The following is a 144,179-nucleotide window of genomic DNA, read 5'->3' as shown; positions in this document are numbered from 1 at the left end:
AGTTTAAGTACTTAATAGACTTCTTAATGGATAGGGATTAAATGAAGGGCACATTGGGTCTACCAGTCTGTCATAGCGAGAGGACAATCGAGTTAGCATGCAAAGTTTTCAATTCACAGTTGAACTGAAAACCTGACCAACACTTTCTAAACTGACATGGAGCCTTTGTTTGCCTAAATGAATGACAAATCCTATCAAGTCAAACATATTAAACAAAACTTTTTTAAGCTTTTAAACTGTATGTCTTGGATCAAACATTATAGATATATTTCCTCGAGCTCTTCCCAGGAGTTTGCTGAAATTTTGACCCATTCTTTCTGAAATAACTGGTGTAACTGAGTCATAGATCACTAGCATTCTCTTGTTTTCCTCTAAATACAACTATGGTCATGAGCTTTAATTTTAGTTTCATTAGACCAAAGAAATCAGGATGTTTTCCCTTGGTTTATTTGCACACCCTAATTTTAGATTTTTATGTTGAAATTATTGGTGTTGTCTTTGTTTTGCTCAATTCTTCTTAACTTCTGTGAAGAACTGCCATGAATACAATGAATTTTATTATTCAATGTGTGTTTTTTTTTAACTTACACGGTTATATACACACATACTGTATTTGCAAGCACAAATAAGTTCAAAGTTTGGGATAGAGGTTTTCAGATAGTATGAGACCAAAATCAAACAAGCTTTTCCCCTATTTGTGCCAGAAGACTCAAATGAAGAACTAAAAAGTAAAAACTACAATTTATTTGTTTGGTAAAAATCTAAATACTACAGTGACAGGATACAAACAACTGCATGAAACATTAAAAATAAGCTTGGAAATCTCACGGTGCAAGAGATGAGGGGAAGCATGACAAAACAATAGTCTGGCACTAAACAAAGAAACTGAGCTAAATATTTACAGAGGGAGCAATCAATTAGATACAAAGCAGGTGTGATGATTTTCAAACCATGAGCTGGTGTGTGAGGGAAGCAGAGAGAAAGAAAAGCAGAAATAAAACAGCAACATGTACACACATCAGATTTATTTCAACCAACAGAACTGAAAATCATTTCGAACAGAAAATGTAAAGACCAGATACATGACGATAGTGAGAGACAGATTATCATGTTAATATTAACCCATTCCTGCATTTCTACTTGCAACGCATTTTAATATTTGTAAAGTTATCCTCCACTTCCCCTAATATACAATATGGAACTCAAGATACCAAGCAAGGAAAGGTTTCGGGTGCTGAATTTTTAAAATTGTACCTTGGAAAAATAACTTGCGATATTTTTTGTGTGAAAAATAGGTTACTTTGTGCTCCTAATTTAATTTAGACTTGTTTTGGTGCATGACTTTATACCGACATTAATGAAACTGAACTATTACAATTTGACAAAGGAAACAACAGTACTTCCAATATCTGACACAATGTAAAGGTCAAAAACTTTTGCTCTGAACTGAGTTTGTAAACATGTACCGGCATAAAAGCAGTGAAACTTTTCCTGCTTTATGTTCGTTTTCTTTCAGGTCATCTATACGGCTAACTCATTCCCATGCCCTTGAATAAATGCAAAGGACAACCCCTGTACAATTTTGCAGACATATTTCAGACAACAACATGCACACGCTTTGTGTCAGTGAAAGTATCAACATACATCGCATGCACACATGCATTTTTAGCTCCAGTTGTTCCCCTCTCAGCTCGCCCATCCATTTGAAAGAAAAATAAATCCAGTGTAATGTGATAGTAGGAGGCAGGGGGTGATAAGGTGGTGGGAGACTGTAAGGGGGGCCTGGGCAGCTCAATCATTCACTGAACAAAAATTGCCATGTATCATTCACCTGATTTGAATTGTGGCTCCCCCTTCTTTTGAACCTCTGCCAATTCATTTTGTACATTAAAAATTGGTCAGGGTTGATAAGATTCCATTTTCACGGTTGGCAATGCAGAACTGGCGAAAGAATACAATTACAGACCCCAGAGTAAACTCTCCGAATGTCAACTTGATGTAAATGATCAGGAGGTAGGGTGCCACAAAAGAAAAAGCTTCAACTTCACCAGCCCCCACCTTCACACACACCCATCTCCCACCTCTGCATCTTTGTGTATGTCAGTCCAACACTTCTTCTCAGAAGTTCACCTTTTCATCAGACAGACTTGATGTAGGACTTGAAGATGTGACATTGTGGATTAACAATGTCACAGAGTTGCAGTATGGACAGCCTCACAGAAATAGTTTAAAGAACTTATACAGCTTTCTGTTGCTTTGCCCTCTGTATGTTGGAAATTAGTCAGAGTGACCATGGTGAAGTTTTGTTGAGAATGAAAGTCTCAGCACTCAAAGTATTTAGCCTCTCTCTAACCTCTTCACCTGGAATAAAAAGTCAGAAACACGATGAATCTCTTGGATTTACCACCTGTACAGGACATGAATGAGTCAAGCACTTGCTATTGGTCTATTTAAGGAGGTTTTCAGTGGGTTTTGAAAATGCCAAAGAATTGTTCTAGCTGTATTTCAGAACGTTCCTGATCTAATATGATACATTACCAGAAACAAACTGTCAAAGGTTGAACACTACACAGCAACCTGCTGCATTTCTGAGGTAGAAGCATTCTTCCGATTGATCTTAAATCTATTCACTAAAAAGAGAAAAAAAAAACAGATTAGCACCCTGACTCATTGGTCTAATTTAAATCAAATTTACTCCATCGGTGGAGGTAGGTGTAATTTCATTTACCAAAGAGCAAAAGGGCCAACTGATGGCACAAGTTCTAGCATCAGACAGTAACCCTGGAGCATCTGACAATCAGTCAGAAGAAAGAGTGGAGGTCAGTGGACATAATAGATGCCTTGTAGACCCAACAGACAGCATTACCAGCTCTTGTTGGGGGTCATTTTATGGGTTTGGCTGAGGCAGGGTGCTTGTATTGTTGAATATCTTGGTATGCAGGGACATCATATTTTACTGCAGTTTGAATCTGTTGGCACTTTGCTTGAGGATTGTCATATTGTGTGGTGGTGCAGAGGAACAAAGACAAAGGTATAAAGGTATATTTTTTATCCCATGCTGTAATGAAACCCAGGTTCACTGTCCCATTCTATGTCACTGCATTCAAGAAGCCAGGACTGATAATAACGGGTGTTTCATTATATTCAGCAATAAATCTCCAAACTGCATCATCACAGAACTATATGACTGTGTGGTGGTGCAGAGGAAAAAGGAAGAATCCAGTCAGTATTGTGTGGAGACACAGCACCATTTCTCCTGGCATCATGTTGTGGGGACAACATGGACAAACTTCCAAGGACAATAAGGGCAATAAGGACAAACTTCAAGGACTCTATCCTGTCTTACCCTTTCTAAGTCAGCACTTTGATACAATATGATTTCCCCATCAGCTACTTTGCTGGTTGCAAAACTTTTTTAATTAGTGAGTTTATAATATAAGTTTGGGCATATTATTTATTTTACCAGAGGCAGAGGTATACTAAGATCTTTTGATCCTCCTTTTTTATGAATCTGAGCAATGTTCACTTTCAGTAGCTGTTTCTGCATGTGCATCTAACACATGGCCAAAATGTGGATGTGAATCTAAAAAAGAAGATAAAAAACAATAATTGAAAGCTGCTTGTCTAATTTCAGCAGATGTTTGAGAGTGATTTATAGAAAAACTCTTGTTTGTTTGCTTCAGGCGCCAGCTCCCCCTGATGAGGTGTCATCTGCTTTGACCTCAGCCCCCTCTTCCACGCCCCAGCAGTGTCACCCGGCTCTCTAGCCAGCCCTGTGCAATGGCAGCAGGGCTCTTTTGCACCTTGCAATTACAAGGGTCGTGTCCCCGCCATCCAATCACACATTACGAGTCGCCAACATGCCCCATGACTCCCCGTCACTTTCCCTTCCATTTCCTAAACCATTCTTTCTCACCGTCTCTGTCCCCATGATTATTCAGAGGTTTGCACATTAGTCACACTGGCTGTGATGGACAGCAGCATGCATAAATTGTTTGCAGAAGCTGAACTTTGACTCTCTGTAAATAGATGAAGGACATGCAGAAGCCATGACTCTAATCCACAAACAGAGCTTGTGTGCACACAGGTCAGGGGTCTGTATCAGTCCCTGTTTGGCTAATCGAGATGACTCTGTGTCTGCAAGTACACAGAAAGGCAGCAGTTCAACTCCAGTGCATCCGATCTGACAATATGCTGTAGTTTAAGTAGTGACATTTACATGAGCTTTGAGACCACTGAGCATATTGGCACCAGCAGAGCAGAAGAGCAACCGTCTGTGCTCAGAACAGGAACTTTTCTCACCAAGAACAAGCTCAGTCTCTGTAGCTGTAATGATGGCAGAAGAAACAAAAGTTTTGATGTTCATATCAAAAGTAAAAAGAATGAAAGCCTGTATCCCTAAAAAGTTAATTGTTTTGTCAATGTGAAATTAAGGGGTGTTTTTGGACACAATTTAATATTTACATTCTATGACATTTTTACAGACTTCTTCGAGACTGTTGGATTTTGCTTAATTGGGTGAAAGTGATGTTAGTAGAATTTCATCCTGTACCAATGGGTTTCCAAGTCCTCACCTCAGCTGTCTCAGTTATCCTTAGGTAGGACAGTTCACCCGTCTTGTCTCCTGGTGGTAGTAAGAAACTGTCAAACTGCCCCAGGACAGCTGTGGCTACAATGTAGTAGCTTCCCACCATTAGTGTATAAAAGCATAACATAAGCATTTTTTTGGACACGTAATTTTTCATAATTTTTGCAACTACATTTTTTGTGTTTTTAATAGTCTTGACTTCATGAGGTTGTCTTGTCATCTACTGAGAGAAAGGTTTACTCCACTTAGTAACTTCAGGTTCTGTCCAGTTGTCACTTCCCAAGATATTTCAGTAGATATCAATAAGACAAGTTAATTTATTTTAGTATTTACGTCAAATTAGCTTAAATGTTATATTCTATACTTTAAAAGTGTGAGATTGTGTCTGTTTTAGCATTTCTCACCTTGTGAAATAAATTTTTCAAACAAATACTACACTGTGAGGACCCACCGCTCTTTATGGGGCCCAAAGCCCAATCCCCAGAATAGGTGCTGCTTTTTGATTTAGGGATTAGGTTTATGACTAAGGAGTGAATTGAGTTCAAGTTTACAGAGAGGTATGTTCTGGTCATGGTTAGGTGAAGGGTAAGGGTAAAGGTCAGAGTTAGGGTATAGAAATGAATGAAAAATGAATGGAAGTTAATGCAAAGTCTTTGTGAAGATTGCAAGACAAAATATGTGTATGTGTGCGTGGGAGGGGCGGGTTGCAGGGCTGACTTTTAAACACGTCACCCAGCATGCAGCAGGGGACCTAAGATCATCAATATTCATTTCTTTATGACAGCAACAGTCAGCGTTGTGTAACGCCTGGTACTTAACGAACGCTGAACTCCTACCACTTAAGCATATGTCACCTCACCTCAGAGATGGTTTCATCAAGAAAAACCAGGAACATGGCAGTCTGTAGCTTGTGATGAGAAAGGCCATCTGGACATCATGAGCAAGACGTCCAAAGGTTATGTGGGGATAAGATGGACAAAAAAGGAAGAGATGCACGAAAAAGAGAGAACATGGGAGGATTGAGGCAACACTAGCCTCAGAGTGTCATCAAGGGCTTTGACAAGATGCCATGTTGGCCGATGGTGGCTGATCTCCTCTCCTCACCCAGCAGACAGCCTTTGACACCAATGAAACGTGGCTTCTCTGCCCCTAATGACCACATGGCTGAAGGTGATGAAGCAGGAGGGGGAGAAAGAGAAAGGGAAGGGCTGTCTTCATTTTCCATCAAGTTAGAAATATTCCTCATTTATCATCACGCCCCTGCCCAAAATGCCACCCAGCTGAGCCTATATCCCTGCGAAAAACATCACGCCGAGTGAGGGGAGGAAAAAGAAAAAAGAAAAAGAAAACTGTCAGAGCCCCTGCAGCAGCCGATGGGCAAAATTAATATGCAAATGTATGCAAGAAATTAAAAAGCAGAATTACACAGGCAAATGAGGTAGCTACACTTGAATTGTTAGGATTATGAATAATTACTGCGAATTTCCTGCTCCTAATATAACTTGTTTTTTGATAAACAAAGACTTAATTATCGAGATGCGCTGGAGAATTTCCGCGGCACTCATTAATCTTGCAGAAAAAACAAGTCCCCGGTGGCCGGCGGTAATGAAGAGAGCGTGCCCTGAATCGGCACGAGGAGCAGAGCCATGGGGCGCCGGGCGAGCCGCCCTGCCACTGTCCCTCACCATACCCAGGAGGGTCATAACTTCTTCCGCTAACCATCAAAGGGACTTATTTATGCTGGCAACACAGCCATAAGTCCAATTTTATGAGGCCTGGAGCTGAAGGGGAGGAGGGAAGATGCACTGAGGGAGGGGTGGTCTGGAAATGCCACTTCTGTAACTGCAGTTTCTCTCCTCCGTCCGTGTTTCTCCTACTGTTTTCTTTCTATTGGTATAGATATGCAGCCTGAGGTGTTTCTGCAAAATGCTGCCCTCTGCAGGGGGCCAAAGGGCCACACAGGACTGGTCCTGTCCTCTGTGTGTGTCCTTCAAACCTGCGAAATGCAGTTTAAGCCTAACACCTCTGAGGTAAGAGAAGATTGGCTGGTGCTCACCTCTTTGTGGGGGCCAGGCCCCAGGGTTTGGTTTAAACAGCAGGACAGGAAGGACTCAGCTGTGTGAAAATTACAGAAACTGTTTGGAGATGAAACTTCTGTGTTCGAATGTAGGTGTTTAACCTGTGTGTCTCCATCTTCATTTAGCCATCATGTGGAAAGCTTGATCACAAGAAAGTCCCAAAAGTGTCAGCTATTGGGAACAGATCAACTGATAATCAATTCTGAAGAAAAGGCCTGACACATCAACTCTGAAGCAGAGCCTAATTCTAATGAGAGCAGTTAGTCAAGTAAATACTTACAGGGAAGCCTGTTAATAGGTTTCTTTACATTTTTGTTCACTATGGAGTGTGGTGGTCCGTTGAAGGCATGATGATGTTTGAGTGAAATTGATGGTTGCTCCACTGCATTTCTGAAGAGATCACTGAATGTAACTTTAGCCAGTCAATAATACGTCTTCAGTGCACGGACTGATGTCAAACAATCTGCCTCTAAGTTTACAGAATTTCAACAGTACAGATTCGTTAAGATGATGGAAAGCTGTACTGCATGCCTGTGTGAAGACCGAGCGACTGACACGACGACACAAACGAGCTCTTCGCAGCCTAACGGGGGAATGACAGATATCACAGAGCCTGCTTCGGGGCTGGTTAAAGAGTAGATTTCTGCAGCACTACAGGGTCAACTACAACATATCATTATCCCCGTTAAAGATGAGGATATGAAGAACAGAGAGCCTGACAACCTTCATATTAAAACGTGATGGTAGTGACATTCAGCGATGAGTGACGCTATTTTTTTTTTTTGGGTCAGTCATTAATTAGACAACGTGCTGCCATCGGCTCAAGATGCCTGTTTGAAAAACAAAAGAAAGGAAGGAAGACGATGTGTCTCCTGATGAAGGCCGTACCTACGAGCTGACAGGCTGCTTTGATGCCACCATACCCCCCTCTTGCTGCCACGCTCCACTTTTACTCACACGTGTGGAAAAAGAGAGAGGAAGGCCTTTGTCAACATGAAACAAAGACGTTAAGTGAGCAGAGTCATCCCACATATTGTGACTGAAGAACGATCCTCTCTCACATGTGACAAAGAAGAGTTTTAGTATTCAGAGGTGAAGAAAATTGCCTTATTTATCTGGAATTTATTAGATTTAGCTTGTTTTTTTTAAATAGCTGAATTAGTTTGACTTTACCCTAAACTAAAAATAATTTTAAAAATCTAAACACTTTTTATGGGTTAAACATGGTATAGCTAGAACATGTCTACATGGCTTAAAATCTAGGTCATCAATACTTTTATAATTAAATGTGGAATTGCTTTTTAGCACAAATACCAAATCAATCAATCCACATGTTAACTTGGTGCAAATCAATCATTAAAATTGATAAAGTGGGGAATGTCAAAAAAATGAGCTTGTCTTTTGAACCATCTCATGACAGAACTCTTCCACAAGATGTGCCCCCCTTCAAATGAACATATCTTTTTTTAAAATGTATTTCATTATCCAATTTCCTTTATTCCAGCTTTCCCAGTTTCTACCTGTCAAGGGAACAAACAATGAAAACTAGCCTTGAACCAAATGTAAATGAACACTGGCCCTGCAGCTGCCTCGTTTACATTTGTGTTTTGACGTGGACTCTGGTAGTTGTAAGTTTTCTGCATTAAGGAACCCCCAAAACTCCAAAACATGACACTTGGGTGTAAAATGTAATGAAATAAAAGTTGTTTTAACGTTTAACTTTTGAAATTTTTCTAAGTAGCAAAGATACATTTTTGCTCTAAAACTCACTCTATCTGTTTAAGTTTATATATTTATGACCATCTAAAGTAACCTTAATGTCTGTATTCCTCAAGATAGGTAAAACAAAATTTATTTAATATTAATACAATACAGACTCAGAAACCATTAATGCACAGACAAGAGTAATGTTACACTCAGCCAGGTTTAAATGTACTGATTGAAACAGAAAGTGACCTATCACAACTAAAGCACTGATAACTGAATGCTGAGCTCAAAAAATCTCTTCAAAAAGATTTTGCCATTTTTTCTACCACTACCATTATCTAAAGGTCTTTGTGTTCAGGGAGTGTCATGAGATAAAAGTTCTAGGTTTTATAAACAGAACTTATAATTTTATTTTGCATATTTTCATTGTTCCCAAGCTTTGTAGCTGAGCAAAAATTATATATTTCAGCAAACCATCTGGTTTTGTTGTTTACAGTTACATCTTTGGTGTATAGCAGGACTCTAATTGATCAAACACTTATAGGTATTATCTGAATGAACTTAATTTTGTTTTTCTGTAGGATTCCAAAGTTAAAAGCACTTTTGCATTTCTAGGTAATTTTTGTTTTCTAAGACAAAGACAACAACATAGCTTCAAACAGCAAACATGGAACTAGAGGTCAGTCAATTATCTTAATTAGTGCTTTAATTTCCTCAGTTTCTACTTTATGTTGTTGATTTGAGTTGAAGTTGCTCCTAACTTTACAGGGGAAGACTTTTGTTTTCATATGCAGTGGATAAGTCAGCATTTCCCCTGAGATCCCACGTGTTTCTTTTGATGAGGAGCTGGTTGCCATGTTAACTAATGACCTCCTCTTAGTGGACCTGTTGTGGTGGCCACTGCACACTGATCTCAGTGCAGCCTGACCACCACCTTGTCAGTTTAGTAATTGTAAAGTGGCCACAGGAGGTGACGGGGCTCAGCCAGTGCCACGGCAGCCAGCAGAAATAACCGACCACTAAGAGCCAATTAAAAGGTTTACTGTGACCTGAGGGGCCTGGACAGCGGTGTCCTGGCACAGCCACATTTCCCCCTCCTCTCTGGGGCCTTCATTAAAGACAAGACGCAGTCAATTGATCTCAGAAGACATGCTGGACTCACAAACGAGCAGCACATCAAAATGAACAATGGTTGTAAAGTAGGACTTCGCCTGTGATTCCATTAATAGCTCAGATGTACACAGTGCCCTGCATACGGACATAAGCAGGATGTAATTAAGCAGAGTGGGAATAACAGCAGCATGTTAGGTGGCCAACATGATTGCATCAGCAAGAAAGGTGCCGGAAGGAAAACGCAGAGTTGCATCATAACAGCAGCGATGATGAGGGCTGAGTGAGAGTGTTTAGGGATGGAGGGGAGTTACCTGCAAGCATCAACATGAATATGCACAGTAAGCATACATGAATGTGATGCAACAACATCCAATCAGCTGAAAAACTGAGCATTGGTGCTTATGGGAAGGTTTCATGGCAGAAACCTCTCCATTATTAGTCCATTATTGTTCCCCAGAACACCAAAGTTGATCACAGTTTTAACTGCATCTTCTGGAAGTTCAAGAACTAAATAATTAAATCAACGATAGAAGCACCTTGGAAAATGTTGATACCTCTTAATTTTTCACATTGAGTCAGGTTACAAGCACAAACCCAGTCAAACTGGTCCAAAAATATGAAGAAGAGAAAAAAAAATTATGCATGGTTTTTAATACATTTTACAAAATTTTACTGTTGATTACTGATGTATTCAACTGCCTTTATTCATCTTTTACATTTTTCCAGACACAATTTGGGTTTTGAAAATTAAACAAACTTTATTTTGCCCTCTTCATGCTCTGGGTAAAACTGATGACATTTAACCATTTTTTTCAATTTATTTTCACCAAATTCCTTTCACCACAATGTCTTTGTAATGATAAACTTTGACAACATTGATTGAGTTAAAGTAGGTTCAGTTTCTCCAGGTAATGGTCGTTTCACTTCGCGACAAATTCTGTTGATTGGTTTGTTGCTGACAAATCCATCGGATTTATTGACATGTTAATTTCCTTCAGTAATCACCTAAATGGTAGAGTCCACCAGTCTGAGTTTAATCCCAGTATAACTTTGGGAAATGGGAGTAAGGATTTGGGTAGGGTTCCGAAAATTTTAGAAATATTCAAAGTAAATATTCGAAGTTGGAATCTTCCCATGGTAATCATGAGAACTAATGGGATTTTTTGTGTGATATTATTAACTATGTTAGGGTGGTGATCAGTTGGAATGTATGTGTGATTGAATTGAAATGACTTGTTTGTAAAGTATCTCAAAACATTTGTTGATTGACACTATATAAATGAATTTAATTGAATTTTGAATTGTAACCAGGCTTTGATAAACATTTGCTGAAAACCTGGTACCTTATAAATGAACTAAATTGAACTGAACTGAAATGCATCGAATTGAATATTTTCCAATATGTTGTTATATTTTTTCTTTGGGTTTTTTAAATATATTTATTTTTTGTTACACATTGTCCCCTGATGTATCTCCACTCATACTGATAGAATCATATTGACAATGACAGTATTGACTCTTAACATGCTTTGTGCCCCCCTGGCAAACATGGCTCTAGAAAGAGAAACCTGCAGGCATGCCTGAAGGAAGCAGAGGCACTGAAGCACTCTGACTGTCTGACCAGGTCCCAAGGACCTGGACCATAATGTGCCTTTAATTGGAAGCTGGGAAACATGATGGGAGGCCAGGTTTCATGTTCTGGGGTTACTTCGTAATGTGTAATAAATGGGATTTATGGCCCCTTGCTCAGACATGTTGGGTTGCTGGTTCCAGAGTGAGTGATGTAGGGCAACACCCAAATGGTTGGATGTTGAAAGAAAGAATCACAGAATATTAAATGCCATTTGTTGTATCTTTCGTCCATAGCACTGTATTGATTGAACAATAAGGTTTCTTTGACAAAATCCAAACTAGACATTGTTGACCACTTTTTATCCAAGTTAAAGAACTCATGCTTCTTTACCACAAAAGCCTTAAAAACATCTGCTAACAGTTTACCCATAAATAGGTGTGGAGTTTATAGATATGGCACTTCACAAAATTGTCAATTCTAATGATGCAAAGACATTAAGAGCACTAACACTGTGTTTGTTTATAACTCTGCATTAAAAATTAATGTTCAGACAAATAGTCTCATTCATGAAACATGAAACAAGTATGACCAGATGACAAAAACCACAGCGTTTCTCTGTGTGCAGCTGAAGAGTCAGCAGTGTCCCTAAGGATCATCCCTCAGACACTCCAGGAAACACTCGACCTTTTTAAATATTAACACTTCGTCTTCTTCATTACATTCACTGGGCTCTCGTCATATGGTGACAAATAAATAAATAAGAACAAGTGAGGTGCTAACAGGCGCTCACATGTCTGCAGTACTCTCAAGCTGCAGCGGGCACAAACAAGAACCTTTGAGGGAATTGTCATTACATCCTCACTGGTTACCTGTTTAAAGTGGCAATGTGTTTCAGATTGTGTAAATCAGGTTTATCTGAACATAACATTTTGCCCTAAATGTAGTTTTATTTTCATCTGTCAACAAAAGTAACCATCTGGTTGCTGCTAGTACCATAATTGGCAGAGCAAGACTTCTTGTGCAGAGTCAAGTTGTAAATTTTGTAGAGCCACATTTAGACAGTTTCTCTGAACAATAGAAACCAGGCTTTGTCTTATTACCACTATTACTACCACCTTCCATGAACTTACATGTTGTTAACAGTAGTACTGGACTTTCTACTAAGTTTGCTTCACTTTTAAATCACTAAAATGTATCACCTTCATTTATCTGTTAGAACTGTGCTGCTTTATTTTACATGTTGCTTCAGTCACTCGGCTCATTAAAACCAACTAAATTGTGACTATTAAAAAAAGAAAAAGAAAACAGAGACTACGTTCTTATTACTGTACAATTATCTTAATGCTTATCTTTAGCAATGGGAAGTCTCATATCCTCAGGAAGAATCCTTGATCTGAACATCAGTGTTTTGCTAAGAACTGATGCTTGTTAACATACGTAAGTTCTGGGAACTAATAATGAATCATCAGTGGGAACATTACACAACACGGAAGGACAGCAGAAGAAAAGCTTAGGAGCAAGATGGTGCATCTCAATGCCCTGTGCACATTATATATTTTATTGGCGTATTCATTTGATAGTATCTGTACATCATGGCGCCATGATGTATAGTTCCCTGTACATCATGGCCCCACCACAACAACGCCCTCAACAAGGAGAAGATTTTTTTCAACACAGTATCCACAAATGCAGAAATATCAAACTTTCCCCTTTTAACCCAGACTCGCATTGTATCTGTGATGTAAGTTTAGGAGTGGATGAGCAGGAGTTATGTATGTTTATGTGCTATTAAAGCTACAGATGCATATGTGTGTGCAGCTTGTATGCAAGTCCTTTCTCCCACCGGAGTCCCTTCACTTTGCTCTTAATGAAGTCCCATGGAAAGCTTGGTGTAGGAGTACGTATGTGAGTTTGAAGATGTGTGTGTTTTGCCCTTGTTTTTCTCCCCAGTCTCCTTTTGAGCCGTGGCCTTAATTGGGGGCCCGAGTGTCCAATTAACGGCGAGCCAGTGCGACCGTTTGGTATGGAGAACATGCGGAGGCCACATATTATGATTTCATCCCAACCTGTCCCGCCACTCCATCCTCCCACAAACCTTCCCCCTGTCCACCCAAGGGAGCTCCTCTAAGGTTGTGAGACTGGAGGGGTTAACACGTTTGTGCTGGGCGCATCGTCCACTTCACACCTCCCTCCTGGAGAGAGGTGAGTTTTCCCTCCAACCTGTGTCCTTTGTCAGCCATCATGCATGTAGGTCACAAATGAGGAAAAGGCAGTGGGTGGAGGAAGAGGACAGGCAGGGGAGAGGGAAGCAAATGTTGGGGAGTCCCTCGATCCCTACTTCATTAAAACCAAATAAAAACAGGGGGTCATTTATCTCTTTCCCTGCAAAGCCATAAACACAAATAGGTTGTGTTGTCCCACCCCCCTTCCTCCAGCCTGTGGGTATATATCACAGCAGATAAAGCTGCTCTGTGATGATAGCTTGTATTCAATTGGAATGTAAGTGAAATTTCAGATTGCTGATATGACTGGAGGGGTGTGGAGCTTGATTTTGTTTCCTGTTTAATGTGTATATTTGAGGCAACATTGAATCACTGTTTTTGGTCGAAATACTTAATTCTACTGCCGTTCAATCTGCATTCTGGTGTGCTGGGATGATCTGATGTGTAAACTGTTCATGGTGGTAATGGCTTGGAAGTAAGTGGAAGTGCACTGTAATCCATTTTGTTCAGGTAAATAATAATAATGTTCTCCTATCTAGTGACGGTTTTGGTGACAGGAACTCCTGTTTGAACTCCTGAGGAGTTCCTCAAGGATCCTTTCTAGCACCACCTTTGACAGCTTAATCTATTTACAGTCTGGATTAAATTAGCTTTCATAAGCTTTAACATTATAAGTATAATTACCTTTTATACTTATAATGTTGTGTTATTAATTTTCTACAAAAAAATGGTTAAATAAATAAAAATTATACATTACATTAATCATTGATAACCCACCGCTCACAGTTATTCCAGGCAACTAACTCTTATGGACTTTTACAGGAAGTAGCCATCATAACATTGGTGAACTGTAGACATAAAGGGATGGTTTAGCAACAATTGTAAAGCAGGCTGTGGTGTTTAAAGAATGTTAAACTGGTACCAAGGGGTCCATAGTGTGAAAATATACCAAACACCATTCTACTATCACCAACAGCATCTTTGCACTCAGTGTGGTTTTCTGAGGCTGTGGCCTATGCTTCAAGGTTGTATGTTTTATAATGAGATGGTACTTTTCATACATTGGTTGTAACAAGTGCTTATTTAGGTTGCTAGTGCTTCTGTGTACACAAAAGCTACACTGCCAATTCTCTCACCTCCTGCACTAACAGCTGTACATTGTAATATTTTCTCATTTTTATACCAGCTTCTATAAACTACATGTGTTTGATCCAAAAAAATCAAAATTTCTGAAATAATCAGATGAGTCATCTTATACCAATAACCGTTCCATGTTCACAGTCTCTTAAATCCACCTTCATCCTCAGCTTCACCACATCTTTGATGTCCAATTGTATCAAATGCCTGCTATGACTGGTTGATTTGCTATTTGTGATAACAACCCATTTAACAGGTGCATTTAATAAACAGATTGGTGAATATTATGAATATATTCTGCCATTTCTAGCACTGTAAAGGAAGACCAAAGTGAAGATGAGGAAAAAACAAAAGTTATTTAGTACATTTGTCCAACTATGATCCCCAAACTCCATTTCAGTCAGCCACTGTGGAATACTGTTGTTGATTTCCTGGAAAATCCTTCTACTGTGGCGCTCCATCAGCAAAGTGTTGGCATTGGGTCCAGTAGACAGATCCAAAGGCAAAAAAAATCTCTGAAATGTAACTCTGTCATTGTTGCATCTTTCAGATCAGAAACAGATCCCTGTTTAGCTATCAGGCGTTAGATACTTTCTGCCATCTGTACACATACAGAGAAGTGATGCTAATGCAACTGACAGGTAGTCCAGACTTTCTGCTTCACAAAAAAACAAACATCTGTTTACTCAAAGTTCTCAAAAGTTTCTTTTTATTGCATTAAAAAACACACACACCGTTTTAACATTGAGCTGGTTCAACGATGTCACCCACACAAAAACAGCTCTTCCTACAGCTTTTCGCACTGAAAGCCCACCAGGTCACTCTACAAGAACTCATTATTTTTGGCTTGTTTAGCGCAGTAAGTGAACTGCATGAAGCTGAAACCTCTCCACTGTGGGTTTATCTTCTGATGGCACACCAGGAGATAAAAAGGGAAATTTCCTATGGGAACAGGTCAAAGAGTCTTAAATAGTTCCAGTTAACACCTATATTTCTAACAGTGTACCATTTCCAAAACTAAATTTGGACAAACCGTTTGAGTCTAATTAGTGAGGATGGCGTGCTCTCTTCCGCTGTGGGCTCACGCTGTGATTTTGGCTGATGAGGCGGCTGGATTTTTTATGGGAGCTATTATTCCAATCCATCTTCCTCCTTATCTGCTGTCTGGAGCAGCAGAGGAGCACGGGTTAGCTGGAGAGGGGCCCGCTGCTTCCCGTCCTCGTAGAACCCGTGGTCGAACTCCAACACTTATTAAATGGACTATTGAGTGACAGAGCAGCGCTCTTAACTCAGTTTTAGGGAAGCCTTTCCCACAACTCAAGCAGAAACGGTTTAGAAAAGCAGCATAGAGAAATGTAAATCAGGGTTTAATTTACTAGATGATCCTATTCTTAACAGACCTCCACTTATAAAATGTTATCTAAGTCAACAATAATTTAGAATTAGGAGAGACCATGAATACAGTCATAATACCACCTTAATCTCCAGTTCTTTTCCAGATGTCTTAATTTTAAGAATTAAGGTATTGGTCCTAACTTTGACTATGAAATATCACCATCCTACTTCCAAATATCTTCAATTAATGACACAGACATGTATTTTGTGTAGTCTGAAGGGACATTATCTTGCATACAGCTATTTAAATGAAAACTGAAATGTTTATAAGGAGACTAAAAAAATAATTTACATGAAATTTGAAAAAATGGTCAAGTAAAAATTTGGGATAGATTTTTGTAGTTGATGTTCTTAATGAGGGTGAATTACAGCAGCCATACTCTGAATGGGTTACAGTTTTGATGATGCTGGTTTGAGGGACAACTTGCTTGGTCCACCAGTGGAAGGCTGGAAAGAAGGCTTGTCCTTTTCAAGATTAAGAGGAATTATGCCTTTTGGCTTATCATACATGATGAGTTGGCCTGTTTTAGCAAAGCTTCAATTTGTTCACCTGGTCAACAGTCTAGACTGGAGATGCAAGAAGGGACAGAGCATATTGTGCTTCTTAAGAAAGCTTAGGCATTTTGTTATTTGCAGCAAGATGCTGCATGTCCTCTATAAGACTGTAGTGGAGAGTGTGATATCTTCTGATATCATCCATTGGTGTAGAACCACATGCCAGTGACTTAAAGAAGCTGACCAATAAAGCTGCTTCTGCTCTCCGGGCAGCTCTAGAACTTCTGAGGACAATGGAGAACTGAAGGATTCTTCATAAGATGATGGACATTATGGACATGAGCAACTTCTTCATAAGACAATTATACAACAATGTCTTCAGTCAGAGGGTTTTCAATTTCACTGTAAGGCAGACTGCTACAGGGGAGCCTTCCTGCCCACAATCATCAGCATTTACAACTCTTTGACTGTTACATAATTTGAGTTACAACATTTAATTTCACTATGGGATTGATAATGCTTTAAAATGAATTGAATTGAAATGAACTAATTTGAATTTAATTGTATTGAATTGAATGGACCAAGTGCTGGGCAGCAACGGTATGCTTTGGGTTCTGTTTGTGTTTTTACTTGCTTATAGTTGACATTGACATCTGGGTATGAATAATTTTGGGCTGAAATGTCAATGAAGTTCATAAAATGGTTAGGAGTGTGTGAATGGCTTTAATATCAATTATAGCTGATGGAATGTTTTCAGACCTTCATGAGTGAAACAAAATAGCAAATTTAGAAAATATCATGACTGAGCTACGCATGATCCCGTATTTGTATTTGATCATGATCCAGTCCAGAAGCATCTGTTTTCTGCTCTGGTCTTTATCCATCGCCACTGAGCGCTCTCTCCTCGTTTGATGGATGGACAGATGAAGGAGGGAGGAGTAGGATGCTCAGGTTTCACTTCTCCACCTTCTTTTTTTCCACCTCACCCTTGTGCCCCCTCTCAGCCTCGCCTTGCCCCCTCTTCGCCCTCTCCCACATTATGTTCCCATCCTCTCAGCACAGCACAGGAATGGCGGAGCCGCGAATGAGAGGAGCGGAGGATGTGATTGGCCCCCTTCCATCTGTCGTGACTCCAGGATCAAATAATAGGATTGTGTGTGAGAATAGCAGATAATTGCAGTCTGTATTCTGCTCCCTAAGTGTATGATATTAACCCCATGCTCTGTGCTCGCCCTGCAGTCACGGGCAGATGGCCGTGTGTTTTGATATCCGAGCCGGAGAGAAAGAGGTCAGGGGTCAAGTTGGAGTTCAAATCCAAAAGAGCACTGTCTCTCTACCTCCTTCTTCTCCCACGCTGGAGAAAATATGGATGTCATTCAAAAAAGGACATTCCATGAGACCTGTGCTCCGGCTGACCCCTGGGAGCCCGATGGAAGCGACTGGCAGGTAGAAATTTTATACCCACTAACCCACTTATATACACACTGAGTGGCGTGCAGAAGTGTCAGGTTGGAGGAAAAATGGGGCTGTGCAGAGCCAGAGGTCACAAAAAGGGCCATTTGAGTAGATTTCCATGTTTAAAACCCATGTTTGACTGTGAGAGCAGCAAGAAAAGTCACAGACATGGAAAACTGAAGAAAAACATTCAGGTGAAAGAAGATCAAAGTAATCTGGATGTAAACTGACAACTTTAAACTGTGGTTTAAAATTGTTTGATGAAAGGAACACAATTGGCTCAAACAGTGTGGGAAAGAAGCATTTCATTCACAACTGAAAGTAGTGAATAATCTATATTTTAAGGTGGTTTCATTTTTAGCTAAGAGAGAATGTCAACCAGAAAAAAACAGAAAGTTAGGAGTTTTTGAACCCCAAAGAAATGTGACTCAGGACTCAGTGAAGAAACATTTTTGTAGCTTAAACACATCTTAGGAGAGATTTTGACCCATTCTTCTTTACTTGGCACCTCAAAGTTCTCGCTCTACAGATTTTCAGACAAACAACACATCCTTATTCTTACTGAAGGTATAAAGTTCTCATAAACTAAAGCTTACTCCTCAATGTGGGTAAATTGTCAGGCATGATCTACCTTCCTGACCTGCCATATAAAAGGATGGCTTTCAGCTACTAATCATTTCTTTTGACTCCTAAAAAAAGTGGGATTCATCTGCTGCCCATTTTCAGCCCATTTTCTACCCATGTGAGCCCTATATTTAAATGTTGACCAGGGAGTCTCTACTAATTCTAATCTTTCTACTCAAGCAATCCAAACAAAATATTTTTTGAGGCCAAAAACACATTTGAATGTCACAAAATCCCCCAATGAATACTCTGCTTTTTTCCAATAAATAAATCATAAATATCAGTCCTGCATCTCAAACTTAGATCATGATATGCATGAATCTTCGGGAGGAAATATCGAGGTTAAAACATTCATTAAGCATATTCCCCAAATCCACTGCTTCCATGTCCGAGCACGCTCGCACACAGAGCCGTGTCTGTGCAGAAGTGGATCCACAGAGCTGAGCTTCAGTGTAGTATCAGACCCAGGAGAGCTGCTTTACAGGCCGAGGAAGCAGCTCGCTCGTTTAATTACTGCCGATCAGGAGCGTCAGAGTGGGAAAATCAGCCGAAGTGGGAAGTGGGTTGAAACGGGCGTCCGGGGTTTGGAGCGAGCTCAGAGCCGATGGATCCAAAAGAAGATATGAAACTTTGCTTTCTTCCACTTGTTTATCAGACAGCCCAGAAGTTTTTGTAAAATATGCATGCAGTTTAAAAAGAGTAAAGTGAAAATCCTGATTAATGTTGGCTTTGTAGGTAATAAAGTATATGTAATTATGAGTATCAGGTCAGAATCTGATGCTTATTAGAAATCCAGCCTTGTATGAGGGTCACAAACAGTTCAAACAAGTACAAATATGGCAAATTCTGATGTAAATTTTCAAAACTCAATAAATTAATAAAAATATGTAAGAATAAAACGGAGCTTTGGGTTTTGGAAGATCTGCAAAGAACTGTCTTTTTAAAAGGTAAATCACATAAATTAATGATCTGTTATAAATGGGACATTTTATTAGGGAAAGATTGAATCATCATGTAATTGATTTTTAAACAATAAATACCAACACGTCTACTTCTGTTGTTTAGAGGAGGAATCTGGCAGACTTTAAGAAGGTTTTGTAGCTAATTAACAGAAATAAATCTAAAAATTATTTATTTTCAGAATGATAATGCATCTATCCACTGTGCTGAGAATATACTAGCTTTGTTTTTTAGATCAACTCAGTGACATTGCGTCAAACAGTGATGATTATGACCCCAGTGTGGATTTATTTTAGAAACTGGAAAGACGCTGCTTGAGAAAGTTTTGTCCTACAGAACTGATCTGAGATCTGCTTCACAACACTGTTGGGACCTGAGGGATGATGAATATTGTTTTCTATTAGTGAATTCCTCAAAACATTTACATTTTTCTTGTTCATAATTTAATAGTTTTTTTTTATCTCAAGTGGATTTTTTTTTTTTAATAAAGCAAATGACTGACCAATCCACATTTGTCTGGATGTTAGCGCCTTGAAAAACTCATGGTATACCTTGACATTTTTCAGAATTTATCACAAAGCTTCTAACAAAAATCTAAATTTATATGTTGTCTGCCTCTTACCCCCAAAATAAAAAGAAATGTCCTAATTTATTTTGGTTGATGCACAGATTTTTATAGAGAATTATTCCCTCTGGGTTTGGATTCGGTGCAGCTGGAAGGATTTTTGCTCTTACCTTTTTAAGTTCAAACAGTTGTTATGTGTAACCATGGTAACATGGTGGGTTTTCTATAACCAAGACCAAAGCTTTTGAGGAAGAAACTGGCTTTTGCAGGTAATCCATGGGGTACAGCTGTTTATGTGAATTGTTGTGAGAAATGCACTCACTGTTTTGCAAATATTGATGATTCAAGAAATGCGCCAAAGCAACTGAGACAAATTGGATGCTTAAGTTTTAGGAAGATAAAGAGGGAAAACTTTTATGCTTTCCATGCTGGTCTTCAATAATCAGGCTGGATGGACTTCCCACTGTCAAACTGATAAGTTATTTCCTAAAATATATCACCTTAACCTGTCTTATTTTCATTATTTTTAAGCTGTATTTAATATTACAGTAAACTTGGGACAGCCTTCTCGTGATAGAGGACAGAATAAAAGTCTAGACCTTTTCTCCAGCTGACCGCCATCCTCATGTCCCTGAACCCAAACGCTTTCACCACAACAATGTTTTGTGGCCCCACTGTGGGACTTTGCCTGGGGCTTCCCACCGGCCCTCAGTGTATTTTGAATGAGCACGACCTCCCCACGGACCCCCGACAAGCTTCTTCACCCCGGTCACAGAGGGCTCCGCCTGGGGCCAGCCCACCAGTCGGACCCTGTCGCCTCTTCCAGACATCCAGGGGAACGGAGCGTGCTCCCCCAGGACAGAGAACACACCCTGCTACACACACACTGTCTGTGGGACTGACAGAGGATAAAAGGCTTCTGTAGAGGGGAACATGGAGGGAGATTAAAGTGGTATTTCATTGCTTTTTCTTTGATGGTGACAAAACTGAAGTGTTTGAAAGATTCATGTGAGCAAATTAGGACAATCATGTTTCTTTTGAGTGAATTCATGGTTGCAGACATGAAAAGATCACATGACCTTAAAAAAAACCCTTCATATTTATTTATTTTTCGGGCTATAAAAATGCAGCTGGGCGGTCCAACAGCACGGCTGATTAGCCCCTAATAGATGTTTCATGGCCTGAGGTCTAAGCTGCTTAATAAATATGTCCACATAAGTTTATTTCCTGCTAATGGCTCAGTCAGCATGGCATCCATTACCGACTGTGATCCAATTTAACAGAGCCAAACCAGAGTTAAGGAATTTCTCGGATGCCAATTTCCCAATGAAATCGATCCATGATCAGTCTGCGGCGCCCAAACGGGCTGTGGCTGGTGGGCAGGTGGAGAGGAAGTGTCCGCCTCAGGGTGGAAGATTTTAAAATGTTTGGTCTCACAGGAGCAACACTGTGAGTTAGCAAAAGATGGTTTTGTGAGCTGCAAGAAATAATTAATTTTAACTGCTGATGCTTGAAATAACATGAAGACTGAAAACCGTTTTAAATTCCTTCAAGGGCTCTGAAAACCCAACATCAATTTACAGAAAATAATAAATGAAATTTCCAAGGTCGTCATCCTCCAAAAAGGTGAACCTCTGTAAGTGTGTTTATGATATTTAGTAAGTTTTCTTTCAGGACTGTTCTGTATTTAGTTCCACCCTTCTTTCCATTGGTGGAAAGAAGGGTGGAACTTTCCATTCTTTCTCCTCGTCTCTGCAAAGGAAAATAAGCATCCTCACATCATCATGCTGCCTCTACCATGTTTTGCAGTGGATTTGGTGTGTTCAGGGTAAGATTTCCTCCAAACTTTCTTTGCATCCGGAATATTCAATATGGTCTTGTCTGACCAGAGAATCTTCCTCCACTTGTTCCGCCACAAGGATTGTGTCAAAAAATATAAACAGGACATCCAATGATATTTTTCTTGCCATTGAGCCATTCACATTGTTATCAGGACAGAAGGCTCACCCTCTTTTTCCCCCAAAAAACCTTTGTGCTGCTAATAATCTGCATGAAAGCCCTCAGATATTCTGCAGTGGACATTCTGAAGAGCAAAGTTGACCCTCCATCTGAAGGATCAGCAGCAGAGAAAGGGTTCTAGCTTTTCTAAGTTCCATTTTACTGCTGCTTCTTCACACTGGAAGAAAAAAAAATCTGAAATTAAATGTGTGTGTATATTTTATCATGTCTGCTATCGTCTGGTGAAAATTGCAGGTAGCTGAGTGTTTAACATTCTCTTGTCAAGCGTCCTCCTGCTGGGACAATAAATGCCTGTCCAGTTTTGCTCACAGCGGCGTCTGCAGATTACAAACAGCAGGAGCACGCTGGAGTCTGAACACAAAACCGATAAGGACGCCCGTCTCTGTGCTGCTATTGCTTTGGCTGGCTTCTCCCCTGCTCCAGCAACCCGCTGCTTTCTAATATTTACACACAACTCGAAAGGCAAATGTAGCGTAACTTCAGCCACACACTGCACCCACACCTGGAACCTGTGTGCACATTTCTCTGTGTTGCTTTGACAAAGAAAAAGAAGGAAAATGAGAACTAAAATTATAGTGCAAACAGTGAAATTTCATTGCATCTTTTTATCCAGGAGTTTGCAGGGAAGGAGGTGTGGATGATTGCAACTGTTGGAAAGTTGTTTTTTTTTGGAGGGCTGGAAGGTGGCTGGAATAAAATGTGTGTGTGTGTTACCTGGCTGAGGAGCGGGAGGAGGGTGAAATGCAGATTTATTGTTGAAGCTGTGACAATTGGAGAGCCGGAGAATGCAGCAATACGACGCAGGAGGCCACTGACACAGCACATTATTCACATGTGCAAGACAAAGAGCCGCGTACGATTTACATTAAAGCTCAATGAAAAGAAAAATTACTTCTCTGGAACTTTTTACATCACATTCTGAGTCTTAACAGGCACCAGAATGTCAAAAATATATGTTGGCTCAGCTCCTCTCAGTAAGTTTAATATCTTGAAATATGACATGATTTATCGATTTAGTGTGTCAGTTTGGTTTCTCACCATCTGCTGCTTTATAACAGCCTTCAGCTCAATTCTTAAACTTGTTTTTGACTTTTTCATGGCAACAAAAGCCATAGGAAGAGTATAATTTTATTTGTTTTCAAATGTGTTTGCAACCTATTTCATCAGAACTCAAATTCACTGTGTTCTCTGTCCAGCTCTGTTGTGGTCCCATCACAGAATTTCAATCTGACAAGTGCCTGGACTTTAAATAGGCCTTTACAAAAACCCTGATTCTTACTGTGTTGTAGATTTGCAGCAATATTGCAAACTATTTCCATAATAATGAAAGGGGTATAAACTGTGCATAAAATCTTAATCCACTGAGTGAAAGGCAGACACACTGATGATCAATGCATTTGATTAGCAACTCGGTTTTGATTTTAAACCAAGAGATATTCATGAGATTACATCCACCTCGAACATTCCAACAGTTCTTTGTCTTAAAGTTTTGGACCCCCACCACCACAGCAAACACTGACAATTGTCACAAACACAGAAACCCAGCGTTTGAGGAAACTGCTATTGAGTTCTGGCCTGGGGAGGGTCGGCTTCCATATCATGAGAGCAGCGGTTAGTCGACTGCTGCGAGGCTCAGGACCGCAGAGGACGCTCAGGTAAGACCCCCACAATGAATTAGCCGGGCCCTTCTTCCTCTTTTCCATCCCTGCCCCTCCCCCCCCCCACCCTGCAACATCAATTTACTGTCATTATGTACTGCTGCCCCCTGCTGTGGGCCCACGGCTGTGACGCCCCTGAGGTCAAAGTGTGGGAGGGGGCTGGAGAGGCTCTTTACTCCTGAGGAGGCTGCAACAATCAATAGCTAGCCACCAGGCGCCGCAGGGCCCCCCTCCCCCGAGGGCCCTCACGCCACCAACATTAGTGGAGATGTCTTCCTCCATAGGGAGGAAGCCTGTTGGGAGTTAATGACAGAGGTGGGAGCCTGAGGACAGGAGACAGATGAGGGGGAAACGGACAGCTCGTCAGCAACATCTCAAGTGTGAAGTGTTAACATGAGCGTTCGCTGTGATGGAGAACAGAACTCTGATCATCTGACTTGAGTTTCTGACATCTTCTGGGGAAATCTAAGGCGCACAAACAAGGAGATTTAAGGTTCCTGCATCGTCCCGTCTCCAAGGTAACGGCTTCATTGGTGCTGCGCTGTAGGTTGTGGCTGGTGTATGTCTTTATAAAGCACTGATCTGGGAGCTGGACTGTAACATTTAAATCAAGAATATATAATTAAAAACTGTAATGTCTAGAATTAGCTAAAACCTATCTAATCTTTCTGGGAATTAGCGGGCATCTATGCTGCTGTTATAAGAACGTCAACTTTAGAGTTTGGGCTAAACTTCAGAAAAATGTCCATCAGCTGCTTAATGAGACATTTTATTAAGTCTTCACGAGGCTGACCAAGTCTTTGCGTGGGCCATCCTGCATTTCCTCCAATAACCCAATAAACAGGAAGAGTGTCCCACATTTTAGCTCTAATTTTTAATCAGCACCTCTGCAGGACATAACACCTTTCAAGGATTTGGGTGTCAAATAGGGCTCTTACAGCCAGGCTGTTTAATGTGTACTACTACTGTTAATGTGCTACACAGAGCGCAATATAAAAGCTTTCAATGTGCAGAAAATCAGTGAAATATCACAGAAATCCCAAGAAAACGAGTTATGTTGCTTATAAAGATGAATTCCATCAGAAATTGAAAAATAACTGATAAATTAGTGTAGCAGTGGCTGAAATTACAAAAATATTAGTTTAAGTTCCTCTTTATTTCAACAACTGTGGCTTCACTCCGGCACAGACAAACATTTTTCAGAATATTACTACATAAAAAAAAACAGTTCAGTGTTTAAGAAGCAGCAGAAACAGAAAGAAAAAGGAGGAGGAGTGTAGAAACAGATGAACATTTAGGAGTCGACTTTCTTTCTTCCTCTGGTCTGCCGGGCAAGTCCAGGCGACGTCTGGGTTGCCATGTCCACCAGTTTGGATTTCTTGACACCCTTTTGACCTCTGGGAGCAGCTTTGGAACTTTTCTCTTTTCCATTGACCTCTGCAAGAGGAAAATCAGCTGAACAGGATCGACTCAACCAGCAGTAAAAAAGCCATGAACAATACACGTAGCTGATCAATAGCAATATATATTACGATAAATACGTGAGCAATATCAACAGATAATATTTCTGAACTCCAAACCAGAATCCAACAGAATTCTGGGAGATGTAGGCAGAGGAAAGGATTTTTCTGCACAACCACTTAAGCAAGGTTGGTGGCATCAACAAACTCACTCACTCTTTGATTACCTAGCAACAACCTGTTGAGCAACGTGCACACCAGCAGTTTCATGTTTTTGCCACTGTGCCTCATAACTTCTTAATTTTAAAAACAACAACGAGACGTAAAACAAGAGAATGAGTAAAACAACTTCAGAGGAAATTTTAGTTGAAACAGAAAAAAGTCATGTCACCAGTTTGGTTGTATTTCAGACATTTAAAACAAAAACTACGGTAGTCAATAATTATCAATATCGACTGATATAAAAACCTTATACCGTGACATATCTGCCAGCCCTACATGTATGTTGTTGGAATCTCACCTTTTTCGTTTGAGGACTTTCTTTTCTTGACAGAACTTCCTTCAGCACCGTTCTCCTCCGTTTTGTCTGCAGTTTTCTTCCTCTTGGTCATCTTTTAAAGTCAGAAATTAAAATAATAAAATGTGATCTGTTCTTTAGCTTATTCAGAATGTTCATCTTTTACTTTATTGTGTCAAAATTGTCATTGTTGAAGAAAAATGTTAATCAGTATGTCTTCTACTGTGTAATTGCACTGCTACAAATCTATACTTCTTTTTTCTGGCCATTAAAATACCAGAAACATCTCCAGTTTAAGTCTCATGGTTCAGAGAGCAACATCAATGTGGTCCAGGTAAAGAGCTGCAGCTCCAGTTGAGGGCTTAAAGAAGAACCGCTGATAGTCTCAGTCAGAGACCAACGTCTATGGAAGACGAATTTCTCCCACCACCCGTTTCTCTCCATCACTCCTCCTCCCCTTTATCTACTGCTGCATTTTGATGCCTAATGATGGCCACGCGGCGCCCGCTGAGGTGAACAGATTGGCAGGATAATTACATACAATAACCAGCGCAGAGACCCGGCAACCTTTTGGCTGGAAACGCTGGTCCCTGGTGGTATCTTCCATATGCACAAAGAGCAAACGTGGCACAGAAACAAAGAGCACAGAACAATGGCAGCGGCATAAAAAATTTTAAAAAACGGTGGAAAAAAGAAACTGGATCAGGATGAGTTTTATGCGACTCCAAGGAACTGATTTAAAATGCAAATGGCTATCCAACTCATTATGAACCGATTTCTGAAAGTCTCAGAAGGGGTGTATGTGGGTGTGTGTGTGTGTGCTGACCTTGGCAGGAGGTGTTGTCACTCTGCTGACAGGTGTGAACTCCAGCTGGCCGTCATCTTTCGCCTGGATGCTCTTCAGCCCGTTCTGCAGGATGGATCGCAGCTTCTTGTACGGAGGTGTGTCTTTGTAGCCTAGAGACTTCACTTCCTCCATGAACTTCTGGATCTCATCTAGAACATGAGCACATCTGCATCAGCTTCAATTTTATTTATATATATATATATATATAAATGAGATGAGGTCTATCATGTTCAGAGAAATGTTATTTTATTATGATAGCTGAAGTTCAGGGAAACAGAAGGAAGAACATCAAATGTTTCTGCCTTAAAGAGGAGGAGACAGCCAACACAAAAACAACCAATCACACCAATTTCCTGTCTTAATAAAACAAGTGACCTAAAATTACAACTGTTGTTGCATTTTAGCACCTGGTTGTCTTTTAAAGATGGAATAAAGAGTTAACCTTCAGTTTTCTTCTCACCTGTTTTTTCTTGAGGGGGGAAACACTTAGACAGAAAATCAGAGATGTCTTCCTGACTCCTGAGAGGGGAAAACATTTTTAGGATATTTGGAGAAAGCCAAGCGATTCCAGCTGCAGCCCGTATTTTGCTCCAAGTCCCACCTGATCTTGGAGTCTCTGACGTATAGCGGGTCCTGCAGCCGGTCCTCCCAGGGGAGCCGACCACAGAGCCACTGGACCATGCAGAAACTGAGGATCTGCAGGTCGCTGCGCCTGGAGGGAGCTGCAGCCAAAAAAAATAAAAAATAAAATAACAGAGCAAGTTCAATAACACCAGGAACAGCTGAAAGGAATACGATAAGTCCACCCTGATATAATAAGACACTGTTTAAATCCACTTATTTACTTTGTTTTCCCATCATGAGATCAATATTAATCCAATTCCAGAGCATCTTCCTACTTTAACACACAGGCTTGGACATATCACCCCCTCACTCACCACATCACTGATCCATAAAAGTAATAACACTGCGCAAGCCATTTTTTATGTTATTAACACTACTGAGCATACAGCACCATTGAGATTCCTTACCAAGATTGGCCGAGATTAACAGTGAAATAATTAAATTTTACTGCGTGAAAGAAAAGGCTAATCTAAAAACATTGGATCAACCAGATTGTGTCACTTGAACCTACATGCTCCTTTGTGGGCATCGATGCTGGTGAACTCGATGGTTCCATCATGACATTTCTTCGGGTCTTCTTTGTACTCCTTGGGGACGCCGTCAGGTGCGTACCTGTAAGCCAGTCCGTAATCGACCAGGTAAACCTGCAAGACGGCACACTTTCATTTACACACCTCATAGACCCAGGGGTGCAGTCAGACGTTAAGTAGAAGCTGAAGATGACTTAGTGTGTTGCATGATGAGATAGTGCTGTACAATTTCCTCCAGGCTGGCCAAACAGTCAAATTACAACGGAAAAAACAGAGATAGGAAAATTTTTAATGAGACATTTTATTAAGTCCTGATGAACCTATGTTAATTCTTAGCTACAATTAACATAGGCTCCTCAAAATGTGGCAATAACAAAAAATTTTAAAAAAAGGTTGATAACTATACTTACCTTTCAACTGTGCATAAAACCTTTTATTCCACTAATGTCGGAAAAACACAATTTCGCAATTGTAATTTTTCCATTAAATAACCGTAATTAAAATCACATGTGAATAAGTTTGTTCACATAAGTCATTTAAAAAAAACATGCCACGCCATCATCCTCCAACTACTTCCTGTCGTCTTCTTCTTCATGGTTTGTGCCGGTGGCGACATCCAGTTGTTGATCATGTTACTTGTGAGAAGTGCAAAAAACTATTTTCAGTGCAGTTTTGGAAAATAAATACATTTCGATACGACCAAAAGAAGACCACCTCATCCTGGCGGCAAAACTTGTCTTCAAAACACAGGAGTTTTTTCGAGATTGGTGTATTTCCATTAAATTTATTTTTGAAAAGTCCAATTGAGCAATTGTATGGTGAATGGAAACACAGGTACAGTCATGCAGGAAGTAGCTAAAAGACTGGAACAGTTACGTTTTTGACGTAGGGTCAGAAAATTTTCAAATTCTGACCCCAGTGAGGTAATCCTGTGGTCAGTTCTCAAAAAACAAGATGGGAAACTGAAACCAAAAAACTGGAAAAAAAAAACCTTTGGTGACAAAAATGGGTCAATATCTGTATGTTAAAAAGCAGAAAGAAGAGATGACTCCATCTTCTTCAGAGATCAACATAAATATCAGCAGACATCAGAAACTTTGAGTCCATTTGGGTTTTAATAAAGAAGCTGTGTGAAAACCCTGCAGCTCAGAAAAGAGAGCTTTAAGAGCATTAAAAAAAATCTAAAAACAGCCACTCTACATGATGCTGAAATCCCGCAGGGCTGATTTTTAAATTGTCATTTATAAATAGCTCTTTAATAACAACACCACTGATACATTATTAATCTCCAAATTAAATATTTGCCCCCACCCCCACCTTGTTTGCTGGAAAAATCTCAAAGCTGCTTCCTTTTAATCTCACACACACACATGCTCTGCAGGCTTTAATTGAGTCTAATGAAGCAGTTTGAGTGTATAACAAAAAAACAAAACAAAACGCATACACACACATAAACACAATCATCTCTGCGGTCACAGAAAACATTGATTCTCAACAACAAAGAAAATTTCTGATCTTGAACCCACAGTGTGCTGGTTTCACTGGTACTGACCTGGTTGGGATCTTTGTGACTCAGAAGCATGTTTGATGCTTTGATGTCGGCGTGCACATACTCGTGCTCGTGAATGAACTCCAGAGTGTCCAGCTAAACAGAGAAACAGGAAGGATGAGGAGATGATGAGAGCTGCATGAACCTGAATTTCCTTCACAAGCAGTCATTCACTACAGTGGTGAATAACTGGGTGATTTGGTTCACCACAGAGACCTTTCACTTTTAAATTCCTCTTTGGGTGCTGGTTGGCTAGGTCTCCAAGCTACAGTTCTAAGATATTTCTCCTAGAGTTTTCTTCTAGCATATTACGCATATTAATCTTCCATTTTTGATCTGAATTTCAAGCGGGAAATTTTTCTGTCAGTGTTTTCTGTGTTCTCCATGTTGCTAGCAATGATCCCTAATTTTGATGTTCTAGACATAACGTCATCGTTATTGAGCAATTTTTGACAGCTGCTTTGTTGCTATTTTTTGTATACTTTTTATAAATTGCAAATTTATAAAAACTAAAAATTTATTTAAATAATAATAATTTAAATTCAGAATTTATATTAAAAAAAAAAACTATAAAAATTTATCGTTTTTATACATTTAAAATTTATATAAACTACATAGTTTCTTGGAAATACCTCAGATGTTTGGCATTTATTCAGAGTTCAGTAGAAGTTGCAAAAGGAAAATGAAAGAACTGGAATGACTGATGACCCACCAGGCGAAGACCGAGCTGCAGGACTAGTTTTCTAGGGAATTTCTTTCCGCATTCCTCAAACTTCTTCTGCAGGTCAGTCCCGAGCCTGTCGATCACCATGAAGCGGTACCTGAAAAAAAACAACAACAAAAAAAAACAGACACACGGATGAAAAACCCAACAGAAACATCATTCTTACTTTTGAAACAAGTAGACTGATGCGTGAAATGTTGAAATGTGATCTAATCGACCAGTATCTGCTTATCTGTTGTGTTTTGCTTCAATTTAATATATATACATAAACCTTTAGCTAAGTTTAGTTGCATTGAATGTGCTTCCTCAACAAACCCAAAAAAAGTTAAATCCTTTCATCAGTTATTTTATAAAGAAACATTTGATATCCAAAAAGTAACCTAGGATTATTACAGTCATACTGTAAAACATAAAAAATGATCCTCAGCTCACCTTTTGTCCCCTTTGTTATGCAGACCTGAGCCCCAGTACCTGGGAACTCCCACATGTTTCAGCTTCTGAGCCTTCAACCAGTTCTGAACTGCATAACAAGAGGAAACAATTAAATTAGAGATGGTCTGGTTGCTCGAACTTCCAAAGAAAACTATGATTTATTAGAGTAGGAACGCCATGAGATTACAGTTCTGTGTGTTGCAAGGTGTGTGTGTGAGTGAAGGGTGTTTGTCCAGCGTGGCTGGGAGCTAATCTGCTGCTGGGACAAATATTTACCAACAACGTGAGAGTCCCATATGAATAAAAGATGAGTCTTTGCTTCCTTAGTAATATAGCAGTTAATTGTCAGGGGAGATTGACATTTGGATTGTTATTATATAAAATGCAGAGCGGTGGCCTGGGGGCCAGGAGAGCTCCGCCCTCCCCTCCCTCAGAGGAACCCTCTGCAGCAACACACTGGTTTTAATTAAGAAAGTTGCCTTTGTTTTATTTGCTTGGCCTGCTGCAGACATGCTATGTGTTCTGATCACAGGGTTAGCTCTGGATGCTGATGGATGATGATGATGATGGGACTCACTGAGATCCGGCTTGGCAGCTCTCATGTAAAAATGCAGCTCAGAGAAGAGCGGTCCGTTTTCACTCGGCTCCTGCGGACACAACAACCACTGCCGGAGTTAGTCCACATATTTATCCAATAAAGAAAAAAAAAGAGGATGTCCTAATTCATTAAAATTTTACTGATGAGAAAAATCAACTTAAGCCACAGGGATATAGTTCTGTATGAGCTGAATGGACCCACAGTTTGTGTTGGAGGGGACAGTTTCCTTAAGTGTACTCATTTTATATCCAATTGGCAGCAGGATTCAGTTCATACATTTGGAAGTAATGAAACTGCCAATTATTAATCTGGTTGTTTTATGGATGGAGAATTAAACAATGGAGGAAAGTCTGGAAAACGCTCAAATGAAATTCCATACTTTTTCAGAGTATAGAACTAAATTTACCCTTTTACTTCAGCTCTCTCTAAAGAGTACAAATCATAACAGATGCTGCTTGCATTTCCTCTACTTATCAACAAAACCATAAGATACTAGAACTTCTAAACTTGGAGCAGTAATTCATCCTCACCCTGGCATTTCATTCTTTTCCAGCTATAGACCTTGGCTTTAGGCTCTGAGCTGCTAATCTCTACGCAAGCTGCTTTTCACTTGCAGCAAATTCCTCTACTTCTGTCTGAAGGTTCTGGAGTGTTTGAAATGAAGACAATATGGAAGAAATTCTTACCTTCAGTCTGTGACAAAGTGCAACACATCGTTTTAATTTTGACCAGCATTCTAAACCAAATTTAACTGGTTATTTTTTTTTCTTTCGAAAAGTATTTATTGTTACTGTAAACATTTTAAAATTTACATTTTTTCATTTATACAGAATTTTTTTTTTTTTTTAAACTTACAATTTCATCAGTTTAGGCTAAAAGAAGCTAAGAACAAGAATATAAAATACAAAATCTCTGTGTTAAAAGTTGAGCAGGACCGGGGTGACTCCTTCCAAAGTCCGGAGCCGTCCCGTCCTTCCAGACAGCGCTTGGTGCTCAGAGGGGAAACCTGCCCTGAAGCTCCTTCCCTCCTGCCTCACCCGGAGAGCCAGGCCGCCGCTGCTTGGACCTCTTTTCGTGGAGCGCCGGCTCCTTCGTCCACGGAGGCGCAGGCGATTCTTCTTGGTGGCTGTGTCCTTGGCGCGCCACCTGCAGCCCTTGATGTTTTCCTTTTTGCTGCCGCCATCCGGATCACAGCCACCGGGGGCATCTGCCTGCGCCTGCTCACCAGCAAGTTTCTGGAGGTCCAAATGGCGTCTTTGATGGTGGCGAGGGTGAGCCACATCTCAGCAAAGTCCTTTTTAGCCATTTTCTGCTGGCTCACCCCGTACAGCACTAGCTGTGCATGAAGGACCTCCCTTGCTGGCAAGTGTGGGAATTGCAAGGAGCCGGCCTTCGCCCACAGGTCCACAGCAGCGCTGCACTCCCACAGCAGGTGCCTCACCGCCTCACCAAATTTAACTGGTTATATAGCAACCAAATGGCATATGGTAAGGGATCTAAAGCCCACACACGAGGATCATGTTTCTGAGTTTATTTCCGAAAAAACTACAAATGACTAACGGTTGGGCTAACATCCATTCATCCACATGCATTGTCAATATGAAAAGTACACAATTTCCCCTGATTTTGAAGTTTTAGCTATCATCCCAACCTTCCTCTATTGGTTTATTTTATTTTAGTCTCTATGTGGATAAAATTTTACTGGCAGGTTCAGAAATACCCTAAGGTCACATTTTTCAAACAGAGGGATCGCTGTGTTGGTGGATGAGCGACGATGAGACATGCAGACCATGGCGAGGAAATCATTTGTTGATAAAACTATCTTTTTCCAACTTTTAGCTCAAATTCGATCATTCTAATGTTTGTTAAACACCTAAAATTAGGTGATTTCTCAGGCAGAATTTTGATTTATCAACTGTAGATCTCAGGAGTGCACCAATTGCAGTTTTCTGGCCGGTGGCCGGTAGCCAATTACCAATCTTTAGTTCAGATTTTTGTTTATACTGATTTTTTTGTCTGAAATAATGATGATACAGCAAGAAAGGCACTGAGTTGGCAACAGTGGGCGACCATTGTTAACTCCAAATGTGCAGACATCACCTGGTAGGCAGGTCTGTCAGTTAAACCTCTCTCACAGCAGAGCACAAAAGGACAGTGGTTGATTTTTAGACCTTTGTCGAGTTAAATGAGATCGATGGATAAGATCAGCTTCTCTTGTATCGGCTGATCACTGACATCCCAAAACTAAGGAAATCAGGGCCGATTTATTGTGCACCTCCAATAGATTTCACTCTGTTGCAGTTAATGAGGCAGACAGTCTGGTTTTACTACAAATCACTTCTGCTGAAGTGAAAATGTTTTTCTGTATTCCCTCCAGATAAAAGATATACTACTCCTCATTCAAGATTTTTCCAAACAGAAAACAAAACCACCTAATGATGTTTTTTTTTACTGTTTCAGAGGAAGTATCTCTGTTCATGTCATACAAAAATGTTGGGGACGTTTGAACAATGCAACCGCAATCTGCCTCACCACTTTGATGACATAGGGAGCATCTGGTCCAACGGGTTTGTCAGAGTTTTGATCAGCTGGTGAAAAACAGAGTGAATGTCAGGAGTTGGTGACGCTCATATAAAAAAACCTACGCATAAGTATACCTTTTATACAATCCTATTTACATGTTTAAAATCAAACAAGCCCAGATAAAAAGCAAGTAGATGCTGGGGGATTCATACCCAAGTATAAGAGACCAAAGCCCCCCTTGCCGATTGGAGCTCCCAGCTTCCAGGACTTCTTTCCAGTATCTGTCAGGACTTCTCCAGGTGGGAACTCCTCTGCCAGCTTCCGCTTAGCAGGAGCTTTTCCTTTCCCCACTGCCTTAGCTTTAGGAGGCATCGGAAACGGATGGTCAGCACTGTAAGAGATAATTCCAGATTTAAAGAATGAAGTTCCAACAGTTGGGCTCACAGACTGTAGCTTGCTACTGAATACTTAAAAGCTTTATTGATGGAGAAACTGGTACATATATGCCCATTAAAATACTTTCAAAAATGATACACAAGGTTAATTTTTAAATCAGAAATTGTGACATTTATAGTCTAATACAGCAGAAAGGATGAGTGATGACAGAGTTTGAAAGTTTCAACCTCAACCATCAATAAGGCAGCTTGGATATCTTAAAACTGATACATTGTTAAAGTAGTTTGGTGGCAACTTAATGTCTCTAGATTCAAATAATAGAACTGTCAAGTTGCTTGTAGGGTTCACTCAATAAAAAAAAACATTAATAATAAAGGTTCTAAAAATATAATGCAATATAATGTAATTTCTGAAGATGTAGCTGTGAACTTAAATAAAAATCCTAAATAATACAAATGGAGGATGACATATTCATTGGATGTTTATGGTGCTTTGGTTGTGGAAAACCGGAGAACAACTGGATCAAATTCCTGGTTTTAGCACTGACTTTGGTGCAAAATCACGAAAAGAAAAACCGGCCTACGCTTGAGTATCACTAATGCTTTGGCTGGATATCATCTTAACAATGCCATTCACAGATTTCCAACCATGATTAATCTGCACAACTGAGAAGAACATTGGAAGGAAGACGAGGCAGTACGAGTGTCTACATTTCTATCTCTGCGACCAAACAACTTTGTTATGTTTATATCAGTCACACGGTCGAATTGGGAGTCAGGCATTCTGACTGATGGATTTAAACGGAAGATCTGGATGAAGTCGCGGCTGATGAGTCGTTACAATGCAGTACAAACCAAACCACGTCCACTCGGTGCAGATTTCCACACTGGGGAACAAGTGATGGTCAAACCCGGATATACACAGTGATGTCATCACGTAAACTAAAACAGTTCCGAGAAGTTAGGAGTCGAACCCCGAACCTGAAACCCACTAAATGATGTCCTTTCACTACCAAGCCATCAGTTTCTGTTTATAGTGTATATGAACCTCTGTGTAACCACACAAATGGCTTTAATGCTACCTGTGAGCCGCAGTGGTAGCCAAATAAAACCGAAACAAACATCGGTTAGCATCGTGCTAACTGCGCAGACTCACTACAACTGCTCCGTTTAAAAATCATAAGTCTTATGTATATGTCACCCATTGAAACACCCATTGACGAGGATTAAAAGAACAATACACACCCTCGATGTGTTCTTGATAGTTGATTGCTGGCTAAAATTGTTCGAAGACAGACAAGCAGCAAAACTACCGCTCAGGAAGTGGCGTCACGGCGCTTAAGCTTTCTATTGGTCCAACACTACGCGTAACGGTCAGAGCGTAAAGATGCATTCAGGAAACAAAAGCACCTCGGAAAATCTGTATTCAGACTCAAATGATACACCTCAGTCATCAGAAAGAACCGAAGACGCATTTTATTTAAGAGTTTAAATTTATATAGACGTAACTTATATACATGATTAATGAAGATTAACATGATCCACCGAATAAAACCTACAACATATAATGCATATTTTAATAATTTCCCCCCATACATACTAAGACATTAAGGTTTTTTTTTTCTTTAAAATATCCAGTTTCTTGAAGTTATTGAACTATAATTCTGCCTGGAATGTCCTACATCAAAACCACTTTGGATGCAGCAATACTACAGACGAAGAACGACTTCATGTGGTAAATTGATTGATAGGATGCTTAAATACAATTTGTGTAAAACTTAGAAAATATAGCTGCATTCCCAATCCTAAAATGACAAATTGTCAACCAAGAAAACAACAACAAAATAAACATCTTTATAACTTGACTTCAAGGTTCGTAAAGTTAATCTAAAATGTAGAAATATACAATTTATTTTTTCGTTGAAAACCCTACTTTTTAAATAAGTTGGAATTTGTAAATTAGTGCATGCCTTGTTCCCAGAAAGTGTTTATGAGCCCCATTGTAGAGGACAGATTATTTGGGGCCAGTTTTGCAGCCGAATGGCCTACCTTTTTGTCAACTAGTCAGCCATGAGTTATATTCCTCTGTAAGTATTCAAGAGACAAATGTGAATCCATTTAGCTGACGGCTTAAGCTTAGTTGAAAACGTGTTATTTTACGGGATAGTCAAAGATTTTGTATGAAGTTCATTTTAAAATAAAATAACAGAGACTAACATGTTTTATGGATTTACTTCATTTGAAAGAACACGTGATTCTGATACCTTGGGCCACTTACTGAAATTACCATATTTTTTTCAAATTCCTTTCCTTGTTCAAATTAACCTCTTTAGTTCATGTTTCCCTTAGTATTTGATGCCGTCTAAAATAAAATACAGAACACAAGGATACTACTGAAGCAGTAAAAGATGAGAAATGGCTACCATCAGAGCACGCAATTCTGAGATCAGAGGAGTTTTAGTTCAGTGTTGTTCTTTGTGGAAAATCAAAAGACATCATCAGTGTGTGTGATGCTTTTCTCATAATGAAATGGGGAAAAAATCCTTCACCTTTGCAGCCCATCTCCTGAATGTTGTTGCGAATTCTGCATTTAAATAGCAATGTAAATGTTGCAAGTCTTATGTGTTTTGAATGTGTCATTTGATACAAACATATTGAATATCACCTGCAACCTGGAGCACAACTCATGAATAAGATATTGGTTCTTCAGTGCATTGTTTCCAGGTGCCATCTAGCAGGGCGAGCAGCTGGAAGTGGGCCCCTGTTTCTTCCCCTTCCTCTTTTAAATCAGGAAAACTTCACTTTCCTTCCCCACATCTTGGTCTCGTACATTGACTGAGCTAAACTGACTACACGTTTTTTTTTTTGTTGGTTTGTTTGTTTTTTTACCCATCTTGCTGTGATGACGCGCTGCAGTGATAGTGGGGAGGACTGCACAGAGAATCCAGACAGAAACCAGAAAAAGAGAAAGAAAAGGGGGAAACATGTGTCGTTCCCTCCTGATGAACAGATAGTGTCCGGCTTTGCAGAGGATGCAGGCAGAACAGGTGAGCTGCTGTTTAACTGCACATTTAGTTACAGTTGCAGGGGGACTGAACAGATGATTATTGTGTACTTTGTTGCAATTAAAGGACACTCAGTTTACTAAAAAAGTAGCCATGAAGTGTGGTAATAGTTCTGTGAAGCTACCTGGTCAAAGAGGGAGAAGTAGCCATGAGAAAAGACAAACAGTACTGATCAGCTGTGATCTTTCCACATATGTGAATTTCTTAGAAAGACAAAATTTGAATTTGCAAGATGAAGCCATGATTTGATCTAGTAGGAATTATGCACACATTGGTTTTATAGCAGTGACATGTGAAGCAATTTAAGTGGAAGAACTTAATGCATAATTTAAAAAAAAACAAGGCCCGAGTATTTAGCTCTGTGGAACCCCAGTGGAGGGCGAAAACAGTGAGGTTTTCATTTAAGTTGAACTTTGTACAAGTATTTTATGGCAGAACCTATAAATGTTTCTTTTCGGATCATTTGAGTTATTTTAGATGACTTGAGATATATAAAAAAAACCGACTTTTTTATTGTTTTAGATGATAGCTGTATCACCCTAATGGATGTAATTGGAGCTTATCAGCAGAGCTGCAGTAAACACCAGGTTCAACCCAGAGAGAGCATCATCCAGCAACTCCAGGTGTGTTGCATAATGTCTTTTGTGTAAATGTTTGCATTAGTGAAACTGTGAGTATTCAAAATGAACTCCAATGTAAAGCCCATGCAACAAAAGCTAATTCCATCCTCAATCTTCAGTAATATTTAAAAGGGAGAGTACCAATCAAACACTGCTAATCAAATGCATTGATTCACTCATCCTCATCAAAGCAAGCATCCCTATCAAAAAATGAGTTTTGTCAATTTGCTGTATGGAGCATACAGATTTATACCCAGGTTGACAGACATTCTTTTACGATAACCTGTTTTTCAAAAGTAACCAAGGAAGCAGAATCTGGTCACTGTCTTGTAAATGTGTAAAAGCTCCAGAAGCTCATATGTGTCTTCCACAACTTGATCTTATTGACATTTGGTAATATTTGATGGCGTGATGGTGGCCATGAAGCTCAACAGCCTTCACCATATAGCAGCTTTTGATGCTCATTGTCAGAGACAAAGCTTCGGAGTGAAATATTGTTTTAACGAAAATGTACATTTGCTTCCGAGCAGCATCAGCAACTTTGCACATAAAATAACTGCAACATGCAACGACATTACAGTTCTCCAAAAACAGATCAATAGGAACACTATAACCCAGCACAAGTCAAGCCTGTCACAGCCAAATGTAGGCTACAGCTTTGATTAATACTAAAAGGATTTTAAGATTCACAGAGGTAGAGAAACACTTTACAGGCAAGTCGAGTATGAATATACTGTATGTTGTTGCATAATGTAAATGATTTGGTTCTAGCAGAGTGAGTCAGGTTAGTTTACAAACATTTTCATAATGTGAAAAATCTGTTTCTTTGGACTTAATATAAAAGAGAAAATTCTAAACATTACTTTTTATAAGAAAATACTCATTTCCATACAAAGTAAGTGCATTGCTAAGTTTACTCCATTTAGTTCAGTATGTTTGGGTGTTGAAAAACAAAAAAAGGATAAAAAAATTGCATTATTTTGCTTGTGTTGGTCAGGATTCTGAGAGTAGTGTTTAGCTGCAGCTATATAATTGTTTTGTTGTTGTTTGTTTTCTTATGGAAACCAATAGAGGCATCCTTACAAGAATTTTACATACAGAAAATCAATGCATATAGTAGACTTTCGAAAAATGTGATGAAGATTCAGAACTGACCGCAGAGAGTTTAAATTCCTCTTGGTTTGAACACCAAAGAAGCTAAAGAGTGTTACTTATGTCTGAGTTTATCCAAACTTTTGATGTTGGATAAGCAGGAGACGAAGGATGTGTATAGTCCTTTGAAGATCCTGTAACATTTCATGAAAAAGTGGAGTGGTTACCTGGGCAAAAATAACATTTCTAATGGAGTTTTTAAAGAAACTTTAAAATGTCCTTTTATTGACAAAGAAGAAGAATTTGCGGTTTCAGTCTTTTTATCATCTCCATCACTTGAAATTGATTTATACCAGATGAAGATTTAATTAATCTCAGAATGTGGGATCCCAAATGCCATAGTTTCCCGTTTCCATAATGTGCAGGAGATTTTTTTTGCTTGTGTAAACTCAGTTTCACTCTCTCTCTTTACTAATATTCTTTATTCACATACGCAACACTCTCTTTTTCCCTCCAGTTTCTTGAGACATTCTTTGCCATTTATTATTCATTTTATGTACATATTCACTTTATTCTAACCTACCATGTTAAATCACTGCTCTCCACCTCTCCACTGCTGCATAAATTTTACTGAAGATCAAGGGGAATTATTTGTGGGAAATTAGAGCCGTAGCCATGCTAACATTAGGCATACAGAGGCCGAGGTGCTAATGAACCCTGCTGCATTGAAAACAAATGTAGGTGGTCTTCCTGAAACAGTAAAAATATGTATGTTTAAACATTCACAAAGAGGGGAGATATTTAGACCTAAAAAAAGGCTAGCATGTGAATGAATCTGTAATAAGACGATGCAAATCGAAAAGAAGAACGCCTAAAGAGCAAATTTATTAAATTAGGTCTTTTAAGGCGTGCGGCGATCCCCCTGAGGATCAGCGCTGAAGACTATTTAAAGCTTTTTAAGAACCCACAAGGCCCTCTGCACTTCTTTGAAATGCTGTAAGTGGATAAAACAGTGCTGCTGCTGGTGACATCTTTATAAGAGTGGTAAACAATATTAGGTTAGAGCCAGAGGGGGTGGAGGCCGCCCTGCTTTGACTCTGATTTCACTGTGTGAACTCGAGTGCCGGTCTCTGTGATTAAAAAAGTAATTAGGCCGATCAAACCGGCTCTAAACGACGGCTTCTGAATGAAGAAGGAGCTTAACGGAGGAATGTTTTAAACACTTCAGGAGCTTCTTCAATTACAACAGTAAAGGTCAGAGTTTCTGCAATAACTCCAGATCACTTCTGAAAACAGAAACTTCTCTAAAGTCTCACAGAAAAAGTTTGTGAATTCCCACTTCGTACATTTGTAATAAAACTTATCAACTTGTCAGTATAAAGGATGTTGACGGGTTTAACCGATGGAAGCCAAGATGCTGAAAAGTTAGAGAAGAAAAATTAATATGTGGGTTCCTTGTAATAATCACAATAATCCATCCACCCACCACTGCAAATTCAAGTTTTTGTAAGATTTATCTGAAACCCTCAAACCTTATGGCCTGACCTTTCTGTAAAAGATCAAATCAAGCTCACTTTAGACTTAGTTTGTCATCAGAAGAACAATATGTCATATTCAGTTTTTTTAATGTTTTTCTATTTTGTTGTAGATCATTAGTCAAGATAAAATCTTCCCTCCCAGAGATTAATGCTTGATGTTAAGCGGTGCATCAGTTGGAGTATTTTTTCCTTTCTTTTTAAAAACACACAATTTTGAGTTGATGCTGGACAAAAAGGAAAACAAAACACGTTTACCTCAGTTTAGCACTGATATCCTTACTCTTTTCTTTTACCCCATCTGTAAAGCCTCTTTGGTGAGCATCTTGAGCTGGACTAAAAGCGCTGATGGCTGCATTGCTTATCACAGTTATGATAATTTCCCAACGGTAGTCACCTATCTGGAATGTAAGATTGGAACAAAGAGTTTTTCAATATGGAACAGATGGGGGATTTGAAGACTGTTTGTGTTTTTAGTTTTGTTTGTGCCAAAACAATCCAAATCTACAATATCTACTCTTAAAATTTGCTCACAGAGCCCTTCTTCCACCAAGAATTGGGCATCTTGTTGTTCTGGCACTGTACACTTAACGCTTGCTCTGCCTCTGGGGTTGCTTTGTGCGTGTTGCATGACGATGTCCAGGGATTCATTACTTTTGGATGAGAACTATCAGAACCCTTGGAGATCTGATACAAGTTAAATGCCAGACAACCCTCTGGTCCATCATTTGAACATGAAGTCTAATGTTTTACTCCTGTCAAGCTTTTTCCTGTGTTATTTGGGCATATTCAGATTGGTTCAGGGAAATAATGGATATTAAACATTATTTAGATCAAGCTGGTGAAAGGTGTAATTTTACCCCCAGAAATGAATGACAAAGATTATCGCTGAGGAAAAATACTCCCAATTCATGTTGCTAGCTAACACTTCAGTAAATGCAATACACTGAAAAGTTCACTAAACAGCACTCTGTTTAGTAATTCAGTAAATTATAAACAATAAGAACAAAACAATCAGCTGTTTCCCATTTACTCGAGTTAAACCGACAGGCTGACTCACAGTTTTAATTTCAACATGCTTCCTGAGAAGTATCTTCCAACCCGCAGTTACAAACGGATTCCAGATTAGGAAGCTTTAAGTGTGAGTTTGTATTCTTTCCATGATGTTTGGAGAATAAGCTTAGAATTAGTTGCATGTTGGCAAATCTTCTAATGAACAGCTTAGTGCTTGTTTCCCTTGCAGATTATTCAGTTGAGTGGACTGAGGAGGAATCAATTACCACAACTTAACTTTCATTATTTATCCCACTGCCAACGGTTTCAAAAAAAAAAAAAAGACCACACTATATTTATGAGTAGATGTCTGCCTTTAAATCAGGGTCAAATTCAATTCCCTGAAATTGTATTTTCCTGGGATAAATCCCTCTGAGGACGAAGGATGGGAGGATTGGGGGAGGGAAAAGAACGAGAATCCCTCCAGAAATGAAAAGACAAGAGAAAATCTGTTTTTACAGACCACCGCTGCTTTCTCAGCTCTGTTGATTAGCATTAATGTTGCACTGCGGAAGTCTTCTCACACACAAACACACACAGAAAGCATCTCCCCTCACACTGCCCCCAACCCCCCAACCAACCCCTTTCTGCCTGTGTGATTCCAAAGGCTGGAGTTTTTTCCTTTTAAATTAAATGCATGCTGATTGTTATTGCGGCACCCCTCCCTCGTGTGGAATAGTCGAGGTAAATGTCACTAAGTAAGTGCTGCACTATTTTCCTAGCTGGTTGTTAGCAGCAAAATAAAAGCCCGGAGAGGTGGAGGGAGGAGGAGGTGGATGAGAGTTCCCGGTATCCATGTTATCAGGAAGCAGCAGGAGGACCGGACATATGTCGCTCCTCTCATTACAGGCCGAGGCGGCGATAACGGGGCACTTAGTGGCACATTTGAAACGACGATCATGGCTGAAGGAGAAGCAGGGAGTTCAAGTCGGGATGAACATCACCACAGGCCGCATGTATTCACAGCCGTGCTTTATTTAAAACACACAACCTCCGCAGCCGTTCCAGCGTCACACAATTTCCCTAAACGCCATCTGGGAACCAGCGTGCTGAACTGGGGGGAGAAAAAAGGATAAAACCTTCTCTATGTGTAAAAGACTCTACTTTACATGCTCTGCGCCTAATTGAATTGGGAACAGTTGCAGTTAAAGTAAAAGGCATGTGTGATGCACTATTGGTGGGGCACTATTAGGGCGAATTGAATTTCCACGCCTGACTGAGTGGAATATGAGAGCTTTTGTAAGTGGGATAATATTACAGGCCTGGACTCGGTGAGTGGAGAGGCTTCGGCACCACAATGACCACATTTTAACAAAAACACATCTGTCAGCTCATGTAAATGATCTGCTAATCACCCGGTTGCAGATTTAAAGTCACCGAATGGAGATGGATTTTATAGTCAGCTGTCCAATTTTTATTCCAGAGTAAATCCTTTCAGACATAAAAAAGGGGATATTTTAGTCTCAACATGATGTCACTAAAAATAAAAAATGGTCGCATGCAGAAAGAATTGAATGGCACAAAAACAGAAAGATTTTCCTGAATGCATTAGCATGAAATGTGCACACTGAAAGTGCCCTGCCAAAATATTTATACCTGTGTCATTATACCAAATTAAGACCACCCCTTACTCTCTGTAACCCATGTTTGTTCAAATCAAGACAAATTTAGAGAACCTCATTTGAGTGTGAAAGCACTCATGATTCTGCTGCACTTCAAACAGAATAGGATCCTCCTGGCCACAGGTATCATCTCTGAGCTCTTTCTCTGACCTCGTCACATTCTTCAGCCTCTTTTCCTTTTAGAAAGAAACACTGTTAGGTGTTTTTAGTATTTTATCAGCACCATAAGAGGCTGCCAATGAACTGCACACCACCAAAGGGTGCAATCCAGCAGTCTTTGTGTATACCATGGCGGTGTATACTCCACTTACTCCAGCAGGTAGCATTGCCTACTGTCCATGCAGGGCTGCAGGAGTGCTGATGTTTACCTCTAGAAGTCATTGCGAAAGAGGCAAGGTACACTGTGAAAAACCTGCCAGTCCATCACATGGCAACACAGAGATACAACCATACACTTTCAAAATCCCATCAAAGGACAATTTGGATGGACCAATTAATCACAGTCATCTTTTTCAAGTACACCTCTCTTAAGTAAACAGAAAGGGGCGGGGACGGACCGCTGTCAGTCTCATACCTTATTTGGAAATGGGATCATTGCACTCCGGAAGTGAGTTTTCTATTTCCTATATTATCCAGGTTCTCCCGTTTTTATTTTCTTTTGAAATCTGTGATATATCTACACCTTTAGGAAAGAGTTTCACTCTCAGCATGTATTTGAACTTGTCTCTTTTATTTACTTCAGCGCAGCTCACAGTTTTTAGAATTGTAGCTTTCTGTGCACTTCTAAATCTTCTCTTTCGTTGCATCTTTTTGGGTCTACTACTGCTTCTAGTGGTGTGGAGGTGGTAACACAACTAATATAATTTACTAAATGAGAATACCACAAAGTCTTTATTATTTGCTATTAATTCCAGCCTTACTGGCACCGTGAAGGATAAATTATAAAACACCACATTTTTTCATTTTCTTAAGGATGTAGAGCTAATTAAATGACATAAACAAGACCTTTATATATTATAACTAACATCTATATATCTCCATCAATTGTAGGAGGAATAAATTAAATGAGACATGAAAAACAAACATGATCAACTATGATAAAAATACCATTTACAATGTATACATAAGAAACTGAAGCAAAAGTCAATAACTATCAAATGAATTAGGTTCACAGAAGAATAACAAATGTGGTTGTTACAACTAGGATTGTTAAACAGATACAACATGCAAAACTTCATATTTTTGCTTATGTGGTGCCATATATGTTATTCTGAGAGATTTTTTGTTGGTAGAGTCTTATATAGAAGAAAAAATAAGATGAAACTATTTAGTCTATCTAGGTGGAAATTCCTTCGACACTAAAACTATAAAATAAAACACATTCATAGAATCACAATATCAACAATTTGTACATCGAGTAAACCACTTAGCATGTTACAGGTAAATGTTATCATTTAGTTTGGTTAAAAATGATTATTGCACTGTCAATAAATGACTCGTAATCAATGTTCTTAGGCACCAGAGGGAAACAATAATGCCTTCATGAGCTCAGAGGTTCAAACTGATGAATAGAGGATGAATTCTCTCTGCTGAAATTTCTTGCCGTCTTCGATGTTTTTTCAGCAAGCAGTTGAGACAGAGGTGTTTTACCTGCCATTCAAAGTATTCTTAAAATTTTATCTGTTATTCTGCAGCTCATGTGACCAAACTAGCTGATGAGATGAAAAGTTAACATTGTCAACATTGTCTTCTACACTATCTCTAGTTGGGTGACCCCAAGTTCACTGGGTTTTTTTAAAAGATAGAGTCTCTGAAAAAATTTCTTAAAAATATAGTCAGTGTTTTCAGGAAAGTTGAGCTGACTGTCCAGGAATGACCCAAGATATTTAATATTTGCCTCAGTTTCAACAGGTTGGCCATCGAGAGAAACTGGAACCACTTTGAGGTCTTGTTTAGGTCATTTAATTAGCTCAACATCCTTAAGAAAATGAACAATTAATAAATAATAAAGAGTTGTGCTATTCTGATTTAGTAATGTATTTATATTAGTTGTGTTACCACCCCCACGCCACTAGAGGCGACAGCAAGCCCGAAAAATGCGACTAAGAAGCAGATTTAGAAGTACACAGAAAGCTACAGAATTTGTTAAAAACTGTGAGCTGTGCTGAAGTAATTAAAAGAGACAAGTTCAAAGACATGCTGAGAGTTCAACTTCTTCCTAAAGGTGAAGATATATCACAGATGTCAAAAGAAAATTAAAACGGGAGGTAGGGAATAATATAAAAAATAGCGCCCCCTTCACTTCCGGAGTGCAATGGTGCCATTTCCAAATAAGGTATGAGACTGACAGTAGTCCGTCCCCACCCCTTTCTGTTTGCTGCAGCAAGATCCTTCTCATCTTTTTGGACAGTGGGAGGAACCTGGAGTACCGAAGGGAACATGCAATGTCCATGCAGAAAGTCCCCTGACTTGTGATAAGGAACTTGCAGTGGTTATTATGATGACTAGATTGAACATCAGCTATTTCTGAATATTTTTCAGCCTCAAAAGTTAATCTTCCCTCATCCGTTCTGAACTATTTTTTCAAAAGAATTGTTGCTGTCAGACATATATCAAAGAAGAACTACTAAAGTAGCGTAGAAGAAGAAAAGCAATGGAAACCAGCTTGTAGAGAGGTGTTTGTTTATTTATTTATGTTGCTATTAAAGGTTAAATAAACCAGATTAGGATGGAGCAGCTAAAATGTTACCATTGCTCTTTTTATTTTGCTTTTCTAAATGTAATTTATTGTGAAAAAAGTTTTCATTTGTAGTAACAAAAAGGATTGTGGAGAGTTCTTCTTGTCAATATCTTAAAATTGTAATTATTTGGTGGCTTAAAGATTAATGTTTCAGATTCCAATTTTTCTCAGACAAAATCAAAGAAAACTCAAAGAAACATGTTTGCGATTGAAGACCTCCAGCCTGCATCCCTCTGAATGTTCCAGAGTCACCGTTTCTGAGGAGGCTTGTTCTCAAGTCTTCTTCATGTCGAATCCAGATCAGACCTGATGTTGGAATAATTTCTATTCCTAATCAGAAATGTGCCGATCATCCCCGCTGCGTCCTCTTTTCTCCATTAAACATGGTGTATACTGAAGCATTGCGTCTGATTTCAACGGAGAGCGTGAAAACTGCAGAAGTGAATCTGAAATTCAGCTCAAACATCTCACACACACACACTCACCCCAATATACACACACATCTCCACTTCGAGTGCTTGCCTCATCCTCGGATGTGTACATTATTCCTGACATCAGCCATTTAAGGGGACGGTATCTTTGACACAAAGTGGCTTTAATTAAGTCGCTAAACGCACACTATCACACATGAAAAAAACACGGTGGACGAACAAAGCTTGAGACAGAAGGAAACGCTCTGAAAGTCAATTACAATTTTATGTTTGCTTTTAGATCTCTCTTTTTTTTTAATGATAAATGAAGTTACTAATTTTGTCTGAGCTCTTTCTAGACACTGCAGCTTTAATTGCTAATTGTTAACAGCAAATGAATACATTTGCATATTAATTAGGTCCCAATTTACATTTTTAATTTGCCGCCTTCAAAGAGCGCGAGATAAAAGGTTGTGTTGTTTTAAATTATTTATCCTTCAGTGCAGAAAAGATGCTGAAAGGAACAGTGTGGGCCTGATTTTTAACCCCGAAGAGCTGTCATACACTAAAACATATAAATATATATCAGTTATTTATGGTGTCTGTCAGTTAATTAAAGAAACAGAAAAGAGAAAACTGGTGAACTCAAACATTTTTTAGCACAAAGCCGTCCGGAGAGGCAGAGTGGAGGCACCAGAGAGGATTTCTGTGGCAGCGGAATTTGGAATCCAGATTCTTTTTTTTTCCTCTTTGTGGAGAAATGTGTGTGAACGCCTTTATCACTCCATTTTGTCCTTCCTCCCTCCTGACACATCAATTGCTTCGGCAGCCAACGCCTTGTTTTTTTTTTTGGCAGCAAAGAGGGAATGTACGAACAAGTTCAGAAATTCATTAAGATGAGAAACAGCCGCCGCCTGCTCGTTGTGGGAAGGAAAATGTTTCACTGTGTGTGAGATGAAGTTCACCTTCTTACTGTCTGTTGGATTTGTGATCAACACAACTTCTTCCCAAGCTGGACATGGTGACTTCTAAAGATAATGTGGATTAACTACTGAAATAGAAAATCAGGACAGGGATTGCGTCAGAATCTCAACATTTCTTTTAAGAAGCTTCATGCTGGAATCCCACAGCTGAACAAGGTGATAATAGAACAAAATAAGACAAATATGATGGATATTACCTCAGCAGGATTTTCTCCTCCATTGAGTTTCTTCAGGAAAAAAAAGAAAGAAGTTTTATGTTTCTTGTAAGTGAGAGACCTTCCCTAAGAAGCAACTTATTTCGAACAGATTCCATAGAGCATATTTCACGTATCTCGAAGCGGTCTGAAGGAAAGGCAGTGGCCTACAGCGCCACCTACAGGAGGCTGCTACCACAGGAAGTTAATATAATTTTTTTTTTAGTCTTTGTATGAAGCAGAAAAAATGGACACTCTTTCTATTTTTTGTAAATATTTAAAAAGTTGAACTGCAAAACATTTTCATGTATGGGGAAAAAAACATAAATAGGTATTTTAGAACATAAAATTTATCAAAATTAAAATGTTAAAATATGTGTACCCTTCATAAATTTGTTTTACATTTTAGTTTGATCTTATTATGTAATTGATTAATTTATTATTAAATGAACAGTATTTCAGATTTATTGATTTTGTGCAGGAAAAAAGTTTCAAATGCAAAAAAGCAAAAAGAAAAAAAAAGTCAACATCCTTTATTCTTATAATGAGATGTATTAAAATATATGTAACATAATTAGTTTTTCAGGTGAAAATGTGTGTGATTTTTTGTTTCAGACTGTTGGCGTGGTCTTTTCTCAAAAACAGTTTAAACTCTGCAGTTTTGTTATACGGCATAGGAGCAGAACGAACTCGCTTTGCCCTTTTAAAGTCAAAAGACGACGACAGCAGAGGGAGAGAAAGAATCCTCCAATCTGCTGCGAGAGACTGCTGCATATGTTACACCAGCCTCCAGTTTTTACACAAAACAAACAAACATAAATAAGTTAAATAATGAATCAAAAGATCAAATCATTTCCTGTTTTTTTGGTTCTTTTTTTTATTTTTACAATGCATATTGCAATGAGATTTGCTTGATAAAATAAATAAAGATCCTTAATAATAATAATAATAATAAGAATATGGTAAATTCTTATTACTTTTAGATCATTTCTCCTAATTTGTTAATTATTAATAAGTATTATATTCAAATTGCTTTTATAAAAATTAACCAGATTTATTGTTAAAACGGTAATCACAGTGACATTAGCCTGCGATGAAATAATAAATATAAAACTATACAAATAAATAAACAACCTAAAAAACATATATATGATAGTGAAGGATGCAATGAGAGGATAATGAGGTTTTCCTTCAAAAAAAATGTTTTTTTCCATGAACAGCCGGAAAACGTATTCCCTCCCTACAACTGCTTTCCTTGTACTTTGATCAGTCACTGTTGCCTTGACGAAAATCACAGCAGTAATGGAGGAGGGGTGGGATCCCCTAAAAATTTTATTATAGAATTTAAATGGAAGAAAATCATTCTAAATAAAAGCACATTGTAAATACTGTCAAGCCTGCCTCACAAATCCCGCTTGTTATATTTTTATCAGTAATTTCACCAACTGTCACAGTGGAAGCAGCTCGTGCATGCGCTCCGCTTGTGAGTGTGTGTGCATCTTGATCTTTTTATGGTAAATTCAGGCACATCAACCAATTACACACACAGAGACAGAACAGTTTATGTCCTATTGATCAGTCTAATTTCAACAAGAGAACATTGCTGCCACCATCCTTTTGTCCTCCAAGTCCTTTTATAGTCGATGTGTCTTTACGAACAGGGACTTGTAATCGGGAATGTAAAGAAAACATGTTGCAAATAATCCAGCAATGTATCCAGAGGGGAGAAGCTGTCAAAAATCTAGGATTTAAGGGGGTAACAAGGCCACTTCGCAGTTTTTAATCCGACCTGTCAAAGAAATAGACACAGGATACCTTTTAATTCATAAATTTGTAAAGATGTTCTGCAAAATCTGTGTAGTTAAAAAAAAAAAAAACAATTAGTGCAATTTGCACACTAATGGGGCCCCCTGGTGGAGCCTTACTGGAGCTTCCACAAAGTGTTCAGACTTTTTAAAGATGACTTCAGAAATCACCTTAGAGCTACATTTACAGAGTCAATCCTTATTTAAAGCTACAATCTCTATGTCCATTTGCAAGCTTACAGCTATAAAAATCCACATCCACTTGCAACATACACATACTACATGATCTTACAAGCTCTTGTTTATGTAAAACAGGCTTTTTAAAGATCTCAGTCACCCTGTTTTGCTTGTCAGTAAAAAAAAAAAAAAAGAAAGCAGCGTGTTTTCCACCACCGCACAAATCTGCCACCTCCGGTGATTGATGCAGTCAAATTAGATGTATGTGGAACACTGGCTCCAGCAAATGAACACATCAACTGATGACCAGCTGTTTCTAATTATTATACACTGGTTAATTAGGACGCCGTGTCACCAGCATCGACGGCGGCAGTAAACTGTGTGAAATTCATAATTCATGCTCCGGCGTCCAATGCGCCTCCCTGATCAAACCGCCACGGTGGATGGAAAAGGCCGTGCAGAAAGAGAGCACGGAGTATTTCTGTGTGTGTGTGTGTGTATTGTATGTGTTCACAGCTCTTCCTCACACCTCTCCCCGTCTCTCTCAGCAGGGTGTGTGTGGAGGAGGCAGCGTTGAATGTCTGGATCTCAAAGGTAAGATGAGCGCCTCACTCTGTCTTCATTAAATATGACTTTATGTCATATTCACAACAGACTCACTGCTTTTAAAAATGTTTCACATGTTTGAACAAAAATGTAAATGTAAAAAAAAGAAATACATGAATAAGTAAAATATGAAAGAAAGGAGTTTGTTCTCCATTACCAAAGCCTCATATGCAGTTACAACTACACGATTGCTTTACTTTTATGGCTTGTTGTCGGATTATGACTGGAAATTTACCAGTAAAGCTCCTAGTGGAGGCAAGAACAGAATGGTGCCTCTGCTGCACTCCATGGACTCTAATTATTCTCCTTTTTTGTCACGGTTTGTGATTTCTGTGTCTGGTTTTGTTATGTTTTTTCTTGGGTTGGATGTTTACAGTCTGATTTGGGTTTTGTTCCGTTTAAACTCGGTTTATCTCTATGTTTTATTGTTCATCATTTTCTTTTTTTTTTTTTTTTAAAGATCATTTTGACCCCCTCATAGTTTTGTTTTGTAGCTTTTTTTATTGGTTGTTTCATTAAGGATTGGTCCAACTGTGTTTTGCAATCAGGATTTTTCTGAAGACTGTGCCATACTGTGGGGTGCGTGTTCCATCAAAATGTTGCTCCAGGCTTTAACCGGAGACTCTCTCCTGCATCCTCACCACAACCTGTGTAGCATCTTCTTAAGACCAGGCCTGGTTCAGAACCTTGACTGATTCTCCCATTTGATATCAGATAGCACCTACTCACTAGAAGATGGTGCCACCCTAGAATAACCCTCTGCACTTCTGCCACTTTTTTTTATCTGTATATCTCCATATACTTATATATATACATATACATTCTCAGTTGTAAAACTTTTTACGCTATATGTCTAGTTATTGTACATCTATTTATTAGTTGTTTAGGATAATTTTAGTTAGACTGTGTCTTTTATTGTTACTCAATGTTAGTAACGCCCTGTCTTGTATCACTGTGGGATAGTGAGAAACGTCATTTCGATTCCCTTGTATGTCTGGACATGTAAGAGGAATTGACAATAAAGCTGATTGATTGATTGATTGATTGATTGATTGATTGATTGATTGATTGATTGATTGATTGATTGATAATGCTACCGCCAATATTGGGACTCATGGCCCCTTTTGGCGATAAACATCTCTATGGTTTAGAGCCTACCTCGCTGGTGTTGTAAGCATGCCGAGTCTGGTTGAAAACGTGACATCAGAAGTCTGACGAGGAATTCTCGCACACCCCTGCACTTCTCCGCCTGCAATCTTTTCTGATTCTCTTCCTTTTTTAGTCAGACAAAAAGACAAAGACCAAGCTTCCATGTCTCAATTTTTGTGTTCCGTACAGATCACTTTGCGGAAGTTTTTGGACTCTTTGTCTGCCCACCATATAACGATGACACCCACTTGAGCTGTTACTCAATTGTAAGAGAAAAGTGCCTGAGCTGTCTCGAGAAGAGTTGAACCGTCAAACCACAAGGCGCTAGTGAAAAGGGGCCATTAGCCTCAGCATAAGACCCTCTTGGACAGTCTTGAAAGCCAATCAGATTACGCGGGGACAGATATACTCTCATCACAATAATAAACACTGCACCCTATATGTAACCCAGTTCTAAGACTCAACATTCAGGTTGTTTTTTGGTGTTATGATAATATCTTCATCCACAGCAACTTACAACTTTAATTCCACTAAGTATTTTTCTTGGAGCTTGTCAAAACTTAGTCAAACTCTTTGAACCCTAAAACAGTGATATATTTTGAATTATATTATTTTATTAACATTGATGTATAAAGACTGCGATGGACTGGTGGCCTGTCCAGGGTGTATTCCTCACACAGTAGTTCTGTGTTTCCACAGAAAAACTGTGTTTCCATGTTTGTTTATGATGTTTTCAAAACAGGTCTTTCCTAACAGTAGGGTGAAGGTGTAAGTTAAGTCACAGTGGGCATCTCTATTGTCACACACTGATCACGTCTGACATCTTTCAGTAAGGTGATTAGTGTTAAAACAGAGGGGGTTAAGAGTGCTCTGGAAATGGTTATGATAATAATTATTATCCCTCTCTCTTAGCTGCGAATATAACATTTAACCTACAGTAGAAGAAGCTGAAACTAAAATACTTTAAAGTCACAGAAATTTGTCTGATTAGTAACAGTTTGATTTGGACAACTTTAGATCAAGGTTCAGTAATAACAATAATCAGATTACAAAGTTAACAACCAAATATTCACATTAAAGTGACAAAATAATCACTCAGTAAATTTTTTTTCTGTGAAGGTTATGAGTGCTCACTCAACAAACCAAGCCATCTCTCATTCTGGATGAAATGGTCATTAGCAAAGGTCTCTGATACTCCACAATCCCATCAGAACACCAAGATGTGGAACCATCTAACTGTTCTCAAAACAAATGAATATTCCAACCTCAAAAATTGCCTCCATTCTGCAGTAGATAAAAATAAAGTCTTGCAAGTTTGTAACAATGCAACAACTTCTGAAGAAAAAATATTCTTGTACTTGAAACTGGAGCACCCTGAAAAAACATACAAAAGGATGGTAGACATGAAGCATATGGAAAAGCATCCAAGCTCCACATACAAATGCCCAAACCAGAATTTCATCTCAGGAGCTTCTTTGATTCAATAAGGCTAGAAATCCGGGAGGAACTTCTAAAATATCTGCTTTTTTTGTATTTTCTCCATAGGTTTGAGAACTTTTCCTTATGTCCAATACAACATGTTGGGATGTTTGTACTCACTGTGTTACTATGTATCTAGTGACTTTATCTTTAACAGGCATGTACACTAATACAAAATGACATGTAAGGAAAAATAAACTGGAAGTGCTTGATGTAGTTACAGTATCAGTTCAAACATGATCTTTTGGCTTTGATGTGCTTTTTCATTTTTCATTTTGATATTTTTTTCCTGTGGTAAAGAAACATGAAAATATTTATCTCTTGCAAGAAGTTAAGCTGTTGTGTACAGGTACTTTTATTGATTACTGCAGTCTGCAGGCAGACAGTAATCAATGCACACTCGAGCATTCACATCTTGGAAGTCCAATCATGAAAAACCGGAGCTATCATCATTATTTTCCCTCTGTGTTTCTGATTAAGTTTCAGAACTTTATTAAAAGAAAAACATAAACACACAGGTAAACTCCGACTATAAAGGAAGTTGTTTTGTCCTGATTTTGTTTTTTTTTTTAAGCTGAAATACTCATTTCACAAAAAGGATAAAACATGTTCAGAGCGGTGCAATTTTGCCTGTTAGCAAACAGCCTCCCAATTATCTTGTCTTTGATTGCTTGCCTCCATCAAGGTGAGCGATTAGACCACCGCTCCTGTGAAGCTCTGGAAGTCGTCCTGAAATCGCTGCACTTTGATTTCATCAATCTGCAGGCAGCGCAACTGGAGGAAAATGTGAGTTTTATGAGCAAAACTTATTTTCCCCCGTCTTCGTCTTCCAGTTCCAATACAGTTTCATATTCAGGCCTTTCCTTGTATCAGATTAGAAACTGTTTCTTTTTTTTTCCTTCCCAAAGAAACTTCATAACATTCCTGTCAAATTTCAGGCCCTGCTTTCTTCATTTTACCCCTTCACCATGTTTTTCTGTTCCAGGGAGCATCGTCCTTGCTGGATATGATTTTGTACTATGAATCCACAACATATCTTGACATTTCTGACAACGGCAGTATGGGAACATCATCTTGGAGGGCCCTCGCTCATTTGATAAAGCAGGTTGGCTGACGCAGTGGAACAGTAATCTTTTCATGTAGGCATTCTCACAGGGATAATGTTGATCCGGAAAAAGTGAGTTTGTAGTGCATTAAGTGGAGAGAAGATGCAGGGTCGGACAAACACGGTGAGAAGTCTTCTTCACTCTGCAGACACATGCAGCCACAAACTCGCTGAGGATTAAAAAAAGCAGCGTCACAGGTTGTATCAGTGGATGTAACTGATAACAACAGGTTACAACCAGCCAGATCTCAGCTCTGTGTGTGAACCCGAGACAGTTCAGTCTGCATCAGTAAGAAAGCAGGAAGGCAAGCTTCTTTATTTTGCTGTACACTGAAAACAGTGTACCGGCATTGACAGCAAAGTACAAGTTAAAGCAAGTTAATAGCTTTATTACATCTGCTTATCTCTGAATTAAGCACAGAATAGCTCCAATCACTTTTTTGCTGAGCTATCTTTATGTCCTAAGTACCCATTGGGTTTCTCCAAGCAGCTCTTTTAGTGTCACTGGAGATAGATATAGTAGGTCTTGGTTCTCCAATACTTGTCTTGGAAGACAAACGTTGGATGATAAACTAACCAGGAAATGGATTTAACCTATTCTCCAAGTGAACCATCTTGCAAATCTGAAAGGAGAATTCTTCTGGGAACTTGGAAAGGGAACCTTCGCACGTTGGTGTTGTTACTGGATTGCATGCTGGAGGGAGGTAACAGTCAATTTTCAGTCACCAATTCAGATAAGATAAGATAAATCTTTATTGTCATTGTCACAAGAACAACAAAATTTAAAAAGTACCATCAGTCAGTGCATATGCTTAAAAACAAAAAATAACTGTCTCACAATTCACATAGAAAATATGTCTAGCTAATTTTATGTTTAGCTAGACATAGACGTTAGTCTATCTTCATTAACTGAAAAGGCTGCTTGTCGTGCAATGTCGTGCAAGATATTTATTACATTTATAATTAAAATTGGTCAAGCAGAAGTGATTTATAAAACAAAGAAAATTCCTTGCTCTTTTATTTGACTTGGATTGCTTCAATATTGATCAATGTGTAATCTTAACTGTATACAGAAACACAAATTTTACAAAAAATGATTAAGTGTAAAACTGGACACAAATCAGAACACATTTATTTTCATAACATGTTTGAACTAATGGATTAAATTAATGTAATTCTACCCTTCCTGCAAATTATTTTCGGACACAATTCTGTTCCACTTTCAATCCTGTTTCTGCTTGATCTTTTGGTTTCAGAGTGTGTGTCTATCTAGACTGGATGCTTGTAACGTGTGCCTGGTCGACTACCCGGTTCAGTCTTTATCTAAAGCTCTGCTGACCAGCCGACTCCAAGTGCTCCACCTGAACAATGTCCAGCTCAGTGGCTCATCGCTGTTCACACTAGGTAAGGAACGGTCTTCTTTTCAGCATTGCTTTAGTAGGCCAAGCTTTATCTGACAGGTTGATGTTGGATTGAAATTCTTGTGACGTTCACTCTTAGAAAGCTATCTCTTCATCTTTGAATAATCTTCTATGTTTAGAGTGATGTAATTCCTATATATTTTAAATAACCTTTATTACTCTTTCCAAATTGAAAACAGTTGCTGATTGTTGATGTGTTTCTAGCTTGGCATTGTGTGGTCACTATATGGTCACATCTGACCATGATCAATTACTAATGAATTTGACCATTAGCACTTGACTTAATATCTGAAAAACTGTAACCTGGATGCTAACCCTGCCCTTGAGAAACTTGTGTTGATTCTGCTTTTGCATTAGCTCAGACAAAATGTTACTATCAATGTGCTGAAAATTTTTTTTTACCCTCTGAACAATTCAGTTCAAGAGCTTCTAGTGTGTTTATGTTGTGAGTGTTTGTGTTCTTTGGTCAGCAGGACCAGATTTTGACCTGTGACCATCACTGCAGGTCTGGACCAGGATTAGAGGCCTAATCTCTTACCTGCCACTTTACGCACCACTGCACATGTCTTTAAAGGCTGTGGCAGCCAGGACACAGACACCCGCATGAATACATTTATTACAAGCAACCACAACACAGAGAGAGTTCAGTGTTTTGCAAGGATCCATGCATAAACACACACCTAAACACATCTTAATTCGAGGCAGAGACAGGCATAGATCAAATGTAAATCAGACAGATTGCACAGTAGCAGTCTCCCGTTTGTCCTGAATGTGTGAAGAGTAAACCTTAACATATTGAGGCAATAACATGGTTTGTGTCTATTTTTGAAACGTATTCAAGAAAAAAAATATTTGGGTTCATTGAAGATGTCATGTGCAAGTAAACTGTTAATTTTAGCTTCTAGATATTTTTCAATAATGTATGCATCAGAGAAAGAAAGAAATCAGATAGGTTTATGTTGCAACTGTCAGAAAGAATTAGCACTTTAGTCCGCATTTTTTATTTCACACAAAAAATATTCAAGGTCAAATTTAGTTGAATTTACATAAAAATATCCTTCTTTGATTTTGCCTATAATATTAAACTGAAAATAAATCCATTTGATTTAATGTGTTTAGTTTTCAAACATGGAATACATCTATCAAAAGCCACAAAAAATTTTAATCTGAATATTTTTTTCATGATCAGATCATCAAATGAAAGAATTCAGTTTGTGTTTATGACTTCTCATGTGGACATGAAAATCAAAGTCATGCTCAGAGCCTGTCGCCTCCGCTCAGCTGGGAGCAGAACAGACCCAAATGGACTCAGTATGCTGCCCACTCTTCCCTCCTCGTTTTCAGGCACTTCCTGAATCTCTTTGATATTTTCAACTCTACCAAACCGCCCTCCTCCTCCCACTCACAACCCGCACTCTCCCCCCATCGTTCATGCCTTTACCGAGCCCCCTGGCCAATCCCTCCACCTTCCTCCCCAGCGGGGGTCCCAGCTGAGGATCACTGCCTTCGATCAGAGCGGACTGGGTGCTTGCAGTGGAGTTGGCCCGGATCAATCCCACCGATTTCACCATTTGCTCCCCGCTGGGCCTGATGACAATGTTGGCATTCCACATGCAAGCTTGTGGGTTTGATTAAATCTGTGGCATTGATCTAGGTGGAAGGACAGCAAGGGTCCAAAAACATGGACACAAGTGAATAACAGCACAGTACAGACAAAACAAAGGACAAAAATACTCCAAACACAGTTGGATTTCGAATACATCTCTAAACAGTGATAAAGTCACGAAAAGAAGTGGTTAAGAGGCAATGCAGAAATTTGACAGGTGTTCTATTACCTCTTCTGAGAAGTAACGTGTCTGCTTTCACCTTTTTTTTATTGCGAGACGAAAGACCAACCTCTTCTTCATCGTAAGAACTGCTGGAGGCTAGGACTCCTGCTGTGAAATCATTTTCATGATCACGTTCACTAAGTCCCACTGCAGAGGCCTTGTGGTTGGAGTTCAGGACACAGTAGATCAGATTTAATACATATAAATTGAAACTACATTTCAGTTATCTCCAAGGTGAGGAGACAACCTGTTGGTTCTGGTCCTTTCTGACCCTTCAAACTGTCTCATATAATCCTTTCAGCAGACAGTGCAGCAATATTGACAGGACCCAACTACCTGCTGAAAAAGATTGCTGATAAAGTAATTCATATTGAGGAACATTTAACTGCCTGATTAAGGTTTGATCGCCTGCTTCACTCGGTAAAAGGTGGATGGTTGTCTTTACCTCATTTGGAGAAGTTCCAATGTTTCAGCAGCCACCTATAGTCATCAGATTTAGATCGATCTGCTTGTGTTTCTTATCATTTTTAAATCCCTTTCTCCTCTTATTGCCTATAGTTTGCGCCTTGAAGACAAACAGAGCTTTATTGGAGCTCCATCTTTCCAGCAACCAGTTGAACAGCTACCAAGATGCCATGCAGCTGGGAGATCTGCTGAGATACAACAGCACTTTGCAGACGTTGGAGCTCAGTGACAATGTTTTAGGAGATGCAGGTAAGTTACAGAGATGATGACAGATTAAACCTCACAAGTGGATTTGTGAAATGTTAGTACTAAAGTTCAAAAGACAAGTCTGGAGAGATACTGATGAACAGATGCAGGAAACTCCTAGGGTCAGAGGGTTGCAGGGAGAAAAGATGGGAAACTGAAGGCTGGTTCATGAGTTTTAGCACTTTCAGTAAGTGCTAGGACTGCAGGCTTGGAACCTTCACATCTCTATCCTGATAACATAATTTATAGACCTCTTTAAAGTCAAACTTGACCCAAGCAACGCTAACCAACAGTGGTTGTTTTTCAGGATTGGAAGAGTTGTGTGACGGTCTATCCAGACAGACAAAAGGTTTGAAAGTCTTAATCCTCAAGAACAACCAGATCACAGAGAGAGGCATGAACCACCTGGCCAAGACTCTGGTGAGGAGCATGAACACTGTGTTGTCTAATCCCTTGCAAATATAGGCCTTTTACTAATAAATGTGTATTATTTTTTCATCAGTTTATACGATCACAGAGCAATGAGAGTTGATTTAATAAAGGTATTGAAGGAAGTCCTAAATGTTTTATTGTCAAGAAAAGAATGTGTTCAAACTACATTCATCATTCCTACATTATTCTGACTTCTGCTTTATTTATTCAAGTTAATTCATGCGAAAGGTTTTTCCACATCAGGACATTTTTGTAGTCAAGGGATGTTGTACTTTTCTTAAATCCTCTGAGACTGATTTGTTTGGTTACACGAATTGGTGTTTCTTTGGTCTTAGTGCTGAAAAACAAGGAGAAGATTTTTCAATCCTGTTTCCGTTCGCCTACTTGAGCATTTTGAATAACCTTCAACTGTCTTGGTTGGATACATAAACAGCTTCTTCTTGTCTTGTGAGATACTATTGTGCAACTCAGACAGGTGGAAATTATGACTGAGCCATATGATCTGCAGTGTTACCAAAAGAAGAGCAGTTTGATGAACTAATGGATGTAAGCTGCCACTTCTAGGAATACGCCATAATGACCATAATTAGACCTTTAGCTGCTCATGTGGATTATGATGGAGGATTGGGAGGGTGGTATTTAGCCCATCTGCTTGGACTTTTTCCAGGAGATTAGTTGTGTTTTAAGTCTTCATAATGATGTCCAGGTTTCCTTTGTTCTGATAGTATTTGGGGGTGATTGTGTTACACAGAGCTCTTGTTGTTTTCCAGTTTAAAGTCAGCATGTCATGTGTGAAAACATACTGTGTTTTTGGTTCTTCACACTCCCCGCTTCCCCTTAAACTTCTCACTCTAAACCCTGTGGGGTTCACGTTTGACAGCTTTCAACCACGCAGTCGCCTCTTTAATTGTCTGCTATTATCCCTCGTGCATATCCATCCGGGATGCTCTCCCTGCTCCCGCCATGCGTCGGATGTGGAGGCTCTTCTGTGTGCCTCAACTTGGTGAGGAAAAAGGACTGAGAAAGGGGAGGGAGGAGGGTCTGGAGCGTGTTTGTTGTCACGGCGGTGCAAATTAACTCCAAAGAAGACGCTCTCCAGGTCTGTCAGTCGCCTGCCTGCATGTTTCCACCCCCGTGCTCCGTCTCTTTTCAGAGCAGTGACCAGAGGAGGGTGGCGAGGCGACGGGACGCAGTCAGGAGTGGGTGTCGCGTTCCTCTTCAGGCGACGTGGGCCCCTCGTGCACCAAACACCCCCAGCTTCATGCACCAGCTAATCAACCTTCAATGCTAATGTGACTCTGGAGAGAGAAAACAGAAGTTTTGAGTGTTTAACATGAGAGGAAATTTTTTTAAATGGAATAATATTCACAGCTGAATGATGGAAGTCCAAACTTTTCAGTCTCGCCACGCTAGTGTACTCTTCAACACTGACACAAACAGCGATTTAAATTTAATGAACCCTGTTTCTGCAGCCAGGTCTGAAGATCCTGGAGGTCCTGGATTTAGGGGACAATCACCTGGGGAACGAGGGCATCCAGGTGATCAGGGAGCCACTGATGGTGAACAGTTCGCTGTTGCATCTCGGCCTTGCCCAGAGCAACATCACCTGTGAAGGTAGAGCACACAATAATTTCTAAACATCTACTCTCTTGTAGATAATTCCATCAGTCGTCTGAGATTTTCTGTACTGCTGCTGCTGAATACATGTTGAGGAATACATTTGTGGTACTAATTTTTGAAGGTGCTTCATTTGTCCCTCCATGTAAAGGTGCTGTGGCACTGGCCGAGTTCCTTGCTGAGAGTCGTCTTATTCAGAGGCTGGACCTCCATCAGAACCGAGTGAAGCTCGGAGGCTTGATGGCCCTCAGCCTGGCGCTGAGGATTAATTGCTCTCTGTCTCATCTGGGTGTGGATCCCATACCCCCACAAGAGCTGGTAGGTGGCACTAATGTGGTCTGTCTCAGGATTTCCTGCTGCAGTTTTTTGGCTCTAGGGCTCTTGGAAATGCTGGTTGATTTATTCCAGTTGAGAATATCTTAGATCTTAGCAGTCCAATTTGCCGTAGTTCACAGAATCTAAATTAATATTAGCTTTCCAATACTAAACTGAGTTGGAATGCTTGTTAATCCATATTCTACCATTTACCCGAGACCAACTGGAGGGAATAAGAAATGCATCCTACTTTGTTATACTCCTACACTTAAACTTATTTCCAACCTAAAAATGGCAATCGAATCCATTCTCTTATTCTCTGTTCTAGAGTCCTAGCCTCAGACATAGAGTTACTGCTCCGTAGACTGGGTTCCTTGCTTTAAGGTTTAAAGAACTTCAGAGCCTGAGGTCTTTTCCTGATGAGATCTGCCAGGCCTCATCATTTGCAAAACGGCAGAGATGGAATCCAGGGGTGCTACGGTGGTGCATGTGTAATGCACAACCCACGTATGGCGACCTTAGTCCTTGACAAACGTCTTCAAAATAACAGATGACACTCAAAAAGGGCCCCCACCACACACTCACACACTTTACATTAGATTAGAAATGGTCCAAACACATAAAGGGTGTTTAAGGATGCTTGATTGTTTCCCAATCAGTTATGCTAGGATAAGGAGTCAACATTTTGAATCCAGATCAATCTGATGTGTGACTGTTGGTCAGGTTCTCCTGTCATGTGTCCTTTAAATATTGTGAAATGTTTTGTTCACAAACTGCCCCAGTTCTCACTGAAGGTCATATCCTACAGAACCCGTAAAGGTTCGCTTTTGTCATGCTATATTGTGAATTTATAATAATGATACAATGAAAGCATAAAAAGCCAGTAATTTTGGGTTGGGGAATGTTGTGACTATGTCTCTATATTTCAGCTCTCCAGTAGTTTTGGGTGAATTTTTATGAATTTCTACTCAGGTTTTTGTTGTTTTCAGATTTGTCTCTTGTAGAGTCGAAGTTTGTGATGTTATGCGTTTTTTTGTCTCCACCTTTCCATGGTTGCAGAGGCCTGAGGAAAACGATGCCATAACTTTAATACATGCCCCTGCTGGATTTACTAAATAATTACCCACACTTGCCATCTGTTTGTCATGATTTTATCTCTGCTGACTTATTTGCATATTAAAGCATTAATTAAAATCTCGAAGGAAGGGGATGCTTACTTTAAAATTAACTCTGAAGGCAATCCGTGCACAGCTTCCAGAGTAGTTTTATTTTTGTTTGCAGAGGTTTACTGTTTGTCTGCGTGTTGTTTACACGATTAAGTCTGATTTTTATGAAACGCCTCCTCTGGCTAAAATCAGGCGAAAAGATGTGCCAGATTCTGGAGGATGTTTCTGTGAATGTGTGTCATTAAAGCTGGGATTTCTTCATCTTATTCCTCAGTTCCTTTCCTCCCCTAAAGCTGCCGAGAGATATGATTAGCATTCCCGCCGTTGTTGGGAGCTTGTGTGGCCGGGCATTTTAAGGGAGTTGTAATAAGGGAATTTTTTAAGCCGTGGCAGGTTCTGGAGCCACACAGATGGGATTTGTCTTGCCGTGGCCTATCCAGGTGGGAGGAGTGACGATCGTATTAAAAACCAAATCTTTCCATCAGAAAGCAGCGGGTGGCCAGATCAAGTGTTCCCGCTCATTCACATTCCCCAGGCCGCAGAGGAATACGTGGAAATTTGGGGAAAATAAGTGTTGGAGGGGGTTATGGCACTTGCTGATGTGCGTTGTGTGTGTTCCGCTGTGTGTGTGGTTTCATGGGGAGGTGAAGGGGAGGGGGGAGGGGGGGCGACTGGGGATGCGCATATTTAGGGAGCGAGAGAAGAAGGTAGAAGAAGGAGAGGAAATCTGGGTCCTCTCGTCTTTGTTTACAAGAGTCGGAGTTTTCATGTCTGTTGCCACACTGCTCCATTTGATCAGTGGCCTGTTTGCTGTTAATTATTAATTATTTACCCTTTTAAAATATTTATGCTCCCTGGCCCTGGTGGAAAGCAGCCTTTTCTGAGGGGCATCTTCTCTCTGTAGCCACTGCAAGAGGGAGCTGTGTATACATCCTTATCAGGGGAACGAGCTAATGAAGTGAAGTTCCTCTGCCCGACACGCTCTTAATCACACATTGGACAACGGGGCCGTGGCGCCTGTTTGATGCCTAAATATTTGGCTTTGGATTTGTCCAACATGAACGTCCTGTTAGCTTAAGAGTTAGGAGATAAGGCAGGAGAGTGTCCTCTTTTGAATGTCGCATGTCAGAGAGGAGCATAGTCTTGTCTGTGGGATCAATTTTGCAGTGAATTGTGTGTGTGGATATTCAGTCACTCATTGGTCTTGGTATACTGAAAAAATGGTGATCTAGTTTAATAAATAGTTTTTTTCTTAAGCTGAATTATGCCATGTTAGCCATGTGCAATCACATTTTCCTTATAAACGTTTAAAACAAACCCACCCCTTTTTCCAGAATTATGTGACCACTTTTACTCAGTAGTTGAACATGGTGTTATGCTCACAGAGAGTTGTCTATTCACAGCTCTTCTAAGGTTCCACAAAATATTTCAATCAGATTGAGATTTGTACTGGCCCATTGTAACTTCTTGTTCCTTTTTGTTTTCTTGGCATTGACCGGTTCTGCTTTTTGTCTTGCAAACATCAGTTTGGGTTGTCTTTACAAACTCTCTCTTTGGGGCACTGACATGGTTGTTTGCCTTTTCCCATTTCTCTATGGTTTGTCAACCAAAGCAAAGTCACCTTTAGAAACTTGTGACATTTACTCCTTACTTGCTCTGCTTGGGTTAACTTTGATAGGTCATGTCCATTTTTTAACTTTGTTAACTGCTCTGTGCAAGTTTCTTTCTTGCTTTGCATGACATCTGAGAGTAGGGTTGTGTTTTTGTTGAAATTTGAGGAAAATACAGCACACAAGGAAGCATGGATTCAAATTTAGGTGTGGCGTGAAACAGAAGGGTCTCTGGGTATGTTTCTGGGTTCTTGTCCTGTCCCAGTAGGGCAGCTGGGTGACGGGACAGCCCGACCATGCATGCAGCTTGTATCATGATGACATTGCCGCTCAGGGGAGTGAGCTCAACCACGTAGAACAAGTCTCACGGCAAAGCCTCGGAGGGTGGCAACAAAGTGGGCTCCAAGCAGATGGATGGATCTGAAATCAAACTGTTCCCAGATCTGCACTGAAACTGCAGTACACAACAAGGCTCACAGGACTCAGTCACCTTGATGGAGCAACTTCTTATCTCACCAGATGAATTAAAAGACACTTCCAAAGGGGGTGTATTGTGTAAAATATATTTTTAGTTGTATATTATGTTATAGTCATCAAAAACATACTTGGAGTGTTGCTTTACCTATTTTATACATGTTTGAGGAATCATTGAATCTCCTACAGCAGCCAATCAGAGGTACTGAACCATTGGTCATATGTTATCTTGAGTTGTTATAAAATGCTATATGTAATAAACATAACTTAAAAGAATCTTGACTTTATAATTTGAAGCTTTGACATTGGCCTCTGTCCGTTTAGGAAGCTCCTAGGCTTTCTAACACTAACTGTTAAACACACCTGATTTATACATTTGATACCAGGTGGACATAACTGGACAATACAAGTAAGGACAAATATGAAAACTTAACCATGAAATTCTTTTTTGTGGCTGCATATCTGAGGGGATACCAGTGCAGCATTGTATTCTGATGTTATCCAACATCTGGAATCAGAGTTGACTTTTCCTTTTGATGTCTCTGAAAGGGACAAAGCTAGATGAGTCTCTCCAGCAGGCGACGGGAGTTTGGGGGTGGAATAGCTGAAGGGTAGCTAGGTGGGTGGGTGTGTGGGGGTTGGTGATCCCCTGTTTCTTTGCAAACACAACAACAACAACTGCAGCAACACACTCGTCGCTACGCTACTGATGTATTTTCAGGCAAAAACAGGCATATTTGCCAGCTGTGTAATTTACTGCGGCTCTCATTTGCATATTAAAGCTTTAATTAGCCCCTCTGAGCGTGAGCGTGTCAGGGTGTGTGCGTGTGTGCTAGGTTGGGGTACGGAGTTGGGGGTATAATCACTTCAGTGTGCAGTCAAGAGGAGAGCGGAATGGGTTTCGATCAGGGCTTGGTTCGAGTCCTGGGGTAAGTGGAGTTGCTCCGTCCTCCGGTTCTGATCGATCACAGCAAGGTCCAGAAAAGGGTGACATATTCTATCCTGAGAAAGCATCCAAAATGTAACATCTACATTTCCACTTGAACAGGAACTGGTGTCTGCAAAAAAAAGTTTTTTTGCTGGGATGAGGTAGATTTTCGGCTGTATCGAAATTAGTGTATTTCGCAAAACTGCAATGGAAAGAAGTTTTTTTTTTGCATCACACAAGTCATGTGATCAACAACTGTATGGTACTGGTGGAAAAGATGAAGAAGACAACAGGAAGTGGTATGAAGATGAGGCGCGGCATGTTTTTTAATGAGTTATCGAATGAACAAATGTATTCATGTGTGATTTTAATTGTGTTTCTTACTTAGTGGAAACACCACAAATGCAAAATTGTGTTTTTTCGGCATTAGAATAATGTTGACAAAGTTTTGTACACATTTGTAATGGAAATGCAGCTAATGGAGAAAGGACTGGCTGGATTTTTCTCCTGGATTTGTCACATCTGGGACTTAACCTTAGGTGGAAGATGATTTCTAGAAGGATGAGATATTTACGTTCCCAGGGCTAAACTAAACTGCTTGGTCTGTCTATGGTCTCAGCTTTGAGACTAAATATCCTACGTAAATATTCAACATTGAGTCATATTCAAATATCATTGAATATTCAAATATCATATTTAGTCGCATACTTCTTGTGTGACCCTTGTTAGTTCTATTACGGTGCTGATCTCAGATTTTTATAAACAAGGCTTTAGTGGTTTATGCAGTAGAGTTGCACATATTCAGTTAATTTGCTAATGTGTTCTTTTTTAAAAACTTCCTCTGATTTGATTGATGAAGTGTTTTTTTTTTTGTTTCATTCAGCAACTTCTCTGTAAAACTTGTCATATCAACACTTTTGCAGAGCCACACAGTAGTTTTATGCAGAGGGGAATTTTCTCAGTGGTCATAGCCCAGTAAGTACACATTTCCCACTAAGACATGCAACACGCTCGCTCAAACAACTTGGCATAATGACCAAAACACTGAAAGTTCTGCAATTGATATGGGTCTCCTCTGCATAAGAGGGGGCATATGTATATAAGCTGAGCACAAGTGGGGGTATCGGATCGCATCGGCTTTCAGCGGGCATGTCCTGAGGCGCCACGCTCAAACAGTCACCCATCAGCAGCTGGCAGCCTCTCATCTGACTACCATGAAGTCCCATGCATGTCTATCTCTCTCCCTCTCTTCATCCACAAGCCACATCCCTTTCACTTGTGAATGGCGGGCTGACTGCAGAAATTGCCCCTGTCCACTATGTGTGCTGAATATTTAACTATGAATATGAAATATTTTGGCAAGACTTCAACCACCTTCAAAAAGTGAGAGCCCCTGTAGCTCTCTGAGCATGCAATCCAAATATCCCGAGCTTTCTGTGCTCTCCTGAATCGATCATCCCGTCGCTGTATGGAGAGATGTCAGGAGACCGAGTGCTGAGTGATCTTCTCCGGTTGGCCACCGGAGTCAGTGACTGAAAGTGAAACTGAGGAAGATAAGCAAAGACTGCTGCAGTTTAGAGTTCAGAAAGAACCGGAGTTTCAAACCTTTTACTTTATCTTCTGTCATACTCCTCCTGAATGGAGGTCGATAGTGGTGAATAAAGTTCAACATCGAGGAGTTAAGAGTTTAACATGTTCTGTCCTGGAATTTTGTTACCGAGTTAATAAAAGCAGCCTGTACAGCTTCATTCATAAAATATATTAAAGTAAACATTTATGCACATAAGAAACAAAAGCAGAATTTAATCCATTTAGTTCATAGTTAAGGAGCATTCAAAAGATTGTTTTCTTGTTTTGACTTAAACAGAAAAGAAACATGCAACAGACTGAAATAAAAACATAAAAATATGAAATGTGCAATAATATCAGGTGAAATGAATAACATAACATTACAATCTTTACCTATATCAAACTATGATAAGGAGGTGAGGGCTTGTTTGGTGTGGTTGGCGGTGGTCCCTCTTCCTGTAAGCAGGTGAGAACTGAGTAACATATTGACAGTCCAATGCAGAAATATGAGACAACCACATTCACAACTAGAGAAATTTGCACTCTCCAGTTAATCTAACATGTATTCTAACATGTATTTTCTGGACTATGGGAGGAAAGAAGAGTACTCAGAGAAAACCTATACATGTAGGAAGGAGAACACACACACCTGGTGTATTAAGTGTATCTGGGTTTCTGGCTTTTGCCTGCCTGCCTGCTGTACAGAAGCCCAATGCTTATTTTATTAAACAAAAATTGTATGCTTGCTATGATTTGGGTAGTGAAAACCTGGAACATTAGTTCAGAATTTGGTGATTAGGCTTTTCTGGGTGGCAACCATAGTCACCCAGTCTAATGTACAATCGTACCTACATTCATACACCAAGAGGCAGGGGAGGAAGCTGAAAGCTTACTTGCATCTTTCCAACTACAACATGGCTACTCTTCCCACAAAAGAGCCATACTCACCCCAAACTTGAAAACAGTTCTGTTCCAGACCTAAGTACATGCTCAAATCTTTGCATTTCACAATTTTTCAGATAGGTGCTGAATTATTAGTTTTTTTACACTACAGTATCTCTACATAGAATTGCTACATACTGTAGCTTCTAATTTAGAGTGATTCTAAATGAGATTGATCATATTGTCACTGATTTGCACAGACAACATGAAAGATGAGGTGACCTTGAATTGGTGTGGGAACAGTATTGGAAAGATTGGCTCAGATGTTCACCTGGATCTGAACTGACTGCAGCTTCTATCCAGAGTCAGTATCTGATGCTCTTCAAGCTGCCTTCCTACTAAGGTTCAGTAATTTTCTCAACCTGTTTTTGAAGAATAAAACTAAAATGAACTTGGATTGGATGAGTGTGACTGCAGAGCTTCTCATTTATCAAAGGTTCAGAGAATATGCTGGTGTTTTTCTGCTGTGGAGATTTTAAACAAAGCTTAAGCCATATGTTGGTGTTAACCAGCAGATGGTCACTGTGTTGCTGACCAGGTTTTTGTTGCTGGTGTCATCCTGCCTGACTTGAGACAGACTTTTTCTTCTCAGCCTCTGAATGAATATTTTTGCTGAAGTAGACCAAGTGAGAAATTTCTGAAACCTCCTGCACCACGCAGGACAACTGGCCATGCTGTCTCACAACATCTCAGCCACCCTTTCCTCCCCTCTCCCCAAACCACATCCTGGACTGGGCACCATGCAGAGGAGGTAATTGGATTTGTTGTCACTTTCACTGGCTGGCAGGCTGGATCTGTCTGCTCAGCTTAGTGATGAAGACATCAGCGTGACAGGAACCTTGGGACAGGATCAGCTGGAGTCCTGGACACAGCCAATAAATCTGTGGTCATGCCACGGCCATGACGCCTTGGCCGCAGCCAGCTGTTACCTCTGCCACCTCCCCTCCGGCGCCGGTGCCCGATCCACAGCTTGGGGAGTGGGCAGCCTTATTAAAGCAGATGCCAGATCCCCTTCACTCTGTTGGAGAGGTCAAGGGGATTCATCCCAAACACTCCTCTGTGCTTCTTGTGGTTCTGGGCAAAATTGGCACCAGATGCTAGTGTCCTGGCATTCCCTGTGAAGAGCACTGTAGTTAGACATCTTATTAAAGCGCCGACAGGAAGCCAGTCAGAGTCAAGCTCTGTAGTTTCAGCTTCATTGCAGCTGTCCCCTGGTTCACCTCAACAGAGCCAATGATTTATGTCTTCACAGAAAGACTCAGCTGATCAATTTGTATTAGATAAAATGTTACATAAAATTTGAGGAAAAACTTGATATATGATTAAAAAAAGATAAGAACCATTATGTCACTTCCATTGCTGTTTTTCTCCTCTTATCAATAACAATTTTTTTGACTGAACCACATTCCATGAACTGTGATGATAATTTTCCCAGTTTGTACTGTCCTTTTACCTTCTATTAACACAAAACCTTATGGTATAAAGTATGCAGTGTTTCAAATATTATTTTTTTCTTATTGTTCTTGTAAACACATCCTGTAAACACACGTCCAACGTTATGGAATACTCCATCGTCCTCTATTGGAATCAGAATTGGAGAAGGTCCTTCTTTTCCCACAGCCATTCTTTTGACAAGTTGACAGAATTTGACTTTCCATAAATATGGCCTTCTTCGAATTCAGAAGTTTACATATACTAAGATTACTATGCAATTAAACAATTTGGAAAGTCAGATGACATTGTCATGGCTTTATGAGATTTCCATTGATTTATTAATTCATAAAATCGCTCCTCTAATGTCATTCTAATAAATCGTGGTGGGCCATGCTCTGTGAGCATAGTGGTCAATAAATATTTCTCCACTACACCAGTTGTGTCTGGAGGAATGTCCCAAAAATTTGGTAAACTATTGTGAGAAGCTTCTGTAAAGATACTGAAACTGTTTGACCAAGTCAGACAATCTAAATGGCAATTCTATCATACACTAGCAAATGTGTAAACATCTGCAATTCCTTTATAATAACATTGATATTCTGCCTTATAGAAAGGTTTTCTCTGAGGGTTCTTGTTTATAATTTTAAAAGTTTAAAGATCTTGTTATAAATGTGTTTTTATACTTGAAGAAGAGACTGGTGGGCACTGACTGTTTTCAATTAATGTGAGTTTTGAAATAGCATTTTTCCCTCATGTTTGTTGGCATTTTAGTGGGGAAATCTTTTCATTTACCCCTAATTATTTCTTAATTTCTATTTTAATGTAGCTGCACCACAGAAACACCATCATACATTTGAGTTATGCAGGTTTTCTAATCTAAAGAATAATAACTTTTTGATATGAGTGCGCATGCAGGAAGTTTTAGCTCATCTTTACCAAACAGATCACTCCCAGACTGTAGTTATTGTAAAATTATCGTTGTTGGAGATAAAAAAGCATTTATGCCTATTTTTAGACTCAAATAAACTGAAGAACTATCTGCATCAACAACATCCAGCAGCCAAAACAAGCTGTTTTTTTTTTTTCCAGTGGGGTGGTGGGGTGTTGTGGTGTTGCACTTGTAAAAGTGTGAAGATCAATTAAACAGAGTTAAAAGTGCCATTGGCCGGGGGTCTCTGCAGTGGTCTCCTCAGATAATCAGCAGCCCAGGGCCGTCTGTAATCTCATGGAGGAGTGTTGGCTTTTCCACGCTGCTGCTAAAAACAGGGATTAGAAAGTTACCGCTGATAAACGCTGAGAGCACAGAGGGGATGGGGGCAGGTGGAGTCAGGGTGTCTCTGTTTGGGTTAAAAAAAAAACTACAGAAATGTTAAAATTATAGAAATGGCTTTTTGTTTAATGGATAGAAACAATATAATCCCAAAAAATACTCCCTTTCCACCGATAAGCCACCCATCGTTAGATTTTTCATTGAGATTAGACCAAACAAACATCTCTGCATCAAATGCGGATTTATTATTCCTAATCCCAATTTCATCCGGCCATCTTCAGTACATGACTTCTACTCTTTAGCCCACCAGCTTCGTATTTTCCACCATTTAGGTGAAGATTTTTAGTTCTCCAACCATTTTCTTCTAGTTCACTTAGAAACTTTTTTTTTCTCGATGCGTTTCCTAGTGGGGGAATGTCTGCATCAATCTGCACTGGTTGCGGTCAGTCGGCAGGGTGAGTCAACATAAAGGTCTGTTAGTGTGAGATGTAGTGAAGAATAAAGTCTGCAGATGTGAGAGGGAAAGTGACTCGAATCAACCCAAGTTGAGTTGCAGTCAGACGTGTTTACATTTTTCTCTTTAGTCGGATCTGGACTCAGTCGATCAGTGTGAACGTATCATCCAGGACTTTGACTCCGCTGCCAAAATATGCTGCATACTCTTTCAGTCAGTAGATTAAAGCACATGGTTGCAATATATAGCTAAATCTATAAATCCAAAATCTAATCAGTTTGTGGACATAGGAATGTTTGCAGTGAGATATCACTTAAAGCTGCGGTATTCAACTCCAGTCATTAAGGTCCGAAGAGAAGCCTTTAGTAATCTATTCTGTCTACCTGTTTAATAAAAATAAAGCAGAAAATCAAACAAAATATAAACCATTTTTTATCTCTCCACTTTAATGTTTGTACTGAAATACAAATTGAGCTCTTTCTTTTACATTTATAATATATAGATGTTTAAATGTGTTCTATTGCCTGATGTAAGATTTTAAAAGTCAGTTATTCAAAAGTGATTCATTAATGAAAATCAAACGTTTTTGTTCTGCAAAGAAAACTTCTGCACTGTTTTTCAAACTCAAAATGCATTTAATTTCTATCGTTTTAGAATCTGTCTTCTTCAACACTTTCAATCATTTCTTTGTCAAATAATTGTTTATCCATCTTAACAAGTTTAGATGAGCCCAGGGTGTATTCCTTTACAAATAAAATCACCGCAAATACTTGCACAGTACAATCACGCCGCATACTTCCCTTCACTCCTGGGAGCAAGAACCTGAATTTCTTAACAAACTTAACCAAAGTTTTCAGCTCCTGTTCCGATTTATGAGTTTGTTTTTCCTCTGAGCTGCTGCAGGAAAATTAAACAGCCTTTCTTTCTTTCTCTGAATATTTACAGATCTAAAGCTATGAATTCAAATCACAACACAAAAACAGAACAATTAACCAAATATGAGTAAATCAAGCTGCATTCCTGCAGTGTTGGATGCTCAGGGGGTGTTTTTCTGGTCTTATATCCAATATAAGTTTTTGTGAAAGCTACAAAGTTATTCTGAGTTACAATAATTTATTTTAAACCAGATAAAACTTGAAATCACATCTGCACATTTGCTGTAGAGATGTATAGTGCAGCATATATGTTTGCATTGTTATTCTACCTCATTTGTAAAACAAAATATGTGGTTTACTGAAATAAAAACCTCAAATCTGCAGCAATTCTCAGATCTTTCTACAATTTGTCATGTTCGCTGGGGTTCATGCTGCAAATAAAAATGTAACAAAATTAAGAAGAGAGAGACCTTTCATGTGGAGAGTGACACAAGAATCCAGTTTTAACACTCAACAATTAAATTTCGCTATATAATTTAGATACTTTGACTTTTCCTCACTGTTTTTCTCTTCGCTGATGATCACTCAGCTGGATTAATGCATGTCTCTTTGTCTGTTGTTTCCTCTGCATTGTTGAAACTTCAAACATGTTGAGTACAAAAAGAGAAGCAAACAGCTCGGCGTGTCACAGATGAACATAAAAACCTATACGCGCAGACAGAGAGGGGATATTCGGTGTCCAACAGTGGCATCTTCAGTCCAAGGACTGGAACTGCTGCAGACGAGCGGCAGAAATGCTGGTAATTGCTGCCACTTATGGAAAGGCAAGGGGTGCATGAATTTGCTCGGAGTGCATGCATTAACATTTACTCAGAGACGCTTCAGTCGGCGCTTCAGCAGAGAAGCTGAATCTTCTGCTGAAACATGTTTCAGACATCAGGGAAGACTGAAACATGATTTGGATTCAGACCTGAATCCAGAGGAAAACGTTGAATGTTTGGAGTCCCAGTATAAACAATAACTGACCTCCAAAATGCACCTTAGACATCTCTTCATCACAATGTGAATTTTGTAAAAAGAAAGCAAGAAAATACTGATGAATGTTAATACTTTCATTACTTTGGTGTGGTGTAATAATGTGAAACAAGGAATGATTGTTCTGTGACTTTAAGTTTGTAGTTATTTTTGAGCTCTTAAACTCAAAAATAAACTCTTTTGCAAACAGCTTTTTGGTAAATTTTCTAATATTTCAAACCACTTGTTTTAGTATAAATCATAAAAACAATGGCATAAATTTGAGACAAATTCCTAATGAAATCTCATTGTAGATGTTTACAAGCAGGAATGGAGTAATAAGACTCCAAGGCATTCCAATGTGTGGTCACTGAGAGCAAAAAAAAAACTTTAATGTGAAATTTGACTTCCTGCTGGAATTTCTCTCTGATTATTTTCAGAGAAAGTTTAAATGTTGTGGATTCAGTATTTCGCTATCAAGTTCTGCCAGAACATGATAGCAGACAGATACATTACAGAATCACTTTTGTTAGTACTTTTTTGTTTTAACTCCTTCCAAGCTTCACTTTGATACTTTTTAGGAATTAAACTGTTTTTTAAAATCTTGTTTTTAATGATTTACCTTTTGCATTTGTTTAATGAGTTTGCCAGATGAAACTAAGTATCACATTTGGAGAAACATTGTCGTTATGAAGGCAGTGTGGTGGAATTTAAACTTCTTAGCTGACGCTTAATGATGAAGTCAAAAAGAAATGGATCTTTCAACCTCTTGTGTTCTTTGTCTTTTTTTTCTTCCTAGCTGCTGCCTATTAAACTTTACATTTCTTCATTGCAAATGTCCAAACTACTTCAGCTGTTTCAGGTTCTTCATCCAACTCTAATCTCATTGGCAACCAGCTTTTTGCATATTTCTACCACTATTTTAGCATTTTATCTTTGTTGATGAACTCCAAGTCTTTAAGATTAGAAGTCCTTTGTGCCATTACCCCAATATTTAGCCATAAAAGTAAAAATCATAAATAGGAATTTCTTGGCTGCTGGATGTTTTCTTATGTATGCATGTAATTAATTTTGTGCATGTCTTCATTTATGAATACTGTTATGTATCTGATATTTGATCCAGTTAAACTTGTTCATTTAAATGTGCCAGTTGCAGTTAAAGCTGAAAAATCTTTTTAGTTTTTTTTGTGTTTTAAAATCTTCTCATTTACAACAAAACACATCATTCAGACAAACGTACAAACCTGCAATTGTTCACACCTGCTGATTGAGTTTCATTTGCAGACAGCTGTGTGCAAAACACTGTCAGGATAAACTCAATCATTGCTTTTTTTTCTTTTTTTTTAATCCAATTAAGTCAGGGTAAAATTTCAAACTGAAAATTTGTTTTATTGTAAGGCAAAAATACATTATATTCTTTTAGTCATTGGTTATTAAAAGTGTGAAACTTTTTGTTTTTGTTATTTGGTACTAATTGCTCTTTTGCAGCACATTTTTAAAAACTTCTTTTACTTTAATTTTTTATTTTTTTTAATTCTGATAATTTGCACCAACTGTCCACTTACCTGTAATTGCAAGGTTTTATTTAAAAACTCAAGAAAGGAAGAAAAAACAATATCCACGAGTGTTAATACACATCAAGATTTAAAGGACATGTTTTGATGATCAGTCTCAACAAAACAATTTAAAAAAAATAAAATAATAAAAGAAAAATACAGAGGATACGCAGCACGCATGGCGCTCGACTGGCGTCTGAGGTGTCATTTACATACATTAGCATATAAAGTAATTGGCACAGATGCCAGGAAGCAGCAGCAAACAGATTAATTGTCATCGAGCAGTCGTGGTGACATCGTTAAAAATGAGCTGCTTTTAAGGCTCCAATTATCAGAGAATTTCTAAACTCATCTTTTTTTATCATCACCGTCCTCTCTCTAACACACACACACACACACACACACACCCACACACACACACCCACACACACGCATACAGAGAGACTACCAGTCTCATAAGAATTTGTGGATGTTTGAAACATGGCTGCTCTTGTTCGTTATGTGATGATAAGTTTTCACAGACAGGAAGAAGAATCGATTTCTTCTCGGCTCTCAGGTTCTGTGTTTCTGCTGTTTGGTTGTAAGCAGAGAGGAGCTGCATCTTTTTCCTCTCACAAGAGCAGAGAGGGGAGGGGAACATAAAGGTTTAATCTCTTGATCAAACTCAAACAAATCCACGTAAAAGTTCCTGAATCCTTTCTCTATTTAAAACAGTCACCTGAACTATCAGTTTAATTCAAAATGCTCTTCTGTTCCTCTTAAAGAACAAAATCAAGATTTCTGAGTGAGCTATTTATAAATGAGAACTATCTACACACAACAATATAAACTCAGTAAGAGATTGCTTGTTGAACCACTTTCAGCTGCAGTAACATACTTACCCTGTCAGTAACATCTGTCAACTTTCATTTCAGGTTTAAAAATATTTATTTCTGCACAGCTCCATTACACAATTCAGCCAAGTTGAGAGCTGGACTTTGACTAGGCCATTTGAACGTTCTGTTGTAGATTTGCTGGTGTTTGCCAGTTCATGACAGTTTGGGCCAAACTTTTAGCCCAAGCTGTTTTTAGTCATGTTGCCAGAGAGAAGAAGCTTTGTCTTTAAATCCTCCCAAAGAAACCATACTTGCTTTCTATTCCAGTTGCTCTTTAAAGAACAAGATATTAACACGCTAATGTCTGTAAAGTCTGAAAATGAGCTCGTTTTGCAGACAGGTTGTTGCTACTGTGGAAGAAGGTTGAGTGAAAGGTGTTTGAATTTTTCATGTTCTGAATAAAATTTTACAAAACCATATTTTGAGGAACTTAATAGAGAAATTCAGCAGTGTTACAATCTGAGGAGTGCGGTGGTTGATGGGCCTAACCAGATGATTCAGATGTGTTTATTTGTAAAACATAAAGTCAACTGAAACACAGTAGAAAGAATTAATAACTAATAATGATAAAACTCCATCATGGAACTAATCAAATAAGACTTCATGCAGCCTTGTATGTTCAAGAAGGAAGACAGAATAATCACCTCAACAGATTAAAATATGCTCCAAGTTTGGCAAGAAAATTGGTTTCTACAAAACAAACTGCAGCATACAAAACATACAAAATCATAACATGTAAAAAATAAAAGCAATAAAAACATTATTCATATATGTAGGTTAAGAATTTAGCTTGAATTGCAGCAGTTTTTCAATTGCCAGTAAGAGAGCCACAGTGAGACCCTGACCCTCTGCTTTGGCAACATTAATGTGTTTAGTCTGTATTGATTTTCTAATTCAGGCCAGCAGAAGGCTGTTGTCTTCATCAGCTGAGGAGCTGAACAAACACAGAGTTTGTCTGTGGCACCCAACCAGAGGGAAACTACCCATATGAGGTCTCCTCCTCTGCTCCGCCTGTAAACAGCTCAGATTCAGGCTCTGTGTACTTAACATATTGATTGTTCCACCTGCTGAACCAGAGTAACAGAAAAACAGTGTTGACAGCAGGAGAGTGTGTCTGGTTGCAAAACTTATGCCAACTCTCTACGACTCTGGATTTTCAAGAATCTTGATTTCTGTGTAAATCCAATTAGCTTAAAACACGCATCCATTTATCTGTTTAACCATTTTTGCAGCAGTCTGGTGATTACTTTTGCTTATTAGCTAAAACACAGTGTAGTAAATCTATAGGCATGCTTTCCCAAAGTGAGGTAACCAATTTATTGAGCCTCCATTTTGATTTTTCCTACCTATACCTGATGTTCTGTTTAGAAACGCACTGACAACAAATTAGAAACAATTGAAACAACAGAACAAAGTTGTGAGCAGAGGAACTGAAACCCATTGACTATACACTGACGGAACAGAATAATTGATTAGGGTCAGGTGTAATGTTTAGTAAATGGGTTCATTCATTGAGTTAATGCCACAAAGGATATTTAAATTTAGAAATATATTTGATTTTTTGTTGATAGACCCTTAAATACTCGTTGTGTTGTTGTTTTTCAGAGGAAAAGTCATAGAAACAGACTCAGTGTGTGTCTGTGTGTGAGCCCAGCACTGTGTGTGTGTTCCTGGATCTCCTCTGACCCGTTTGGCTGCAGGGCTTGGCATCTCTCTCAGCAGAAGGAGGCGACTGTGAACTTTGACCCCCTCCAACACCTCCACCTACACACACACACATTAACACACACTTCTACCGGCAGAAGGTTGCGTCTCTTTTCTCCACATGCCCGCCTCTCACCCATCCACCCTCCGCCTTCTTCCACATCCTCCACCTACCCTCTGTGCTGGCAGAGCCTTGTGAGCGTGTGCGGGCGTGTGCGTGTGTTGGCGTGTGTGTGTGTGTGAGCGTCAGGTTGGCTGCTGCGTGGTGAGCGTGCCCTCTGTCATTCACGCAGAGCCTCCCTGTCCAACTGTCACTTCCTGACAGGCTGATAATCAATCTCTTTATTAACTGCTCTGCTGCAGACCACCGCCATGGTGGAGGAGAGGCGGGGAGGAGGCGTGGGGGGGGAGTTTGGGATAGGCAGGAGTCAAACCTCTGCTTTGCTCCAGGATGTTGATTTACATAAGAAAACTCTTATTTTGAAAGGCTAAGTTGAGATTAAAACCTGTTCAAATCAGTAAATCTATAGTTTAATATTCCTAATCTGCTCTCCATCTTTTCTGGTTTCTGTAATCTCTTCACATCGTCTCAATTAGTTCTCCACGCTTTCTGAGGGTCTCTTCAATGGCTTTTCATTTGAACCCAGGTCGAGTATCAGCAAATGGAAACAAACATTTCTGTGTGAATGTGAAAAGAACAGATAAAATTGTTGCTGACCTTTACGAGTGAACAGTCATGTTCTGATTTAACTTAAGTTGGTTTGAAAGCTAAAGAGCATAGAAAGTATATGCTGCCTGAATTTACATACAGTTACACGGGAGAAATTCCCAGAACTTAAAACACATATTGCTGACAATATAACATGGAGTTTAGCTTTTCGTCATTCTGCGTTTTGAATACTGACTTTTTCGCTTTATAGAAATGAAATGTTTATTTTTAGCATAATTGTGGAAAAAAAAAATCTGCCTTTTACATTTAAGTAAATACAAATATTCAACATCTAATTTTCCATCGAGGATAAGAATTGTATTATTCAAACAGAGTTGATGTTGGTTGTTCTTTTTTTTTGTTTTGTTTTTTACATCTCTTGATTTACATAAACAAGATTTTTAAGTCTAATTGTATTAATGGAAAAGTTTTTGTTCCGAAAATGTTTCTAGACATTAGATATTACATCCTATTTTATGTCCAGCACAACCAATTTATTATACAGTAACATTTGATATAAGAAAAATCACATAATTTTTGTCTTTAAAAAGAAAACATTTAACTTTCTTTGAGCTAATGAAAGTGGTTCATTATATTAAACCACTTTCCTGATATTATAGACTGAAATCAGGCGTTTCCAACAAAACACTTTGCTCGTTCATTGAAATGAATCGTTTCAGTTGACAGAATCACTTCATCATATTGCAGCTGCTTATTTAGATAAAAGTATCATCTGAAATAGATTTTCTTTTGAGCTTTATCTTCAGCATAATTTTAATAAAAGTCCAATAAGTTCTAGTGAAAAACAGACACTTTCAATTGGACAGACAGAATGTTAAAAGAGCAAAAGAACATCTTCCCTATTGATCTGACTGGTTACTCCTTAAACTATCAGCACAGCGCCTCCATTTAAACCAGTAACGACTGTGTTGTTTTTCTGTTGACCACCAGGATGAGTTCCTGTCAGAGACTCAGAAGAGGCTTCAAGCAGAGATCACCCAGCGCTGCAAAGCCAACGCCAGCCGGCTCCAGAGAGACCCGTCTGAGAGATGAACATGGAGTGATGCTCATATCTGAAATTACAAGAAAGAATCTAAACATCTGACTGAATCGTGCACATATACAAATAATAACTCCACTAAAAGTAATGATAACATATTCCTAATGTTCCCACTGAGCCATTCAGCACATAAAGATATTACTCGTATGTGGATGGGCTGGAAAAGAGGAATCTGCCCAATTATACTTCTCTTTTCTGTGTGATACATTCTGGTTCACATAATTATATTAAATCAGATTTAATAACCATTGAGCTAAACTGTAGTGTTCCTAAAATTCATCATGAATGGTCCAGTTGTTCTTCTCCATAGTTCGGTCTGAAATGTAAAAATGCTCAGGGTGAAATGCAACATGTTTTTACTGAAAGATAGCGAAAGGTTAACTGAGAAGGATTCACTGTTTCTGGGCTTTATAAAAGTTTGAGTACATTAATCTCAAAACAGCTGCATTGAAACCTAATAGTGGACTCAAAATTACTCCTTCCAATAATCTGTCCAATAGGAAAACTGATGTTACTGATAGGTTTATTTGTCATAACCTGCAAAGAATCAGCCAGAGACAGAGATTAGGTTTCTTTTAATTTCTTTTCTGCAGAATAGGAGAATTGAGAACAGACACGACGAATCGCTGTCAAACACTGTCTGGACTCAATTCTGCCAGTTCTTTCTTTGCATTTCTCTTTATTGTATAGAAAAAGGAGGTTGGGCTTCTCTTCACACAGTCACACAGAGAATTGACCAACCTTTACATTCTGGAACCTCCTATGGACATGCCCTTACAAGGGCATGTGACTGACCACAACTAATCAGTTACATATGGAACTAATAACACATGAATGTTTAACGTTTTTAGCTTCCAAGCAACCATCCTAAACAAAGTTAATAATATACTACAAAAGAAAGAAAAGTTAAGTAAAAATATAAAAAGAAGAATAATATGAGAGTAATAATATAAAAAGAATAATATGAAAAGAATAATATGAAAACATAACTTGTAAAATAAACTCATGAGTAAATGAACAGGAGGATAATTTTCCTAACAGTTACAAAACATAAAATATAAATGTAAAAATATACTTGTAAATGCATATGGATGAATGAGAATCATTAAAAACTTTGACAGTGTTTCACCTTTTTTCTGCTCATTTGTTCTTCCATCATAGACTGGTGATGATTTCAAAAATATCTTCTACTTCTGCAGATAATACCCATGATCAGTGCCTGTTCCTGTGATATGGCTCGTCATTCCAACTCAGGCTCACTGCAGCAGTAGGAAAACATTAAATTCATTGCAGCTAAATCCATTTGTCATTGCTTTTCATATGTCTTGTCATTGGGACGGAGGCGCCCTCCTGTGTAATGGAGTGTAAGCGCACTAAGAAAGGATAGCTACACCACTGTTGGCTAATTAAACTTGATTTGGTGCCTTAAATTAAAGAGCCTTTTTACCATTCTTCTAATTTAATCTACAATGTTTGAGCTTATTGTGGCTGAATCTGCAATTCTTGGCAAATCAGAGTATTCAGGGAATCATCAAAATAATTTATTCTAAAAAAAATAATCTCCATTAATGGTTACTGTATTGAATTTAAATTTGCACCTCAAAAATTAAAAAAAAATTCTTATGGCGCCTGTTAAACAGCGCATAAAATGGCACTTAGGGTGTTTACACATGTGCTTTGTGTGTGTGTGAACATGACAATGTTTTCTATCAGATTTCCTTTATCTTTGTTTTGTAGATCATGTCTTTCTACATTATTATATATCTTCCAAATACATTCACGTATGTAATCATACGTGAATGTCAATAAGGTGATCAGGTTGCCTGTGTCACACTTGCTGTGGTTTTAAGGCTGCAGAACAGATGAACGACCGAGAGGATCTACGAACTTCACACCTAAACATGAAAACATTCTCACTCTCTCTCCCACATGACACTCCACTGCCCTCCCACACCATAGTGGGAGGTGTCTGTGTGGAACCTTCCCAACATCCCTCTCCTCCTGCCAGTCTGACCCCAGAGCTGGTTGCTCAGTCCAAATCCTCCCTGAAGCCTGCGGGGCCTGAACCCAGTCCAACCTGATCCTGGGAGCAAATCAGCATTTGTGGTAAGACTCCTTCATCATCATACAGGGATGAAGACTTCCACAAATAAGTTCTTGTGATCACACAAGTTCGAAGGCTTTTAAATGCTGTAGAGTTCTGCTAATTTGAGACAAGTTAAAACATGTTATAATAAGAATTCATGAAACAGTAACTAAATTAAAATTTTCCAGAAGAAGTTCACACTTTATTAAAAGAGGCCAGTGAGAATTATCATATATTTTTCTGGAAGGAGATTTTTCAAAAGTTTAAAAGATTTTTTAAAACCTAACTCGTGTAGCTCAATAATGTTTTTTTTTTTTGAAAACTCATACCACCTTTAACTGAAGTCCAGACACAGATAGATATTTATGCTAAATAAAGCAGTTTTTCTGGATGCTTATAAAGAAACTACAGTTTATTGTCTAATTTGGAGATAAAGGGGCAAGCCATTTGTGTATATAATTTAAATCCATGATGTCAAGTTTAGTTCTCCTGTAGTATTTCAAGAATTCTAGGGTTCAAAAAATTACAAAAATTACAATACAAAAATTGTACAGTTAAAATAAGTAAAACATATAGTGAGTCTAGAAGGGCATCTAGTTGACTAGTTAAAGTTATTTTATTGTCCTTTTTAGATGAATAAGTAATGAATACAGTCAATGTTAACTGGTGTGACCAAGTCATTGTCGTGGCAAAAATACTATTTCCAAGCACTGTTCAGGTGAAATCACTCAATCAGGGATATTCATATATTGTGCACAATACAGAGAGCTTGTAGGACAATCAGTAATGAAGCAGGTCTGGATGAAAAGCTCTGTCAGGCAGAGACAACACATGAGTTTTATACCAAAGATAAAGAATTAACAACAAGGGTGAGACACTCTGGTTCTGATGCAGCTGTAGAAAACAACTTCCAACCTTCTACATGTAACCCAAATAGTTCTTTTGGTGAGAGTTCACAATCATTCATATAACATGATTAGCAGATGTGACCTTAATGTCATTTTTCCATCACATTATCAACCAATTGGGCTAATTATTCAGAGTGTGTTTAAAAGTCTTGCTAATACTATAAATGCAGAACTTTGTAGCAAATTTAAGTTCTGTATCGAGTCAACTTGTACATCAACGTGTTAAAATTGTGTGACTGAAAGTTAAACTAGTAGAGAAAAAGAATACATTATTATGGTAAAGGTATTGAATAAATACATTAAGGACTTGGCATATTTTTTCCCTCCAGTCTGACCAGTGAGGTTTTGAACATCCAGACCGTGTGACTGTGGTACAAACATGAAGGCGCTGCCTACATTGAGTGCATGAAATGTTTCTGTACGACACAGGCTGTGGCTCAGATGCGATCCCAGCATGCAAGAAGAGAAGGTGAAGTTTTCCTGACAGTCGGATCAGTAATCGCTCATCACCATCTGACATTCTGCCTCAACAATCAGGCAGGACAGTCATGTAGTTTACTAATGAACAATGTTTGAACCAAACATCCCCTCGACACACCATCCATCCATCACACACACAGATATGTGAGCATCCTGCTTTTGCTGGGCTGCTGGAGGTGTTTCCAGCTCTTTGATGAGTTTCTGGCTGCAGCGCTCAGCCTCCCTGCTGAATGTGTGGCTGCTTCTCCTCCTTACTCCTCCTCTTTGTCTTTCCCCCTTGTCAACACAATCCCTCCATCCATCCGTCCTGAGGCAGGGGCTCGGCAGGGGCCAATCCGCCCCTCAAAGCGTCCTCTGGGTGCTCACACACTTGTCTTTGGGCAGCAGTGAAGACCTTTGATTTATTACATTCGTTCTCCAAACTCACAGCTTGGATCTGTGTTCTCAGCGGGTTCAAAACTTTACTGTCACATGAAGGGGCAAACTAAACACCAGAAACCAAAAAGTGAATATAAACTTAAAACAAGGTGACAGTGCTGCAAGATTCGGAAGTTAATACTCACCAATAGGTTGTCTTTTTATTTTGCGTTGCCGTTTAAAGCATGTGTAGGATGCTCTACTTGTTTACTGATTTGTTTTGATGATGTTCTACACAAAACATCAAACATTTAGATGTCATCAGATGGAACAATTTGATGTTGATGTCAATTTATTTATAAAGCACTTGAAAAACAGCTATTAACTGCACCAAAGAATGCTGTACAGTATTCTTGAAACCGCAGATAAAAACACATAGAAATAAAACACAATCAATTAAACAGACGGGACAGGTTGGTTACAATGTCAAGCCTTATGTAAATACCAAAAAATGAAAATGCGTTTTAATGACTTATTTGAAGTGTTCAAGACTATGGGCAGATCTAATATTGAAGGATAAGTTATTCTGCACATTAGGAGCAGTGGCAGCAAATGTTCTGTCTAATATTAGAAGATATTTACTTGTAAATAAGTTTTAACAGTCAAATAGCTCAAAAATGACCACAAAAGGAGTTAGATGAAAAGGGTTTAAAATAAAATTAAGAGCTGAAAATGATGGTAAAGGACAGTCAAAGCTGAGTTGGTGTTATTATGATGTCAGGTAATTTAAAGTTTGATTGATGTGATTCAAAACATATAGGAGCTCTGAAACAGTTTGCACACACTCATTGAATTTTCTGTTTTCTACTGGCTTTTACTGACTGTCCTGCTTTTCCTTCAGCAGTGGAGTCTTGTCCTGTTGGTGTGCACAAAGGTAACTGAAGTTGGGTGCAGTATTTATTGTTTTCTTGGGAAAAACTGTATATGCTAGTTTCATGTTTTCCTAAAACTCTCTGCCAATGTTCCTTGGCTATTGGACAACTCTTTTGACTCCAGCAAAGGAAGAAGTGACCCAACCTGGTTTATGGTAAAATGATGTTTGTTCTATTTGACTGTAGCTTCAACAGTGTTCACTGGAGTGTCCAGAAATGTAGATATGCAGCTGGAGAAATTTCCAGTAGCATATTTAGACTTTTTTTTCCCTGTGAAGGTCTCTGACTGCTACTTTATCATTTTTGTTTCAATTTTGAGGGAAAACAATATTTTGAGCAGGAAAAATGAAAGATTACTTTTACAAAAACTTTCCAGAAATCATGATGACGTGCAGCCACTAAGATGTGACTCAGGTTAACCCAGAGGCCTGCTGTTCTGCAGGACATTAAACCATCAACCTGGAACGACGAAGCTGACTCCTTCTCTTCCTGCTGGCCTGCTTGTTGGAGTAACACCTGGCCAATCATTAACCAGAAAAATAAGGAGTGAAGAAGAAGGGCAGGAATCCCTGCAGACACCTTGTTGCTTTGCCAACCTTCAAGAAACAGCTGACAGGAGAGGAAGTTAGAGAAGAGCAGAGCTACAGCTGATTTAAGTTTGTACCGAGCTAAAGATTGAGCTGGACAGAGCCTGACTGTCAGAGAGCTGTAAAGACCCTTAAAGGGTTAACAGTTTCAAAGGGAAGAAGTGTTTTATCTTAAGGATTAAGATCTGATTTTAATCCAGCTGCCTCTGATCATTGATACTGCAGCAGCAGAGTGCATGATGGATTTTAGTGCTCAGATTGGGTCATCATTTGAGGTTGTTCAAATTAATTGTTAATTTATGAAAAAATAACTCATGGGTTTAGTCTTAATTTATGTTAAACCTTCATGAGTTCCTTTTGCTATAAGTAAAAACATAAATTGATTGATCAAAACTAATCCAGCATGGATTGTAAAATTATACAGTGATTAGATTTTAATACAGAATTTGGATCTGAATTTTTTTTTTTATTTCTCTCCTAAAGGGGTCTTTTGTAGGCTCTAGTGTCCGTTATATGAAAGTAGGTTGACAGGAAAGGGGGAAGGAGAAGGATGTGGCAAATGTCGCCGGGTCCGGGAATCGAACCTGCGACTGCCGTGTTGAGGACTCGAGGACTCCAAACGTGGGTCGTGCTAGCCCTTACCCCACCACAGCATGCTCAGATCTGAATTTTTAAACCTGAGCCTAGTATTGTGTATTGTCTCATCTCATGAGCTTGTTATATTCATGTTCTGTCTTTTCGTAAATATTAACAGAAAATATTCAGCCTATTCCTATTTTTACATAAAAGCAGTGCAAACTAGTTTTTTCTACTTTTATTCTGGTTCAAGATGTTTATTTAAATACATATTTATTTTTTTATAGAATAATTGTTCCTGCTCTGGTAAGCTCTTATTTATTTTTTCTGCTGTTCTTTTGATGCTATTTTCTTTGTATGGAAATAAGTTGGAATCAGATGAACAGTCTGGTTTTTACTGATGGGACCTAGACTCTATTTTTGCCCTCAGAGTTGTTCATTCAGCCATGAACACAGATATTTAACTTATAATAATTTAGAACTTGCAAGTCAAACTCTATCTTCAGATGTGTTTACTTGCAAGTGTTTTGATATTTTGGCATGAGAAAAGGAGAAGTGTGTGACAAACAACGTTCTGATTTCCACTGACTTTAAAATCTTCTTATTTAATGATTCTGGAAGTCAAACTGAGGATGAATATTGGTAGAAAACTTTATCGTTTCTATGCTCAACAACGGAGGAAACAACATGATGTTCAGGAACAAAGCTCTTGTTACGACTGCAGGCCAACTGTTCCTAAGCAACAAACACATCTTTTTTTGTGCAAGTGTGTATGTAGGTGTTGGTATGTTTTCAGTCTGAGCTCATGGTTTCTATCCATGTTAGTGAGGGATGTTACTCATTCCTCATGTGTTATTTGGAAACAGAAACCAGCATAAGTGAGGTTGGATTCAGTCCAACTGAGGAAATTGGAATGTAAATGATCTGATGGAAAAAAAAAACTGGGATTTCACATATCATAGAGACAAATCTGCAAAGAGTTTACCCAGTTTTCCCAATTTGATCTTCTCCTGAGAAGGACGTTATCCAGGTCGTCATAAATCCTAACACCCAACAAATGATCTAATACTGACACCTAGTGGTGCAAGAGGGTCATTAAACCGGCTGAGTTTCAGCTCTCTGAACATGCAGCCTTTTTTGATTATTGGAAATAAAATGGTTAAAAGAAATACATTCAGGTCTGATTAGTGTGAAGAATTGTAAAGTGCAAAGAAAAGTTTAATGCTTAAACGTGTTTTGAGATTTTTACTTATTTAGATGGTTCAAGCTTGGACTAAATGTTTATATTAGCATTACAAGGAGCTCAAGAAGAATGTTAAAATCAAGTGGCTTCCCCTAGTGGACACATAGAATAAATCTGGTCAATTCAAACATTAAATTCGTTTCATCAGTTACGTCTGAAGAAGGGACACATCTAAAACATCCATTACACTGTATAGATATCGGCAGGAGGAAGGTGAGAGAAACCTTTCAGACCATTTCTTTTTCAGGGATGTCCTTTTTTTTTAATCAAGATAATAGAAGATAATATTAAGCAATTTCCCCTTGGGGATCAATAAGGTATATTCTATTCTATTCACACAGGTTCTGTGGCAACAGAACAAGCCCTTATCACCACGTCTCCACCACAGTGCTTGGCAGTTTGGCAGTTAGTATCAGGTGTTTGCTGTGACACGCCAAACATTTTAAAGGTGCTGAATTGGCTCACTGGCTGTAATGACCATACATTACCTCAGTAAAGGTAATGTATGGTGTGTTGCTTACAACAAACACTTATTTTATAGGAACAAGTTGATGACAGAGACTCATGAAGCTGTTCAAACATTGTGCCAACATATTTATTACAGAAAGTGAATTGCTCTTTTCTCTTCATGTTGTGTTATTTGTCACAGTGTTTCTCTCTAATTTCCCTGCGTAGCGATTATGTTCAATGAAATTATTTGGGCTTCTGATACGGCTAATTATGAATACTTTGGAGCTGTGAGTGGAAACTCCAGAGACCTGCAAATTAGCTGCCTTTTGTACCGTTTCTCCGTCCCAGATATCTACAGCCAAATCCGAGCAGCTATGACTGGAGCGTTGTTGCTCCTGAGTTCATTAAACAAATTAACTTTCTAATGAGCTTCTGGATTCATGCACACATTGAAATGGTTGTTTTGTAGTCACGGCCAGTACTCAGGAGTCCAAACACTGCTCACATCCGATGAGAGAAAAACACTGCGACTCAACCAGGTTTCCCTCAACAAATAAATGTTCAGTTTAATCAAACAGCGCAGGAAAACCACAGTTCTCAGATGAGTCCTCACCACACGGGGGGTGGTCATGCGGGTTGTTCCGGAACAGGAACTCCGCCTGGAACGAGACACACCAAAATGCATCATGGAGCAGAAATAAACCTCATTTTGCTTTTTCACCTTTCAATTACAAAGATTATTTGCTCTCCTTTTCACTTCAGCTACCCTGTCAAATTCCTCAAATAATTAATGTTTTCTGACTTTCCAGGTTTTTTTTGTATCATTTTGAAAACAGCCACTGACACTCTGCAACTGTAGAAGTTTAATTTCCCTGATGCCGTACCATGTATTATTTTTCTTCCTAATCAAGTGCAAGTAACACAGGAAAAGTGATCCTGAGACAGACACTGCAGAAAAAGTCTGAAAGAAGATGAACCCAGTTTGATCAACATGTATGAACTGCGGAAGTGTTAGTGTAGAGCTTGATATAAACAAGATTCTGAGTTTTCTGTTACTGAGTGAAGCTCTGTAACACTCATTTTGTTTTTCATCACCCAGATGTGCATTTATGTCCTCAGTAACTCTCTAAAGAGTTTCACCTGGTCCTAAATCAGAAGTAAAGAAGGACCAGACGTCCAAAACCCATAAGAAAAAACTTTTATTTTAATGTGTCCTTAGTGGTGGCATAATCAGTGCCTTCCTCTGATTCCAGATGTGTCTTTAAGCCAAAGACATGAGTACTAGGTAAGCAGGTTTTATGACTCATGAAAACGACGACAGCAGATATTGCACCCAAATAGGTCGTTTTACTTAACCTGAGAGTATTTAGGAAAACGCTGATAGTTTCTCTTGTGTTTCATAATCATTGAAAAAATAATTTCTCTTCCAATTCTCCACTCTTAGATTATAAAAATATAAGTCTCAGTTAGAACATTAGAATAAGACTCCTCTTGGCATCTGAAAGTCAGATGAACAACTCTGAAGCTTTCAACCAGCTTACTTACAGAAAGGAGCTTTTGTCTTTTAGACTGACTCAACCTCAAAGATAATGTGCAGCTGAGAAGAATTGTACATACTGTAGACAAATATATCTTCCTTCTTTTTTCTTACCAGTTGGAAATTGAAATCTAATGGGGGAAAATATCTCCCATTAGATTTAATTTTTTCCCTACAATCTTGCCCATGCTCATTTTCCGTGTTGATTCTCTTATATCAGCAGACGTTCAGAAAAGTGACTGACTTGAAGCCGAGCAGTACCAGGAAGTCCAGGGGCTCAGCCGGCTGAATTCTGCAGCACTCGATCAAACCCTTTCCCAGCGTTGGCATGACGTTCTTCATCAGATAGCTTCTCATCTGTTTAGTCAGGATGTCCAAGTGCAGCTCCTCCAGCATCCTTGATGCCTCTGATCTCTGAGTCTGAAACACAAACATCGGACTGGAGGTGTTTAAGGGCTCTGAAGGTTGACAGTCGGCAGACGTAGGGTGACAATCAGGACGTTTCTAAGTAATGTGGAGGTATTAAGTTGTTCACATTACAACTGTCTGACATTTACATATGATGCTTCTCATGTGCACCACATAGACCATCAGGCAGGAAGCAGTTTGATTTCTTCTTGATGAATCATGTCCACCTACCCACTCCTCCCAGCGTGCAGCCCTGATCCTGGTCTCTTCCTCCTCTTTTTGCTCCTCCACAGCCCTCTCCTCTGCCTCTTTCTTCAACCTCTCTTCTGCTATTCTCCTGTTCTCCTCCTCAACTTCCTGAGGGCTGGGACTGTACGTTCTAGGGGGGCCCAACGTGGTGAAAATCTTATGCATCAGGAGCGAGGTGGCGGGTTCTTCGCCATTGGTGGCCTCTGAAACATAAGGAAATGAACTGAACAGAATCCTTCCTTTAGTCACCCACACAAGATTAGGGATGCACCGATCCACTTTGTTTCACACCCAATACCGATATTTGAGGTTTAGTACTGTCTGATAGCAATCCGATACAGAAAAACAGTGCAGGATTGGCTGAAGATGTTTCTTTTAAAACTGACATAAATGTACTAAATTACACATTTATTTTATAACTGTGCACCAGTACAGCATATTTAAATACACCAGTAGCTTCATAAGCTTGGTAAAACATGTAAAAACAACTTTAATTTGTTCAGTTGGTACAATTAGGAGTATAACAGCCAATGTGAAATAAATAAATTGACAAAAACAATAGGTTGACTATGTTAGTCAAACATGTAAAGATAAACTGCAACAAACTTTTTTTTCTAATGGTTCAAAAGGGGCAAATTGTACATTAAATAAAGCATGACATCACTGTGATGGCTGCAGTTACAGCCACACCAAATGTGGTAATATTCACTCTCACCACACGCAATAAGTTCATTTCACTTATATTTGGATTTCTTTAAGTTTAGGATTTAATTTACAGAATAACTGGGTTTTTTTTAGAAAGCAACACATCACAGTGTATTCTAGAATAAGTGCGCACATTTTAGTTTATATTGTTGTGTTTTGCTTGATTTAATCTTTGTTTTGTTTCTGAGTTTAAGTGCTGGCTGCCCAATCCTTAGGAGAGCAGAGAGGTGGAGAAGGGGTGAAGCAAGCCAGCTGAGACTGCAAATTGGTTCACACCATTACTCATCATCCAGAGGGGGGGAATGGGATTTGCTATGTTAGTTTCAGTTAGGTTTCTGTGTATTTTCCCCTTTGTGTTTTGTATGTGGCCTGATCAGCCAGTATTTAAGTCCCTTTTTGTCTCTGTTTGGGAGGTCTGTTTTTTGAGTTAGTCTGAGTTGATGTCTGTTACTTTGACCTCTTTTATGGGCCCAAATTTTGTCATTTTTTCTATTATTTACCCAAGTTTTGTTTTGGGTTAAATAAAAAACAATTATTTTTGACTTTGAACCGGTGCCTGGCTGTTCCTTAACTGCTCGGTCCATCACAATCACTCAGAGCACAAAGTGTGGAAATAGACTGAATAGATCTGACCTTATGAATGGGGCTCATTGTCACCAATACCCGATCAAGAATTTTGTTCAGTATCGGAACTGATACAAATATAAATATAGGATCGTGCATCTCTACACAGAAAGTTGTCCTCCATCATATTACCCAAGAGCACAGTGCTGATATCCAGCTCCTCAAAATAGTTGAGAACCGATTTTTCCTCCTGGGTGTTATCTCTGTAGATGGCCAGCCGGCTTAGGAACTTCTCCGGCTCGTAGCCGAGGTCTTGTACTGTTTCCTCGGGGAGGTTGATCACTCGGTCTGTCAGGAAGGAGTCGGTGGCGTCCAGGACCAACACAAACTCTGCAGCCAAAACAAGGAGCTCCATGTTAATCCAGGGTCATCTGACAAAATAAACCAATGATGATGGAGCAAATGTACCTGGTGTGAACTTGTCAGAGAAATCCTCCTGCTCGTCTGAAGATGAAGAAATTCTTTATTCTTTATTTGTTGTACATGTGCAGGGCCTTGACCAAGTATTCATATCCACTGAGTGCAACCACATTGTCTAATTAGTAAATGGAGTCAATTTGAGTGGGATTCTGTCTTATAAATCTAACTGCTTTGTGAGGGCCTCAGAGGTTTGTTAGAGAACAAATAGCAACATCAAGACCAGGGCCGTATTTAGAAGAATAACAGCCTCTGAGCTGGAGCCAGTTTTGGTGCCCTATCCCCAGAGAAAAAAAATCAGTGTTTTTTTTTTTACCCTCAAGAATTTTTTGGACTTTATTTCACAGTAGACTGACAGGAAAGAGGGTTGCGAGTGAGGGGGAAGACATGCAGCAAAGAACAACGAGCCGAGACTCAAACCCGTGCCAGCTGGACTGAGGCCTCTGTACATGGGTCGCATGCAAAATGAGTGAAAATCTCAACCAGGAGATGTACAAAACTGGTAGAGACAAATACCACCTTACAAGTTTTCATTTGTAGCTCCTGCAAAAAATGAAATTATTGCATTTATTGCTTCCTAAACAGAATGGAAAATGATGCACTTCTTTACCCATCATAAAATTCAAATTAAATCTGAGTTTTCTAAATAAGACCAAATGTGAAAAAGTTCAAGGGATATGAATATTTTGCAAGGCGCTGTAAAGATGCATGTGGAGGTAGCACGTCCTTCTTACCTTCAAACAGGTCCTCGGCTTGCTTATACGTGCTGGGAAAAGCATCAAGGACATAACCCTGGTTTTTGCATTGGTTGGACGTCATTTTGTCCCTCAACATCTTGAGCTGCTCCTCTGAAACATCTGGGAGATAAAAGGAGAGGTACGGCACACCATCTCTTGTTTCTTATTGGGCAAAATATTACTGTCCTCAGATTTGTGTAAAAAGGAATAAGATCTCTGCTAAGAAATGATTTTTCTTGGTAGGCTTTGTATTTTACTTTTTTCAGCTGTTGCGTTACATGTACTGTTTGGAAAAACCATATAAGGATTGTATTTGTGTAGGTCACAGATACGCATTTTTTTAAGTTAGAAAATCTTTATGTGTTATTATCTCATGTTATAATGTGAAAACCTGCAGCAAGTGTGGCCTACGACTTGTTTTTTCTCTCTTCAAAGTTTGCACTTGGGTGCAACTTATATTTAGGTGGTTCAATTGCCCGTAATATACAGTAAAAAAAAAAAAAGTCAGGAAAAATCTTAGTGCTGGATTAAAGCACCTCAAATTATTCTAGTTCTGGAAAAAAACATCTAAACAATTCATTATTTCCCAGCACTAATCTCCCATTTAAATCAGAAAATAAGCACTTTATAAACATGGCTTTTTGGAACACAATGAGCCATAAATCAGTTTTACCACACTTGACTAAAAAAGCAAATGAGATCATTAAGCAGAAAGCTCGAACCTTCACTATCTATAGACTCATTCAGGCTGTTGAGCAGCTCTTGAGCCTCTGCTGCGACTTCCTCAGCATCCGGATCTGGGTTCTTCACAATGCCTTCCTGATCAAGAATACAAACATAGTTCAAACATGATCAGCTTTAATTGAAAATAACGGTGAGGTATAGCGGCTCACCAGTTCGGCCATGGCCTTATAGATGGTATCCCTCACAGTAATGTGATGGAGTTTGTAGTGCTTACAGATCTGTAAAGACAAGGTAGTCTTCCCCACTGCGGGAGGACCCAGGAGGCACACCCGGAGAGGCTGCGAAAAACACACAACGAAGTCGTCAAGCACAGCTCCATCACAGAAACACTATGTGAGGTTGAATCTGCACATCGAGCCCACCAGAAGCCCTCGAGACAGTCGATACTCCTCCACCACCAGGTCCACATTTTCCACCAGACCACCCTCACAATGCCAGTAGACGGAGAGCAGGTTTTCAACATTTACTGCTTCCATCCGAAGGTTGACTTGGAGGGAATCAATCTCCATCAACTGTCAGGTAGAAAAGAGCCGTCAGGAATGATTTCTAACATCCAGAGAGCAGCAGAACTCCTCCTGGGAGGGGCTCTGTGTCTACGTTTAATCCAAGCTTCTTTTTCTGATGTTAAAATAACTTACAGTTAACTCTTGGTTGAGGTAGATGTCCTCAAAAGGCCTGTTCACTGTTTTAGCAGGTCCCAATGCAGTGGCAATAACCTTCACAGATCATCAGCAAACACAAGTTGGTTTCTTAAGCTGTTCACTTGGATCAGTTCTGGATTGTTTCTCACCTTCACCAACTGCTCCAAGGTGTTGTGTGACAAGTCCACAGCTAGCAGGTAGTAGGGTCTGGGCTGATATTCGATTACATTCTGGACCACGCTGCAACACAAAGGAAACTCACAAGTCATCAAAATGACGGCTATCAGGAGACCTGCCTGTCTGTCCACATCCGTTTAGAAGAATTACCTGGCCAGATCGGTGACGTGGATGGTGGGAATGTTGTTCTTTCCATGTCCATATATGGATATTTCAGATGCCTCTCCCAGCCACGATTCCTAAAAGCATACAGAATTTCACAGATTAAGTCAAATAAATCAACATTTGCAACTCTGGTTTTGTCTTAATTTAATTTATCTGGATTGTGTTTAAATTCCAGCTGAGAAGTTTTTAACAGTAACCAGGAGGGGGCATTGTTCACTCAGTAGACTGAAAGTATGTCTGAGTTAAAACAGTGCAGAGTTGTGTTTTCCTTTGTGATGGGACCTTGAAGAAGAAGTGAAAGATCCCTTCCCCCATTCCGTACTGCAGGCCGGATGCCACCACATAGGTGGAGAAGATCTCTCTGTTCTGTAAACAGAACCCGCCCAACACCATCAGTCTCACTCATCTTCTGGAAAGAGAACCAGAACCTTACAGATGAAATGGGAACTCACAGATTTGCCGGCTTTCACCACTATCTTCTCCAGGTCAATGTGCTTTTTGAAGTTAGGATGAGCTCTTCTGCAGTAGAAAATCTCATCAGTGAAGGGAAGCTCTGGGTCTTCCTGGGATGGAAAAAAAAACAGAGACAAGATTCTGCAGGATAATTACATCCAGATTAGATTAAATATTTAAGCAGGAATAGAGGCAAAGCATAATTAAAAGTGACTGACTGGATCCAATGGTATGCTGGCAGCCCACGTCATCACAGTGGAGATGAGGATAAAGATCTTCAGACTGGTAAAATGTTCTTTTTGATCATGGAGGGCTGTGAATGAAACACAAGAATGACTCCTGCTGGATTTATTGATTATTGCATCAGTTATCGTATATTAAACTTCGTAGAACAAGAATCTTTATTTGATTTTATTTTTTTAGATTTAAACTTGAATGGATGCTGGAGATGTTGGACATCAAGTGTGCTGGAGAGATGGGAAATAGAGAGAAAGGGACAAGAAAAAACATTTCAATTTAGAGACAGTTTTGCTTATAAGAAATGTTGGGAAAACAGTAACGTGGTCACAGAAAGGAAAATTTTTACATTGCAATTAAATTATTGGAAGAAGTTGCTCTGTCCCACAGCAAGAACTCTGATATTTACCCTTTATCATCAAAATGTTGTAATAATTACTGTGTTAAAATTACATTCGTGACACAGCATCACTGTAAATGAAAGGTTACCTTTAACAGCCCAGGAAGCTTCCTCCACCTGATCGGCATCCTGACTAATATTGTAGATGATAACTTGACACTCCATCAGATTTGACAGCAGTTCTTCCTTTTTAGGATGCTTCAGAAAGACCCAATATAATCAGAATCAGTCAGTGAGGTTCTACCTCATGAAACCATCTGACGGGACAGTTTTGGATCAGATCACTTACACAGTATTCCTCCAAGATGTGTGGTGGGGGCTCATCAGACAGATTAGAGACAGTTCCAACCATCTGAAAGGCGTGATTGTGGTGGACCTCCTCCCCTTCCTCCTCCTGCTCCTCCTCTTCATCCATGACCCTTAGAACGACCTTACTTAGGAACTATACAACAGGCAATCATAGACAGAAGAACAGATCCTCACTATTTTTGAACTATTTTAAAATACGCTTTAATCCTCCTGAATACAAAAAAATAATTAAGACATTCAAGTCAAACGGTCTTCTTTTCACCAAATACTTTTTTTTGCTCTTGAGTCACTTTGTTATACTTGAGTAACATTATTTTAAACAAGGGCTATTTTTATTTTAGAAACACTTCCCTGACTCGTATTTCTGTTTTTGAAGATTTTAAATTATCTCCAGACCAGATCTAAAATTATCTATTACATATAAAGCCAATTTGTCAAAATTGGCAGAACGTAAACTTTAGTGCCTTATTCGGAGAAAAAAACAGGTTTCCAAGGCGCCGTCGACACTCACAATATGGCGGACAAGCTCACGTATGACTTCTGCTAAAACAAAGGCAAGCGGCGTTTAATCTTCCGTGAACATAAAATAAAGAGAAACAGACAACATCTGTCAGTGTTTCAATACCTTGGCGATGTTCCTGGAGGAATACGAGTCGATGTTGTTGATAAAGACCCGTTTAGAAGTCGCTCTGCGCTTATGCGGCATATTACTTTATAAAGTCGACGTTTGACTATTACCATGGCGACGAAGCGTACGTTAGTGAACACGCTAACTAGCGTAGTACGTTTGGGACTTAGGACTCTTTGAAAGGAACCGAAGCTCATGGATCCGTTTACGTTAAAAAGACGTTCAAATGATCCATTTTTGAAATGTACATCTTTCTAAGGAGGACAGAACATTTCATGCTGGTTGCATGTTAATTATTGTTGCGGGTGAAGTTCAGAAAAAACAGTTTAAGGTAAAAAAAAAAACTGTATATAATTTTAGAAAATGAAAATCAAAAAATACACTTTATTTTTTACAAGTGTTGTATGCTACATGAAACCTGCATCAGTGTGGCAGCCAGGTAACCGTCCTGCCACGACGTGACGAAAACTGTAGAACCATCATAATGTGCTCTGCTCATACGTTCAGCCCCTTTTTGAACGTATTATATTATTCTAATAGAATAATAGAACTTATTATTCTATTAGTTTGACTAACAGAATAATGATAGCTACTGCAGTGTCAGACACGAGTCTTATCGTTCATGTTGAAGAGCCGTTCAAAAGAATTGGATCGTTCGTAGATGTCACATCACGAAAAACAAGTCATATCGCTACAATTTGACTTGGCTAGTTGTACCGTTAGAACAGTGGCTCTCAAACTTAAAATAAGTACTACTACCACGTAAGCCAAAGTTAGACTTCCTCAATTTGTTATAAAACAAGAATCAATCGTCTCTTCAAAACAATGAGTTCAATAAAATTATATTTCGGGGCCCGACAAGTTAAGTGTGATGGAAAATATATTTGTGATTTTTTATTTTTAAATATAAAAAATACAATTGTATCAAGAATGTCTACATTTTCCACATCCTCTGTACACCAAGAAATGCCAGATTAGACTTTATTGGGCAACAATACATTTACTTTTTTTTTTTACAGTACATCATTATTAGCAGAAATATATAGCAAAAACAATTGCCTTGAATAACATCTTTCCCAGGGGTGTCCAAGCAGAACTGGATGGATTTTAATAGATAAAATGAAGCTGAAGAGGAAAAAACATGTTTTAACTTAAGTTGTATAGCCTAAATGGAAATAAAAGTCAACTAAAAATGTTAGAAATACAGATTATTTTTAATTGTCTAATCACAACATTACAGGTAAAAATATTTAATAAACAAATTCAGGCAAAAGTCTAATAAAAACACCAACAGTAACATTTAATGGGGTACTCCTCCAGAATGAAATGGATTCATCACATTCATTTTGAATCATAATTTATGGTGAGGCAGTTCAGACAAAATGTTCCTTAAAAAGCTCATAGTGTGGTCTTTGTGTTCCCTTAAACGTGAAAAAACATAAAAATCAAAAACAAAAGCAGTGCAAAATTAATTAAGCAGTAGAGCTCAGAGCTCCAGTGTACTTTCCATCATTACATACCTCCTGTTCTCTTCATTTGTGCAAAAATCAATCAAGTTTCCAAAGTTTTTTTAAATCAAGAAAGAATAATTTTCCTATTCCATCTTTATTCTGCCAACACATTAAAGTTATCAAACTGAGCCAGTTCAAACGAGTGCGTTCCGATTGCTGCCCAGCCGTTCTTCGGTGAAGAAACTCCAGTGACTTTCCACAGCTGCCGTCCGTCCACCATTCCGGAGGCGCTCTGACCCTGCAGCATGGAAAAAGTAAAATAAAATAAGACAGACATTCAACCATCTGGCATATCTTTCCCTCCTAAAAAAAAAGCTGTTACATAAAGATCTCATCAGAAGTTAAATTATTTTCTCACCTTTACAGAAAGGGACAAGTTGTGCCAATCAAAAGGTCTGGTTCCTGACAGTCCCTCTGCCAGCACCGACTGTCCAGCTGTTAATCAAAGATAGAATAAAAAAAAGAATATTAAAATCACAGCCTGTGTTTTGGACTCTGTTCTGCACTGAAGAAGGAGAAAACTGACCCAGATCATTGGTAACCTTGTACGATCCATCGGCAAACACCCAGAAGAAGACTCCCATAGCGCTGCGTACTGACTGGCCTCCTTTATCCACCCGGGCTGCCACGAACACACCGCCGCTTTTTACGTTCTCCATAAATACATCGCAGGTAACCACCATGTCCTGCCTGTCACACAAACATTAGTGGATTCAATTTCCAGATGCAGGTCTCTGAGAAGAGCAGTGGCTATCACAGCGCTGTCTTACCACTGGTAGTCTCCGACGACAGAGATGGTTTGATCGGCGTCCGTTGCCCAGGTGATCGGTCTTTCCATCACCACCTGCCGTAGTGTGAAGGCATGTGGTCCGGGGTCAGTCAGGTTAATGTAGTACTCAAACACACCGGTTTGGTCGGCGAAGTTAGGGGCCTCAGAAAACGGAGGGTTTCCTGCATGGACGCAAAGTAACAACTATACAGTAGAAATTATCTTTAAATCTCTTAAATAGGAATAGTAAAAAATTCATTTTAAAGTATAATGATAATATACTGTACTTTCAGCTTACTTCTTTCATCTCAGTGCAAGCTTTTAAACTTACACTTCAAGTAATACTTTTTTCTGATTTTTGCATGTCTAAAATATTTTTTTTTTACTTTGAAAACTGAGCTTACTGTACTATTTGGTAACTAGTACCAATTGGAATGCATTTATCATTACAAAAAAAACATTTCAATGCAAAGTACATTTGTTGTGAATTGGAACAATGTAAATAAAATTTTATTTTTAAAAAAGTTGGAAAAGAGTGGAAATCGTTCATTTTTAATTAAAAAGCTACTTCTATTTGAAATACTTATAAACCTTCTAAAAATATTGAAGACATAAACCATTTTAAAAATACTCTTTCCTTAGTAAAAACAAGGAAATAACTAATAATTCAAAAACTGTGCAAGTTTTTGAAGGATACATTTCAATAACTTGGCTAAACTAAAAAAAAAACAATGTAAGCGATTTAATAACACCCCCAAAAAACAAAGAAACATACAGCTTTCTTTGTATGAAACAAAAATTTATTAAAAAAAAAATCTAATTGTTCAGTTGCAGTTCCATGGATAAAAATAAAAATGCAAAAATTAACTGAATAGGACAAACATGTAAAACATTAAAGAGGAGTAAATAAAAAAAATATATATATAAATATGGTTTAGCAATATAATATATATGTATTCTCTTGCTTCTATTTCAACTTACTAAATTCTGACATGTAACTCTAATATCTGGGGAAAGAATAACTAACTTTGTTTACGAGTGATTCTGAACTTACGAATATCAAAGTTGTCCTTGTAGGCTTTAGGGAAGCGGGCTGAAGGTGGCGGCTCAGGGAAGCTCCCTTTCTGTCCAGTCCGGATGGTGGTCAGAGTATAAACTTCATCTTCAGCCAGATTCAGAGTAAATGATCCATCTACAAGCTGCAGGGGGCAGAAACATTTCAGGATACAGACTGGCCCCAACATCTATTTCTTCACAGCATTAAAAGCTTGTGTTTGTTAACCTTCACAGGAGGCAGCTTCTCGAACAGCGAGTGCTTCTTCGCCTTGAAGTCAAAGTGCGACCTCCACACCTGCAGCTCTTTGATGGAGGCCTTGGAGAAAGAAAGGCAGCAGAGAGTAAAGGCACCAGCATCTCTCAGTGAGTTTCATCAGACATAGAAGGAGCTCATTAGGACTTACAAAGGACCCTTTCAGCTGAAATGTTGCATTCTGGGACGTGACATTGAAGGGAGGGAGAGGAGGTCTGATGCAGATGGAGTGATCATGAGTCTGAGGAAGAAAAACACGATTCATTTTATCTGACTTTACTTTTCATCCAGAAGATTACACGTTCATTGTGTAGGTGCTGATCACTGTAAAGGCCAAGAACTAACTCACCATGGTTTCTATGACAACAGTCAGGTTTCCATACCCGTCTGTCAGGGCCACATAACTTCCTCCCTGAGCAAAGTGTCCAACAGTCTGCAGGTATGTCCATCCAGGCTGAGTGAACTGTGTGCTGTGGGCTGTAAGGAACCGACACTGAAAAGTTGGAATGATATCTGGAATCTCATTGCAAATGCTGGAACACATAAAACTGAACATCTTCAGGAAACAAATGCTGGAAGTTAGGAAAAAGCAATCGAACCGCAGGATAATGTTAGATTCAGTACTAGGCCAGATCTGAGAACTTTAGGACAGAAACTGAAGGAAGAATAAGATATGATTTTACAAAACATGCAAGCTCCTTTAGGTCCAGATGCTAAGAAAGTTGGATGGATTTTATAGCAAGGTCAAGAACATTTCCATGAGAACAGGGCTGAGATTAGTGGGAATACATTGGAAATAATTCAGAAAATTGAAGGTTAGGGAGCTCGTCTTTTAGGAGTGAAAAAACCCAAACTCCTCATATGGGTCACTAGACTCATATGAGGAGGATACTAATCCAATAGTGACACACCTGTGATCCAGATTGGAGACTCCACCACGTAGTTTCCACTCCAAGGTTCCTGAGCTGTCATCAGCCCGTCTCTGCCGAACGGCAGCTCCTCGTAATAACTGGCCACCAGGTTCCAGGAGATGGTTCTGCAGGACACAGAGTATACTTTTATTCTCATCTGTTAAACCCTTTCAGTTGTTCAGACTGCAAGCAGGAAGGGAGGAGCGGCACAGCTAGAACCTCAAACTATTCTGATGCAAAACTCTGAGTCAGTGCAATCAATCCCTGAACAGATAACATGAGCAGACACAACGCACCACATTCAAAATACCATCAAGGTGACAAGGAGAGAAAAACTCCTTCAAAAAAAGGGCAGCAGTTCAGTTTGAGCATTTTCAAACATTAACTATTTTAAAAGTGCTCATTATTTCATTTAACTTACTGCTAGAGCTGTACAATAAATCAAGTATTTATTGTACAGTTTGCCTGTATCTGATACAGTTATATAATATCTGATACAGTTATACAATATCTGACAGTTATACAAAATCTGATACAGTTATACAATATCTGATACAGTTTGCCTCCTGGAAAACTTGGATGTTAAATTATTTCCAATCATTCTACCAAGACGTTAGTTCCTAAAATGAAAAGAGATTGATGTTTCACAAAAAGTAAAACAATGTAAAAGGGAAATATATTTAGAAAAATACTTTTTATTTCCATTTTATTTTTGCACTTTATCTCTGGTGACTAGCTCCAAGTCTTTGCGGTTGAAAGCCTTCCTGGCCATCACCCCGATCTTTGTCTGGACTCTGGTTAAGTCATTCCAAACATTAATATCCCAGCAGGAAGACATATGTTGGTAACATTAAGATATGACTAGAAACCTGAATTTGCTAGGGGCATAATTCATCTTAGGCTTTGTGGACGAGATGCCAGAGCTCCAGAAGACAGGTGTGAACATTTAGGATTGACTGGGTCAATTTTTAAGTGCAAATTTCCTAACGCTGTTCTTTAAGTTAAAAGTCAAAGCGATGACATCTGCATCAAAGTTGCCATTAAGTAAAATGCATTCAGTCTTCTGTGATGGAAAAAACAAACAATACTGGTCCAAGCACTGCTTGGCAGCAGTAATGCAATCCAGTAGAGAATTGAGGAAATTACTGCAAACAGGCTTCAAATACAAGTAGATCATCTGTACGAAGTTCTTCCAATACCTGTACTTTGTACAGGTGTTTTAAAACACCTGTACTTTGTAAAACACCTGTACAGGTGTTTTAAGTATGACAGGTGTCATACTTCGTCGGAAGTATGACAGGTGTTATGCTTGCTCCAAGCAGCAAAATATAAAGTGAAAATTGGAGAACAGTCAATTAGAATGTGCCTGACAGCAGTAGGAGGGTAAAGTAATGACAAGGTTCAGAGTTGCTGCAATAGAAACCTGACTTCATCCCCTTTGACTGAAACCATGAAATGGGACTGGTTTTACTGGATAAACTGAGGCACATTTTCATTTAATACAAACTTTAGATTGAACTGTGTGATTGAGACCGCTGCCGACTTCTACCAACCAGCAGGTGTTACAATGTCTCAGGAGCTGCCAATAGAGTCACTTGATGGCATTTGTCACATGAATTCTCACTTCTCTGGAACATTGCTGGGGTTTTCCGTGTGCCTTACGCAGTCATTTGTCCATTGACGTAGTTCTGGTTGAGGATCCGCGCCCAGCAGCCTCCTCCCACCTCATTGTTGAAGGTGCTGTAGTCCTCCGATGACCACAGCTTTTTCTTTGTGGTCAAGGCCTGCGGCACTGTGGTAGTTCCTGGGTAGTGAGCCCTGATTCAGAACAAACAAGATTATTAACAGTAATATTGAATGAAGTAAATAAAAAAAGGTCAAGATGATTTCCAACTTAAACATGCCGAGTAAACTAAAGAAATATGATGAGAATTTCCTTGAGACATTCCACAGAGATGTCATGCATGTTGGCACGCAGAAGTGGGGTTATTGTTAGCGCAGTCCCTGGAGCGGAAAAGCAGGAACAAATCGGACTACGGCCTACCCTATCACGTCTACGGCGCTGCTGAGCTCTGGGTCGAGCATCAGCGACACGGTAATGGGCTCCCACAGGTTATCGCTGGCTACGATCCGAACCGACTCCAAACCAGTCTTGTCCAGAGTGTACCGCAGCAGCTGGTGGAGTTACAGGGTGGAGAGCAGAAAGACATTCACACCTCGCTCAGTTTTAAAGATTTGCTGCCGTCATGGAAAACTCATCTTACTTTATGGGAAAAACACAAAGTTGAAGCTAAAAACCCTAAAATAAATGTATCTATTGTGAGAAAAAAGACCATGATAAGAATTACTTGCTTTAACAAAAATGACCATCACCACATCTAATGAATCCCCTACAACCACAACAAAATAAATATACGTTGGCTTTCTGAGTTGATCATAGCATCTCTGAACTTTATCTGTAAGCAATGATTTCCTTTCCTCCATCAACGTAGAAGTAATTCAGATTTGTCTTGAGTGACAAATCTGGAAATGGCAGCAAGAAAACAGCTGCTGACCTAAACTTGCCATCATCTACAGTCAAAGCAATGACTAAATTCCTAAAATAACTGAATCTGTGACAAACAAAGCTGGACGAGGAGCTGAATAAAACCAGGCCTCACAAAGAGCAAATAATAATGGTGTCATGGTGTCACCAACATGCCACCAAAAGGCATGGAGTTTCATCAACTCTACAGAGACTTTTACTGGAAAGCCATGCCTTTATCAGATGAAGGTGAAGCTATTCAGTAACTCTAGTAACACAAGTAACACTTCTGTTTTACTAATAGAGCTATACACTCCTCTCTGAGTATGCAGAGTCATTAGGTGAGGCTTTCCAAACTCTGAAATGACCCAATTCTTTTGGTTTATCATGCTTTTAGTTCTTATGTTACAGATTCAAACCAATTATCTCGAACTTCTTTGTACAAATTATTATCAAAGCTGAAATCATCATTCTGTAAAACTCCTGCTGCCAATTTGAGTTCCATTTTAATTTGGTATTTTTCAGTCTGTTTGTTGAAAAGCCAGGCGAACTACTGATTATTATCAAAACGTGACAGCAGAAGATACAGTAGGTGTATGTGTTGAAAGTTTTCCATGATGGCAGCAAAGAAAGAATGGAGTTTAAGAGCAGAAATATGCTCATATGATTGTAGGGGTTACGATGTTCAGTCTGTTAGTTTCACACAGTCGAGCGGAAAACCAGCCACTGACAGTCAGCTGAGCAAGTGGAATCTCAGAGATAAACCTCCCAAACGAAATTGAGCTTTCCCCTCCAAATGTCATAATTTAGCCAATCAGTCTGAACGAACTCCGAACGGTTGAGTTTACAGGAGGAGTTCTGCGCTACTTACCCAATCACCTGAACTGAGTCATTAAGGTGTGGGTCAGCGATCAGAGATTTAGCGATGCTCCAGTCTCCATCTGCCGCGATGATGCCGACGTCGGTCAGACCGACTCTGTCCAGCATGTTCCGCAGAACCTTGGTGAGAAGAAAACTTTCTCAGAGGAACTTCACCAAGATCTCAGCTCATTGTGAGTGGCTGTTCTTCCCAAATGGGTGACTGTGGACTGAGCTCATGCACATTTATCACATGCATGGAGTACTGCTCACCTTGATGTACTTTGAGTCGAACGTCCGCTCGTTCCAAATCTAAGTGGGAAAAAAGAAAACATTTTACGGCAAGACGACCCTTTTCTAAACAAAAATTCAACAAAACGTTTCAGTTTCTGTCAATTTCCTCCCTTTTTCCCTTCAAATAAACCTAGTTTCACCTGAGATCCTAAGAATATGTTTTTAAATTAAATATATTTCACATAATAATCCAACTGGATCATTTTAACCATCAAAAGATTTATAAGCAAAATATAGTAAGAATGACTGAGTTTGATTTAAGAATGTGTGAATGTCTGGACAGAATCCTGTACTGTGTAACTATAGTTTTTGTGCTGTCAGTTCATATTGCTTTCAGATTTTTGTTCAGATGCAGATTAATTCAATGGAAATAGTTTTATTAGTTTCAAAATTTAATTCATGACAAAAAGAAATAATCATTGTTTCATTATGTGTAAATCCATCTGAAATCCTAATTGGCATTTGGACAGATAAAAAAAGTAGGGTTTGGGCCAGTTTTAATTAAAGGTATTGTTTCTCCATCTCAGCAATAGTCATTTTCACTTTGCAGAAAGGTGTAGCAAATAACACTCCAACATCAATATCAGTTTTATCTTGATAGATCAGTATTATCTTGAGAATTAAGACCTAAATCTTGATAATCTCCCAACAAACACCGATCTTTCAAAAACCCAATTCTGTGAGAATTGGTTGAAACTTCATTGATTTGCTCATACAAACATTTTCAGAAGCTTGTCAGTCCAACACAGAAACAGATTAAACCTGAGTCAGAAAATGTTCAGCCATGATTGGATATCTACCAGTGCTGTACTAATAAGTAATACTCACCCCAATATACTGAATGTCCAAGTCGTGGTATTTCTTGGCTCCTATGACCCAGTTCACCACGTACGCTGCAGTAACATCTGGGAAGTCATAAGGCCAGTTCTTCCCACGGCCGACCCAGCCGGGGAACGCCCAGGGTAACGCTGCACCAACACAGAGTTTATCCATGTGTAACACACCATTTTACACTTCATGAAGTCACTTTTGGGTCATAAATTTGTCTATTTCAGCTCCCAGGTTGGTACATCTGAAACCCTTCCCCACCTATTAGCGTTATGTTCGGGTTCCTCTTCTTGGCCTCCTTCATCAGCCACCACTCGTAGCCTCTGAAGTAGTTCTCGTCGTTCTCGTAGTGCATGTGTGAAGCCTCCGTTCCATCTGATGAAGCCACCATTGAAAAAACAAAACGTAAATCGCATGCTTTCACTCCAACTGCAAAAATTAAGCACTGTGTGACACATGTGTGAATGTTATACAAGGTACCTGTAGTCTGAGCATCTCCTCCGATCTCCACCTTCAGAATGTGCAAAGAGGCTCCAAAGTTTGGCTGCAGGAACAAAACAGACAGTATAATGACATGGAAAAGTGACTATTTTACTCAAAAGAAGTTCATTAGGGAGACAATTTGAGTTTTTACCTCCAAAGAGCTGACTGTCAAAGAACTTTCAGGTGAAAACCTCTCATCAATGAGGAAACTAAACAAGTGGAGAACTAAAGATGTCTTATCAGCCTAAACACTGTTTACTTTGTCCAGAGTGGTTTAACAGGAACAGTTCATGCATGCCATTTTGTTTGTAAAATGCCATGAAAGCTAAATTTTCTTTCAACACTTAATAACAAATCTGCCTAGAATGTTGCAAATCGGTGACTTGATGCAATCTACTGGGCTTCCTTTGACAGACACGTTTTCAGCTTTTATTAATAACTATCTGAGCATATTGCACTGTTTGATAACAATGATGAACTGGAATGTATACATGACTGAATTGAAATAAAAAATATATATATATACTCGCATATATATGTGTGTATTTTTTTCTTTTTTGGTTTAGTGCCTGAAGACAACATTTGTTGTGAATCGACGCCGCTGCAGACCCACATGTCAGTCATAAAATGCAGAACTCAATTATTGACTAAACTTAGTAAAGCGATGTCAAAAGGCTGTACATAAAACTTCATTTTATTACAGTAGCATAATCTCACAATTAGAAAACTCTTTTTTCTCCATTGAATTAATGTTCTTAAATTCAAAGTTGGATTCTTATTTTTAATGAAAAATTATCCTACTGTAAAAAAAAAAAATATATATATAATTTTAAGGCTTTGTGCTCATCTCTACCACCAGGGTCAACCAGTGTGGAAGGTGCCAGGTGCCATGCATATATTATAGGCTGGTTGTTGCAAAAACATAAACTACTTCTGAAAAAGGATTTATTGGAAATGGGATCGTATTCCAGTCACACGTTTCCAAACACACCATTTATTACAGTAAAGCCTAAGATAAACGACCTGGACTTGAAGCAGGAAATGGTCACCTGATTACAGTAAACAAAATCTTCCTGAAGATTTGATTAAGCTTTATTTTTAACATTCATACCCGCCATAATTGTACAAGGTCTACATTTCCCTTAAAAACTCCGAGGTTTGTTTAACTACATTTCGCCAGACAGAACTTTGTTTTAAAAACTAAACCCTGACTGAAAGCAAAAAGACCAACAGTGTTGAGCCTTTTGTAGCAGAAGTTACTCTGCTACTTTGTTTCCCTTTGTTTATGTAGACCAATCAGCTGATCATTCCTGCAGCTCGGCCTCTGAATCTCACCTTAAACAGGTAGTCCAGGATCTGGCTCCGGTACGGCTCAGCATAGTTCACAAGTAACCGGGATGTGGCCTAAAAAACATAATGAATTAAATTAAGAACCTCAAACAGGAGAACTGGTCGAGAATAAAACGAATCAGGAAGCTGCAGATAAAGACTGGACTCACCCCTCCACCGCTCAACCCTCCGATCCCGTCAAACACTCTGCCCAGACCCCCATCATCAGTCAGCGGGTAGGTCTGCCCGGACGAAGAGTGCAGGGTGAGGGAGAGGAGGCACACTGCGGAGGCAAACACCCAGAACACCCGCTGATCCATGCCGTCAGTCTGGACAAAACCCTGCGCGCTCCGACTCACTCTGATAAGCGCGCTTCCGCGTGCTAAGAGTCACATGACTGCCGCCGATCACGTGCTGACAGAGTAGGTGACGATGAGCACGTTTGTTCTTTTCTTTTTCTTTTATCTAAAAGTGATAAAGACTAAAATAAACAAATGTAGAATGCAAACGCGTGGATGTAGAAAAAGTATGGCGGCGTGGTAGGGCCATTGCATGTAGGAAAAAAACGATGGAAATTTTCGCCCAAAAAAACTCGTAAGTTTTCTAGGAAAATGTTTGAGCTTGAAAAGTTGAAACGTTTTTTGAGACATGTTTGATAAGCATTTTTATAACAACTGAAGGTGATATAGTTACTAGATTGTGCAATGACACAGCAATTCATGCTTTTTAAAGTTATTTATTACTTAAACCAGAAAGAAATTGCGGTCAAAAATATGTCTTTAATAGCATGTTGTTACTGACAAGGACCACTTACAAAACAAATCACATGACCTTACATAATCTGAGTTTACACCATATTCAATCTGGTTTAACAACTGAAGTCTGTACTCAAATTAGTATGGAGTCATTCAGCAGTATTCTGGGAGACCAAATAATTTATTACAGTTAATTCTGTAAAATATTCCATGCGTAATGTGCAGCATATGTTTAGATTTCTCCAGCTTTTATCAAACTAAGCATTATTAAGCATCATCACATGCTTTTAGATCATTTATTTGCAATTTATAGAGAAAAAAGGTTATTTTTATGTAACAAGGAGATCTTTCTTGATGACTAAAACTGAGAAAGAACAATTTAAATTAACAAGATTCCAACACTATACATAACAAAATAATAGTCATTTTGAAATTAATAAAAAGTCTAAAATATAAACGACAGAACAGAGAACATGAAATTGTACAGTAGCAAGATATAATAGAATATGTGGAGGATTCTGTGAAGGAATATCATCCTTCAAAAAAAAATAATTTTGCTTTCAATATGTAGGGGTCAATAATCAACAGATAACACAGCTGTTTTTTTCACATCTAGAACTAATACTCAGACCAAGTTTTAAATAATGTTAACCAAATTTGTCTCAAATTGTTCCAGTTCTGTTAGTTTGTTTTTGCAACAGGTTTCTAAACATATCTGATGTACTGTGATTATGATTTTGTAAAGTTGGCTTAAATTTACTCTCTAAAACAGGAATTTACTTAAACTTTTATATTATTGAGGGCTGAAAATATAGCATGATCCTGTCCTGTTTGCATTTACTTCAATCTTAGTCTGTTAAATTCACTTGCACAACCATTTATAACAAGTTAAAGGAAATGATAATTGACAGTAATTAATTTTTGAACAACCCCTCACCCCAAAAATAGAAAACACCTTGATGAAATTGAGAATGTGCCACACAATACAACACAATTTCAGGACAAAAACGTCAGTGAAGAAATAGAGGTAAACTACATAGTTTTGTTCCCAAAGAGCAAGTCGAGTTTCTCACTGCACACGACACTTGTTTTGTTTCTTCGTTCGACCCAATGCCGTCATCTCTTGATCCACCTCTGTCTTCAACGTGTTCTTCCTCTCCATCTCATTTTTCTTCTGCATCTCTAAAGCTCTTCGTTCGCTCCTCTTTGAGGCCTGTTTTGCTCTCCTAAACATCCATTTGGTGTAGTGTTTGCCATGGTTCTCCTGAACCATTTGATCAATTTTCTCCAGCAGCTCGCGGACTTGTTCCTCACTTGCCACTTCGTTGTTGAAGACATGATATCTACCGGAAAAAGCCATGACAAACTCTTCAAGGGCTGAACTCTTTGAAATAAACTGCTCAATAGTTTGTTTCTTCAGTTTGTCTCCATGTGTGAACAACAGCAATGAATATTTGGCAGCCTCAGAACCAAACATCTTGAGAATTATCTTCAGGGTTTCTTCCTCCTCCTTGGTGAATCTTCCAAGCTTCTTGACCACCAGAAAGACATGGGGACCTGGAGCACTCAAAGAGATGCATGTTTCAATTTTCTTCAGAACATTCTTCTCCTGGAAATTGGTGTCAAACAGTCCCGGCGTGTCAACTACTGTAACGCTTCGGCCTAAGACCTCTCCATCAACCTTCTTACAATCGAGTGTCCAGGAAGATGGACACGCCAGCGACTGGAACACTTCACTTCCTATTATGGTGTTTCCTGTGGCACTCTTCCCTTCTCCGGTTTTCCCCAGCATTACAATCCGGAGTGTGTCCTTGCTGCTCTTCTTCTTCTTCTTAGGTCCTGCAGAAAAGCACAGCAACAACTTTGGTGTCTTTTTTTCTTTTGTTGATGATTCTGTATGGGTCTGAAGTCTGAGGAAACAGTTTGATCACTGTACTATAATCTTAAACAAATTTAACAGCATGAGACTAACATTATGTGGAACATTTTTAATAGGATGGCTCAGATTTGACAAAGACTAGACACCAGTCAGAACAATCCGAGTGTGGAAAACCAAGGAGGAAATATCATGGGGATTTAAGCTAATCCCAGTAGAAGCACAGAAAGTCAGTAACATATAATTTCTAGGTTACATAAAAATAATTAAAAAAACATCAGTTTACCATCTGATCTAATCTTTGAAATACTTATTTTATGACTATAGATTACAATACATACATAAGATTAAAAAGAAACTGAAAACCAGGATCATCATGGTGAAAAATTGATCTTTATTTGTGTAAAACAATAAAAAAAGAAAGGCAAACTGATCTAAAAAAGCAAAACAAAAAAAGTCACCAACAGTCACTATATCAGAATCAATACCACCCATGAAACCTCAAATTTAGAAGCTAGTGTGCTGAGACCATGAATCAAACATTGTTAATGTGAAATAAATCAATACGAAAGCTATACAGTTTTGTTATATTTAAAATAGAAAGACTTTTAATTTTCATGTCATTTTTGTCTTTATTTCTAATTTGTAAAATGTCAGAATGTTACAGTTTTTAAAATCAAAGGGAAAAGTGGAAACAAAATCATTTCATATTAAATAGATGTACACAATGAAACAATGATTTGCTCCCTCGCCAATCTATTCATCACTGGACTAATGTTTGTGGCTTGATTTCAGAGACAATGTACAGTTTCCCAAGATCCCCTGATTTGGATCCCTTAATATTTAGAGAATTCTCAATATATGGAACAGGATTACACACAACTGCAGTACATAGTTGTAGTTCAACAGTCTTCCAGACAATTAAAAAAAGATTCATACTCATATATAGCATTTCCTTTCAGGAATAAACAGAAAGGTAGCATTTAATTAGACAAATCTATTTTTATCCTATCGAGCATGTTTGTTTACTGATTTAATCTATGCAAAATCAAGTTGACAGAAAAGAAGCTGCTGAAAGCTCTACGTATTTCTACATTAATCAGAGACAGACTGAGAGCTGAATTGGCCCCTCTTGTGTTATTGAATGTGACAATTTTTGCTAACTGATATTGTCAAAGCTCCAACAGCAGCTCCGACTGCAGCTCCAGCAGCGATCCCAACTGCCACTCCGATTGGTCCACCACACACACCCAGCACACCTCCAATGGCGGCACCGCAGGTCGTAGCCACAGCGATTGTTGGTGCGGTGAGGAATTCGTTTGACTTCTCAGCTCGTCTGCGTGCCTCCTGGTGGTAGTGCATGATCACCTTGGTCTCCTCTCTGCGGTAAACGGTTTCATTGTATTTGGCTCTGAGCTGGTCCAGCTCCCTCTTCTGCTGTTCTTCTGTTTCCTTCAGTATTCGCTCCTTTTCTTTCAATATGGCGGCCTCTGCTTTTTCGAACATTGCATTTGTGTAGTACCCTCCGCCATTGGCCGCAACCATCTCTTCAATCTTGTCTAAAAGCAAGTAGGTCTGCTTTAGATCTTTGATCTCGTTGTTGAAGATGTGGTATCTGCTCTGGCACTTGTCAATCAGGGCTCGCAGGTCTAAGCTCTCTGAAATAAAGTTTTCAATGGTCTGATTCTTCAGCTGGTCTCCATGAGTAAACAGCACCATTGTGTACCTCTGAGCATCTTCTCCAAAGGTGTCCTGGATCATCTTGACGGTATCCTTCTCCTCCTGCGTGAACCTGCCCAACTCAAGAACCACCAGGAAGGCGTGAGGACCCGGAGCGCACAGAGAGATGCACATCTTGATTTTCTTCAACACGTCCTCTTGAGTAAAGTTTGTGTCAAACAATCCTGGAGTGTCAATAACGGCCACATTACAACCGTTAACGACCCCCCTGGCTTTGTGGCATTCTGCCGTCAGGGAAGATGGAGACAGGTCTGACTCAAAAGCCTCTCTCCCAAGGATGGTGTTTCCTGTGGCACTCTTCCCTACTCCAGTCTTCCCGACTAGAATAATTCTCCTCTCCCTTGGGTCTATTCCGCTTGTGAACCCTGTTGGATAGAAATACACCATTCATCATAACAGTGCTGCACTGTTGGCTGCACTGTGCACACACCAGAAGAAAACTGATCTCCAATGTGATAATACTCTGCCAATGTACCACCAGAAGTAACATGTTTTATTTAGATGCTGTTACAAATGCTACATTCATTTATCAAGTGGATAATATGTATCCAAACCAACCTGGTCCATGTGCAATCTAAACCTAATTTATGGTTTTGCCAGCCTTGACGACAGTAACCATCTTCAAGTACTGCCAATAGCAAAGAATAAGTTTATTGTCTCATCGGCCCACAAGATCATTTTTGCCAGTTTATCACTGACTCTTGAAGAAATTTTCAGTTTCTGCTCTCTCTTGGGAAGACACTATTTTGCAGGTTAAAACAATTAACTTTTTATCAGTGACTACCTTTTTTTTATCTATTATTCCTATTTATATCCAGGTATTACGTTTTTCTTTGTAGGTTTTCTAGCCTTTTTCATATTGTCAGGTAGGTTGATTAGTAACAACTTAGGTGCATCAAAGCAAAAATGAATCGTAATTCTGGGTCTTTAAAGGCTGGATTTAAAATAAGGTATATTTTAAATGTGATTCATGAGGTTTGTTTTTCTTGTTATTCCTTCAGTTTAACTAATTTTATAACAACCTTTTTTGTTTTGAGTAAACCTTGTTTGTTTTTCTATCTATGAGCTGGATCTTCAACTTTCAGATCTCTGAGTCACTGCCACAAAAATGCTGTGTCATGCTTAGCTTGTGATGTTTTTTTTTGTTTGTTTTTTTAAACAGAAAGAATGTCTAAAAATAGACTCTAAATCTGGACATTTGACAAAAAAAGGCTTCACTTTCCTTTCAGTTTTCTGCTAAAATTTTGAGGTGTACTCCTGTTTTTTTGTGTTTTTTTTCCTTTTTAATTAGCTTAATAATTAATAATTTCCTTTTTTTCCTTGTGCTTAACAATTAGTAACAATAGTCTGGATAAAACATACTTACTTCTCTAAAAAAGTGAGTTATGCTCTTTTAGCAAAAACCAAAAAAACTATTTGGAGTTTCAATTCAAACCATTTTTTTTAGATGAACTTTAAATCTCAAACATCTGCTAAATTTATCAACTTCCAAAAGATAAATCAGACAGCAATATTCCTTTTGGGTCAAGAAATAGTTCACCACATGATCTTCAGGTATGTCTGCAGAGCATAGTGTTGGTAAAAAGTTAAAACATGAACAATTAATATATTTTTAGATTTACCATTAAACCAGCACAATTAATTTCAATCAAAATCCCAACTTTTTTCAAGCTGACATGCTGAAAGTACTGCTGAGATGGATGCATTTGAACAGAAACCAGAAAACACATTCTGAGTTAAGAATGTCAGCCCGACCCTAAACCAAAGGCAAATAAATGAAATTCCTCAGAGTCTTCTCTTACCGGCAAATTTTGTCCCGGACATGTTGACAGTCCCAGCTGTTCCTATCGTTCTTTGTCTTTTTTTGAATGAGCCTGTCTTCCTCACACATGAGCTATCTTATACCTCCAAGTGGGCGTTCCTTTTGTATCTTTTTTTAGCTGAAAATATGCACGAATAAGTTGAAGTCAAAAGGAAAAAACAAAAAGAACTATTTTAAAAAACCAAGAGTAACCAGATTTCGATAAAGTTAAAGCTCCAATTTTACGCCTAAAACCTGGTGGGTTATGTTTGCCTCAGGTCAGCTCAGACTAAACTGGGCTGAAGGATCGTCTCTTGAACCAAAACTGGATCTGTTGGTTTGTAGAGCTGAATGAGCTGAAAACATTCCTTTCTACAAACTTAGCACAACATGAAAATCAGGTTGAAGCAGATGTTTGTGAACTTTTCAGCTCTGCAAAAACTGAACAGGGAGTCAGGCAAAGGTAGGCTGGGGGATACAGTTCTGTAATGTTTGCAGGCATCAATTCTGTGATGAATCCTCTCCAGCATCTCAATCAGGTTGATACCTGGACTTTGACTGAACAGTTGCAACACAATGATTATTTGCTTCTTCAGTCATTTGTTTGCACACGTCAATTTATACTCTGACAGGTTTTTCCACTGTGTAGTTGGTTTGTCTCATAAATCTGATTGGTGCAGCAGCATCCAGTTGCAGAAAGCATGCAGTGAAACCTGTTTCTTTTGTCTTCTTTCTGAGGTAAATCTCACCATATTTAGAAGTTGGACACAGAAATGTATCTTGTTTTCTGAAGCAGCACCTGCAACTGTTCCCTTAATTCTGGTCAAGCCACATCAAATAACGAAAAGAATGATGATGTATAGTTTGACACAGGTGACAGGGCGAAGGGTAAGGGGAGCTGAAACCAGATTAGATTAATACTACTCAGCTTGGTGCAATACCTGCAAATCACCACAGGGTGCCAGTATTTGCTCAGGCTCAATAGGCACATTAAGTTAAAAGTGATGCTGATTGTATGTTGTAGATTTAATGAAAGATTTTTTTTACGGGATAACTTTGCATTTGTTTTTTTTTTTTTTTTTACAGTTGTTCTTGTTGAAAAGAATAGCAATCACGGACATATTGGAAATTATGATATTGATTTCATTATTATTCACTTATTTCTTCTTCCTTTTGGGTAATATTATTTATTTATTTTCTTATTTATTTATAATCTTATTTATCCATTATTTTGAGTGTTATTTTCTACATATGTCTCAGAATGTTTCAGTGATGAATATATTTTGTCTACTTTTAGTTCCTTATCGTTTTTTTATTTATTTACTTTTGAATGTCTATTTTATGCATTTACTATTAAGAATCCATTTTATTTATTTGTAGATTTGTTTTTCATTAAATATTTTCTTTGTGCATTTAATAAATTAGCACTAGTGTTTCTCTTTTACATTTACAACCTATGTCATTAATAATTGTTTATTTCTGTTGTGCCAATTCCCAGCAAATATTATTTCAAGGCATTTTATAAAACAATTTAATCAAGGAACATAAAATTCATTGATCCATTTATATAGATTCAGTTGAAGCATGTGTACCTGTAGCTCCTAGGTAAAACATCAGTCCTGCCCTCTTTCTTTTACTGAATTAATTTTCCCAAGAGATTTTATCCCCAGTGGAAATCAGATCTCCCTGATGAAAGCAATCTAAATGCTGATAGTCTCCTCTTTGCACAGCCTTCTCTTTGCGTAATAAACATTTACTTCACACTGATGAGTTAAAGTATAAAAGGATTTAAATTTAAAGTCCCAAGCATGGAAAAAAAAAATGCCCCTCATGGTTTCAGAGTGAACATTGCATTGAGAGCAGCCAGTTATAATAATGAATCATTAGCATACTGTGACATTTCACAGCAGTTGGTGTGTGTTGGGGACCTGCCAAGAATCCGAAGGCTTTCAGACTCACCTTTCACTGTGATTTGTTGTTTTCTTCTTTTTTTTCTTTGGACCTACACCTACACTTTTCTTTGTTTCTCTTTTTTATGACTTTAAATACTGAATCCTTCAGCATGTTATTCTAATGTCCAATTCAGCTCAAATGTCAGAAAGGGTTGACGAGGTAGTTGGCTGAAGTTTTTTCATGGAACCAACCGGAGTCCAGCCGGTTGAATTCAGCTCACTTATATTTGTCTTTCTGCTGCCTGACAAGAGCACAAAATGAGCTGCTAGGCAGTCTGTACATTAAGAAAAGAATCAGCATTTTCTCTGCAGACAGAGACTATAAAGAACCCACAATGTTTCTCCCACCACCTTGCTTTACTGCTAGCCTGGTCTTTACACAAAATGGATTTATTATTAAAATCTTTGTCAAAAAGCAGAGGATTTCTTTTTTGTTTTGCCAAACAAAATGACAAGTCCCACAAAATCTTATACATGCTATTCTATAACATCAGATCTTTTCTTGGTAGAGCATTAGTCAGCTCCCTGATGAGGGGTTTACTGAGGCGGAGCTGACTGAAGCACTGCTCCCTCTGGGAGGATGCCAGGAAAGTGAAAATCCTCTGAGTATGGCAGGTTTTTCCACATGATGAGCCCAAGAATGCTTGGTCCAACCTGCTGTTCTCTCGTGTCTCTGCTGCCTAAAAGGAGAAACACACTGCATATAGAATAACACTCTAAATCTACAAAAACATCAACTTTTCATAATTAAGTTTACACATACACAATTTATGAAACTCTGGTTTAAACAGTTAACTATTTTCAATTCTGAATTGCCACCATGTTTCTAACATAATATGATGATGCTTAAAGAAGTTGTGGTCCTGTGAGATAAAATGAGCTGCTATGACATCAACATACTAACAACAGAACTGCTTACTTTTGGTACCTGAACAGTAATTCTTATCTTCTGGTCATCCTCACATGACAGGCACAATCACATCTAAGTGGTAGTCCTTCTAACTACTCCTTTTCATTCAAAACTTTTATTCATATTAACATGTGACATGTTCATTTTATTAAGCTGTAAATTAATGGAATAAACACATGTAACACTTTTTCTTATGGCTCCTCCTGATTACCCTTTATAGACAGTTTTTAGTGCCGTTCATAACAATTTTTCATATTTACGATCCATTGTCTGTTGTGTCAGATTATTCCCCCTGATTCTTCACTACAACACTGTTTTCCATTTCATTCCTCTTCACAGATCATTATCGTCATATGTATATAATTATCTCTCTGTATAACACAATGTTTTATCCATTACATCCTCCTCATCACTCCTTGCAATCCCCTTTCATCCCAATATAAATCAATATTTATCATTCTTATCACCCCTCTTCTCTCCTCATTCCTCTTAATCACACTCATCCTCCTAAAATCTTGTTTTGATCCCCTTAGTGTTCTTAACCACATTTATCCCAAACCTTAATATCAGTTTTTGCTTCATTCTCTTCATCCCTATTCCTCACATTTGTCTTTCTCGTCTCTCTGATTCAGATGTATTTTAATCACACTAATCATCCTTATTCCTCTTCATGTTTCCTGTTCATCCCAGTCGTTCTCTTCATCCCTTTTTAGAGACAGTTTTCAATATTCATTTGGGCTCTCATTTATGTTTACTGACCCTCATCATCATAATGGCATTCATCCATTTTTATGATCAATCGTATAACTATTAATCCCACTTAACCCCTTCACCATTTTTACCTCTTCTGATCATATTCTTTCCTGCTATTTCTCATCTTTATTTCTGAAGCTGTTTAATAACCATAATGCTCCTCATGCCTCAATGAGGCACTCTATTATCCCACTCATCCTCATCATCCGTCTTTATTGTGCTTAATCTAATTATCTTGTCTACAGCCATTTTCATCCCACTCATCTTTTTATATCAAACATCTCTTCTCTTTATTTCTCATCACTTCCTGTTGTTGAAAGATTTCAGTCATTCCTCTGTAGCGGGGCATTCAGCTGAGCGACCCTCTGACTCCAACCAATATTTTCCACATCGTGGCTCAAATTTATCTCCTGAGTTTTCAGCCCTTTTAAGACTCACCTGTAATGTGTTTACAGAGACACAGATGAGTTCATGTGGATGCGTTATGGATCCATTCCTACCGCTGTAAAGGCCTCAGATTGATTATTGAGTTGTAGCAGAAGGCCAGCAGCAGCTTTCTGTTTGAATTATGTCGGTTGCCTCAAGGGAGCATTAAGTCTTGTGTTTGCCTCTCAACTTTCTCCACTGCCCCTTCTTCAAATCCTAATGCTGGCTGGTTTCTTTTTCTTTCCTGTGCACTACAACAAGTCAGCTGAAGTTGATGGCCGTTGGACCCAAAGAGGCGAAACAAAGACAATAATTGATGACACGTAGGTGGCAGTTTTGGTTTACAGCATGTTGGATTTAGTATATGCAAAAACCAAAACAGAAAAAGCTAAAAATATGCAGAGTACATACTTAAACCTTTAGATTTTTACAGAATACTGACAAAAGCATACATTTCTGATGCAGAGACCTTACTACAAATTTTGTGTATTTCTATTGAAGAAGTAGTTCAGGCCTACTTTGTGATTTACAAAAGTATTGCTATGCCTACATAGACTACTAGGTGAGCATTGAACTTTGCTGCTAATTTTCAGACAGTATAATCAGAGTAAAGTGTTTGCTATCATCTTTCTTTTCGTTTTTAGAAAGTCCCTTAAGAAATATTAATATGAATGTGCATATTCCTCCTACAGTTCAAAAATGTCTTAAAACTTTTCAGGGACACTGGGGTATTTTTTGAGAACAGCTCTTAGCTGAACGTGCGTCATCTCAAATGTCCCAGACGGTCCTGCATCAAAAATCTTTGTTCCTCAATAGCTGACAGAACCACATTGAGAGATTACTTCAGGAAATTTAGTCAAGCTCGACATTGCAGAATTACACAGATGCCGTATCAAACTTCACTGTGAAAACCCCCCAAAAAACAAGCCTTATGTTAACCCTGTTCAGAAGTGGAGTCCACTTCTCTGTGCTCAGAGGGATCTGGGACAAACCATCACACAGTGGAAAGCAGACTGTGGTCAGATAGATCAGCGTTCCAGCTTTTTGTTGGAATTAACAGAGCAGAGAAGAATCCAGTCCCAAATCCAGGCTCTATGGGCTTCTATCAGTGCCCTTGGCAAAGCTCACTTCCAATTCAATGTGTTATGGCGGCATCAATAGAGAAAAGTCCAGTAGGGATCGTAGAACAACAAACGCCTTGAGGAACAAGTCTTTTTCAATCATGTAAATGCAATTTTTTATGCAGGTGATCACATTTGGCACACATGTCCAAAGGCCTGAGGATGAACACAACATAAAGATATTTATGTTGTAACTGTTTACTCATTGAGGCTTTACTATCCTTTGTTTTCTAAAACCAGGCTTTGTTGGAAGGATTCTTTTTTTAATCTCCTCAGACTGCTGCACCCTGAACCTTCTCTCACAGTAAAATCAGCAGCTCTAAACACACTTATAGCCCTTTTTATGAGGTTAATCGTTAGTGCAACATGTGCATGGGCGTGCTGTAATTGGCAGATTCACAACAGTAACTTCCAGCATGGGCAATAGAAGCATTGAGGCTTCCCTCTGTTCACCAGTTCATGCATTCGACATCCACAAGGAGCTGAGCTTTATTAACCGAGACCATCTCACTCTGATGTATAAATGCAGAATTAAAGACCTGAGGAATAGTTTCCATGGATGTCAGCTTCTTAAGGGTTTATGTGAAATTAGGCACAATTTCACACAAACATTTGAATCATAAGATTCAAACCATAATCCTCATTAAACATTAAACCTAATGTGTAGAAAGTGTAAGCAGATTAAAATGTGTATTTAAATAAAGTCAGAACAATGTGATTAATTTTAATAAGAAGAATGTTTGTCCTACATATTGCATGTTATACCAGATGTTCATATACTGTACATCTGTTGATGTTGGATTCAATTGGGTGATGAGTAGGTGAAAATCATGGTTCACATTAGGAGATCAGAAAATAAGACTATTTAATTTGTAATTCATCTCATAAAAATGTTTAAATGTCCTTTGGTCCATCATCCATCTATCTATTTCCTTCTTTCTAGTTGAGGTGACATCATAACAGCTTCAGGACAGTAACCCAAGCATCACTCTTCTACACAGGGCAGGTGATTTCCTGCCCTAGAGAGATACCCTTCCAGTGGGATGTGATCAGATAACATCCAACCAGAGGCTTCCAGAAGGAATTCTGATCAGATGAGCCATCTTGGGCATTGCACACACTCAGCCGGATTTTTATAAAAACAAATATCTCTGCCACATTGTTTAAAAAAGATTAAATTTTACACATGGGATCGGTTTCAAATAAGATTTCATCTATTTGAAACCCCTACCTAACCCTAACCAATCTAAACCTGAGGATGGTTTTAAACATGCTGTGGGCATTGGGTGCAGTGTAGAGCAAAGCTGAAAGCTACGTCAACCGATCTGACTGCTTGTTAGGAATTACACATGGCAGCAGGAAAGTCATTTTGTATAGACAGATATATAGACTGAACTACTTTTAAATAGCGTATTAGAATATAAAGTTATTAAAACACAAGACAATGTTGATTGGGAATCATGTTAAAGCAGGTATGTGACTATATCAGCACATTACTTGTCACAGATTAATGCATGGGACTCCAAATCTCTGTTTTCCCATATACACACATAAACACAAATAGTTTGCTAAAATCTCCTCTTTGGTGGAAGTTTCTACAAATAATAGTTTTTACTGAGTTTTACTGTGGATGAAAGGTCAAAACACATACATATTTATTTGTTTTCCTAGATATTTGGTGACGTGTAGATTAGGCTTCAGGTAACTGCTTTCATTCTCTTATCATTTGCCTCTCTGGTTTAGTTCAATACTCCCCAAACCAACACCTATGTTGTCTCTTGTAACTTTTTCTTTTAACAAAGAAACAAACTTCAGACCACACTCTCCACCTCCTGGGACATCCCAGGCCATTCAACTCAAACATCCCTCTCTTCTGCAGCAGCACCTCGCATCCAATGTGGCCTCTGGCCAGAACATAGACATAATTCTTGCAGTGAGTTCCGGGTTTGTTCCTGGTGCAATTCCCAATGGAGCGTGCTTGGAGAACCTCCAGTAGGCATCCAGGAGCCATTCTGATTACAATTAATCTCCTCTGATGAGGCTCTCTCATAGGATGCAGCTCCTTATCTTCAAGGCAGAGCCCAGCCACCCTGCAGAGGAAGCTCATTTCAGCCACTTCTGTCCAGAATCTCGTTTCACTCGTGATTTTTTTCTGAAGACAATGGTGAAGGTTGAACCATAGATGGACTACTGAATCCCGAGCGTCATCTTTCAGCTTGGCTCCTTTTTCGTCACCACAGATTGGAATAACATGCTCATCGCTGTAAGATATCCAGAAGAGGAACCATGCTAACAAGCAAAATAAAAACTAGAAGTGCAGAGCTGACACAAACTGAGCCGATGATATTTTAACACTACATTTAATCGCCAAATTACCAGTTTGGACTGGTAAATATGGTAGATGGGCCAAAAGGGAAAAGTAAGTTCCATGTTCCCCTGCTGAGACTGAGACAAACAGCACTGCAGCTACCTGTTCCTTATTGGACCAAATGGACCATAATCAAGACAAATGTGGTCTGCTGCTTCGATTACATCCATATGGCTGGGGGCTTGTGCAGACTCTCATGTTTCAGCTCAATCAAATCAATAAGTTATTTATCGCCACCAACACTCCGATGATGCTGAGAACGGTGGGGGTGTGCACAATTCATTTGGCCTCTCAATAATCAGAAGTGTTTTATGGCTTTCCTCTGAACAGCAGAGCATAATTTCCCACTGAGCAGAACTGCTGGGGATCCTTCATAGATCTCAGAGCGGTGAGCTGTTTTACAGGAGTGATCGGAGCCTCATTGGTCAATTTCATTTTATTTAAAAGAAAATCCATGCTCAAAGCAATTTCAAATAAAACTTTTCCTGGGAAACAAGACTTCTGTTTTGTCAGAGGAAAATAAACATTAGGTCAGCAGCAGTTAGTCAAACAGTTTGACTTAAGGCGAGCTCCTAACAGGGTGGTAAACCATCTCAGCCCTGATCAGCCTTTGAATTAATGAGAGGAAACAGTAGGAGGGGGGAAACTGTGGAACAGTATGCAAATCTGTTGCTCTGCAGCAAAAATTGTTTTCACCCAAAGCTTCACATCCTCTTTTGATCAGAAACCACCTATAATGCTAACTATGTTTTAGAGTCAGTTACCATGGTGATATGAATAGGTAGGTGCAGATGTAGCTTTTGCAAACGTATTCCCCTGGAAATGTGTCACATTACAACTTCAAAGTATTTTAATGGGACTTTGTTTGACTAATCAAAAAGCTGTTCAGATTAAAATCTTAATAGTGTGTTTTTATTCAGCCCTACTTAATCTAACACTCTTAAATAAAACCCAGAGCAACCAATTGACTTATTTTTTGTGAATGTCTCAAAGGTTGTGTTAGAGGGGATGTGAGACAAGTCAGGGAGAAAGTTGTGAAGTAGTTTAAAGGGCAGTAGATCCTTAAAACAAGTTTAGGAAATCTGGTGGAGTTTGTTTAAATCAACATCAGAAAAAAAATGTAAGCGTACAAACATGCAGAAGAATTTGTCATGAGAACTGTTAATAGTCAGGCATTCTGCAAATCTGCTTTTTATGGGAAAGTGGATAGAAGCTATAAATCAGAGATATATACGCAGCTAGAGCAGCAATGGAGGAAAAGAATGGAGTAGTCAAAGTCTTGAGTTAAATCCAATCAGGAATATCTGACAACACTTAAATTATATTCAGCTAGAGGTAGAGATATTTCTCAAAAACTGGCAAATTGGCAAAGTTTTCAGTCTGTACTGTAGATATGCAGATATGAACTCCAAAGGTCTTACAACTGCAACTGCAGCAAACAGTGTTTGTATAGTAAACAGTTCCCTTGAATACTATTTTCTGAATAAAATGCATGCCAAACTTTTCAGACCTTTATTTAAAAAAAAAAAAAAACGTGTAGTTTTCATTCTACCTTATAACCTTGCATGTCTTTTTTTTCTTTACCACATACAGTTCCAATAAAATAGTTTGTGGTTGGAATGTGTGAAAATGAGTAGATTAAAAGTTTAATGAGCATGACTAGTTTTGGAAGGTTTAACTTCACGGTGTTTGCTCTTGTTGTAATTTGCTTGATTATTTTTACTGATATCCCCCTGACTGAGACCATTACCTGAAAAATATCAGACCATTTGTTAAGACAAATCTATGGAAACATTTCTGAGGATTTGGAATCTTTAAGCACAGCTAAGTAAGCTATAAACTCTGTCTGTTCTGCTACTAAATGATAAGAATTGTGCCAAAAGTCTTATGACAGGAAGAGTAAATGAGTGCGCCACACACCCACTCATTGTGGGTGTGGGTTAAAACTGACGAGCAACTTGTACAAAGCCAGTGAGCTACAGCATACAAACATGGAGTTAACCATGCAGACATCTCCACTAAAAACATATCTAATTTACAGATAAAGTTGCATTTTTCTATAAAAGCATTCTACAGGAAACAGCAAATCTGTTTACAGTTCAGAGCTTATCAGGAGCAAGCAGCATTATGGTTATCAGTGAGTTGTGAAAACAAGAGCAAAGTTTAACTTCAAATGGATGAATGAAGTTTGGACCGGATTTTCTTTACTGCTGGCACTTTTCACTAGATAGAAAAACAATATTTAAAATCACCAACACAGTGCCTTCTTTTAAAGTTAACTAGGTTTATATTCTGTATCCGTACATCTGATAAAGCAGATCACAGCCCTGAGCTGGAGTTAGATCATATTTCTCCAATAGTTAAATTTTTTCAAGTTTCTACATCACAATTACTTATGGGGTACCACAGGGTTCAGTGCTTGGGACTGGTCTATCTGAAATTAGTGCACATAATGGAATTAATATCCACTGTTAATTTGACGCATTTATTGGACATATGGGGATGGGCATCATTTTTCACTTGAGCAACATTGCCAAAATTAGAAGTATTCACTCCATGAGTAAAAAATTGAACAAAAAAAACTAATAAAATAGTCTAGATCATTTTGAGGTTGAACTATTTTAATTCTGTGAACAAAAAAAGCTTCATGCTAAAGTCAATCATTAAATATTAAAATATAAACCTCTGAATACTCAAGTTTCAATCATATCAAAGATCTGCTTGTTCCATGTGTTGCAAACAGAGCACTTCCCTCCCAAAACTGTTTTCCCAACAAGCAAAGTCTATGAGATTTACTTTATTTATTCTAAGCACTTTTCTTCCCACTGCAAATTTTACACTCTCAGCTCTACATGTATGCATTATTCACAGTTATTGCAGCCATTAACTTGTGTTCTGAGTTTTTACTATTGGGAGAAATGATGACTCACAGACAGTCAATGCAAAACTTTATTTGCTCTTTCTCATGCAAAACCCCAATATTTAAAGGGTCTGTCAGGTGCAAAAAGATTAAAAAAAAAATCACAGAACTCTCACGCAGGAAGGTGGGGGGTGTTATGCTTCCTATGGGACGAAAACTTTACTGAGCAGGTTGTATGCCATGGACAATGTGGTCAACATTCCTAGCATGTAGGAAAGCCCTCTGCTGGGCTGGGGAAAGGCCAGGATGTAGGCAAAACTGTGGAAGATCCGAGAGGCTGTGAATACACGGAAGTGAATCAAAGCGGAGGAGAGGTCGGGTCCAGACAGGGCGTAAAGCAGACCGATGAAGAAGAATGGAACGATGTTCTCCAGGTCGTTGCGGTGACACCTGCAGGATAAAAAAAAAAAAAAAAAAGTGACATCTTTTCAAGACTACAGATTATTTTCAAGCATTTCATTTCAACTATTTACATTCATAAAGGATTTGCATACAGGAGCAAATCCTTTATCATTTCAGGAAGTAGTTGCAGGATCTGGTAATGGCAGTTGATGCCCTATTTGTCGCATAATGTATGTGGAAATGTACCTTTTCTTCATCAGAACAATTTATAAGATGAAATAAACCTTTACAGGAAGACTGCGCCAACATTGCTTATTTTCTGGGAGTCTGATGCAAATGGCCGACAGTTTCTGACAATTTCTGTTTTACTGTCAAAAACTGGTTTGTCAGGCACAAACCAGTTTCTGGTTTGCCAGACACAAACCAGTTTATGTTTTACTGTCAGAAACTGGCTTGTCAGACACAAATCAGTTCCCCGAGGGACAAACACAAGCAGAGTGGCGTGTTGCCTTCTTATCAGAGGTGACTAAGAGCATGAAACACAGTGCCAGCTCCACAGGTCACTGTGAGGCTTTCAAACTTCATCTTCAAGAGGAAGGAGGAAATCATGTGTTAAACTAGGAACACCAACAGGCAGTGGAGGATGTCCCCCAATGCTCCGATTTTTAGGAGCTGTAAAATAAGTCATTAACACACCTGGTGAGCATGCGTTGGCAGGTGCTTTTAATTGCCTGTTGCATAATATAAAAGTACCATTTTGAAATCGAAGTGGAGAATGTGCGAGCAGCTCCCTCTACAAACATCTGCATGAGTCAGCAATATCAAAGACACAGTAACTGCCAAAACAATGATTAAGAAAAACAGTCCAAAGGTAAATCTGAGAATGCCACACTTGAAATATGTTTAGGAATGATGCGAATACATCTCATAAGTCACTGAGTCATGGTGATATTCATATGGTCTAAAAGTATCAGTTTCTCAGGAGTAACACATTATTCGCAGTAAGATGCAAACAAATAATCTCTAAGTATTCTTGACTAAGTAAATAATCACTCCCGTCTTTCTGTTACTGGAGGTCAGATAACAGAGGCAACATGTTCTGGAAGGAACCCAGCCATTCCTCTCCACACTCTCACCCTGCAGCTCCTCCTGAGGAATCCTGAGGGGTTTCCAGACCAGAAGGGATTTAAAATCCCTCCGTGGAATTCTGGATGTGCCCTCAGGTATCCTTCCATTGGGTTTGCTGTTGGAAAACTTCCACATGGAGGAACAGTTTAGGTCTCATTGCCGTAGATAAGGGTTGGAGTACACGGTGGATAGCCGAGAAAAGCCAGAGCTTCACCATCCAGTTTGGCTTCTTTACCACAATAAAAAACAGAGCAATGAAATCATTGCTGCAGAAGAGCCCTGATCTGTACATCTATCTCCTGCTCCATTTTACCATCACTCATGTGAAAAAAAACAACAAATATTGGAACTCTTTTGTAGATTCACTTCTACACTGCAGGGAGCATTCCATCTTCACAGATTTAGAACTTTGGCCTCCCAAATCCTTTAAGCCAAAAACGCTGACACAGCTCATGCTGCATTGATCCAGAGACTGAATGGATGGTTCGCACTCTTACAACAATTCAAAATAAAGTCCCTAAATAATGCTTTTATTAAAGCTAACCAAATCAGCCACATTGACCTGATCTATGTGTGTGCACTTGAAACCATACAGGTTTTTATTACAGACACATGAGGAGAGGTCTATTTAATTGACTTTTTTTTTTTTTAATGTGTTGGAGTTTTATAAAGGAAATATTTCTCTATTAGATTCCCTCCTCCACTCCTTCAAGTTGAGGGATTTTAAAACTCCAGTCAAGGGCCAAAACTATCTGGAGCAGCCGGTATAAAAAGCAGAGCGTCTCACCTTTGAGCTCGCTCCACATCTGGATGACTCCTCAGCAACTTCTTCTTTTCGTCGTCAGACTTTCTGGCAACATCTTCTTCGTTAGAGAAGGACTGAAAGGAGAGATGACGTGCACATATTTCAGTGTTTTATATCTGCTTTCCAGGAATTCCAGAACCAGCAGCAGAAAAAAGGGAGAGCGCACTTTGAGTCGAAACTGTTGCAAAAAGAGGCCGAAACATTTTTTGTTATTGGTCTTCACTTCTAAAACTTTCGCGCTGAATGATGAGTTTTGACACTTCGGGCGACAGCAGACTGGACCGACTGGTTGGCAGAAATACTAATATCATCTCACAAACCATAGTGACTAATCACGATGGTTCAAGTTTTTCCAATGGTAAAACTTAAAACCTTAAAATAAAGAAACTGTTCTAAAAGGACAGTAACCCATTTGTGTTACTTACCCCTCTGGTGAAGCGGAAGTACGAGGTCACTGGACCCATTAGCATCATCTTGAGCGTGACAACAGCAGCATGGGTGACGAAAGCCTGGAATACCTCATTGTCCATTGTGGCCATTTCTACAAATTAACACCTGGTGAAGGTGGAAGAGGAGGCAGCAGGGTGTTACTTTTAGCTGTAAAAAGCTGTTAGACTGAAGCTGTTTTTCATGTACTGTCAACACCTCATGCAGCAACTTTACAAAGACCTCATGCATTTACACAGCAAATACAGTCACCAAATGCTTGAAACAAAACAAGCTTCAGTGAACCCGCTCACCATTATACACTGACCCACATGAAGTTCATAAAAAATACAAAGCAATTAGGGAACAAACAAGCCAAAAGTCATAAATCATAAAAAAAACTTACAGTGTTCCTGCTCTGTTGTCTCTTGGCAGTGACTCTGCAGAAGTGGAGCAGTCTGGACATGTTGCATAAGGACACCTCCCAGTTCACACAGTGGGTGGGATTCAGTTACACTTCCTGTTTGGAGCTGACCTGCTCAGTTTCTCAGCCAATGAAAACTTCTCTTAGTGCAAAGACACACATTTTGAATTTGAACTTTTAGGTTTTGTGCTTGATTATTGTGAGAGTGACCACATAATACATTACAAAGAGTTTTGTTAGTTTAAAAGATTATTTTCTAAATAAGCAAAACAAAACAAACAACAAAAATTACTGCATTTGTCAACCAAACTTAATGTTTTTTGTTTTATTTTAACTCTCATCATCAGTGGAGGTATATATCTTTGAAAGTGCCCAGCTGGACTCAGTATAAATCTAATTAGCAGGCTGGTTGTTATCAAAGAGAGAGAGACATTACTTTCTCCTTCTGCTAGCAGTGCTTAGCTTTAAAAAAAACAACATGTAGCCATAATAAATTTGTATCAAGCTGGCCTCACATATAAGACACTGCTCCAGTTGATTGAACTGTTTTCTGGATCATCAAGCTGACAGACATAGCTACATGTTTAAGGATGACCAAGCAGGCGGAGCAAATTCCTGGATCATCTCCCTTCTGACAAGGGAGCTGTAGATAATCATGATGTGGCCACTTCAGAAATTGCTCAGTATTTGCAGTAAGTGAGTGATGTAATGCCAACTGGACAAGAACTCTAGCAACTTGTCTAAGGTAACTGTTGAGGACAGATTGAAATTCTCCCAGAAATGCAAGGAAGGATTCCAGAAGACTGGTGAAAAGTTATTTTCCAATGAACTTTCTTCTGATTGTTTGGGACATTTGGAACATCTTTTGTCTGGGGATTTCATCTCATCCAAGAGGCTGGGCTTCCTCCCAAATCTGAAAACTAACGCAAAAAACATCCAGGTTTCTTCTTAACCTGGTAAGTGACGCAGGTGAGTTCAAATTTATTCAGTACAGATGATAAGATGGGGCTGCAGATAAAAAGTCTCTAAGATTTTAGTTTAAATATCTGAAGATACTGATTTAGTGACTTATTCATCCTCATTGGAAAAAATAGACTTTACTATCTGTTTTTATACCGGTGGCCACTGCTCTTTGATGCTCAATTTCAGTCTTAAACAATTTTTTGTTCACGGTTGTGCTCTGATTCTTTTCTTTAATGTCTTTTTCCGTGATTCACAATTTCAAACACAGAATCAAATATAATCATTGTGAGCTGCAACTACAAACATGATTGAAATGCAAAAGTTGTAAAAATGATGCCCTTAAAGGTGAAGGAGACTCGGAGGTAGATGCTCTCCATACTGAACAGCTTCTTGCCCTTTGGGCCAATCAGAGGCCTCCGTCTTGTGATTGATCTCTGATGCTCTGTGAGAACTAAGGGGAGGGAAAATTGATGCTGTTACTAGTTGTAAGAATGTTCATGCCAAAGGGATCTATTCCTCCTGCCCATTGATCTGACGCCTGCAATGAATTTATTTCTCAGTCTTTGTTGAATGTTGAAAGACCCCGCTACTCTATCTCATCAGCAAGGATGGATTATCTGCTGGAGCAACACATAGGGTCTCTGACTCTCATTAGTAAATGATAGATGAAGTTGGAGATAAGATCTCTTACATTTTTACTACCTCATAAGATCTCTTTAAAACCTGCACCGGGTCTCTAAGGTATATAGAGAAGGAATAAAAACACAAAATTACCTCAAATATGTATTAAAGCAAATATATAAAGTGGATAAAGTGGTTTGTTTGTCTCTCCTTGTCTAAATAAACTGCATTGTATCTTCTTTCGTACTCTGCGCCTCCTCAGCAACAGGAGGTCTAACAGCCCTGAGATGTTTTGGAACTCAGACTCTCTGGTCTGTTTCCAGAACCTGCAGCCCCTGCGGCATTTCAGTAAGACAGCAGGACCCAGACAATCCATCAAAATTCGTCCTCCTCTTGTCTTCAGTGCTCAGGGTGTTTCCTGTTGTCACTACAGGATTTAACAGTCTTGCTCCTCTGTGTCTCACTGCAGACGGGACAGTCTGAATATAACTTGATGCCCTCACAGGGCTTTATTATCTGAATGTGCTCAGACAGCGGAGAGGAGCGCAGGTCCAAATGCTTCTGATTCATTAACGATGGCACTGTCCCAATACAGTTAATTTAGACATTTCACAGCCCTGTTTATCTGTGTTAGAAACTGGTGTAAGGAACTTTAGATAATTAAAAATAACAGAACAGATTTGCTGTTATAAATTAAATCTGCACAAAAATCTGATGTTGTTCAGGATATTGGATAATTTTGAATTTAAAAGGTAATAATTGTCTTATTTCAATTACATTTTAACAAGACTGAGCTTCCAGTTCAGTTCAGTACATTTAGAAAGTGATATTTTGCAATAAACAAACAGGTCCAACTCGCATCCAGTTGTTAAAAATCCAATTCAGTCAACATTCAAGCCAGATTATTCCCGTTATTTATTCAGATTTACACCAAATTGAAGTCTAATTATGCCAGCTGTTAAAATGATATATGGAAGCCCAGTCGATTCCATCGAGGCACTGGCTTAGCATCAATCTTTCCTTTATTCTGAACAAGTACATGGCAACAGGTTATAGAAACAACTTCCTTTTAACAGAAAGAAGTCAAAACCAGGCTCAGCGGGAGATCTACCATTTGCCATGACCTGCTAGGAGATGAAGTTGCACAGAAGTCCTGAATCAAGAGAATCTTCTTAAAAAAAAAAAAGAATAGCACATAAAGTTAGTAGAGTAAGGTGTTTATGCTAGGAATGATACTACAGATGCACAGTATTGACAAAACTTAAAACGGTGATATTATCATTAAATTATTCAATATGCATTTTTATTTACCAACGTTCTCCTCATTTTTCTCTTTTGACATAAATAATGTCCACACCACTTTCCTTGATCTTAAAAATCTGAGCCACTTACATGTACATCACGTGTGAACATAAAAGACAGTAAACATTACACTTAAATATAAAAATAAAAAAAACCTGGTGATTACAAAACGTATCCCACTGACAGCTGCAGATCAGAAAGACCGAATCCAGACCTATTCCACAATCTTAGTAATTCAGCTCATAGCTGCTGCAAAGCTGCAGACTGACATGCTTCCCGGCAGTAAGAGCATATTTCATGTCATTGTTCTGTTGTTACAGTGGGAAAGATGAACACAGTGAAATCCTGTGAGTGTCTGGTAGAGTCGATTTCCTAAAGAAAGGGGATCAACCTCAGAATGTCACTCAGGAATCTTTAAGCCTTAAAAGGATATTTCAACTTTTCCACAGGTAACACTAACTTCGTAATTAAAATTCCCTTTCTGTCTCATCTGATTGTTTTCATCTCCTCCATCATCACCAGGCAGGGGCAAGGCTCTGGGGCCATGAGAGCCGACTCTGAGGCAAATGAGAAATGGTACTGTAATTGGGAATGAGGTGGAGGTGAAGAAGTGACGCAGCAAGCCAGGAAAGGAGCTCTGGAGACACATAAGAACTGTCAGACCCCAATAATGTCTGGGTTCATTTATTTTAAGACCCTCATTACCTGCTCAGACCCTCACAGGTGTTTGATCCATTAAAGTTGTGAAGGTGTAAGGCTCTGCCGAGGATGCGGCTGTCCTCTGAGAGCTGTGGTTTATCAGAGAAGCTCATAACTCCGTCAGAAAGTCTCATTAAAGTCACATTATGAGACAGTTTGACCATTTAAAGTCCCATTACGCTGCTTCTGTGGTTCAGTTTAATATGAAATCTGTAGAAACTAAACAAACAAATGAACATACACCAGCAGCTCCTCTTTAATAAAATGAAGGTCAAACAATGTTCTCTCAGAGGAAATTAAAAACTAATTCAGCGGCAAATAACCCAAAGCCATGTCTTGTATTAGCTCAATTAGGCAGGCAATTTTCTCACTCTGGATCAGTGCACATTAATGCAAAACAGGTGACATCAGATGACCGACCACCGTCACGCAGCTTAGGGTTTTATTTATTCTTTGCCTGAAGCAGTGTAGGAAATTGACAGAAATCAGCATCAGTTCTGCTCAGATTTCTTGCTTGCTTCATTCTGACAGAAAATACTCCGATTGTCCAGATGCTGCAGCTGTCTGATTTGGTCATTTTCTAAGTGAACTGATTGGTCAGTATGAGATTATTTTTTTACATTATGTTCATCTAACTTGCTCCAGATTTCAGTCTGTTGTCATGGCGATGAAGACAGTTTTAAGGTGTTACGAATAAGATTTCCATGCTTTGGTATTAGCGTACTTTCTAAATACATTCTTAACTCCGACAAGATTTATGACTATAAAGAAAACTCCAAACTTAGAACCAATGTTAGCTCAAAAACAAACAATTTCCAGTTAATAAAACATTCCTGAATCTGAACACATTGCTGTCTGATTAGATTTTCTAGATTGCTAATCTAAACAGATTCCCTATCTGAACTCTGAATTGATTCCCTGCCCTGAACACATCCCAGACTCAGAGTTCTGACTGAAAAAAGATTCCCATTTGAGAAAATAATTTCCCAACTCTGCACTGTATCCAGACTCCAATCAATCTGAACTTTAAACAGATTCATGCAAAGGTTCCAGACTGAAAAGACTGATATTGAGACTCGAGTTTGAGCAGACAGATTAAGTTTATTTGCATAGGATGATTTATAAACAGGATAATTAGTGTGTTTTAAAGGAAGAAGAAATGAACAGATTCTTAGCTTTGAGCAGCTTCTTTACTCAAACTCCATAAAGATTCCCTAATAACATATTCCACACTGAAAAGATTCAGCAGAATTTCTGAATTTTTATATGAAATGTCCTATATATAAACAGATCTGTGACCCTGAGTCAGTGTCTGAACATATTTCTGAATCATTACACAGGTCTCTGAACACATTCCCAGCTCTAAACAGAATCCAAACAATGAACAAAATTCCAGCTCTCATCAGATTCCTGGCACAGAAACTTGCTGCAGATTCCAGACGTCTGTGAGCTTGATAAATTTGAGGAAGTCTTGCAGAACTTTTCTTTCAAAAGCTGCTTTTCACACAGCCTCAGTCTTGTTTTTGACCTTCTTAGAAAAATGTTTTCATTATCTAAGCTTCTTAACATTGACATGTAAATTATCTAGGAATAAAATCACTCAACAAGTGTTGTTTAAACACATAGATTGTTTCCTGCAGACACAATGTCTTCCTCTCTGCTTGAATATGTAAAACATACTAAAGATAAAACAGTTTGAAAGAAACTGGGGTGCTGAAAAATGTCACACTCACCTCTTTACCCATGACTGTACATATTTAATTGAATTTTTTACCATAAATTGCTACTGTTTTGCTCCTTTAGGCAGCGAGTTTCCTCTTCCTGTAAACAGACTGAGCTTCACCTGCTGCTTAATAAAACCCGAAGCACACAGCATGAAATGAGCTGTCTGAGTGCTCTGTCTCCACTTGTTAATCCAGCAGCACCAAACTAATTATCAGTCGACATGTTGTCCTGGCCAACAGATAACTGCTGGGAAACATTAGCAGCTCCATCTGTAACGCTCCTTTTATATCAGCGCACACCTACGAGCCGCGCTGTAGATCTGAGCGCGGAGTCGAACCGTCCTGTCCTCCGTGATCGGAGTGCAAACACACCCCCACATCCAATCACAGAGAAGTAAGACCTTGTCCGGTCCTGACACATAAAGGCCCTGCTGTCTAAATGACTGCAGGATTGTGGGTAAATAGTATTGTCCTGTCCAGGCAGTGAGCGCGACGTCAGCAGGAAACCTTAATCACAGAGGTTGAAGTGTCATCTTGCGGCTATTAACCCAGGCCATCTACAGTGAGGACAGCTTGTTGTCCTTTACTCTTTGTTTCTGAGACGGATCGTTTGTCCTTTCCTTCAGCTTCCGCCCTCATGCTCCACTTCTACACTCATTTTACCTTCGGATAACACCCTGAGACAGTTTAAACAGGATTAAAAGCCTACTACAAACGGAGGTGAAAACCATCACCTGAAGCTCTGCGCTGCTTCCATCCCTTTCAGGCCTCCCTGGGATGTGATATCACAGGTCCAGACAAGAATTACCCTCCAAAACAAATCAGGATCATGAGGGAATCTTTTAACTCAGACAGACTGGTGATTAATTAGCTTCAGGATCTGCTGCTACCCTCAGACCTTTGGGGAAGACTTCCTCCTTCCACCAAAGCAGATTTTCTTCCTCTGTCGGAGACCTGAGCTGATCCCCTGACAGAGTCACGCTTGGTCTCATGGTGTCTGTCCTACATTCTTACATGCTTAGTTCTGGACAAGGTGTGAATTGAAGAAAGCTCAGATATTCATGGAAAACCAGGCTAGTTCCTGTCGAGCAGTCATGCACATGAACACGGACACGTGTTGATAGAAAAATCCAGACTATGGCAGACTAAATCCCAAAAGTGAAGATCAAACTTAAGGGGAATTTTTCTAGTTCCAGCTAATCAATAAGTGTTTCATAGACAATCATCAGGCTGCTGATTAAGCAGGTGCATCCAAATGTGGTCCTGAAATCTGGATCATTTTCTCAACAGATTCCTGACCCAGTTCATATATCAAACTCTTTACAAATTATTCACTCTAATATCACTCTTACATGTTTAAGTCTGAATAAATTACCAACTCTAAACAGACTTCTAACTTTGAACACTATCATCCCAAATGGATTGGTGATACTGAACAGAATTCAGACTTATAATAAATAAATTGCAGACAACTTCAAACAGATGTACAACTTTTAAAACATTATCCGACACTTATTTGTGAGACTCATGAACCTCCGTGCATTTTTTGACTCTATACAATCCTTGACTTTAAAATGATGACTGAGCATAATGAAAACTCTGGAAAGATTCCAGACACAAAACAGTAACATAGTTACACACAACAGAGAATATAAAAAAAAACCTTTTTATCACTACAGTTCTTCAGGAATAAGATGGATATTAATGTTTTATGTAAACGGGTTAGAAAAAAACTCTGCAGAGGGCTTTTAAACAAAGTTCATATATAGTAAGAAAATAACCTAAATCAGTCCAACTTTCTGAAATGAACAAATCCATACAACATTTAAGCATTTGCTCTGGTGGGAAGTCAACCCAAAACTTTTAAAACTCTTCTGCAGAGTTTGACTAAAAGTCAAACACAACTGTAATGGGCTACCATACCTAAAGCAGTTTGCGAAGCCTGAAATTTGGAAAAAGATGTTCAGAAAGGCCCATTTAAAAGTGAAAAGGGAAGTCTGACTAAACAGAAGGAAAGCAACTCACATCCTGAAAAACGTACCAGTTACATTCCTTGAGTTCAATAGCTATAAGTTTTTGTCCCTGAATGCAAAGTGAATGTAAAGATCAGCTCAACCTGATTTTTTTTTTCATTTCTAGAGAAATGAGCTTGCGTTGTATGAAAAAAAAAAAAAAAATCTTCTGCACTTCCCTTGCCGAAGCTAAAACTGCCCCTGCTGTTTCCTCTCCCCCTCCTCCACCTGGAACAATGAGCTCCTGGTCAACTGAAAGAAAGGTAATCAGTGAACAAAATCAAGGCAGGTCCATTCTGCCTTCACTGCACCAGATTCATTACCCGTCCATCACAGAAGGAGTGGGAGGAGGTGACGGCTGAGTTCAAAGGGGTAAAGCAGGGCTAGAGGAGGGCTGGAGGGGGGCTAGAGGAGACCCCGAGGAGCGATTAGCTGCTGGAGAGGAGCGATCAGGCCGTGATGAGCTATCGGACAGGACGGGGAATGGGGCAGAGGCAGATTCTGCAGAGGTTCATTACAGATCGTTCATCTTGTGTTGTGCTGCCTTCGGCTCCATTCCCAGTTAGGTCTACTCGGCAGGATGCCCCAGCTCTTATCTGCTGAGGTCTAATCAACCTCTGCTTAACGGGGAAAGCTTTTCACATGCTGGAAGTCTGAAACAGCAGGCTGATTGTGTGACGGAGCTGACAAGGTTGGGTCAGACTAAACTTCAGCTCCATGCCAGAACAGTTCTGCTGGAGAAAAACCTTAAAGTAAAAAAGAGAAAATCTTCTGGAGAAAGAAGAAAGAAAGAAAATCTTTCAAAATTATTTTGATTTATATATTATTGAATAGAACAAGCAAAAGAGAAATTTACAGAGTGAATGTAAAAATGTATTAATTATAAAGTTACACAAACACTTAAGTAGTCTATGCAATAGTTACTAATTTTTGGACCAGGTCCAACTGCTGTTATAAAGAAAGAGTATGTTATAATCTTTGGGTGCTTTGGTTTTGGATTTAATTTGAATTTTTCATCATTTCTGAGTTGTTGCTGTGGTTATGCCACATAAATGAATTCCTTTGTGCTTAATCTCTTGCTTATTTCTGATGTGTTTGTTCTGTCATTGTTAGGCTTTTTCCTCTTGGTTTGTAGTTACTTTTGTTTCTAGTTCACCTCTGTTTTAATTAGTCCTTTCTTTTTCTTCTCCTTTGATGTGTTTTGGCAAACACTGAAATTGGTGCATTACTGCCACCGACTGGTATTGAGTTAATCAGTCTCTTTTCCCTCAGCCTTCCTGTTTGCCTCAGCTGTTCCACATTCCCCTGATTAGCTCACTTGGCTCAAATGTCATCGGCCACCTTCCCTCAGTATATAGATTATATACTGTATATGGTTTTCATTTCTTTACTGGTTTCTCCTGTTGTCCTGTCATGCTCCATCTCCTGCACTCCCTGTGATTTCGCATGCAAGTCCCTGTGTGTTGAAAAATATTTAAATATGATTTTATAGGACTGCCTTCATCAGCCTGAGAAAGAGTTAGGGCACACTTCAAATCTCCATCATTTAATTTGATAGAGGCAATAATTCATTTAGGGTTTAGAATAATTAGCACAACCAAGTATCTGAAAATCCCTTAGCTGGGGGGGTAATGAACCAAAAATCAGAAAAATGCTGGAAAATCTGTAAAAATAAAAAGATAACTTAAAAATTTGGAGAACACGGGGTAAATAAATAATTAAACATCAGTTTTTGGGAGTTTATCAAAGGGATGCATTTTGATATTCTCAGTGAACTAACAGGTTATCTTGTTCCTCATTGCATATTGAGGGTTTGTTTTGCCTTCAGTACTGCTCCTGGCTATCAGCAATATGAACTTGAAGGAAGGATATGAGTTTGACAAAAGAAACTGAATAGGGAAGACGCTGATTCTCATCAGAACTTGCGCTGCAGCATATTGAGTTTAAGCAGCCGGATCACATTAGTTTTGTCCTTATGCAAAGCGTTCAGTACCATCAGCTAACTGCTGCAGGACAACCTTGCTCGGCGTAATCACTGTGTGTATTATTGAAGCTTCTTCTAACCTGCCTCCTGCAGCTCCTCTCTGCCAACACACCTTTTGTTTAATTGGAACAAATGGTTTTTTAATACCACTTGGGTCAGATGACCTTGGTGCTGTGAGGAAAAGGAGGCTGGTGGCAGCACTGCAGTGTGCATTAACTGGATGTCAGCAGACATTACTCTCCGCCAGCGTACGCTGATCTGAGACCTGCAGCAGTTAATAATGTGCAGCCAACACACCTTCCATCTCTCCTAATAGAGATATTGTCATAGAACTGCCGCCGCCAAGCCCTGCAGAGACAATGGGGAAATAGATGGTGTCTGCATTCTTCCTCTCCACTTCGTCCCTCCATTCCCAGGTCACGTTTATTTAAATATAGAGCAAAGTTATCATTTGGTTGCCTCAACAACATTTTGTTTAAACACTTTTTTTTTCTACATTTATCCACACCAAAAATGGAGGGTTCTACCTTCAGGTAGGGAGGTCAACCTGTGCTTCAAATGAGTTCAGGTATATTGGTGTCATTAGTTGAAATAATGGTGGAAAGAAGAAAGATGTGAATAGACGGTTTTAGGCCTGTATTGCCATAACAAAATAATTGGTTTAATTTCTTGGGTTGAAGTATTGCTTCAATTTATTGGGATTCTTCAGATTTGTTGCAGGACAAAATCTACAACTGTGGAGATTCTTTGATAATATAACAATTAATTTCCCTTTGACATTAAGTATTTTTCAGTTGAGTTTGAATTCAGTTAGGTTATGTTGATTTTTCAGCTTTTAAACAAAACATGTGGGCTTAATGAAAAGTCTATTTCACACCTGCTTTAAGGTTATTTTCCTAAATAATTTAAATCTACAAACTTTCCCCACACAATGAATCTGCTAAGAAATATAGGTATATAAGAAGTGTTTGTGTCTGCTTTCCTGTTTGGTTAGTTGGTGATATTTGAAGAAACAAGCTAGCTCAAAAATCTAGCTTAATGAGACATACAGTATGTAGTTGTTAGGATAGAATCCATTTTATGCATGTAAATATTTGTTAGACCTAAATGGCCTGTAGCTGACAAATAAAAGAGTCACATTTAGGTGAGGCCATTTCAAAGCTAATAAGAGGACTCTCATTGAAATGTCTTGCTTATAATCAACCAGTATCATTGTAAAATAATTATTGACATTCACTTTCGCTTTTTTTTTTTTTCATCTTTTGTACCTGTATGAGGCTGTATAAGGCATCTTGTGTTTTCCTAATAATTTTGTGATATCTTCAGTGTCATGGGCAGGAAAATGCTTGAAAATGCTTGAAAAGTTTTCATCTTTGCATAAATCCCACAACTAGAATCAATCCATTCTAGCTTACTCTGGGAGACTGACAAGGTTGGTTTCAAGAAAAGAGAAAGACCTCACATAAAAAAACTTGAATTTGGCCTCCTTCTCTCCATGCCAAGATGTCAAAAACAAACCAGGATGTTGGCAATCTTTGAAAGCCCTTGTGTTATAGATCCCAGATTGCCTTGCATGCACAAAACTTCTGTGGCCAAGCCTTATTGGTTTATAGCTGCATATTGGGGTGCTGGGTGCAGCATTGGGAAGGGTGGTAGTGGCATATCCATAAAGTAGAGCTATGAGTATTTAGAGATGAACTGGCTAAGCAGGCCTCCTGCCAAGCTTTTGCCCCCGTCATCCTCAGGCTGGACTAACAGTGGTCTAACTTATCTTTTACAACAACCCTGGCAGTGCAGCTGTTATGTTGTTGTGTCCTGTCACGCTGAAGACCCTTGCACACATAAAACAGTATGAACTGAACACAACACAGGAGATGAGCTCTGACCGGTAGAGAAAAATGAACTAGACTGCACCCAGACTCATAATGAGAATTGCTGGAAAAGTGACGGAAGAGGCAACTTTTAGACTGCAGGCTGATTGCGAACTCTGTCTGTGAAAGAAAAGTTCTGATTTAAGATTAACGGATGAAGATGCAGCTGAGGACTGAATACAGAGCAGTGTGACAACCAGTTTCTGCGTTTGGGTTATTTATCGGTGAGACTCACAAATAAAAACACCAGATAAAAGCCTCAGGAATGATCAGTTCACAGTACACACTGAACAAACTCGCATACAGTTTGGGTTTAGTGAGACTGGTTCTTTCAGAGAGGGCCATGAGGCCACATGCAATGTTCTACAAAGGAAACTGATAGTTTGAAACATCAGTTCATTGACACAATCCAGGACAAATGGGAATGCACCTTGCTGGAATGGTATCATCCAGCATAAATGGCCATTTTGAAAAATATAGTTACATTCTGGTGAGACTTGGGAGATGTCCAGGGAAGTATTCAATCACAAGTTTATGTGCTATATCATCGAGTTAATGTGACAGATGTTTAGAGTCTAGAGGAAGCAAAATCTGCAAGACACCCTATTTGGTTCTTAGCCAGAATGTATCAGCAGGCTGATTAATACCACACCAAGGGTGGTTTTCCAAATAAGCTGAAAGGAGTCCTTGAGACGAACTCCTTTCAGGCTGCAACTCCTAACAGATGGACTCAGGTAAAAACTCTTCGATGTGTGAATTTGTCCTTTCATCAGTGATTTAGTCGTTCCATTTGAAAAGAAAACAGTTTTTACAACTGAAAAAGCATGAAACTAGGTGACAAAATGAAAAGAAATGTTTGAATTCAAATTGGTTAGTGAGGTTCTTGCATAAAAAGAGAGTTATTTAACAGGCCGCTTTGCTTTGATGTATTCTAGTTTAAGTTTATTTTGCACACTCGTTGATTTTTGCGAAACAAAGTTTCTAAAGTCATCTGCAGCATCATTATTCACCGTTAAATTTGGAGCCTTTGTGCTGCATTTATCAGACTGTGTGTTAATGAAGGGTTAAATTCTCTCACATAAGGCACAAAGCTGCTGAATCGCCCAATCAGCCTCAGGATAATTTTATTCACAATTTACATTCTAGGCAGCATCTGTGTTTCTCTAATTTCACTGTTGAACGACCTGCCGATAGTAACCCATTTATTTCTGGGCACAGCTGAGTTGCAGCTTTTCTTTCACCAGAACACTGGAAACTGTTTAATGAACATCTCAAAGTGGTTTTCCTTACAATCTTCAGATGACTGGGATGTGTTTGTGTTGGATAAAAGTTGATAAAATGAAACTCAGAATTGCAGTTCAGGTAAAATAAAGAAAACTGGTTCCAACTAATCCCGCTCTTAGTTTCACCTCTCCAATGTTTACAATAGTTTTATCATACATAGTCGAACTCTAAATGACATTCAACAGGCAGTGTTGAACCAGAATAAAACTATCAGGAAAACTATTTGTTGGGCGGGTTGGTCAGTCAGCCTTCTCTCCAGGCCGAGCAAAAGGGGAAAGTGGCTGATTTCTCATTTAAGTTTCTGTCAATTGCTGATTTCCCACAATTAAGGAAATCAAGGCTGATTTATTGGTGCAGTCCTAATGAATACCAATTGATTAATTTACAGACACAATATTTTATCAAGCTAGAGAGAAATGGGTTTGTATGGGAACAACTGGCAATAGGGCTAATTCCTAGTCATTCCGCCTGCACTAAATTAAAATGATTCATGAATTATAATGCCATTTGCAGACCACACCACATACTTGAAACAAGTTTATTTCAAAGAGACTCACCAAAACAAGAAATCACGGATTCTTTCATCTCTGGTTTATGCTCTGTTGGCTTACAGACAGCTAAAGTAAGCTTTTTGGAGCTTTTTGTTTTTTGTTCATATCATTTGAACAACATGCAAAGTTTTACTTTCGGGTAAGCAATGAACTTCTCCTGTATTGGTCTTTCTATTTTTGTTCCTTTTAAGATAAAGTTGGTTTCGGGTTAGTTTCTGGTCTATAAATCACAAGTGTCCATTATAGCTGCCAGACAGGTATTTGTGGGTTTTTTTTTTATTACATTATTTTCTTATATTTTGTGTAGAAGTTGCATATTTTATTCTCCTGGTAAACTTTAATCTATGTTTCTTGAAGTTGCTCTCCAGGTAATAACAGCAATATTAAACTAATGAGCTCTGAGCAACAGCAGGAAAAACAGCAGCTCGGTTTGGATTCATTCAGTTAAACACCGGAGTAATTTGCAAACGTAAGTCGCGCTGCCGGGCCGGTTCATCCTTGGATGATGAATGAGGTGACACAGCAACAGAGAAGATAAAGAGTGAAGCTGCAGGGGCAGATGGCTAACATGTCCTTGTAACACTGGAGAAAACACCGGTATTTTCTCATAAACGCTGTCTTGTTTCAATCAGCTCACACGTGCATCACAATGTGGAGACATTAGGCTTCAGTCTGATATCAGCCACCAGCACTAACAAAAGAATCATCTGGACATGCAGCTACTGAAGGCCAACAGCTCTATTTGAGCTGACATAACATTTGTGGAACTTTGTGATGAAGCTGTTTGGTTACACAGGAGATCCACTTTGATCTGACACCTGAGATGACAAAACGTCAACTTGTTTCTTATTGGAAACCATCAGTGGGGAAAACTTTCTGGCAGTAGCATCTCGTTCTAATGGTGCTGATCATCCCTGTCGGTGTTGAAAGTGACAACGGATGCGGACAGCAGCAGTTCCTGTGGCTCATTAAAAGTAAGCGCCTGAGCAGCTTCAGGACAGAGCTGATTGGAAGAGGACAGGGGATGTAACTGAAGAAACAGACTGTTTCTGCTGTCAACAGAGTTAGATGTCCTGCAGCTAAATGTGTCATGTAGTACCAGGAGTTGCTTTCTTTGCATGGTTTACACAACTCTGATAGGCGTCATATATTCCACTATAATAATTACTCAGAAAAAAACGACAGGGAGGATGTCTATTAACACTCTGATAGAAATTGATCCAACTAACTCTCAACCAATCATAATGTGGCTTTTGTCGCCTCACTTCCTAACAAAGAGTTTAGTCTTTGACTGAATCACAAGATGGCAGCCACAGAAGACTCACCCACATGGTAACAAACATTTCAGAAGTGCATTGACACCCAGACTGTTCACATTTAAACACTCTGGAACTGAAATAGAACGACTCAGTCCTTAGTTCTTAGTGCTATCTATAATGGTTTATGGGTTGATGTATACTCAGAAAAATGTATGTTTTTTACTTGACTGCATACTTGACATCTAAAAGAGAAATAAAAAAGTGCATTTTTTGTATTACAGGATGACTAAACAAAAAAAAATCATAGGGAGGCTACAGAGCTCAAGCATGAATAAGCTAAAGTCTAATTTTTACCTGCATATTAAATTCCAAAAAATCTTTCCTTCCCTCGGCTGAAACAGCTTTTCTCGAGCATTTTGCATGTGATTACAGTGTTCACTGCCTCCTAACCTTTACCGGTCTTCCATGTGATGCAGCGAGAGCCTTAAATCTTGGCTGACTAACAGACCTTGCAGCTGGAACACAGTGAGGCGTTTCAAAAAGATGATTATCAAAGACTCCATCTGACCCATAATGGATGGATGCCAACGTGCTGCCCTTTACTCTCATTATGAGCCACGTTGGATGTCAATAAACCCTGAAAATCACTCTCCATCCATCATCAGCTGGAGGTTAGTGCGCACGCTGCACGGATGAGATGCAGCTTTTGCTCACGCGTTATATTTGGCTGTGACCTCCTTCAACCCCAGAAAAGATGAGCAATCAGAGCTGACGTGACATTTGATGAGGTGAGGCTGAGGAGTCCCTTCAGGTAGACAGATGGATGTCATGCTCTGGCCTGGAGGAGAAATCTGGTGCTTGAAGTTTTGCTTTAGAACATTTTGGCTCCAGCTGAAAGATGCAAAGCTCTTTTCATTGACCCTGTTTTGAAAAGTTATGAGGTTAAGAACACACAGTTGGACTGTGGCTTTGACGGCTTGCTTTGTTCCTTCAGGGATGGAGGAACAGATGTAGGTACTAAGTGTGTTCACTCCACCAAACCAATGCCTATTAAGTTCTTGTCATAATTAAGAGCAGCCAGTAAATTACCTTCTTCCACAATACATTATAGTTAAACTTGTTGATTTTATGTTAATTAAATGCTTTGTTGCAATGCTTTGTGGACTGTTAGAGCATTTAAAAAAAAAAACTTACCTTCTCAGTTAGCTAGCATAAAAGACATTTTCTTAAAAGCACTCCTCTCCAAATTACTCCAACACCACTTTTGTAAACAACTGGACCAAAGTCTAAGTCACTCAGCTACATCACTACAGTGTCAAGATTTAAGAGAAGACCCAACTCCCTCAGATGTCTTCTTTGAGCTCTGACCTTTTGAAAAGTTGTAAAGTTAAAAGCCTGGCTGGTGCCAGAAAATCACCCAGTTTTATGAAACTACCAATTCACCTGAGAAGAGTGGTCAAATATTCATCCAAACTTATCCAAGAAGTTTGATGTGTCCAAAAAAGTAAGTTGAGCTTCCAGAGGAACACAGAAAAAGTATTAAGGCTATATTTAAGTATTTAAGGTTTTATGCGCAATTCTTAAATGTTTTGGATTACAGAAAGCCCAAAATAAATATCAGACTTGTGCTTCCAGTTGTTTTACAATAACTCCACCTCAAACTATCGATGAAACAAAATTATTACCCTATATGAGTGGGTAAAATCTTTTGACTGGAAGTGTATGTGTGTGTATGATGTTGCAGCCATTTCTGCTAGGTCACAACACAATGAAAGATTTATTTAAAAGATGTGATTTATTCCAAGCTCATGTATTCTCGATTGTTTTCTAACAAACTTAAAGGGTCTTCCTTTGTTGTAAATGTTTTAAATTCCCCAACATTTGCTGGTAAACCACGACCATCCACTGAGAGTAAAGCCAAGGACGATAAGACTCATTATTTTTACGGACACATTCTGATGCAAAACAGCATGTGCAACATTAGGGAGTAAAATGTCAGGCCTGTCATAACGTTGTGCCGCACAAGCGTATCTCTCAGCCAAATGCCACACCGAGACTCTGCATACAAAGAATCCTGCCAAAACCGCTTTTAGCGTCGTCATGAATGAACAACATAAACTGCTTCAGAAGATGATTCTGTGTGTGTTTGTACATCCGCGGTGACTTTCTGCATGTGTAACAGCAAATGAGGCAGAAATAGTTAAGAGTAGAGCTCCAGTTTTGCGGCAGCAACGGTCGGCTGTTATTAATGACTCATTCCCAGTGGCCCCGAGGCCCTGGGTGTGCAGGCTGCTCAGAGATCACCTCAACCTCCCATTACTCTGTTTGGTCAGGAGAGAAATTATCAGCGGGACAGAGAGAGGAATATGGAACAAAGTCTGCAGAGTGAAGAGATGTATCCTCATTAAATTACAGCTAATGAACAGTTAGTGATTATTATTAGAGTAATTACTTGGACTTCATTCTGCACAGGGGACAGCGGTGTTTATACTCTAGTTTACAAAATACAAGTGGCGTACCATCTGGGGCACCTAGCTAGCTTTACATTATCATAAAGAAGATTCTCTGTTATATAGCAGTACAAAATAAGTTAGTCGAAACATTTCTAATGTACTTTTCTCTTTGGAAAAAAAAATGCCAATCATACTTTGAACTACAGAAAGCTATATGTTCAGATAAAAAATTTGACAAGCAAACCACTTGCAGTGATGAATAGTACTCTGGGTGAACTAAAGCTTTAACAGCAATAACTGTCGTTTCTCTGACTTTCAGTCTTTGTGGAGGAATTTTGAGCTCCTCATTTTTGCAAAGCTGCTTCAGTTTTTTTGATGTTTTTGTTCAGCATTTCAAATAGGTCAGGATTTTGACTTTGCGTGGACTATTTTAATAGTTTGATCCTGCTTGTTTTTTGGTCAATATTTTAAGAAAGGTTTTTCTACTTTTTGGGTTAGTTTTCATTTTGATAATCTGGTTTGAGAAAACGTCAGCTGTCACACAAATGGCCTCAGAATACTTTGATACAAAGAGTAACTTTTTTTTCTTTGCGCACAGTCTGACTTTGGGGTGAATTTGTTGGTGCATCAATTCCTCTGAAGATTAGCAGCTGTTCCTTACATTCTGTGGAATAAAATAATTATTCACAATGTGTTTACTTTTATTAGAAGTTTATTTAATATTAATTTTACAATGTTTAATCAGTCTATTATGTCTTACTAAGGCTTACAGAGTCATTGTTTCTCTTCTGGCCTTCACAGTTTGCCTCAGTGTGTCAGAAGCTTAGCAACAGGCGATAAGTAAATAGTTGTCATACCTTGCAGAGTGACAGACCAGACCGACGGCTGAGCAATTATTATTAGGCACAGAATATTCTGTCTGAAACCCATTTTTAACTGAAGGTTGCATTTTTCTCTGTGTGTGTATTAATCTGATAAGCTCCTTGGGAATGTTGGTGATGACACTCTGTCTGTGGGAGAAGGACAGTATGCAGTATATATAGAGAGGTGATTCCTTTGTCTAGTTAGATCTCGTCTGAGTTCTCCATCTGTGCAGATGTGAAATAAAGCTGTGTTTTGTTCTTTCTCTTTAACAAGGTTTGGACTTTGTTAATTCTTCTCGCTCCACAATCCCCAAAAATTCTGGTAATGGTCCAATAACCGTACAGAATTGTGGGCTGTAGCAGTTTCTTTTCTAAGGTCTTTGCTGATGTCTTTCCATCCTGGCATTGAGTTACAACACATACAAGCTCCAAACAGCAATCTCCCCACTTTTACAGTGATCCTCACAGTGAAAGCAAGATGAATCAATCACGTTTTTTTTATCAGAAACATCTGGTTGATGCTTTCCTTTTAAAATTGTATTGAAACAGCAAGGATGCATCTAGTTTATTCAACACTCATGCAAACCAAATAAATATAAGGTCTGGCACGTCAGCTCTCATGTCTGTTTTATGTAGTCAAAGGCTTTCTGCCACGCTGATATTTCTAGTTCAAATTAGGGAGCCCTTTTTTAAAATCAAATTATATAAATAATTTGTGAATTAGTGAATTAGAATATTATTTTAAAAGTTTATTATTTCAGTAACTCAATTCACTGAGACACATTATATACATTATATAGATTAAGTAAGCACAGACTGGTGTTTTCAAGCCTTTATTTCTCTTAATTATGAGGAGCTTTTGCTTTCAGCTAATGAAAATGCTACATTTAAGATTAGAACAATAGATCAGATCTATAAGAAACATGTTTAATACAGAAATTTATCCCTAATAAAAAGCACATTAAATACCTGCTTATTGTTTTTTTAAAGATACTATTAAACTGACAAACGAGCCTCATCTGAATAATAATATTAATTTATTGAATACGACTGCTCTTCCTAAGCTAATGACTCAATGGCTCATCTATTCATCAAGAGAAGCTGCCTTGGGAAATTAACAAGAAATGAACAACTTGCCTCCAAACATGCCTGTCTTAGATTTCAACAGTCTATTCTTCTTTAAGTCCCACCTAAGCCATACTCACCTCGATATTTTCCTTCCAGATCACATTAGCAAACCACTGGAACACCCGACTCAAGCCATTTTTTTTCTTTAAATAAACTACATCCATTGATATGTATAATTAATGACGGAATAAGATGGAAAAGTCTGTTTCGGCTTCATGATTATCACTCATCTCATTGTGAGCTCAAACTAACTGAAGGAAATTGATTTCCTTTAAAGGGTTTTAATGGTAATAGTATTGCTTTAGCTAAAGTCCCAAAGCTGTCAGATTGACACACACCTCTTAAATATTCGGGATTGACATCTAGATGAGTCTGTAAGCACTTGGAGGACGCGCTGTCAGAAGATGATTGTTCTGCATAAGACCCTGTCATTGATGTGATCTTCATCAACGTTCTGTATGCACTGTGTGCCGTAAGCAAATCCTAGACAGGCAAATCCTCTGAATGGTGATGGAGTCCTCTTATTCACACAATTTTCATCTAACACCTCTGAGATGGATGAATGAAAAGCAGAATTAAACGTATATACATATCTCACACATCAAAGGTACTTCTGCCGTATTCATTTTTGCTGGGTGACCTTTAATGCGGAGTGGAAGCCTCAACTGCATTTACACCGAGTGCAAAACTTCGAAATGGGTCAGGAAAATTGGATCGGAGCAAAGCTATGCATGGAAATATATGAAGTGATTTGTATTCATGAGATTGCAGAAAGTTTGTTTGAACCTTGTGGAGGAAAACTGCAGCCAAGCAAAATTCCTGCCACACCTTTCATGAACAAGAGGGAAAATGTATCTTCATTGTAAGAAATTGGTTGTTTTCCATGTTTTTCATATTTGTGATCTAATCCAAACCAACACATTGAGGACAATCGGACTTATAGTGCATATAATTACTTTTCTAATAAATTTGATTTGTGAGTTTCCTGTTTTTTTCTGGTGATGTGTTAAAGAACTCTAAACAGTATGGCATTCAGAATAATCAAATTATAGGAAGAGTCTAAATGAAAGGCAACAAAGCAGCTATAAGAACAACCTTATGCTGAGATTAATTTCCAGCAGACTTTATTACACCGTGTGATCCTCTTAAATTAAGATGAATTAAAGGGCAGCTGGAGCCATAAGATTTAATTAAGATTCAGCGTTCACCTTCTGCTGAGCTACGTTTGCTACTTCATTTAAATTAGAACGTGGACCCGGCTGGTGGACTGTGAGCAGTACAGTATACTGATATCCTTGCTTTGCCCTCAATGGCAAATGTATCGTTAGAGAGTGGAAACAGGTTATGAAAGAATAACTTCTCAGTGTTAGGATTCCTTGACAAAACAATTTTTATGTTAGAGACATAAAAATTCATATATGATCTGAACCCATATACACCTGTCCCACACATGAATATGTTTGT

At 38.9% G+C, this 144,179-nt stretch overlaps 7 protein-coding genes across 9 annotated transcripts; 1 reads left to right on the top strand and 6 right to left on the bottom strand.

Annotated features, from left to right (window-relative positions):
• Positions 1-24,726: 24,726 nt before the first annotated feature.
• On the bottom strand, positions 24,727-35,119 carry vrk1 (vaccinia related kinase 1). 2 transcript variants are annotated; one of them, XM_014476218.2, is made up of 13 exons: positions 35,034-35,119; positions 33,606-33,784; positions 33,403-33,458; positions 30,850-30,919; positions 30,273-30,360; positions 29,829-29,937; positions 29,120-29,212; positions 27,549-27,681; positions 27,015-27,135; positions 26,874-26,932; positions 26,393-26,562; positions 25,570-25,660; positions 24,727-25,026 (listed from the first exon to the last, which is right to left on the bottom strand). In XM_014476218.2, exons 2-13 carry the CDS (start codon positions 33,763-33,765, stop codon positions 24,884-24,886), a joined length of 1,293 nt encoding a protein of 430 aa, XP_014331704.1. In that variant the 5' UTR covers positions 33,766-33,784; positions 35,034-35,119; the 3' UTR covers positions 24,727-24,883. The 2 variants fall into 2 exon arrangements, with proteins under 2 accessions (XP_014331704.1, XP_023207892.1); XM_023352124.1 differs by lacking the exon at positions 35,034-35,119 and adding an exon at positions 34,644-34,695.
• A 1,571-nt stretch (positions 35,120-36,690) lies between these two features.
• LOC102226474 (protein phosphatase 1 regulatory subunit 37-like) lies at positions 36,691-77,983 on the top strand. Its single transcript, XM_023352713.1, has 11 exons — positions 36,691-36,835; positions 46,994-47,064; positions 49,633-49,678; positions 53,004-53,104; positions 53,304-53,423; positions 54,680-54,827; positions 57,232-57,387; positions 57,692-57,804; positions 59,289-59,430; positions 59,585-59,751; positions 77,280-77,983. The coding sequence occupies exons 1-11, from the start codon at positions 36,691-36,693 to the stop codon at positions 77,379-77,381; spliced, it is 1,311 nt and encodes a 436-aa protein (XP_023208481.1). The 3' UTR covers positions 77,382-77,983.
• Positions 77,984-85,475: 7,492 nt separating this feature from the next.
• On the bottom strand, positions 85,476-93,516 carry ak7 (adenylate kinase 7). The gene is made up of 18 exons (XM_005797792.3): positions 93,436-93,516; positions 92,791-92,943; positions 92,591-92,699; positions 92,083-92,177; positions 91,864-91,974; positions 91,694-91,777; positions 91,397-91,485; positions 91,219-91,309; positions 91,067-91,144; positions 90,791-90,940; positions 90,578-90,706; positions 90,407-90,503; positions 89,682-89,804; positions 88,939-88,974; positions 88,663-88,860; positions 87,184-87,404; positions 86,806-86,964; positions 85,476-85,666 (listed from the first exon to the last, which is right to left on the bottom strand). Exons 1-18 carry the CDS (start codon positions 93,514-93,516, stop codon positions 85,574-85,576), a joined length of 2,097 nt encoding a protein of 698 aa, XP_005797849.1. The 3' UTR covers positions 85,476-85,573.
• An 857-nt stretch (positions 93,517-94,373) lies between these two features.
• Positions 94,374-104,640, bottom strand: galc (galactosylceramidase). Of its 2 annotated transcripts, none has more exons than XM_023353294.1 (17): positions 104,425-104,640; positions 104,261-104,329; positions 102,923-102,986; positions 102,704-102,817; positions 102,443-102,582; positions 101,594-101,632; positions 101,334-101,461; positions 99,601-99,756; positions 97,939-98,063; positions 97,377-97,504; positions 97,179-97,268; positions 97,001-97,090; positions 96,773-96,917; positions 95,720-95,900; positions 95,476-95,639; positions 95,308-95,384; positions 94,374-95,187 (listed from the first exon to the last, which is right to left on the bottom strand). In XM_023353294.1, the coding sequence occupies exons 1-17, from the start codon at positions 104,572-104,574 to the stop codon at positions 95,044-95,046; spliced, it is 2,004 nt and encodes a 667-aa protein (XP_023209062.1). In that variant the 5' UTR covers positions 104,575-104,640; the 3' UTR covers positions 94,374-95,043. The 2 variants fall into 2 exon arrangements, with proteins under 2 accessions (XP_023209062.1, XP_005797850.1); XM_005797793.3 differs by lacking the exon at positions 101,334-101,461 and adding an exon at positions 99,983-100,113.
• Positions 104,641-106,078: 1,438 nt separating this feature from the next.
• LOC102227244 (GTPase IMAP family member 4-like) lies at positions 106,079-106,801 on the bottom strand. The gene has a single exon (XM_023352712.1). It carries the CDS (start codon positions 106,799-106,801, stop codon positions 106,079-106,081), a length of 723 nt encoding a protein of 240 aa, XP_023208480.1.
• Positions 106,802-107,259: 458 nt separating this feature from the next.
• LOC102227504 (GTPase IMAP family member 7-like) lies at positions 107,260-111,085 on the bottom strand. Its single transcript, XM_005797795.2, has 2 exons — positions 110,428-111,085; positions 107,260-108,990 (listed from the first exon to the last, which is right to left on the bottom strand). Exons 1-2 carry the CDS (start codon positions 110,447-110,449, stop codon positions 108,023-108,025), a joined length of 990 nt encoding a protein of 329 aa, XP_005797852.1. The 5' UTR covers positions 110,450-111,085; the 3' UTR covers positions 107,260-108,022.
• Positions 111,086-120,891: 9,806 nt separating this feature from the next.
• mgst1 (microsomal glutathione S-transferase 1) lies at positions 120,892-124,065 on the bottom strand. Its single transcript, XM_005797737.3, has 4 exons — positions 123,984-124,065; positions 123,577-123,706; positions 123,134-123,225; positions 120,892-121,266 (listed from the first exon to the last, which is right to left on the bottom strand). Exons 2-4 carry the CDS (start codon positions 123,688-123,690, stop codon positions 121,020-121,022), a joined length of 453 nt encoding a protein of 150 aa, XP_005797794.1. The 5' UTR covers positions 123,691-123,706; positions 123,984-124,065; the 3' UTR covers positions 120,892-121,019.
• Positions 124,066-144,179: the final 20,114 nt, after the last annotated feature.

Source organism: Xiphophorus maculatus, chromosome 19, assembly GCF_002775205.1.
Source record: "Xiphophorus maculatus strain JP 163 A chromosome 19, X_maculatus-5.0-male, whole genome shotgun sequence".
Classification (NCBI taxonomy): domain Eukaryota; kingdom Metazoa; phylum Chordata; class Actinopteri; order Cyprinodontiformes; family Poeciliidae; genus Xiphophorus; species Xiphophorus maculatus.
This window is presented reverse-complemented; position numbering and strand designations above follow the sequence as displayed.

Coding starts and splice junctions, on each gene's coding strand:
- mgst1 (XM_005797737.3), bottom strand. CDS start 123,690: ATGGCCACAATGGACAATGAGGTATTCCAGGCTTTCGTCACCCATGCT. Junction 123,226..123,576: donor ACTTCCGCTTCACCAGAGGG/GTAAGTAACACA, acceptor CTCTCCTTTCAG/TCCTTCTCTAACGAAGAAGA. Junction 121,267..123,133: donor GATGTGGAGCGAGCTCAAAG/GTGAGACGCTCT, acceptor TTTATCCTGCAG/GTGTCACCGCAACGACCTGG.
- vrk1 (XM_014476218.2), bottom strand. CDS start 33,765: ATGCCTCCTAAAGCTAAGGCAGTGGGGAAAGGAAAAGCTCCTGCTAAG. Junction 30,920..33,402: donor CTCCCTATGTCATCAAAGTG/GTGAGGCAGATT, acceptor TTGTGTCCGCAG/GAGCCGAGTGAAAACGGACC. Junction 26,563..26,873: donor CCCCCCTCAAGAAAAAACAG/GTGAGAAGAAAA, acceptor CTCATGTTCTAG/ATGAGATCCAGAAGTTCATG.
- LOC102227504 (XM_005797795.2), bottom strand. CDS start 110,449: ATGTCCGGGACAAAATTTGCCG. Junction 108,991..110,427: donor GTCCGGGACAAAATTTGCCG/GTAAGAGAAGAC, acceptor TCTATCCAACAG/GGTTCACAAGCGGAATAGAC.
- LOC102227244 (XM_023352712.1), bottom strand. CDS start 106,801: ATGCTGGGGAAAACCGGAGAAGGGAAGAGTGCCACAGGAAACACCATA.
- LOC102226474 (XM_023352713.1), top strand. CDS start 36,691: ATGACGCGCTGCAGTGATAGTGGGGAGGACTGCACAGAGAATCCAGAC. Junction 47,065..49,632: donor GAATCCCACAGCTGAACAAG/GTGATAATAGAA, acceptor CGTCTCTCTCAG/CAGGGTGTGTGTGGAGGAGG. Junction 49,679..53,003: donor TGAATGTCTGGATCTCAAAG/GTAAGATGAGCG, acceptor GCCTCCATCAAG/GTGAGCGATTAGACCACCGC.
- galc (XM_005797793.3), bottom strand. CDS start 104,574: ATGGATCAGCGGGTGTTCTGGGTGTTTGCCTCCGCAGTGTGCCTCCTC. Junction 102,987..104,260: donor TCCTGGACTACCTGTTTAAG/GTGAGATTCAGA, acceptor TTGTTCCTGCAG/CCAAACTTTGGAGCCTCTTT. Junction 97,269..97,376: donor CTGTTGTCATAGAAACCATG/GTGAGTTAGTTC, acceptor TTTCTTCCTCAG/ACTCATGATCACTCCATCTG.
- ak7 (XM_005797792.3), bottom strand. CDS start 93,516: ATGCCGCATAAGCGCAGAGCGACTTCTAAACGGGTCTTTATCAACAAC. Junction 91,975..92,082: donor CCAGCATACCATTGGATCCA/GTCAGTCACTTT, acceptor TTTCCATCCCAG/GAAGACCCAGAGCTTCCCTT. Junction 85,667..86,805: donor CTGAGCCCCTGGACTTCCTG/GTACTGCTCGGC, acceptor GTCTCGTTCCAG/GCGGAGTTCCTGTTCCGGAA.